Genomic DNA, 144,179 nt, shown 5'->3' with positions numbered 1-144,179 from the left:
TATGTCTCCTTCAGGTTTGTCTGTTTTTTGTGCTTGTGTGGGTTTTGTTAATTGGTTTTAAATTGCAAACTCTAAATCATCCACCATGGTGAGTGTGTATGTAAGTGGTTGTTTGTCGGTGTGGGGCCTAAAACTGACTTTTGACTGAGTTGTCTCCTGTCTTTCACCTTTTGTAGCTGGGCCAAGCCTCCAGTGACCCTGTCATGGATCATAGATGCCAAAAAACGGAGAAAGGTTTTCAAGGGACGAGGCTTTTTAGCCCTAAATAAAATGAAAGCTATTCTGTGTAAACTAGAAAGCACTGCTAAAACACACACCACCACTGGGGTCAAGAGCCTATTTGGTTTCCCACAGACTGATGTGAAGCAGAAGCACCTGGCACCATTCAACCTGCCAAAATAATAATAATAATCATGATAATAATTTTTATATTTTTGGTTCACTTTGTTGTTGACTTTGATAACGACAGTGCTGGGAACTGACTATTGATACTGTCAAGAATTTAGTTGTTAGTGTTACATGCATACACAAAAAAAGTCTCAAAAAGTGTCAAATTTGAGCCATTGTCTGCAACAGAACGAGAAAAATAGCACCTTTAGCTTCAAGGTTATTGACACAACACATCCAATGCAGATGCAGAAGTGAGCATAAGTGTGGAGTCTGGCGAAATAAATCAAGGAGGGAAAAAAAGGGTCTCATGTGGCTGCTACATCAGAGCACATGTTCAAGAAAAGCCATGTGACAAGAAGTTCAGTTTGTGTTTGACCAGAAGACCCTACCAGTATGGCACTTAAAGTCATTAGTATTCATTGCGCTCGACTTGAACTGTGACGTGGAACTGAACGTAGCCAAGAGGGGACCCAACTGTGCAACAAGGGAGCCAACAGGGGATTTATTCCACTGTCACCTTCACCTTCTTCTGCCGCTTATCCGGAGTCAGGTCGCAGAGGCAGCATTCGAAGCAAGGAAGTTCCGAATGCTGGGGATCCCGAGGCGTTCCCAGGCCAGACCGGAGACATAATCTCTCCAGCGAGTCCTGGGTCTTCCCCGGGGTCTCCTCCCGGTAGGACATGCCCGGAACACCTCCCCACGGAGGCGTCCAGGGGGCATCTGGATCAGCTGGTTCCTCTGGATGTGGAGGAGCAGCGGCTCCACCCCGAGCTTCCCCCGGATGGCCGAACTCCTCACCCTATCTCTAAGGGTGCGCCCAGCCACCCTGCGGAGGAAACTCATCTCACCCGCTTGTATCCGCGATCTCATCCTTTCGGTCACTACCCAAAGCTCGTGACCATAGGTGAGGGTGGGAACGTAGATCGATCGGGAAATCCAGAGCTTCGTCTTGTGACTCAGCTCATCACTGCTGCCGCTACACCATCACGTCTATCAATCTCACCCTTCCCTTTTCCCTCACTCGAGAACAAGACCCCGAGATACTTAAACTCCACCACTTGGGGCAAGAAGTGTCCACCGATCTGGAGAGAGCAAACCACCTTATTCCGGTCAAGAACCATAGCCTCAGACTTGGAGGTGCCGATCAAAACCTCATCCTGGTTTATTCCACCGTTTCCAGTAAAAATTCTAGCTTTTATCATGAGATGCAAATAAATATCACTCATCCGTAGCCGCTCTCACGCCGTCCGTCCCTTCACGTATCCAGTGGCACATGTAAACCTTTGTTCCGTGAGCGGCGTTGGTGTTCCTGTCACTTTGTTATTATGTTTATCACTAGATTTTCCAACTTTAAAAACCACGACTATTTTGTCCATTTCCATAAGTGTTGTGATTTCCTGTCGGTGTGATGTTTATGAGATTTTTATTCTCTGCATCGTCCATCTGTCCCTTGACGTAAATTTCCTGAAAATGTTCAGAGGTTAGTCAAACAGAGACACAGACGTCCACGAGTTGGTCAGGTGCAGGACCTGGATATATGTCAGTGCAAACAAGACACAAGACCAGAAAGACACCAATGTGACGTAACATTTCAGAACCTGATGTAACTGTGATTTTTAAGCTTCTAACTGGGTTGGTTTTATGGATAGCTCTCATGCCTTTAGAATGATCTGCAGAAAGGTGATACTAAGGGAATCCTGGACTGCAAGTCTGCAGAGGAATCCACTCAATAAGCAATTTAAAAATGGAAGCCAGAGGTTTGACTAAGCAATAAATGTGCTGGGCTGCAACAAGAGCAGGAACAAACAAGGTGGCGTTCAATTACCTTATTTATGAATCGCTGCTGCAAGTGCATCCATGACTTGATCTTACATTTGATCAAGCAGCAGGTTTCGAGGTCCTCGTGCTGAAAACAAATAAATAAAATTGTTCATAAAATCCTTTTATTGGTCATAATCATGAGTCTGTCTTTGGCCCGTGCTAATCAGTATGTCATCGATTTGTGTTGGACTGAATGGAAGGAGGCAAAGCCAAACCGGCTGCAGCACAGACTGAAGTCTGAAAGCTCTTTCCAAAAAGGAAATCAGAGACACACTCGAAGCATTCAGTTTGAACGAAAGACTATTAAAGCTTCTGGATTTGACAAGGAAAATGAAAAACAATCAGCCTCTACCTGATGTGTGGACGATGTTTGTGCTGTTGGTTGTTTGTTCTTTTTAGAGGATGATGCTGGTGTGAAAAAAGATCCCGGCAAACCAGCACGTAACAAAGATGAAGCATGGGCAACAGATGTGCAAAAAGTGTTTCTGGTCCATCAGGAAGTGACCTTTCCATCGAGTGAGGAAAGGTGGGGGAGCAGGCCCTGCTACTGTACGTAATACATTACATTGTAATATAGTACTTGACACTGAAATATCAAAACAAATCACAGGATGAAACTTTTTATGACAGAAAAACAGGGAAAGGAAATGACAGCGGAGGAAGCTATTGCTGTAGGAGTGAATGAGGAACGACAAAAATACACAAGAAAAACACAACATTTTGAGTGAACTTGAGAGAACTTGAGAGAACTTTTTTGAGTGTAACTTATTTGTTTATGTATTGTGATCATGTGTGACTATCTGTCCGTCATGGTGGCAGTTACTTTGCATTTGATCCTGATCATCTCTAAAGGCGCAACTCGACCCATCTGATGAATTAGGTTAGCAGGTTAGAGAGTGACTCATTATTTGCCATTGTGTCACTGTGGCACATCGTCAGCATCATCAACACACTCATTAACATGCTCGTCCTGCAGGTGACGTCTCTGGGAGGAAACAGGAGCGCTGCTCGCCCAGGATGAGGAGCCAAACAAGAGATCATTAGTGCACATTAAAATCCACATTACAGTTCTTACTGCCTGCGCTGGACTTCAGCAAAGTGGGCGAGTCAGCGACAAGAGCTCAACGGCCCAATGGAGCTTCACATGCGCTGGTGTGTTACCGATGTTAAATATACGCCGTAATATCGTATACGCCGCAATTACAACGTGATACAATGAATGATATACACGTATATCATTTGAAATGCAGAGGATTTTTTCTTTTTTAAAGTGTTATCTCACCGATAATTGTCATGCCAGCTCCACATTTTATACCAACTAAATATACTTGTGTTGACGAAACACTGTTGGTTTATGTGTGGAGTTAAATAACCTAATAAAATATGCTCAATAGACATGAGTAACATTGGCAACACTTTAGATTGGGGCACACATATTGACCATAAGTACAATTCTTATTTATGTTTACAAATGAATAATGGTCTTGGTGAGTGTTCCAGGGTAAAACATGGTCAGGCTACATTTATATGGAGCTGGAATTTCTCCGTCAGTGTCTGGTTACCTCTGTCCCTGGGACACTTGAACCATGTGACAATTTGAATGACAATTCAAAGAATCTAGGCTCTGACAGAAGTGAGGACGACAAATGATGGACACGGTTTTGAAGGCGGTGTCAAAAGAATGATTTGAAACAATGATTCTTTTTTATTTAGAAACACTTAAATATATTATATATATTTATTAGGGGTATAGGAATATTTGCCTCAAGAAGCCACATTTTTCAATTTGAATGAATTTGGTATATCAGTGAAACTAATGATTGACCCATACATACATTAAAACAGAACAAATATTAAACAAAATATTGTTTATTTTGCATCAGCTTGATAACGGCACAATAAATCACGATGGTGGCTATATTCAAGTTTTTATATCACCTGATTTAAACTAATGCTCTTTTCATGTTTTGAAAATATTTGTATGAGAATTTCAATTTTCTAAGAATCTCAAGTCCATTCAGAGTAGTGGAAACCCTGGACATTGTGTAGTGAAAAACCTCCCTGAACCAAAGCAAACAGAAGCTTTTGTTTGCTTTTGTTCAGGGATGATTCCTCCATGTTTGTTGTTGTTGTTCTCATCCTCACTGCCACGTGTCTTGTGCATCAGTGTGTGATCAGTGGAACAGGAACTCCTGCACTTACAGAGGTTCCCTGTTGTCTGGAGAGCAAACTGTTAAATTAAATTATATTAAAATAAAACTATTAAATGTTATTAAAATATTATAATATAATATTAATTACATTAATGAATGAATCGCAATTAACTTGTTAAAGTCCCACCACTAATATTTCTAGATTAATATTTAAAATGTTACATTTTATACAATATATCTTGTCATGATTGTGCGATTGAATTAATTTCATTTTTAATATCAATACAATAAAATCGGCTCAAAGTAAATTCACACAAACGTTACATGAATCACCTACTGTTTAGGAACACTGGCGCTTCTCAATTATTTTCTTCAGGAAGAAGCAAACGTATTGCACCCCCTAACTCTCCGCCGCCTATAAAAATAGTATCATTTGTCCCACAATATTGTTATAACATAAAATTGCATCCTTGTTAACATTAAAGTAAAGAAAAAAGAAGGTAATGCACATTGTTAACGTTGTTTTTGTCTGTAACAAAAAATAATTAAAGATAAAGAAAAAATAAAATCATGAGTGGATGTGGATTTACACTTCATTCTAGTTTGGCAAAAAAGTATGTTCCGAGGTCACATGCGACTCCCTGGCAACACTCTACAACCCCCTCAACGGTATGTTTAGTTATTGTGCCTTGCACAGCCATAGTGATGTATAAAAGGTTGATTTTATTTATTTTTTGCTAAATTACAAGCTCTGCTATGTATTTTATGTAGACTGATGAATAATCATATTGTATTTGACAAAACCAGAAATACAAAACTTAAAATTTTCTCATGAAATACAGAAGAACAGTCACACTGACGTGGAATAAAGACACATCAATGCAGAAACTGAATCCTGGCTGGATATACAATTACTTAACTATTACATTTTTTATTGCGTTATTTTATTTCTAAATTACGAATATTATTATATTACTTTTTGTGTGTGTGTGTGTACCGATGCATCTGAAATCAGCATATAATGTTTATATTTTTCCACTTCATCCGAGGGTCATCTGGTTGTTAGGAGGGGATTAGAGCGTGGAAATTCAGTATACATAGTATTTAGACTTGAACTGTGGAAAAACAGATTTCTCCTGCTTCAGAACCTGCTCTAAGACAAATTTAAGGTGAAAATCAGGGTTAAACTTCTAATCGTAAACACTGCAGAGACTCCTTGGGGCCCTTCTCGCAGCACCAACACACCCTGCTGTACTTTAATGTATTATCTCTGCGCCGGGCTTCACGTGCGCTCTCCCCCGCACAGTCTCACCGACGGTGACTCCTGCAGCGACAATCGAAGGATCAGAGGGAGCGAGAGGATCCGCAGCTCCCCCGTGATAAATGAGTTTGTATTGTCTGTCAGCCGGGCTTCCTGCCAGCCCAGGTCACTGCTTATTAAATTACCACTTGTCAATGTCCTAAATACTGATTGATGGATGAGCATGGCAAATGAAGGACTCCTCTGACTTTTGTCCAGCAGCGCTCCCACTTTTCTCAGAGCGAGGGCAAACCCAGACCAGATTGTTATTGACATGCATTGAATCCTGACTGGTGGCCGCCTTTTTGAGTTATTGCCGACGCTTTTGTTTGAATGTGTTCTGTGGTTTGAACCACAAGGTTCAGGAGAGTTTGGCGCCGTAGATCACGACGTTGATGATGAAAGTGCTGCTGAAGAAATTTAATAGATAGAAGCTGCCTAAATGTATTGATTTAATATGTGGTTTCAGAAGTTAGACCTTTTTTTGACGTCATTAAAATGCACACTGGGCCAAAAAACATGACCCATTTCCTCCTCTTGGTGCCTTGGACAGTATTTTGTCAAGCGCACTACTCACTGTTGATAATAATGTACATGTATCCAGCAACTTCACAAGGTCTTTCAGTTGCATTCACATGCACAATGAGCACAAAACCATCTCTTATACACGGAACCCGTCTCCTTCCTGAATGGTTTGATGTTGGACATTACTATGGCGGCCACACTGGCATGAACCAGACCACAGTCTTCCTCATATCTTGGCTGACATACTTTGACGGTCTCATCATGATCTCACTGAAAGTGTATTTGAATGTGACAGAAAATGATGGATATAAAAAATAGAAACATTTAACTGAGGAGAGAACATTCTGATAATCCAAATGACTAGAAAAAAGAAGTTTAATCTGATTTAATGGCATGCAATGCCTTCCATTTTTCTCAATACTTTGATATAAAAATTACATAAAAAAAAATAAAAAATAAAAAATCATGCTTTTATATGAGAGACCAGAGCGGTAAAGTTAAACCCGTACACATGAACTTCAACATCAGGATGGATGGTCCTCCAGTGATGAGTGAACATTTTATGTTTCTATCCTGAAGTTTTTAAAAATAAAATGTTCTGTCCAACGTAACAAGGATCATTCAGTCTCTAACATCATGGATGCTTCAGTGATGACATCACATTGTGCGATGTACTGAAATGTGCCCCATGTTTATACCTGAAAATATTGTTACTATTATTATTATTTAAAAATGTGTATCATATTTTTCAATCTCACAGTGTCGCAGTGTGTCTGGGAACGGAATATATTTATTCATCATTATAATAACTGACTTGTTGGGTTCTAACTTGTAGTAAAACCATGTAGCTGTGTTTCCAACGGTCTCATTATAAGAGCTTGCATGTCTCTGAGAAAGGTACATTGATTCGTCTGTGGCTGACATTTGAGTGTATTTGGAAGCTGGTGGTAAGAAAAAGAAAAGAAAAATAAAGGTTGAATTGTTTGGTTTCACATCTGGCAAGTTCGGTGAAAAACAAAGAAGCCAACAGTAGAATTGAAAGTAAAAAGTAAATTCTCATTTTTCTTCTTTTTCAATGGTGTATTCTTGAATGGTCAATGGTTTGGGCTTTCTTTCAAAGAAATCCCTTCATTTTTTTTTTCCATTTATTGTCAGCTACATTTGGCACATTTGTGTCTAATGATAAGGTAAATTAAAGGCTATTTCAAAGAGAACCGGCCTCCCTGAACATTTTTTTTCCTCAAAGACTGGACAAACTAGAGCAGTTTGGAAAAAGACCGCAGGCATGCCGAATGATTGTCAGCCATGCAAATAATCACTTACTTACACTCAGTGAGTTTGCTCTGGATAAGGCAAATTACCATTTGAAAATGAGCTCGAAAACACTCTGGGCGAAAACCTTGCATCATGATTCCCAGTCATTTTATCGCAGATACATAGCCACTTGCACATACGCATGAATACTGACAAACGTGCGCACAAACTCTGAACTGGCTGCGGGATATCATATGAATATGCTCTGATCAGTTGGAAGAGTTGGAGACTAAAGAGATGGAGACTGAAATCCGCCAGTCAGACGGTGCAGGGGCTTCATTCGACAAACAGATTCCAGGACATGCAAGCAAGAATGGTGCTGCTTGACTGGTGAAACCGGAGAGAGAGAAGTGGAAGAGAGGTCAGCTACCATGAACCCGGGGTCATCGATGAATCAAAATAAGACTGACGAAATGTAAAAGACCTGTTTGTCCACAGACTGTCCTCAACATTTATAAGGACCAGGTGGTTTGACAAGGTTTGTGCAGGGGTGGGCAAACCGTTGCTCAGTGGGCCGGGTTGGTGCAGGTTCATGGTCCAAAGACGCAACACCTGACTTACAACCAACTGCTTACAGTGTTCAGACAAGTGAACGGTGAAGTGTAATATTTGTGCAGAAACAAAGGAGACTCTTTGAGTCTCCTTAAACACGAGAAAGACTCTCTGGATGAAATGAAACATGGGGGCTATAGGAGGGCAGGTGCTAAATGCCCATCCAGGTTTAAAAAAAAAAAGCAGCGGACAAGAAAGGAAAGGGCCTCTTTAAGTCCATCTTATCCATTTAGTTGCTGAGTCTTTGGTTGGATTCAGAGCCTCTGTCAACAGTATGATGTTCCTGGCTTGAATTGGGAGGTAAGCAAACTTTAAGCTACAGTGTCCAACTAATGCCAGTTTGATTAAATGCTCTGGACACTAGCAGCAGGGGTGTTTGATCCCTTCACTACTACGCTTCTTTTGCCCACAGAGCTTTTTTTATTCTGCTGTTTTGTCTGTGACTGACACAGAATCGGTTCTACGTTGATCAGTCATTGCCATTTGCCCTATTGAGGGCATTTTCCCATTATTGTTATGATTTTTATTGTTTTTATTTAGATTTATTTCGGTGTCGAACGGTTGCCTCCTTGTATACATTGACTTGAACATGAATGCAAATCTGCAGCGACTGAACAAGCAGAAAAGTTCTTCTATTGAACAGGGTTTCTCACGCAAACAAAGATGGAGTCAGTGTTTAGTTTGAGGCATTCAAACTTGTGAGTTTTCTCGGGAAGCGGGCTGCATATTAATTTTTATCATTGTAATGAATAATCATGTTTATGAGGAGGAGTCGGTAGAATACAGACGCACTTTGAGTTTCCATAATTAACAGTCGCTCAACAATGGGCATGTTCTCAAAGAGACTTCTTTTTAGCGCAGACACAATGGCGAAGTGCGTATAAAAATGGGTATTTAGCACGGAAAGGATCAAAAGTGGCAATGAAAACCAAGTTTTTATGGTTGACGCGTTTCATTGTTTCACAGTCAGATGAACGCCAGCCAACAGGCGCAGTGGGGCCGGACTGTATGGATGCCCCGAGGTGTCAAAAACCTTTGGCATGACACTGCCTTCGCCCATGAGGCTCGTGCACACCTCATTAGCAACAGAGTATCCTTTGGCCACCCATGGGCATGAATCAGTCTCTTGGTGGCTTAACAAGACATTTAAATCTTTGGATAGATGGAGACGCTTTCTGATTCATCAGTGGTGCACAATTAATTCCCCGCTGCATGAATTAACTCAACGGATAAATTGGCGTATTTCAGTGACCACGGCCGGTATGTCAAGGTAATGAATCTATACTCAAATGACAATGAGTCTTTTTTTTGTTTATGAGCATATGTGACATTTCTTTCAGGGTCTAACAGGCCTAACCTCAGTGTCCTGCTGAAAAAAAAGGTGTTTCTGTTCAGGTAAAATGGAGAGATTCTTCAGGCAAAGTTCACTCTCAGAACGTTTTCATACCGACAACTTGAACACTCGGGCTGACGGCCGCCTGCCTCAAGAGCTATGCCAATGCCAAAAGTACGTTTCTGTCAATAATAATAAAAACACCGCTTCTAGTTTTTGTATAAAACAAAAAATAAGTTACATTGAGTTTCAGTGCTTAAACACTGCCAAAATCAGGTATGGTTTTCACATGGCCAGGAAAATAAAAGGTCATCTTACTTGCTTTATATCGTGATGGTTTTAGTAAGCCGAGAGTTCTGGCAGAAAACCCGGCTCCACAGCGTTTCTGTCAAGGGTGATTACAAGCTTAGCAAGAAAAATGAGATACTGCTTGACCTATTTCTGAACACTTTGTTTCAAACCCCTCAATCTCCCCTTCCTCCATCCTTTCCTTCAACCTACTCCTTCCTTCTTTTCTCTCACTCTCTCCCTTTTTTTTTTTTTTTTTTTTTAGCCTTTTTGCCCACCAGTGTCTCAAGAGAAGAGGTCGGGTCAGAGGCCACCTGGCTCATCCACAAGTGTGAGCAACCTGGCAACAAAAGCCTCCACTGTTGGAAATCCGTCGCACAGTGCCAAACTTTCACCTTCACTCCCTCCCCCCGGAGCCTCTGTGTGAAGCAAACCCCTGCAGGGATGCTTCAATGGGGGGCTACTAAGTGCTTGGGTGATGTTTGGATCCTGTCATGAGGAGAGTCACACTGGGAACTCATCACAAGGCGAAAGGTGGGAACGAAAGGAGGTGACGCACCTCTGCTTTGGAATTCCGACAGAGATGAGTTTTTCTTTTATCCGCTGAAGGCCACGCCTCAGCTTTTATGTCTCATCAATACATTTGGGAACGGAATGGAACAATGCCCAATGAAATCAGATGAAAGGATTTTTGGTGCCTCTGAAGGTTAGTGATAGGTTTGGACTTCAGATTCAATTTTGGACTTTGGAAGGAAACCATTGTAAACCCACAGCCCAAGCTTGAAGCAAACCTTCTACTTTCATCCTGTGAGGTGGCAGCGGTGACCACTACCCACTGTGCACCAAGTTACTAGAGCTTTTTTTACCCAAATCTATCATGCGTAATTGGAGAATGATTTTTCAGTCCATTTAAAACGAGGAACTAAAGCAACTTGGGACGGTGAATAGGTAAAAACGCCATTCCGTTTCACTGAAAACGGGGCTCCACAGACTAGTTTTCGCCTTTCTCCAGCTCAGGTTTCATGTGGGATTTGCAGACTCTAAAAATACTTTTTGGTCTTTTGTGGGAAAACCATTTAAATCATCCCGAACTGTTTAAGAGCCTTAGAATGGGGCTGTTTCAATTATGCCAGCAGATGAGTTTTTTTTCCCCAAGTTTATGGTCAACATGGGCAGAGAATTATTATCAATTTCAGGTGATAATAAACACAAACACTTAGAGGGGTGGGACATTTAATTGCAAGCACATTTGTTAACAAGCTTGTCTCGGCGCTGTGCACCACACTCTCCGCATTCCAATGGATCCTAATTATTTCTCGTCGAAGGTCTTAAGATTGTCAACTCTTGTGTTGGCTGATGATAAAACATGGCTCTTTCAAAACTTAATCATTACAAGTACGTTCAACAAGCATAAACGGCTCAGAGGTTAGAAATGCATTAAGCTTCGAGTCCATTTCTGGCTTCAGCAAAAGCAGATTACATCCTCAAATCAAATGCTAACTGATGATCGCGCTCCTAAACAGTCAATTATGGGATGTTTGTTTCTCCTCACTTGATAACATGCTAGACTGACTTTAGATTGACAAGGATTTATGGGGAATGAAATGAACAGAGTCAAAGCCAATCATGTAAACACAAATTACAAGTCCACTGAGGAGAATTAAAGCTACTGAATTGAGTTTTTTTTTTTTTTTTCTCATTCTGAAAATGGACCAAAAGAAGATACCGGGTGTTTAATGAGGGGACGGCATGATGGGCAGTGCTCACATCACAATATGCAAATCATCTATCTCGGAACTCTGTGCAGCAGCAGGCCTGGACGTCCAGTTTCCACGTGTTTTTCGGACTCAGAGCTTAAGTCTCACCAATGGAAAAACGCATCAGGAAGAAGAGAAAAACATTTATTCACCACACCAGACTGAAAGTGGGACAATTTTTGGCTAGATGACTGACCTTTGAGATTTGTGGAAGGACAGAATCTGGATTATCGGGGCTCATCACATACACAATGTAATGTTTACCCCCTGGTCAATGTGAACGTTACGTTATACACACAAGCCACACCACAAGATAAGTTGCAGGACCAGTTAAAAAAAGTCTCATTATCTGGAAAATACAGAGACAGTATTATTCCAGACAAAGAGTTGCCTGTAAGAAGTTTGCTGATTCAAAATGATCAAATTCTGAGAGCAGCAAAAATCAGGAAGGATGGTATTCTAGTCATTTACAGAGAGATGAACAGAGTCATTATATTATGTTGATAATTATTATTTTAAAAAAAACAGAAGAAAAGAAATGCATGCTTCAAGTTCAATATGTAAAAGTCCCACTCTAAAAGAGCACTGATACCACTGAAAATGACGCCTTATAACTTGAAATATGAACTCACTGCACTTCTTTTTTTGTTTTACTTTTTTTTTTCATGTACAACAATTATTAAGTAGCAGCAAAGTCTTTTACTGAATGAGTAGAAAGAATAACTCAGAAAGATGCTACTTGCAGTCGCACGAAGAGGTTCCTGTTTCTGGGAAAAGATATCATCAATTGTCGTCATGCTTGTCACTGAGTATTTGGGTTGTTCAGAAAGGAGCATCCAGAGAAAGTCACGAGTGTCCTGAGGGATATTTGTTCAACTGCTCTAAAGCATTGATGAACAAGCTCATTGTACACACCGTGTGGTGCGAGTGACAAATATCATGAGGCAAGTGAAGACAAGAAAATGGCTCTAGCTTGTTTGTGTCTAATCCAGGTGTTTTTTTTTATGTATTATTACTATTACTGAGCAATGTGACATTTCAACAATATCTTTACCACGGACCAGAACAAAAATTAAACGGAATGTTGTTAATAAAAGGCAGATCTTGTCGCTCTTAAAATGTCAGATCAACCTAGGAGCCTTTCAAGTTCTCGCCGCTCCCTTAACTTAAGCCAGTCTCCACTCAGCCCTCCGTCAAACCACTTTAATGTGGCGGGTGGAGGACGGATCCTCGTAACGTCCCGACCATCACGTCACTAGAGCGCTTCAAAACCGGGATTATTTGCATTTCCTGGTACGGTTGAGCTTCAATCGCACAAAAGCGCTCAGGATCACTGAACAAAAAAAAAACGGGAGAGAGGGAAAAAAAAGTATTGTGGTGCAACAGAACTCAAACCAGATGAATCTTCTCTATTTTTACCTTTTCCTTTGCCAAGGAAACATCAGGCACATCCTGTATGCTTGAATGAAGATGGGCTGGCGAAGGAGCAGAGGGAACAAAGATGTTTCACCCCTTTAACACATCTCTACTTCCAGTGTTTGTCTGATTTTGAAGTGTGTGATCTTAAAAAATACGGATATTGAAGATGATAGGACACACACACTTGTATCGAACATGTCTGAAGATGATTCATGAGGAATAAGAGGGCAAGTTGAAAACCTAACTGTGAAGACTGAAAACACAAATTTAAGTAAAAATACTGTGATGCGACGAATTGCACATTTATTGATACATCATTCATAAAGAGTTTATGTCAGCAGTGTGTGTTTGAAAACGGCGGCATGCTTCTTCAGGTTAAAACAGACCAATCATGTCACACTCTCTCATGTATCGCCACTTTCTTTACACACACCCATTTGAGGCACTTTCAGAAAGCAAGGAGCATTGACTCTTTCACATGAAGTTTTGACACAGACCAATGAGAAATCTAAATTTGCTTTTAAGTTGGCTGGCCAATCACCTCACCGAAAAAAAAAGTTACATGTTTTTGCGCCTGAAGAGATGGACCAGGTGAGAGCGAACAAGTGATATTTATTAACTTCTCATGGTTAAAAAGTAGTATTTTTTGTGTCGTCAATGCAATGCTTCCTTGTTTCTCAGTTGATCTCTTCGCAGCTACCTTCTGTTCCACGGCACATTGGGAGCGATAACTAGAAATGCCTCTCAAGTTCCATTGTGATGATCGCTTCTTCTGGCAACATTCGGTTCCGTGTCACATTTCAGGTCGGGAGTGATCAGCTCTCTGCACGTAACGTCATCAATATTGAACAAGTTTAACATTTACAACGGCCGTTTTCAGAGTCGAATACAGGCCTGTTTCCGTTACGATCATCGGGTATACGGACCGAGGGCAGGAGAAATAACTGATAATTGTTATGTCTTGCCCCCTTCAGTCTGGCAAAGCTCACACACGCTTGTTCACAGCTCGGTCCAGAACAGAATACAGAATCAGAAGTAAATACAGACAGAATTGTTGACTCCTCTGGAAGGAGCGAAAACAATCTGCTAAAATAATATGGAATAGAGAAGTTGTGTGTGTACCAGATGCTGCATTGGTGCACACATCTCACCCACCTTCACTACAGTTCCAACTCACAAGCAGATGATAGGTGATGCGATTTGTTAGTCAAAAGAAGCGGCATCAATTGGACTGGTCGCGACATTTCTCATCAAATCCAGGCTCACAGCATACCAGTCGAGAGCGCAGCTCTGTAGTGTGAATATGATTTTACCTTATTTATTGTTTTCCTGTCGGGGTTGACGGGAGGTTTCGCCTATTTTCATCATCCTGTGTGGTGACACCTATCCCCATAATGTCCTGCGCCAACAAGTCCACAAACATCGAGGGTTGTCTTCCTCTTCATCTTTTACCTGGTACTTCAAATACTTCGTCCAACACATAACTAATTCTGGCCAGAGTCCGGTCTCTCACCTCGACAACACATTGTATATGTTCAACCAACAACTCCCACTTGCATCGAAACATTGATTTGAAATGATTTCCTATCCAACGCATTAGTCAGAATCATTAGTCAGAACTTGAAGGGACACCTCCCCGTGCAACCCACCCTGTGCACCACCTCTTTTCTGTAATTGCTTTTTCATACTTTTCAGCGGCAGTGGGAGGCTCAGTTCACAAAACGTCACGCAGCAAAACACACCGACTCGTTCTCAGATCTATAAATGTGCAAATGAGAAACAGAGTTAGGTTCAAATTTAACCTTTCTTCAGACGTTCTACCGTGTAATTCCTAATTTGAAAGTGGAACTTCAGCGGACCTCAGTCGGCCCTTCAAACCTTCATTCATATTTCAGGGTAAACTGCAGCCGGGAAGCACAGTTCATCAGTATATGCATCAGTTTAATACGAACATAAAGAAAAGAGTTCTAAGGATCACAGTTTTTACATTGGAGATGGATTTCATTTTTCAGTGGGATGGCCAAGGTGAGTCCATTTTGCACGTGACATTGAAGTTGTCATAGTCACCACCGCCGCGCATGTCCCTAACCCTCCTCCTCCTTTTGGAGCGTCACACCAGAAGGGAAATATTTGACTACTGAAACACCTATGTGTCAGCTTGGAACGCAGAACACTGACTTTGGTCTCCAAAGTGCGCTTGAAAACAGCTCCTAATGTGAATTGGACAGCTTGCTGCGCCTGGTGGACAAGTTGCCTGGAAGAAATCGGTGGTGCCACGGCTCTTTACTGCACCTTCTGAGGGTAAGACAGTAAAGGAAGAAGAGGTGGACAACCATTGAGGTTGAAGAAGATGGGAGAGGCAAGGGAAGACATGCAGATGGGGGGGTGTCTTGCTGATGCAACACCTGATACAAAACGTTCAAGAAAGGGGACAGAAAAGTTGTAGAGTGGAGTAAGCGTAGGGTGAAATTGTGATAGAAACATGAAATTGTGAGTGACTAAATAAGAAGCCTATAAAACGTCCATAAACGTGTTCAGAATATTCCTAAACAAGCACTTTAAAATCTAGTACGTGGTTTGCAGCTTCTATTTGTCCTGGATGGTACATTTCTGTGCATTTACTTAAAGAGAAGGGTGTGGCAGGAACCTGGTAATGAAACGCAGCAGCGGCCCTGTGGAGCTATTGCAAGGCTTCACTCGCAAGCAGAGGAAGATTCTGCTCCAAGCGTCGCACAACAAGAAAATCGAAAAGCGATAAACAAAGCAAGTTATTTGCACACAAAAGAAACGTGCAGCGAGCCTGGCCCATCCAGCGCGGAGAGGTTCCTATAAACAAGTGGCCGTGCTAAAACAATACAGCTGGATTTCTTTTCAGTTGGCGACGATAATCATCACTCACTGTTTACTAAAATGGAGAGGAGTTCCAACTCCCAACAGCCCCAGGTTCTTCAATAACAAAAACCAAGCTGTATACACTAACTATCATGGTGATGATACGTTTCTGCAAGAACATTTGGCACTGTGGGCCAGGCTACTGTCTAAATAGATCATGGAGGAAATAACAAATTCCATCCACTTCTTTGCAAAACTTAAAAAAAAAAAGTGTTTTCTCATAAACTTAGCTTTCAAACATCATTTGAGAACAGGCTACGAAAAATTATATATGTAAGTATGTAATGATATGTAGGTCCTTCTTTTTGACGATACGATCATGTACTACATGTTTTGCAATGGGCCCCCTCAGTGGTTTGGTTATGTCACCATGGTTATCTCAGACCTGCTATCACGGACATTGACCACCTCAGTGGGGTCATTGGATGTTGCTGAAAGTTGGTGATGGGTCATGAAAGAGCATCCTCATTTTAAGAGGCCACTAGATGGCACTGTCTGCTGTAGAGTCATTGACTTTGATGAACTACTCCGATTTTAGCCCACATGTGCTAGCTTTGAAACCGAGCGCCGCACCTTCTGTCCAAATGAAGCCTTTGTTTCATGAAGGCCAGCGATGGGAAGACGAGGCTTCATGAAACGGCGTCCACATTTTTAGAGCGCAGTCTGTATCGCTCTTGGTTTAAAATCTAGTCGGCACTGAATTGAACATTGTAAGACGGGTTTAATAGGTTTCTTCGTTGTTGTACAAGAAAAAAAAACCAGATGATTCTTAAGTGGTGACCTGCACTTTGTGACTTTTGCTTTCGACCTCTAGATTTAACATCTGAGAGTCAAGCATCTGAGATTCAGGCAATCTTTTGGAGTGCGGCAGTCAACAGACTCCTCCTTAACTTGGGACTCATTTATGGTGTCGGTCTGTACCATCTTGTGTATTTAAACAAAGCAGCAGAACAACAAGGCCGCTGAAGACCACTACTTTTTGTTCCAGCACTGCTCTTGGAGAAAAGTTGCTACTCACTGAAACACTGACATTGAATGGCTGTTCACTTTAATATACTTATGTATTTTTCCCCATCTTTCTGTAAATACATGTATGACTTTCACTATTATTTGACTGTTTATTGATTTATTTCTCTTCAGTTTCTGGTGGAAGAACATTGTAAGAATGGTTTAATAGGTTTCTTTGTTGTTTCACAAGAAAACAAAACAGATTTTTAAGTAGTGACCTGCACTTTGTGACTTTTGCTTCCTCTTTCTGAAAGTCAGTGATGGGTTGGTGAGGTTTCATGAAAGAGCATCCTCATTTTAAGAGGCCACTAGATGGCACTGTCTGCTGTAGAATCATTGACTTTGACTATTCCGATTTTAGCCCACATGTGCCAGCTATGAAACCGAGCGCCGCACCTTCTGTCCAAATGAAGCCTTTCTTTCATGAAGGGAAGGGAAGATGAGGCTTCATGAAACGGCGTCCACATTTTTCGAGCGCAGTCTGTAGCGCTCTTGGTTTAAAATCTAGTCGGCACTGAAAATGTTTCATGAAGCCTCATGAACCCATCACAACCTCATCAACTCACCTCAACTTGCACAGTACTATCAGTAACTTCAGTATTTTTGCCTGCAGAAGAAAAAATATTTTGACTCCCCTTGGAAAACATGAGTCTCATCATTGGTAGAACACTATGCATATATTTCATGCCCGTGAAACACTCAATATTGCCTCAGACACATGGAATAATAGAATTTTCGGATGACCAATAAATTATTTCAACATGTAAAAATCACTTATATTTAAATGCCTGTAATGTGCGAGAGCATCTAACACTTTTTACGTTCATCAACATTTCCTCAATATTTCAAAACTAATCATCCCACTTTATAGAAAAAAAAAGAGCTTATCGCATGCAAAGTGCCTCACATCAACGTCTTCATATTCTCGTTTGTGAAATTCATTGCATGCTAAATTCCCTCGGGAACGTGGTCGCCAAGTTTCTGCCTTGAAAAAGTTTTTTCTTCTTTTTTTTTTTCTTTCTCTCTCACTTTAATTTAACTTGGCACGTTATTTTTCAGAACTACGGTCTGGGGGGCTCGGGGGAGAGATGGAGTCTCACTTGTTAGTGCGGGTTTTAGTGCTGAATAAGGATCAGACAATGGCGGAGGGGAGAGGGGCTGCCGTCTAGTGAGGTATTGACACAGGAGATATCGCCTGAACAAAGTGGATCCGTGAGAAAAAGGAGCGAGTGAGCGTGAAGGAAGAAAAAAAAAAAGCGAAAGATTATCTTAATTATCATTCAGGAGCTGCTTAGTGCAGCACCTGTGCATGAATAATGTCATTTATAGGCACATTGAGATGTGCATAATTCCCCCTTAAATCATACACATTAGCGGCATAACAAGAGACGAACAAGTCGCTCTCTCACAGGCTCAACTCCAAGCGAGGGGCTTTTCCTCCCCAATCAGAATGTACTCCTTTATTCAAAGACTCGACAATTGTCTCATTTAACACTCACTATTTGGTGCAGGGGAGCTGTGAGGTTACATATCCTGCTTCATATTATCAGGCGGGATTTCATTTGTGGACCATGTGACTTGAAATAGATTTCCCAGCTCGCAGTGAGGTAAAAGTGCAATGCCTGAAAGTGACTGCATTTATGTCTTCATGAAAAGAGCCTAAAGCTTTGGTGAATATTGAGTGATACCAACTACGGAATTATACATGTATTTACTGAAGCATGGGGGAAAAAAAACTATATACAGCCATTCAATGTCAGTGTTTCAGTGAGTGGCAACTTTTCTCCAAGAGCAGTGCTGGAACAAAAAGTAGTGGTCTTCAGCGGCCTTGTTGTTCCGCTGCTTTGTTTAAATACACAAGATGGTACAGACCGACACCATAAATGAGTCCCAAGTTAAGGAGGAGTCTGTTGACTGTCGCATACCAAAAGATTACCTAAATCTCAGATGTTAAATCTGGGAGTCGAAAGCATAAGTCACAAAGTGCAGGTCACTACTTAAAAATCTGTTTTTTTTTCTTGTGAAACAACAAAGAAACCTATTATACCATCTCACAATGTTCTTCCACCAGAAATTAAAGAAAAATAAATTAAAAAACAGTCAACTAATATTGAAAGTCATATATACATATATGTATTTACAGAAACATGGGGAAAATATACATAAGTATATTAAAGTGAATAGCCATTCAATGTCAGTGTTTCAGTGAGTAGCAACTTTTCTCCAAGAGCAGCGCTGGAATTAAATTGTTGAACAAAAAGTAGTGGTCTTCAGCAGCCTTGTTGTTCTGCTGCTTTGTTTAAATCCACAAGATGGTACAGACCGACACATAAATGAGTCCCAAGTTAAGGAGGAGTCTGTTGACTGTCGCACACCAGAATCAGAATCAGAATCGGGTCAGTGGGGAGCCCACTAACTAGGAAAGTGTTTTGGAATAAAGTGCTGACAAAAAATCAAAAATCAAAAATCAAAAATCAAATAACAACAAGGGCTGCTCATGAATTCAACAGTCTGACGGCTGAGGGGAAGAAGCTGTTCCTGTGACGGGAGGTTCTGGTCTGGATGGACCGTAGCCTCCTGCCAGAGGGAAGAGGAACAAACAGTCCATGACCAGGGTGAGAAGGGTCGGCTCTGATCCCACCTGCACGTCTCTGGGTCCTGGAGACATACTGATAAGTAACATACTTGCCCCAACTGCACTTTCATCTGTATTACCCAGACATATACAATGCATACATAAATACATTGCACTTCGCGACAACAGAAATTATTCCTCACACTATTCCAAGGTTTGTCTTCACTGACAAAACAAAAACAATATAACAAATAAATATCCAATCATTAAAGTTGCGCAAAAAGGTAGATAAGGTGACACCTAAGAAAGATGCCTGTTGTTGCGGGTCAAATTAAACTGATTTAAAAATGGTAAGAGTAACATAAGACTCCCAAAACACAGCAGGTGTTTGGCGAGAAGGTGCTGAGGAACAAATGTTGGATCATCGGCCCTGACCATTTTCTATGCTGTTTTCACTCCCCAGACATCAGGATTCTCACCTTGGATCATCATATCACAGGTTTACAGAAACAGCCCAAGCATTGTTATTGGTGTGAAGAATACTGTGCTAACATGGCTGAGCTGTAACTCAAGATATTTCAACTGCACTTGTATTGTTTAATTTCAGGTTATTTATTTATGACAGTCAGTGTTCCATCCAAGTTTATTTTGCTAAGATTGATTTAAGGGAATCAAGAGTATACTTCATCTCTAACAAAAAAAAAAAAAAGAAAAAAAAAGTTCAGCACTTTTAGCAGACACAAGGAGGAGTTCACGGAAACATTCTACACTCCAAAGCCAGAGACTGTGTCATCCAAATTTGATTTGTTATGTGATGTGTTACCACAGAAGCAGAGACAAAGGCGATGCATGGAGTGCATAGAGAAGACTGGTAACAGAGTTGTCATCACACAGAAATGTCAAATATTCCTCCTCGGTTCAGCCCACTGCTGTCGAGGCCCAACCCACGCAGTTAAAAGTTCACAACAACAACAGAGGGCATTGTGGGTGCCTCCAAACAGAAGGGCTTTCCCATTAGAGGCAATCACTTCTGAATTCTAACTATGCCAACAGAGATATGGAGTAGGATTCATCTCTGAGTCGGAGGTCACTCTCAAATGCTCACTTTCAGTTTTGGTGGAGATGCCGGTGAACAGGCTTCTTCATTTTAGGAAGATGTCAGAAGGTTTCAGAAATAAATTGATTGCCTAAATCTCAGATGCTTGACTCTCAGATGTTAAATCTGGAGGTCGAAGGTCAAGAAAGTGCAGGTCACCGCTTAAAAATCACCCGCTTTTTTTTCTTCTGAAACAACGAAGAAACCTATTAAACCGTTCTTACAATGTTCTTCCACCAGAAATTATAGAAAAATAATTGAATGACAATCACCTAATAGTGAAACTCATAGCACAAAACATTGATAATTTCAATATCCAAAATCCAAAACTAATACGTATTTCAATTTACACCGTAATTTTCAATTCAAGAGGAAACCTTGCAGGCACAGAAAAATAGCATAGGTTTCGTTTAGGGGCCGGTCTCTTCTTCCTAAACACACGAAGGGAACCCAAGTTGGTAGCCCAAATGCAGCACATACATCATCAGTTAACCAGCGCCAAGTCCTGTTCAGGGTTGTGGAGAATGGTGGCTATTAGGCGAGAGGCAGAAAATACACCCTTGAGTCCATCACAGGGCACACACACACACACACACACACACACACACCTACGGGCAATTGTGTCCAAAGAAACCAGGGAGCATGTCTTTGGACAGTGGGAGGAAACAGGAGTACCCAGAGAAGATCCACGTGCACACAGGGAGAACATGCAAGCTCCACCAAGGTCCAGAGCTGGATTAGAACCTGGAACCTTCTTGCTGAGAGGCAGCAGTGCTAACCATCGGACCTCCATTTTTTTTAAACTATTGCATCAACAATGCAACCAGAACTTCATGACAACCCAAATTTCCGGATTAAATGCCGTTACATTTTTCACAGGCTCAGAACCCTGCGACTAGGACAGCGATACGGCTAAAATATGGATTTTTATAGGTCAACCATCTTCATGGCTACAAGATACTTACTCCGTATGACAAGATACTTACGCCGTACTATTGGGCAGTACTTACGCCGTGCTGCCCAACAGGAATTACGGTAGTCTACCTCAGGATCCTGAAATGCTAACCCCACCTTCAGCCACTGGGAACGCTCTGAATTAAGGAATCAGTTGCCGACTTCAACCAACTCCGTTATATACTGAACAAAAGCTGCTGTTTCCAGGAGTTTCTGAAAAAAAGATGATACATCTTTACAAAAGTCATCGTGCCCTCATTGTCTAAAAACATTCAACAACCTGTGACACTATATGTTCACTGTAAAAACCCACCTACTGAACTAGAAGTCGAACTTGAACTAGCATCCAAACCCACTGGCCGGTGCCGCACATCATTTATCAAATAGTCCGCAATGCTTCATGAAGATTCCATGAGTGCACCCACTTTCAACTTTGAAGTATTTCAACTTAAAGAGGAAAGAAAACTGTTTTCCTCATTGACATGGTGCGTTCAAAGTGATCTTCCTCTGTCCACCCGCCGAGTGCCTCATTCATATTCCGATCATATGTTTGAATACCTCGGAGCATTCTGATATTATTCGATAATTGCAGTGGCGTGACCTTAGGACAACCGCCATTACCAGTTCAAAAGATGACAGCCAATCTGAAAGACGTAATTCCCTCAGAATATTCGGAAGCTCACCATTATGTTTGAACTCAAGTTTTATTTATACACAGCTATTTGATATCTTCAAGATACTGAAATACAAATAAATTATTCATTTCAATTAGCTTTTCATCTTTCGAGATACGAACTTGTGTGATCCCTTTAACAAGTATTTATTTCATGCTGAAACAGAGCTCTCTCTGCTCTCGCCCGAGGACATGTCTTTTAAATAAAAGCATCAGAGCTTTGCATACCTTCTATTTGCATATTAAAGACACCAGAAGACACACGAGAAAAGATTTCGGTTGAAGTAATCTAATCATTGCTCAACTTTGTCTGGAATCCCAAACTCTCTTTTATGTTTGACGTGAGCAAATTAACTCGGGGGGAAAAAAATGTGTTGAAGTTTGTGGGCTGTTGCTCTGAAGGTGTTGTGTTCTCCTAGTGGCTTCTGTGACGCCATCATTTCAAAAGCAACAGGAAGAGGACATTTGGAGCAGGGGCTGTGTTGTTGGTTATTTGTTGACCATTGAACCACTTTTCTTTCTTTCTTTTTTTTTTTAAGATGTTCTCTTTTCCGGGGTGTGACAACCTAGATATCTCTAAGAAGCATGACTTGAAAAGTTTAAGTCAAGAGTCAGATCCTGTTAGCATTCTACTAACCGAGATGGAGCTGCTCAGTGTCACTCCTCTGAGGTTGTAGATGTTGGATTATCATCACCACTGTGATCGAGGGTGGTCTTGGGGTGTGAGGGTTGTTTGTTTAATTGAAGACACTGAGGACACAAGAGCAATAGCTCAAATGTAAAGCTCTGTCACGGCTATCTATGGGATCAGACCCAGTTGCTGAATTGTTGAGGACTGACAGAAGGCTCGGAAGAGCGAGAGTAGTTTCGACAAGGGCGCCAATACCAGAACACGGCTCCGGAAATACACTCAAGGGCAGGGGAAATACCTGAAACAGAAAAGAGGCGAATTATAATCAAGCCTAACTAACAGGGACAGGGCAAGCGCACTTGGAAATTACGAGGACCAAATAACAGAAAGAGGAAATAACTATGACGAGAGGAAAAAAAAAGGTGAGTTGTACAAAAACGCCAGCTGCGCTGCTGTGAAGCTGAAGAGAGAGGAGGAAACGGAAGCAATGAAGAAACACGGGAAATAACAAAATAAAAGCACAACAGAAAGGAAACATGACAAGCTCAGTGGAAGCCTGTACACGGCCACTATTACCATAAATACTGAATACATGAACAAATACAAGAAATGCTTATTTTGCAATGTCTCCATCTATCAGCCCATTCACTCATTTAACATGATCAATAAAGATTAATTGATGTCACTCTTTTTTAATAGAGTTCCATCCCCTAAAAATTATGCTATTTATTTCAGTGTATACAAAAAGCTACTTTAGAAGTGTAAGTTGCTGACAGTTGAGTCACTAACAGGTCACCACCCGTCCTTGTACACTGCACTATGGAGATTTCATAGCGTACATTACAATATACAAGGTATAAAGTGAATCTGAGAAGCTGCAGTAGATGTACTATAGCACCAGTTTCGTCCCACACCTCTCACTTTCTGGAGGAATTTGAGAAACAAATACAAAGTGAAGCTAACCAAGAGTGTGTGTGTGTGTGTGTTTGTGTGTGTCCTCTCAGTCTCCATCGTGCTGATCACCTCTGATATGCTGCTGCCCTGTGGCTACACATGCCCCGTTTAGGAAAAGACAAGACGAGACCAGCTCATATCATGGTCCAAGACTTCCAGCTCTGCAGTGAAGCCCGAGAAAAATTGGCCCCGTTTAGAGTAAACTGACCTGGAATGATTACAGACGGATGTTGTGTTATTATCTCTGCAGTAAGTTTTGTGGTTTTTTGGGGTGGCACCAAAGGGTGAAATGCAACGCCAATGACAAAATGTCCATTAATATGATATTCCTGAGTGGTCATTTTCCTTGGTGATTATTATTGTTGCTGCTGGTTATTTCATATTTTGGAGGAGAAGGTGAGCATGATCCTTTGGTAGCGGCTGGGAACCGACGCATGGTTGCAACAGGTAGCAAGTAAAGGAGTCGTAGCGCTGACAAGAGAAAAAGACGCAGTTGATAAAAGAAGACACCAGTTCAATCGCCTCGACAAAGTGCTGCGGCAGTTTTCTAAACGCAGCAAACTTCTCAACCACAGTCACTCTGACTTCCCCGGATTTGTTTGCCCCGTGGCTACTGGTGTCCCGTATCGGCCGAGGCAGGGAGGACGAGAGCCGCCCCAAGTCCGGCCACTCTGCCGCTAATGGGTCACGTCACTCGCCGGTGTCACATGCATGTCGGCTCACTCTGGACCTGACCCAATTCGCCTGCTTCACCCGACCAACAACCTCCACTACCTTCATCGTCATCCTCCCTGGCTCCGGCCAACAGACTCTGACATGGCGCGAGCGGAGCTAATTAAAGCCTTCATGCAGGAACCCTTGGTAGTGGCGACATCAGCAGCAGATTGATGCTTGGTGAGATCACGCAAATGAGGGCGACAGGCTGTTTGTGAGAGACTCGTCATGGGACTGCAGGAAAGTTTCCGGGACAGTTGCTGACAAACTTCTTGCCACACAGCCTCGCTTCGTTTCCAGAGGGAAACAAACAGAGCAGAACAAACATCACTCGAAGAAGTGACACACCTCCATTCGGAAATGTAGCCGCCATATCATACTTGCTCTGCTCTTTATACCAGATGCCATGGCTCCGTTGCGTCCTCCTTCCTGTGCACACATGGTGCTGCCTCACTGGTACGGCCGCCAGCATTAGCGACCGCGGATCCATCCAAAGAAGTTGGTCTTCGTTTGCCCAAACCAGACAAACATGAAGCATCACCCGCCTTTGTTACAAACACTACGGTCTCGCTGCTAGCACACCGGCTGCGGCCTGCTGCTAGCTAGTACCCCTGCCAAGGTGGGTACTAACACACACACACGCGCACACAGAACAACGTGAACTCCTCCAGGCTGTGTGAGAACGCACATGGATGCCAAGAACACGTAGAGCTCAGTATGAACAATTAACAATTTGAAAGTAAAATATTTTTTCATATTAAATTCCTTGACTAGACCGAAGCCATATTTAAGGACATACACAAATTGGTAAAAATAAACATGTTTAGAATGTACCAAAAAAAATTCAAAAAAGACGACAAGCCTGCCTCACAGATATATATTTATTTTAAGTCTGATAACTACCCATTTCCATGGTTTTCGTTTAAAGCATCAAACACGTCTATTAATCGTGTCATTCCCTTACATTCATTATTCAAATTACTGCGCAAAATTGTGTAGCGATAAATATCATAGCACTCATTAAACAGTGATTTTGGACTTGTCTGCCCAACCACCAAAGGTGGGATTTGTTAAAAAAAAACAGCAACTCAAGTTGACATGGCTCCTCCCTCACCCCCAGCCATCCTGTGCAAAAATTGGGCATGATTATAAGTGAGAAAATCCGAGGGGGGTCTGGCTTCACGAGAGAGATGAAATATATTGCGGGTGTGTTTTTGCATACTTTTGCGTGTGTGCGACTTCGATACGAGAAATGTAGCGCTCCTGCGACAACATGGCATTGACTGGTAGATTTAATGTGCAGGGTTGCACAAATGGCATAACTCAGAAAGCCTCCAAACCTGAGGTGAAATCCTTCGGTGAGTACATTCACAATAGCATTCTGCGGGTTTAACATACCAGTTATGATTGAATAATTCTGTCTGGTAAGACTTTGATCTCAAAAAAGCCTAGGCCAACCTAAATTTTGTAAGATTAATGGTTGCTCAAAGCCGCAGAATGACGGTAGTTTCCTTTTTTCCTCCCTCCGTCTTTTTAAGTCGCACGAGTGGAGAATCATTACACTTCAAAAGTACTGGCCCTCGCTGTAAAAAGCCAATCATTAAATAAAAACTCAGGGAAGAAATACACCTAATTACCAGCAGACAAATGCACATAATTCTCCCCTTTTCCGCCCCTCCTGCAGCGCTCGGAAATGCTTCAAAAATGCAACCGTTTGGGGGATTAAAGCAGCTCAAGCACTTTTCACTTTGTGTGTCAAGGTTTCACCGTCTTGAAGAGGACAGGGAAAAAAAGACAAACTAATTCCTCGGAGGACAAGAGTTATGGTGGTGAGGGCGTTCATGAAAGTGGCACAATTTGAGCGGTAGCAGCACAGAAAGTGACACTCCACTGACTCATCTCTTGGTGAATTTACTCAGAGCAGAATGGTGTAACATATATTTATATCATGAGGCCTCCAGTCTCGGTGTCACATGATGTGCTGCTGAAACTAAGCAGACAGACTGTACACTGTGTCTTAGCTTTTTGCTTTGACCAGATCACATATTGATGCGATACTTGTGTTTTTAACAAATACACTATATTGTGGACATTGCCTCATTTTTGATGTTACAAATAAACAAAATGCAATTTATGAATAAAAAATAAATATTCATATTTAGCTATTTAGATAATGAATTATTTACATATATATGCAAAAATGTCATTATTTAAATAGCTAAATATGAATATATATATATATATATATATATATATATATATATATATATATATATATATATATATATATATATATATATATATATATATATATATTACCTATTAAAAATATATTACCGATTAAAACCCACCTGCATTGGTGGTCTACCAATGCCAACCAAACCAAACTGTGAATTCCTTCCAGAATGATTCCACATTTTATATATATATATATGTATGTATGCATACATATATATATATGTATGTATCCGTGCAAGAGTTAAAACACTTAATACAATAAGTATGTGTATGAAAACTTATAACTCTCTCTATATATATATATATATATATATATATATATATACAGACTGTATGTATATATATATTTTTTTATTATTTTTTTACTGTCACATACTATAATGCTGTGTATTATCATGAATCTGGAGGTGCAAGACACATCCCAATTTATGAGTGGCTATACAGAAAATCTATATTGTGACACTGTAAGTACAGCTACATATTAGTCATATTTGACACGACAGCCATTGTTAATACAAGAAAAAAAAATCGAAGAGTTTTCTCAGTAGCATCCATGGATTCCATGCCACAGTGTAGCAGCCCTGTGATCGTAGGTCTATTGTATTAAGTGTTTCAACTCTTGCACGAGTATATATATATATATATATATATATGCGTCAGATTTCCACGGATCATGAACCAGTGAACTCCTGAAAGTTCTCCCGCGCCATTATTCCTGTCCCACGTGTTCATTTTCTTTAGATATTAGCCAATCTAATTACAGTTAAGAGCATTAAGGAGCAATTTTAAGTATAATTTGCAGTTCATGAACTGTTTTTGAAAATTACTCTTAATATAATTAACTTCTGTCATGAAGCCTAATCCCTGCAGGCTACAGGCGAAACACTTCCTTTCACAAAGGACACGCACGTGAGAGTGAAACAGCTTTAGTTTCAGTGCAACAAATACCCAGGTTCCGTGCGATAAATACAGTCGGACGACGGGGATGCACTTTGTTTTTTCTCTGGCGACTCAGTGCGATGAACTGAAGGGCAAAGGGCGAAAAGTCCTGGGTTTTTTATGACGGCATTAACCCAGATCATTGTCTGCCGGAGAAGCCTGCCTCATTAGCGCAGATATTTCCTTGTCAAAAACAGTGGGGCCGTGGTCTCATTGAATCAAGAGGACAGTTGCGTATTACTGATGGGAACGCCCCGGCGCCCATCCACCGTTGGCCAGCGCCGCTTTATAAAAAATGCATGCCGCACCATGAGCAGAAATCTCTCATTGACGGGAAAGCGGGGAGAGCTGGTGGAGGGATGAGGGTCTCAGCGGGGTGAAGCCCGCACCTTGACGGCTAAGTGATGGTTCGCTCGACGTCTCCTCTGATGAGGTTAAGGACGTGTCACTTTGTCTTGGGCCGGGCTTTAATCAGGCTCCAGCCGGCCCTCTGGCACCAGCGCCGACGCCGGCCCGCCGATCTGACCGCTGATTCAGAATGATACGATTACACCTACACCGGCATGCTGCGCTGCCGTGTGAATTAGCCTCCCCTCTTCTTGAAAATCCGTAATGAGCGATGTTCCTAGCGTCCAGCTGGGGCCCCGCGGACTGGGCCATGAGCCGGCATCCTAATCAGCCGTCAGCCACCAAAGCTGCCGCCTCAGAATCTGTGTTTGTGCATATCAAAAGATTTCCACGTTGGCAAAACACATAATCACTTACCCCCTTAAAGGGAGGAAGGCGGCGGCGGAGGAGGAGGGGCGCGCCGACGCCCCAGAGACTGACAGAGATCATTTCCTTTCATTTCCAAGGAAATCAAATGTCATCGTCACATGACTGGCCCCAACGCTTAATGTGCTTTCAATGAACGCTTCGTCCTTCAGCATGAAAGGACGCGAAAATGACGTGCAAGAATAGAGATTGATAGTGAACTCTCTGCTCACGATGGATCGCTACAAACATCCGAGCGTAATTACCAAGTTAAAGCCAAAGAATTTACTGTTTACCATACACCTGACGCGAGTCGACTGCAGGACTTCCTACCTGTGTTTCTCAACACAGAGGACTTGGGCTCAACAAATACATCGAAAATAAACTATTATTTAATAATAAATTATTATTATTATTATTAATATTATTATTATTATTATTATTAGTAGTAGTAGTAGTAGTAGTAGTAGTAGTAGTAGTAGTAGTTGTTGTAGTAGTGTTTTTGACAGTTACATCAATGAAGTATGGTATAAGATAGGAATATCTGTGGACCTATCGGACTTCTGGCTTTATTATCTGTGTGAGCAAATCGGAGCTTGAAGTCACTCAAGGAGGTTGTTATGGGACAATTGCCTTTACAATTATTTTGCGTTTCGTGGTTGTTTTTGGTAGAAAACACAAGGGAATGTGAAAAGTACACTTATATAAGAACTTATACTATATATATATATATATATATATATATATATATATATATATATATATATATATATATATATATATATATATTTTTTTTTTTATAATTTCTTTTTTATTTATTTTTTTATTTATTTTTTACTGTCACATACTATAATGCTGTGTATTATCAGGCATCTGGAGGTGCAAGACACATCCCAATTTATGAGTGGCTATACAGGAAATCTATATTGTGACACTGTAAGTACAGCTACATATTAGTCATATTTGACACGACAGCCATTGTTAATACAAGAAAAAAAATCGAAGAGTTTTCTCAGTAGCATCCATGGATTCCATGCCACAGTGTAGCAGCCCTGTGATCGTAGGTCTATTGTATTAAGTGTTTTAACTCTTGCACGGATCAGCTTACGATCAGCACAGTTCTTGCCTTTGCTACTCTGTGAATGCTGTGGATGACTGATCTTGTCTCTTTGGATTCAACCATTGTAGCGGTTAGCTGGCACTAATGTTCCAAATCAGGCCTGAACTCTTGCCAGGTCTAGTTGTCTTATTACAAGAGCTGAAGAGGGAAGAGTTACAACTCTAAAACATATCCAGGTATTCGTGGATTAAGTATCAACATGGGAGTCCTAAAATATTAATATATATAGTACATGAATATCAAGAAATTTCTGTATCAGTTAACCATGCCCAGTGGTCGTAATATATATATATATATATATATGATCATGAAGTAGTTTTCCAATTTGCGATCTCATTTTGCAGCAAGGTACAGGGTAGCTCAAGGGATTTTACTGACCGTTCCTTTATCTGTTGGTAAGGCACAATAGTGCCAATGTAAATGGTACAAACCAATTGGATTGGCATCTTGAACACGTACTGTAGGTTTCCTCTTGTATTTCAGTTCACTCATCACCTCAGACAAAGGGGCTTTGCCCCTCTACGCCAATCCCAACAGAATCCTGCCATGCTGTACCATGACTCCGCGGCGCCACACGAAGGCATAAATGCAAATTAATAAAATTCCACGCAGGGGTCTTTGCAGAGCCGTCCAACATCACCACGGTGCTCAAAACCCCCACCGACGTTGAGTGCATTGTTGTGTCTTTGTGTCGCTTTGCAGCTGCTCTTCTCATTTGAAACAGACTTCAAGAGTGTCACCCTAACTTTATACTAACACTGGATAACTATCTTGAATGTGACGACATACAGCTCTGATTCATTCATTGACTGCTGTTTCACGACAAGTACCAGCTGTAAAATTTGATATACTCTATTTAGAAATGGAGGAAATCGCTCCATAACAGCCAAGAACCATATGTTTTCAGAGTTGATGCTTTAATGCCTTTATATGGACAGAAAAGCAAATGGCATGTTATAATAATTTTCATGCATTTTCCAAATTTTCAAAATGCACTCTTTTCTATAGATAATTTTGAAAGCAGTCACTAGTCAAAACTGCCACTGGTAACTGCGAGGGTTTATGTTGCATGTGTCCACTAAAGGTGGTTGAGTCATTTATAAATAAAAGAACAAAAAAATAATGCCAATCTGCTTTTTAAAAGTTTGATATTGAATATTACTGTTTTACCCTTTATGACAGTGTCATCAAACTCAGCAACAAATGAATGATTTTCTTTCCACCAACTATTTCAGATAAGTCATCAATTTAAAAGACATATTCAGGATCCGCATGCTTTCAAACAAGATGAAGGTCCAGTCGACGCAGCAACGTCTTGACTTCAGCTGAGTTTTCTTTTATCTGCCTTCTCCCCTCCTCTGTTGCACCGCTGGCACCAGGCTGCACCACCTGCTCAGGCGCCCTCTTCGCTCCGGCCAGAAAGAACAGCTGGCTGCTCTTCTGACGCTCTGATTGGTTAATCCCTGCTGGTCACTTTCCCCTCCTGCATGTCATTGAACTTTCTCTCGCCAAGTGCCAGGTCAGGCAACTGCTCTTCCTCCTCCTGGTCTGCCCTTCACGCGCCCTGTGGAAGGCCCCGGTGGCATATGGGAATATGTAAATGATTTAATGAGGTCAAAAGTCTGACAGTCTCCTTTGCTTTTGCTTTTCTCCAAATCATCCTCTGGATGATAAGAACATTATTTTCATGAGCAATTTTCTTTCTTTGGCCCTTTCAAAGGGACTTCCGAGAGGCTTAACTTTGAATTTATCGCCGTCCATCACGATTCCCCTCTACATTAGCAGCTCCCGTCCCCTCAACAGTTTGGCCAGCCTCATAAAATGATGTGAATTTGTGCACTAACTCTCTGACTCACCGCTTCAGTCGAAAGGTTTGTCCCAACTTCACCAGATGACCCAGGTAGGAGGGCTCGCCCATCATTGGTTCCACTGGTCAGACGCTTTACATTACCGACTGTCGACATATTCCCACCAATGTATCTGCATTCAAACCACAAAGAGTTCCCAAAGAGAGCTTTGTGGTGGGCGATGTGAGCAGAGGTTCACGCCTCAATAGAATACACTAGTTAGCGTAATAATAACATCAGGAGTGAAGGGGTTAACCCCAATAATGACTTTTAACTTCCTTATGCAATAACAAGAGACTGGACTGACTCAAATGTCCACACTGTCCCAATACATTCGCCATTTCCTGCTTCCATCAAACAATGGCTAGCATCGTCTTTTCGCTGACACAGCATTCCATTACAGCATTTGTAATGGACATTTGGGCTCATGTCGCTTGTGAAGTGCACCAAAAGAGCAGACTGTTTGTGGAATTTTCAATTCAAGCAGATCTTCTACAGTGAAACTCCGATGGATCCTCCCCATAAATTGACCAGCAAACTGAGATCATGCCACGATGCAATTGAAGCGAGGAGAACTGTGCTACGATCACCGTCACTGGCGGCGAAGAGTGCCGTGCATTTCATTCCCCAACTGTCGACATGCAAAGCCACAGTCCAGCTACTCCCCGGAGGTATCTCGGTCCAATAACAAATTCTAGTTTCCCTCCCACTGTTAGTCGGACAAAATAAATCTTTGAGTTTTGATGACCACCACGTCATGAAATATATGTAAGCATTAATATAAATATTATTGGATCATAACAATGAACACAAGGGGCCGGCTGCAATATTCAAGTACAACTGTTTGTTAAAATGAAAGAAATTCCTACATCTGACCACCTTTGCAACCAGAATTTCAATGAGTCAAAACAGAGATTGGCCCAAAATATATTTCACATGAATAGGCTGAGTTTCCTTTCCTGGATATAACTACTGTGCAGATTGTTCCTGGATACTCGACATCCCAACTTTATACTTTTCTCCTGTGGTATTTATAAGCATGAAAATGCTGTAGCGTTAATGCACATAAAACCTTTCTTGCTGTCTTTTGTGGATAGCGCTAGCTACATTGCTAAAGTGATGTAGAAATATCTCTAACAGCATCAATAGAATCAGTGGAGGAACATGAACATCCAGCTAAAAGTACAAGGCAGCACTCTATGTTGCATGAAGGCAGTAGGACTAGAGGATTATCTAGACGTCCCTTTGGTAACATAATATCTAGTGCGTTGTATTTCGACTAGGGATGGAGCGCATTACCTTTTCTTATTTATTATTTGGTCACCTCCATCATGGAAGTTGTGACTTGTATGACATCGCATTGTCTCATGCGAAGGACCTGGAATTGGTGGTTGAAAAAATGAAGCAGAGTATACATGTGATTATTCTGTGTGAATTTTCTTTTTTTCTGAAATGAATTGATCCAAAATAATTTCTCAACATTGGCGCCATAATTATGACCTTTGTTGTGTGTGTAAACATAAGAGAAAGACTTCAGTTCGGCTGTATCGAGTCTTCCCTGGGATTAGTCGGCGATGAAAAAAAGCATTTCTTTCCAAACCTCTCTAAATAATATGTTTCACTGATGTGAGTGCAAGCACTGATCTCTTCACCAGCTCTACTTAAACTGACTTTAACATGGAAAAATATGCTTCAAATCCTTAATTGTGACCAAACCTCAGACCTATTTTAACTCTCTGGCCTCCTCTGTCTGTTCTGTCATGCTCTATCGCTCTTATTTTGTGCATTAAAGCCTCTTTTTTTTTTCCCCTTACGTCTTCATTCTACCACTGATGTTGCACGCTCCACTTCTTTCTTTCCATACGCCGCTCCTCCTGCCATTTAAAGTACATTTACATGCTGGTTCTGTGTTTACAGAGTGCAAATATGGTTGACAATTGAGAGCATTTCATGTTGGGCCCGCAACAGTTTAGCTCTCTTTTTTTCATGGCTGCAGATGGATCTGAACCCCAGGTAAAGATTAAAGATGACTGAAACAAGACGGAGGAGGTTACTTTACTACTCAGGGTGTCTGTGGAGGCAGCAGAGGAGCCTGAGGCTAAATGTACACTTAGCTTTGGCCCAGCAGTGAATCATATGAGCTCAGCTGTCCAAAACACAGCTCCAATCTGGCCAGGGCATATGGTTGCATGACACTCATCCGAATGACTACTGCACACACATTGTTATTGTTTTTGTTTCCACCTTAAAATGTCTTGCCAAAACTCATTGTGAATCATTTCTAGTCTTCGAATACGGACATTAAGGTTTCGTGTTCAATGCAATTCATTGGAAGATGAAAATAAATAAATAAATAAATGTCTGAGGCTCCATCTCTTTAAACTATGAAGAACGTCAATAGGCCAGTCAAAACATATTCATGATAAAGTACACGAGAAAATCAATGTGATGCATGATCACGGAGCGTAATTGCAATTAAAAAGCTTCACGTGTTTGAGTTCAACCTAACAACGTCGGACAGTATTGATCAGTGAATGCGTAACTAGACTTGATCAGCCGATTTAAAAAAGTGAAAGATTGAACAGGAGAGTCAGCAAGAGGAGTGGAAAACACAAAAACGTATTCCTGAAGCCGCTGCCTTGAAGACCTGGTCCACCCGTCCCGTCTTGTGCAGTGAGAAAAGTGGATGAATACATGCTTCTGAACGCCGGCTCATTCTCCAGCAGATCATTCGCTCAACGAAACATCCATCGATTAGAGAAAAATAAAAATCTGAATATGTAAAGGGAGCCCCGGTGTTTATCTTCGCCCCTGTTTGATCAGGTTTTTGATGTTTCTCCATGCGGCAATGTGCATTGAGCTTCAGGTGTTTGGCCCTTATCCTTTGTTTTTAAAGCCATCACCACGTCTCCCGTTGGTCAGGTTAAGGTTCAGCAACATTGTGAGGTCGAGACCACTCCAGCGGTGGGTTATTTTCTCCCATTGAAGATTAGAATGCCAGGTTGAAAGAGTGGAACATTTGGTGTCACTTCCGCTTATGGAGGGTCACCACAAAGTCCAGACCTTAACCCCATTGAGGAATATTTGGGATGAGATTTTGCACAGTTGTCTGTATTGATAAACAGACTTGAACTGGGTGACAAACAGTGACAAACTGTTCTATCATTAACTGAAACACAACAACAGCTATTTTCTGTATTTTTTAAACTGTTTTTCACTCATGAATTTGACTGCTCTGAAAAGGGAAATGAGTTGTTTCATAGCAGGAGTATATCCTGTTCATGCTCCTGCACACATTTGCTGTTGTGTAGTGGAACGTCAATCTAAGATGAACTGACTCATATCCAAGTTGTTCATACTTCATGGACTTTCATCCGGTTTATACCTCAGATATTTAGGATGACCAGCGTGTGCTGCGTGCCTTGTGAATTATTCATACAAAATATTGATCAAATCGACAGAGAATCAGTGTGGCACAAGACTTGCGTGATGAACCAATAACCTGGTGCAAAACCATGTGGGGAAAAAACACAAGACGATGGAGTTGACACTTTTGTAATTTGGCTACTTTTATTCGAGCAGGGTCATTTTCAAGAGAAATTACAAATTAAGAATTCAATAATACTTTTACAAAGACATTTCAGGAAAGATTCTTCTTCAGTCATGATATCATACATAGTATTTAACAGTCCCTCTTCGTTTTTTTTTTTTTTAGCTTAAAAAAAGAAACAAACATGAAGAAAGTGGATTTTTTTTTCTTTTTCTCAGTTGAAAATACAGTGTTTTCACAATTGTATAAAACTTCCCAAATTTAGAATTTTCCAGCCCCTGGAAAATAGAGGAAAGAAAATCAAAATAAAATAAGATTAAACTTTCACAATGTTTCAAAACACAATAAATGCTCTCATTAGATTTGCCCCTATGATCGACACCATGTTCCTTTTTACTAAAATATATCTATATATTGAAGAACTATAGTACTGTACACAACAGTATGAAATAAATAAAATTAGGAAATATAAAATGGGCCACATAAATAACCTTGTTTTATTTTTCATTAACCTACAAATAAAATGAATGCAATTTTGTTGTTTAAAAATGGTTTGGTGTAATACTGACAAAGAAATTGCACAACAAAATGTAAACTAAGGATCTGCTGCCTAGAATACTGACACGGGTGCTTCAAAGAACCAACATTTCTTAATACTGAAGCTGGTGAAACAAAAAAAGTAACCTTCCTTTTACACAATACGAGGGTGGCACTTGCAGAAAAAACACACAGGTTAAAAGGTTTGCATATAAGGCTTATTTTCTTTTATCAAAAAACACCTTACAAAGGCTTCATCCTTCATTTTTTACCCCCAAATACCGTCCACATGTCCATAGACTGTATTTCCCTTAAAATGGAGGTCTCTTTAAATTTTAAAGTCTTTAGTTTAGATTCCTTCATTTGATTAAAGAGGCCTAAAACAGTGTGGCGAGAAATGTGGGACAAACTAAAACGGGGGAAGTAACAAATATGGAAGGGACCGCAGTGCCGACACTACTGCTCTTTTTCCAACACTGTATAAATATATACATAGGCAATACTTTTTTATTATTTTTCTTCATGATTATAGAAGCGGAGTGCAATTTGTACAAGTCACTATTTGTGCTATAAATACTATGGAACACTGGGGGGTTTTATTCGAGGAGGTTAGCACCACACATATTTTTAGGCCTTAGTACTGTACATTTTTTTGAAATGTATTTATCTATGAAAGTTCGGTTTGCATAACACAGCTTATTTCACAAACCCCCGAAACCTCCACCAGATTGATTCGTAAATGGGGCAGAATGTCTTCCTCCCTCTCCCGAGGAACCGTCCCGGAAGCTTCAGGCACGTGCAGCTTAAAACCTGGCGTTTTAAACCGGTAAGAATACTGAACCGAAACATCTTAAAAGTTGGGAAGCCTTTGCCCGATTTTACATGCCGTCCTCCATCGTGTCCTCGTGTTCCGATTTGGTTTCCATTTTGCCGTCCAGCGAGCTCTCGTCCATTGAGTGTTCTCCGTTCTCTTCCTCATCCCTCAACGTGTCCGGGTCCGTGTCCATGCTCTTGCTTTCTTCCTCCTCCTCCTCAAACTCCTCTTCCCTCCGTTCGATCTTTGCGTACGTACTGTCCACTTCCTTCCGACCCTCTATGATCCCTCCGTTTATGTTGTCGTGCCTCATTATGGCCTCGTGCTCCGTGATTTCCGGGTAACCCTGAGGAGTCATGCCCTGCAAGAAAGCCCGGCTCATCAGCAGCTCTGTGGGCTCCAGGTGGCCTTTCTCCCGGGCCTCCCTCTCTGCTGCCTCTCGCTCCTCTGCCTCCCTCTTGCAGTAAGAGTAGCGATGGTTCATGTGCTGCGAGTACGAGCCCGAGTGCGAGAACCTCTTCCCACACTTGTCGCACTGGTACGGCTTCTCGCCCGAGTGCAGCCGGGAATGCTCGATAAGATGGTGTTTGTGTTTGAAGGCCTTCTTGCAGATCTGACACTGGTGCGGCCTTTTGCCTGCGGAGACACAAAAACAAAACGCAGACATGAGTCGCCCGCTCTCAAACGTCCTGCTGTTACAACAAATCACACAAGTCAAGACTGCAACAAAGGAAAATGGGTCGGATGATATGGAGCAAAAGCAAATCCAACTTTGGGTCCATTTGTTTACTCGACACAACGCGCAAGTGCGCTCGCATTCATTGGCCTACATTACGGAAACACTCCTGTGGTTGACGCATGAGAACATGCCACCACCACTTCTTATTTTGGGCAACACTAATGAATGCAACATAAATAAACTCCGGCAAGGCAAACAGTAAAGACAAAGAAGTAAACAAACACCACTGCTGGGGTGTTGGTGGCTCTCCTTATCTCCGCACACAATTCACGTTCATGCCATCACATTTCTAGATTCTACACTGATGGAAGGGTAATAAAGATTATTCACTGCTTTGGCTGCTAAACTCTTGACATACACCACTGCACGGTCAGAGACACACTTGCACGCACACATGCAAATTCAATTCCATCAATAACTTAACATTTGGAGCGAGTTAGAGTACAACAACTCATTCTCAAACTAGTTGCTTATTTAAACTTCAATTTAGTTTATGCAATTTTATTATTATTTTTTTTTATCCTGCTGATCTCCATTTCCCATACATTTAATTGGGTGGACCTCTTGGTTGTTCCGAGCCCAAAGCAATAACAAAAGCCAAAGACAAACAGACAAGCATGAATGCTAGTCAATAAGCGGCGTTCAAGAGTTTAGGGAGATTTTTATTTAAGGAACTGAGCGGGCCGCTCCGAAGCTGCACCCTCCCTTTCTTTTATGTCCGAGCTGATAACATGAAGGCTGAATAAAGCGCTCGGCTCCCGATAGTGGGTAAAATAACTGATGCAACCTTGTGAAAGAGGATCTTTGTATAATAACTTTAATGAAAGACTTGTTATCGGCACTCGGAAGCCATGCGCCGCTGATGTGATCTATGAACTATAATGGTGCGGATAAAAGCATTAAAATGTCTTTTCACTGCTTTACGTATATCTAGGTGAATTGATGTGCGTCTCTATCGATAAAATATCTACTGCGCCGGATATGAACCAGGAAAAACAAAAGTGAAAGTTACTTCAAAGGAACCAAAGCGTTACTTTACACATAATTTACACAAACATCACCTGTCAATGAAAAAGCAAGTTAGGTGTTGTTTACATTTTAAACAAATTAAAACAGAAAGGGAAAGAAGAAGAAAGGGAGGAGGGGAAGGGTAACAAAATATGTCAAATATTCATACTGAGAGGATTTGGCAACACAAACATTTAGAACATAAAAAAGCATGGGGTTTAAAATAAGGGTCTAGAACAGTATATACCTGTGTGTTCATATTTGTGTCTTAGAAGGGAACTGCTCTTCTGGAATGTTTTGTCGCACAAGTCACACGCGTACATACCACTTTCAGTCTTCTTAATCTTCTTCCGCGACAGACAGGAGTCGGGGTCTGTCATGTCGTCCAGCCCTGACAAGTAATCTGGTGTACCGTCGAGCAGGTCCCCCTTTACAATACAATAGAGGGTAGAAAAAAAAGGGGGGGGAAAAGGAGAAATGAGACCAAGTTCAACTCACGCTGAATTGGGTTTTACTTATTGTACGTTGGCACACTTGTCTAGCCTGAAGCCACCTCTTCTAATTGTTCATTCTGTTTTGGTCTTCTCTCGATTTTTTCTTTTTTTTTTCTTAAAGAAGAATTTATTTTCGGTATTTCTTACTTTTTTTAATGTGAAACTGTGACAGGTACATTTATTTTATTTTATTTATTTATTTCACTGATGCCAAAAAAAAACAAAAAAAAAGTCTAAGTACACACACGTACACACATAGACACAAAAATATACCTCACTTGGAGAAAGGATAGTCATACATGCATGTAATTTCATAATATACTTTTAACACACTATATAACAAAAATTGATTCCAAAATAGTTGCTTCAAGATCAAAGCAGAGCTGTTGCAGTATTAAATCTTTCATTAAGAGGGGAATCATGTTTCAAAGTTATTGTCCTGTTGAAGAGTGTTTTATTGTTAGCATTGTTTCCGTTTAAAAAAAAAAAATCTTTCTATGCCAATTCAGAAATTCATTAAAAGATAAAGTTGCTTTGTATTATCTGCCTGTGATAAAAATGAAACAATATTCCAATAAAGCAGGATCCTCTTTGAGTCGTGAAACTAATAGAATCACAGCGATTACGATCAGAAGGTGATTCTTAATAGTGACTTTCTCATTACTGATAATATGACACTGTGTTTTAAGAAAGGACCACTATCACTTCACTATCAACTTGAACCAAGCGCCTGCAGCTGTATTTTTTAAATCTAATTTAATAACTTAGAATAGGAAACATTATTAACACTTTTTTTTTTCCTTCTTGAAAATGGTTCCCTCTTTGTTAAACAGCCTTCAGCATTCCGTCCTAATGAACACGGAGAGCGTGCATTATTAATCCACGTGCAGGAGCTCATTTTGGATCTCGCAGCCTTTGAAAGTGCCGCTGAGATGTAGTGGGAATTTTCGACACCGCACCGCTCCGGGGCTTACCTTTGTCATTTTGATTTCAAAAGCCATTTTCGCGTTTTAAAGCAAAAGTTTGATCTTCTGGTGAATATATCAGTGGGAAGGTGGGGAAATAAAACGTTCATTAAAGTCACGACAGCTAATGGATTTTAACAATTCGAATTTGTCCCTAAATTCTGCCATCGAGGCCTCGCTGTTGATCGCCAATCTATCTCAGGTGAGTTTCCTCTCTGCTGACTCGCTTTAATTAGAGTGGAAATGAGTTCAGATCATTTTAGAGACTGAGCCTGGGGCTTTCACTAGGTGGCTTATTTACCTGGAAACCTGGTTTCCGCTGGTATTTTCTCCGCTGCTGCATCTCGGCAAAGGTGGCTGCCCCAGCTGCATAAGTGTAGGCCATGTGCGGGAGGAAGCCCATTTGATCCATGCCCGGGTAGTGCCTCAGACCCGGAATGCTGGCCTGCATCGGCGGCATGAATGTGGCGGGCGGGAAAGCGCTCTGAGGTGGAAGTGACGTATAAAGTGGTTTGGCAGCGAAAGGGTTAATGCCAAAGATGGGGCTAGTGCTTTTTTCAAGGTTTCCGTTGTTGGTGGAGCCTGAGAATTCCTTCTTGAGATAGGCCAAGTTCAAAGGCTCTTCGAAGTGCTCACGAGGTGAGGGGACGTTGTTGTGGTCAATCGTAATGTTGTTGACTTTGGGTCTGCTTTTGACAGTCAGTGCATGCTTGGGTTCCTTCATGAGTCTGGGCAGAGACAGGTCCAGAGGCTCGGCCTGCAGGTCTTCGGACGCTAAGCTGTTTGGAGTGTAAGAGCTGCTATGCGAGTGTTTGGAAGATGTGGAGGATAGGTTCAACGGGGAAGGGGTGTTGCTGCGGGAGTGGTCCAATTTCTCCCCCGTTGGTTTGGTGCTACCACTGAAGTGGTGGTTTTTCAAAAGTCTATCACAGTTGTTGTTATGAAGCTCAGCAATGTTGGGAGAGGTGATGCGGTCGGTAGGCTTGGGTAATGACACAGGTGATCTAGCTGCCATAGTGTCTTTTGGTGGCGTGTGGTGGTTATTTGTTCCAGCAACCATCTCATTGTTGTTCCTGTGCTCCAACGGTGGGGTCCTGGCGCTGCCGTATTGGTACATCTTCCGCTGATCGAACCACTCCTTCACAAATTCCTGAGGAAGTCCAACGGCGATGGAAATCTTGAGCAGTTCCTCCGAGTTGGGCTCCATGTTCATGGCAAAATATGCCTTCAGCACAGACATATGGTCCCTGTAGGGGTTGAGCGGCGCAGTGAGTCCCTTCTCAGCCAACATGGAGGAGGATAAATGGGTGTTCTTGTCTAGGTACATCCCGGGTTTGCTAGGCATCAAGTTCTCACTGGGCTGCAGCACAGCTTTGATCTCCTCGTTCATTTTACACAGGTAGCGTTCATGCTGATGTAAAGGTATGGGCCCCGGGAAGGTTTCCTTGCAATATTGGCAAGCATACGGTGTAAACATGTTGTTTTCCTGCGCCTTCTCATCCACACCTCCTTCGAGCATGTGGTTGGGCTTCTCTCGTTTAATATTGCTAATCTGCCTCTTGGAGTCTGTCGTCAGGCTCTGCAGGCAGGCTTTGGCTTCGTTTACCTTCTCTAGTGTGTAATCGATGATGCTTTTGGTGGCGCCGTTGTGGTTGACAAGCGGGAGACTGATGGGGGTTCCCCCTGGGGATGTCAGGCCCTGTTTCTGCTCTTCAACCTGAGAGCCCAACTCCTTCATGTAGGCCTTAAGCTTGGAGAGCTCCTCTGGTTTGCAGTCCATTTTCTGCCTGCACACCGTGTTGTCCACAATCTGCAGGACCTTCTGCACCTCACTCAGGTTGTTCACCAGCGGTCCCGGGTAACCCAGGAGTTGCGACTCAAGGCTGGCCATGCCTAGGTGCTGCAAAGGGCTTTGGTTTGTGGAGTTGTGGTGAATCCCCAGTGGACTGTTTCCTCCTATACCTCCGTTCATAAATGGCCCTGGCGCACCAAAGCCATGAGACGCCATCATTAGCTTGTAGTCGTTGAAGTCCAGCGGCTCCGTCTTGATGTTCAGGTGGTTGTTGTGATCGGCCAGGCCCAGAGGCTTTCCGTTCTCCAGCTTTTGCCTCAGCTGGTTGATGGCAGTGTTGGTGGGTGAGGAGGAGGCAGAGGTTGGGGAGGAACCAGTTTTCATATTGTTGCGCATCCGACCATTGACCGCGATCAGGCCAATGCATTTTTTGCTGCTTATGTGGGAGCTGTAAGAGCCAGAGTGCGAGAAGCGCTTCTTGCAGTTTGGGCATTCGTACGGTTTTTCACCTGAAATAAAGCAAATCCAATCCCATAAGATCCAATGAACACAACTTAAATGACTACACACGATAACAGCACATTTCAGCACTTAAATGTTGAATATTGACCTGAACTGTAACATAAAATATCAATGTAAGAATTATTTTTTTTGTGCAGGCCTGAAAATCTAAACAAAAAGACACTCTTTTAAAAGTCATTTACTATGCCAGTTCCAATCCCCATGCAGAATATTCCCACCGCACCGCTCCATTTTTCGTGACTCACCGCTATGGATCCGGAGGTGTTCCTTCAGATGGTGCTTGTATTTGAAGGCCTTGCCACACTCGGTGCATTTGAACTTGCGGTTACCGGCCGCTTGGTTGAGCAGTTGGTGCTGTGCGCGAGAGAAAAATGAGACATTGCGGGGATGAGAGTGCGGTAAATAATCACAATTGGTCGGCATGACAACAAGCAACAAGCCAAACGGATCCCGGCGCCAGCGGAGCATCTTTGCTTTCTACTCCCACCTCTGTGAGCGACTACAAGCGGCGGCAGTGATAACAGAGAGAATCACGTACCTTTTAATTTCCTGGCTCCTCAGCCAAACGAGGCATGCCTTTAGAATTTGGCAGCCCAGAAAATAGAATAAAAGAATCTTTTTAGAGCATTTCCCCTTCATTAGAGCAGCTGATCGGATCTGCTTTTCATTCATTTGAGCTTCATCAGTCTAAAAGGTATTCACGCTTGCTGTCGCACCCTGCATACCTGCACTTTTTTTTTTTTTTTTTTTTCTCCCACGTCTTCAGCACCATTTCACAGCTTTGAATGCCAAAAACAGGAATAAGCCGAAGAAGATATTTTGGAATACTAATGAAATAATATTTAAATGAGCGAAAAGTGATATTTTAATGGGTCAGTTTATATATTTATGTGTCAAAGTGACCATTTAATTCAGTGTTTATTGTTTGTCTCGGCCTCTGGGCCTGCTGAGAGGAAACACTGGTCCTTCCCAGTTCAGCCTTGACAAATGTGGGGTGTGTGTGACGACCACCCTCGCATTCCTGGGGAGACAGATGGTGGCGCACAGGACACTGGGAGAACTGGGAGGAATTGTTCAAACAGCCCCAACCTTCAAACATCAAGAAGGGGAGAGTCAGGGGGCCCCGGCACAGCGCTGGTGTGGGACCCCACCGCTCGTATGTTGCTGAGTTGCATAAACAAACAGCAACAGCTGCTTGGGAGCCTCCACAAGCACCACCCCCCCGAGGACCCCTGCCCAGCGAAGTTTAGTCCCACCACCACCGCTAATAAGACACAATCGCCCTATGCGCTTAATTGTGAATGGCAATGACAAAACGCTCCCGCGAAGCTCGGTGCGAACATCAATGCCGACTGTGGGCGGGGACTGACTCCATGTTTGCATATGTATAACCTCTAATGAGTCATATTTCAGCTAATTGCTTAAGAGGGGGAGGAGAATTAAGACTTGTAAACATCCAAGATCGCACGTGAACCTATCAGGAGCCGTTCTTCCTCAACGTTTTTTTACACCCTTCTTTTGGGTGGAAGTAAACCTTGATCACCTTTTAAACAAGCCAGACCAGCGACAAATCCAGACAACTGGCTCAGCAAAAGGTGCTTGAATCTGAGCTCAGGAGGGCCACTAGCAGCAGCAGCAGCAGCAGCAGCAGCAGCATTGTAATATGAGGATTGGGACAGCAGCTCTCTCAGCCGACCCATCTGCTCACGTTTACACCCAGCTGGTAGATCAGGTGAAAGTGCTGGCTGCTGACATCTGATCAAATCAGCCACAGTCTGAGCCTGTCATCCTCGCTTCAGAGAGCACAACACAACACCCACGACCTGGGGCCGAGTGCACTCCGTGGACGTAACAAGTGAGTGTTAATATGGATTGTTAACACTTGCATTGCTGGTCCATTTTTTTATTATAGGTTCATAAATGAGTCATTTTCTCCGCGAACACACACAGTACGGACGGAATTCACACTGAGGACAGATGAAGATTCAGATTTAGAGTTTACTTTTTTCTTTGGTGCCATTATGAATAGACACATAACTAATATTATTATTCAGTTAATGTAGTAATGGTGAGTCATTTTTTTCAAGGAAAGGTAAGACTTCTTATACAAATACATGAGCTACATGAACTCACATTGAACTACAAAAATATATGCAAAAAATAAATAATAGGTTTGATTTTGCGCACTGCCAAAGAGGGTGAAAACTTTTTTTTTCATATTTTTTTCATCATTGCTGGCTGCCCACGATCCATCTCTCTGCACACACCACTCAACTAAAAGTTGACAGGCGAGTTAAACACCCGTGACTGCTGAAGTGTTTTCACCTCACAGGACTTTAAGGTGATTCATGCTAACTGCCAGCGCGTCCACATTATATTTCAGACACACAGGATGTAAATCGCTGGAGAAGATCCGAGTGTACACAGATGTTTATGCAGCGCATGAAATTAGAAGCGCTGGATGGAGGAGGGTGAGGTGGCTGGGGTTTGATGGAGCACCGTGCCTGAAGGCTGCACCCGAAGAACATTAAAGGCCAGAAGTGAAGTGAAGTTAAGGAGCTGATAAAAATTTCCAAATTGGAAATTAACACAATCATTCGATCGTGAACACGAGACTGGAAAATCATATCAAGGAGGGCCATCAAAAAACCATTTAGGGCCTCAATTAAAGTTATTACCATTAAAGGATCTGCATCTTCAAAATGCCATGAAAAATTAATAATGATTGCCAATCAGAAAAAAAAAAAAAAAAAAAAAAAGATCTCTCTTCTGTGCGGATCAGAGCGCATTAGAACCGGGACACGGGAAGCAGAAAAAAAAAAAGGAGGATGAAGGAGAGAAATCACCTGATCTCTTGCAGGCTTGTGTGTGGCCATATGCCGCTCCAGCTGAGTACGGTAAGCAAACGTGTAGTTGCACAGAGGGCAGGCAAAGTTCTCCTCGTTCTTCTCATGGCGGTACTTGATGTGCTCCTTCAGCGATGTCAAGCGCTTGTAGCCCCGGTCACAGTAGGGGCAGGTCAACAGTTGGGCGAAGGCATCTGGCGTTCCAGGTGGCAGGTCTGCATCGTAGACAGTGGAAGAAGGAAGGGGGTCGGGGAGGGGAGGGGAAGAGAAAGCAGGCCAAAAGGTCAGCGAATCAATGGCAGCTCACGGGCAGACTGCCCAGAGTGGTATGGAAGTCATCTATGCAAGCTGCTCCTTGCCCACAGTATGGCCTGGCATCGCCCCATCCCCCCACATCCGAAGGAAACCTCGCACAAATGGTACAGCATAATAATAATTGCTCCAACTTTATACTGTTGTTCCCACTGACACGCAGCAGGAATTATGTACCGTTCCCAGCTCTTCGCCTCTTGGGAGCTCTGCAGATCTGATTTCAAGCTCCTGCCCAGCTGTTGCTTAAGACTGTAGGTAAACACCAAGGCATCCGGCGAATCTGTGGGACCAACAGCTGTCTGGTCATGTCACAAGGAGCCTCCACTTTTTACAAAGGTCAGCTCAGTAAGCAGGATCGGGACGTCGCTGAGCACTTTCTACAAAGTCTGTCTCGTTCAAGTTCAAACCGACCAGTAATACTCTGTCAATTTCAGCAAGGTTTGAACGACTTTTCTTTCTCTACTGAATGTGGTTCTTACCATTCTCCTCTGGGCCTGTTGCCTCCGGTGTGCCCAAACGGGACAGCTCCTCTGGGGCCTCAGGGTAGATGATGGCAGTGTCGCCCCGCTGAAGATACTCTGCAATGCTAACCACATGACTGTCGCTGTCGTCCAGCTTCCTCTTGGTGAAGTAATCCTCAAACCCTGATGTGCAGTCGACGCTCTTCACTGAAAAAAGGGAGAGACGGATGTTAGCGGGGAACACAGACGCCAACACAACAACGGAGTTGATGTAATGAGGGACAGCTTCAAAGAGAATGCATCTATATCATGGACCTTTTCTTGACGCCGAGATTCAAATTGAACTTGTCTTAAAATCCAGGGAGTAGGCCAGGACAAACTTTGGCTGCCGAACATGCGAGAGCAGTCCAATGACCTAATTCAGCATTGGATTATTAGGTGAGAATTTTCCAAATAATTGTGGACTCCACGCATATCTCGACAACTGGGATTCTGTATCCACTTTCACATATAAGGTCAATCAAGAGACTGGGGCTTTTGTTGATTCTGCAATGAACAGATTACCGACGCCAAACCACAATCCAGAGCAAGAGAGAGAGAGAGAGCAAGAGAGAGAGAGAAAAGCGAGACACATGCTTTGCTATAGAATGTATCTTTAGCCAGCCAAAGTGCTGAGGCCACACAATGTGTTTTCTCAAATTATTTCCTTGTCCCTTTTCTTCAGGGAAACTCTTAAGCTGCAGTGTGGAGATAGCTGCCTCGGAAAACAAACTGAAGCTTGGAGAAAATCAGCAGCCTTCATTAGTCAAGGGGATGGCTGACTTTCAAAAAACACACATCCATACACACAAAGAGTTGCTCCAGCCAAAAAAAAAATGGAGGGAAAAAAAACGTGACGTCTCATCAGACTTCATCCTTGTTAATAAGGCTTTTAGACTGTGAGCCAAGGTGAGGTTTAAAGAGCGATTTGTTAGGCCGTGATGACTTTACGGCCCAATTTGCGAAAGGTCAAGGTAGGAGATGTTTGGATGTCAAAAATGGCAGTGAAATGTCATCGCTGCCAATGGATCTCCTTTGATAACTCTGATAGCATAATTTGCTGCATTCTCATTAGGCTCCTGACAAGAATTAAACGGCAGACTTTTACGGGGCCAATAGTCGCGACTATTATCCAGAGTCACCACAGAGCTAAAAGATTTAAGCATCTATTCAACTGCCCTCCATTCTTTAATCTGAAATCGCAACGTCAGTTTTAATTCTCACTGGTTTCCAAATAAGTGTACGCTGAGGAAAAAAAAAAGGAAAAAAAAAACATCATCTTGAGGTGAGCCTCGGACTTGAAAAGGGCAAGGAAGGAAATTACCTGGATCAACAGGCTCTTCGGCACCCGGACGTGATCAAAATGTCACTAAACAAAATCACATGTGATCGAGTGGCAGGGAGCTTCCAGAGCAGCGCCACATTATTGTTTCCAAAAACCCCTTTGAGCAATCCAAATGGAAAACATTTGCTGACTTTTCTAAAGAAGGAAAAATGTGAAGAGGACCGCGATGAGGAGTCGAACATAATGAAATGTGAAGGAATGGCGTCGATGCAGCGCTGCCTGACGTTGTGTGGGGTGTGTTTGGTACAACCATAACAGTGTCTGGGGCCAATAGTCGTGGTGGTCAGGATGATATCATGAAAGGGAGGGTGCATGGTTCTCAGTCTGCTTTGGCACTCTAATAGAGTGTGGCAGGTAGGGCTCGGATCCACCAGGACCAGTAAGATTTGACTCATGCATGCATAAGGTTCATCGAATGAAACAGGATTTTTGTCGGGTTGCTCAACCCCGTATTGTGCATGAGATTCCGGTTCAGAACTTCATACCTTTTCCTTTAAAAAGACAGTTGCACAGACCATTTGGATTGGCTCCTCTAGCGCAGGGGTGGGCAAAATGTTGTGCAAAGGTGGTGCAGGTTTTTGTTCAAACCACAGTGTCAACTGAAGTAGCACCAAACTGCTTACAGTCTTTAGACAGCTGACTGTTTCAACTCAAGTGGTCTTGAATGAGTGGGACAAAACCTGCAGCCAATTCTTTGAGGACTATGTTGAAGACCCCTTGCATACAGTTAACAGTCTCAAACTTGATACATAAAGAGGACTTAAAAGGCTATTGGATTATATTATTAAATATGCCACACTACAATTTGCAGTCTTGAAATATGAATGTGTAGTTACTATGAAATGACCAATTCCAAATGATCAGTTTCGTTGAGCGAACTCACCTGTACCGTTTCTGACTGACTGCAAAGAAGCATCAGGCCCAAGGGTGTCAAAATCATCCTTCATTTCATCTGCACAGAGACAGAGGGGGGGAGAAGGGGAGGAGGACGGGGGAACAGAGGGTGGTGAGTACATCTATGCACCATGCAAACCAACACATGCAGACAATGAGGCCTTTAAGAAGAAGGTATGGAGAAAGCAATGAAGGCACTGCTGTGCTTCACAGCCACCCCAGCTTTGTTCGGCACGCTTAATGAATCCTATCATTCCAGACAGGCAGTGACTTATTTACCTTTAACATGACAACGAGGGGTAAAGAAGGCTTCATTTGCCAAACACTGCGATTAAATAGAACATCCACCTGAGCAATCACAGAGCTCCAGTCGACACGCAGCCAGAGCTTATTACTCGCAGGCTGTGACGCCGCCGCAATCCCCTGCATGCAGGATCACTCTTGTTTTATCGTATGGCATTTTGGTGGATGCTTTCATCCCGCACCGCTCCGAGAACTTGCTTCCCCACAAAACCCTGGCAGGGGAAGCAAGCGCCTTGCTAAAAAGAATACAGCCCTCGCCACAAATTAAGAGTCTTAGTTGCACAAATGTTTCTCAGCCGCTCTTGAGGCAGAAATAACCTCATTGGCCGAGGTAAACCTCATGTGGGTGGAGCAAGACTGGTTCTTGTGAAGAAAACTGAAGATCTGGATTGTTATTATTTTAAGCAAAAGCGCTGCAGACATACATAGGAAAGAGTGATGTTCGTGGAAACCCCTTCGGCTCCCCGGGGGCCTATTCTTCGACTATATATACCAAAAAGTCAAATCTATATCTTCAAAACAGATTTTCCGATGTTATAATGTGGCACATCATCGGCCGATACGCCAGTATGCAGCCACGTTTTATAAGTTTAAACACAGAATTGCCTCAGACAACAGCCTTCACTATGTGTGAAGTGCCACTGAACCGGACTCAGAGTTCAAACTGAGCTGAGTCTCACTGCCAATCAGCGTAATGGCAACAGAGACGGACTGATATCGCGCTGGCACAGGTGAGTACGCTGTAAATAAACAGCAGATTGACAGGATCATAAACAAACCCTTCACTGAGTCATCCCACCAAGGTCAAAAGGAGGACGCGCACCAGTCCCCACTTCTTCTCGTAAAATGAAATCAAGGTGATTCTAAGAACATGGAGTCTTTATTTCTTGTTTTTTTAAGAAGAAGAGAAAACATGCATTGTGTGCTTCTCTTGCATCTGGTCTCGCTCTGCTTCTCTTCACAAGTGCTGCATTGTGGCGATTTTTGTACTTCGCAGCGGGGTCGGATATATGCGACTGTCCTTCGGCTATTACACCAGGATGCATCTTGTTGAGATGTTACAGGAAAGGTGGTGGGTGTACAGTGGATAATACTGTTTTCCTGCTTACATTACTGCATACAAAAGCCAGAAGCAACGAGAATTTCTTATTTTTACTTGAGAACAATGGGCTAAATCATTGTAGAGGCTAGCAGATTTAGGTTTGAAGATCTAGTATTTGTGGTGCCAGAGGATACTGACTCAGTTATACTTTCCCTTCCACACTTTTTTTTTTTTTTTTTACTGCCAAACATCATCAAATACCACAGAGGAGAGCATGAGAAAATAAATGGGGTTTAAATGACATAAATTAATCTTTGAAAAAAACATAAGCAATTTAAAAAATCCCCACAAGTATCAGATTACTGTGTGTATGAGTGCTGTCGGAACTCGTGTGTGTGTGTGTGTGTCCTCGCAGGCACAGTGTTTGCTTTGTGTAATCAAATTTAGCTGCATACTCTGGGTCTGACGCAAGGGGATGACCAGTGGGATTTACTAGCCCTCGACTCTTTGCTATTTACCTTGGACAACTTTTGTTATCTGCGTTCTAAAGGGAGGGTGGGCTTCTTCCAGTAGGCGGTCGACTAATACTACATGCAACTATCTCTGGTGGCCTCTGTCTCACACAAGACGAAATTCCAACATGCCAGTTCTGAGCTGCAGTAAACTGGGACAAATTGGCACTCGATGCCGCTTCCTCTTTCACAGACTCTGAACATGTTCTGCTCAAAATTCTGCCAATATACTAAAGCATTTAAGAAAGTGACAACAACGTTTTTGAATTTATCACCAAAGTTTGTAACTATTGCACCGTTTCTGAACATCTGAACAGCATCTAACAAATAAAAATGAACATCATACCTATGCATTCGATAAATAGCCACAAGGAATCAGAAAACAGCAGTGACAAATTCAAGCTGAAATTACACATATACGTATGATTTAGTGGGTGCTTAAACGTGCGTGTGGTTAAAGCATTTTGCATGGTCGTCCACTAAATGCTGGTGAAGACTGTTATGTAAGCAGTAAATCAGGAGACCTGGGGCGGTTAGGTACACACCTCAGAGAAGACTGATGTTGAGGTTTCACAGTCTGGACCCAGGAGGAGTCCCGAATACCTTGGCCTGGCCATATTCCACCTATTTTCATAGTGTCGCTGAGGCTGTTTGTTTTGAAAACATTCCTATTTTTATGGTGGGTCACCACGGCCGCAGTTACTTTTAAGTTCTCCTTTCTGCCTCATTTCTCCGTGAGCTAATGTTTCTAAGCAACACACAACGCGGAATCTGGTATTTTTAGCTGAGATTTGTGTTCCATCATTTCAAATTGAGCATTTTACAGCCAAGAAATGGAGTGTCTTTAAGGTTTTTTGGCAGCGCTGACATGCTTTTGAAACACTGTAATTATTTCGAAAAAAAAAAAAAAAAAAAATTGGAACTACTGGAAGCAGTACGTGTTTAATGGCACAAAAACTGCAGCAAAAACACAAACCTCTGTTTTATTAAAGACAGAAGGCAACGATTTTGAAATGAAAACAAGATTTAAAGTGTGAATCCCTCTGACGCCCCGGAGGAGACTTGAAAAGAAAGGCAGACAAGAGCAGGTGATTTATTTGAAAATGTCTGTCAGTGATAATGATGTCACGCATCTCAGCACATCTTGTCCAGCCTGCTTGTGGGATGAAGGAATGTCAAGGACAGCGGCAGACACAAGACTCCGATTGTGCCCCGGCTCCATGATAAACCTTCTTCGCTTCTTTTCTGACAAGCTGACATTTTTTTAAACTGCACTGATTTGACTCCTTGGTTTCATATTTCCGCACTCGTGCCGTTTTTCAGCATTCACTCCTAAAATCTGCGCATTAGATGGGAAGACGCGGATCAGTTGGAATCGTAAGGAGGAGGGGTTGCTAACTTATCTCAGGGCTAAGTTATGTGCTGAGGTATCACTGTAGACACTTAGGCACCGCCAATGCAAAAAAAAACAGGCTGGGAAGAAAGCACCCACAAGATTGGGAAAGAGACTCCCGAAAGCTTTAATGAACTTGACTTGCTCTCCGAAATATGTCAGACACTTTATCACAGCAGAAGCATATTATCTGGGAATTGCAACATAGTTAAATTACAGACATTATGGCACCGCGGGTCTTTATCAAATAAACAATTACCGTATGCAAGACGGCTTGTTTATCCTTTATCTTGATTTATTTACCCAACTGTCTGTCTTTTCCAGCCGCTTAAGGAGCCAATATCAAGGGTTATTTAGGAGATATGTTGATATCCTTTTTTAAAATAAATGTGCCGTTTCTCCACCCCTCCCCATCATATTAAAATTTAAGACGGCGGAATGTTCCGCGCTTTAGTTCATTAGCAGAAATGAATAGCGCGGCTCATTTAAATGGCTCTGTCTTACATGACTTCTCGCCACACTCTGTTCCTGTCACATGCCTGCAAGAACCATTGACTCTTATTATACATGTAAATGGCTATCATAAAAATAAAAATTTCATTTAAGATTGTTAATGACTCTTTGCAGCAGCAGTCTGGCTTTCTTTAATGATTATGCCCTGCCCCCTAATTAAAAGTATTTATCTTTCAAGCATCCGTGACCGGGGCCCCTGCGACCAGAGTTGCCCCGCAAAAGACGATAACTTTCGGAAGGTATCACCTGCCTGGGGCTAACCGGCTTGTGAGGGTGGAGCAAAGGCACCAGGAAGACGTGGCTGCAGTGCCAGAGTGCCGGTGCAGTTTGTTTAGAAACAAAAGTTTCATCCATTTATTTATTTTTCACAGGACGATGAGTTTCAGATAGTCTTTGTTTGTCTCGGGGTAAGACTCAATCAAAGTTGAAGCTAAACAATTTTAAAGTGAAACAGTTTTTCGTGTCCGTATCCCCAGCTCTCTGCCGTCAGACCTGGCTCAAGCAGTGTTTGCCGATCTCCACTTGGGGTTTGTTTGAATCGACTTTGGCACCAGATGGGTGCATAAGATGAAACCACAGTTGGCAGGATGTGCACACACTTGCGATAAAGTATCGGAAAGTCGCAGAGTTTTGATTGACAGCACACGCAAAACTCCTCACATCTGCACCCAATTTGACGGTGAGAACCCGTATCCAAGTGAACTCACCAGTACCATCCACCGAGGCACTCAGCATGTCGTTGTCCGGCCAGATGTGCTCAACGCCACTATCCCTCATCTCGTCGTCCTCCTCATCCTTGGTCAGCAAACCGTGGCTTTCATTTCGCGGGGAGGCCTCCGGGTTTGTGAGGCTAGCCGGGCTGCCGGTGCCGTTGATCAGGGGGTCCTCCTCGGACACTTGCAGCTTATCTTCCTCCTCTGTTTCCGAGCCGGTCTCCACAACGTTCTCATAGTTCAGAGCTGTGAGACACAAAAAAGAAATGTCATGAGTACATTTTATATTTAGTTTGTGACTGCGGGGATTAAAATCCCCTTCATTACACATTACTTGTGTTCGTGTGCGTGTGCATCGTAGCGATTAAACTCTCAATGACATTATATTCCAAAGAGATTTCGACTTGTTTAGAAAATTAAAGTAGATTCGCAGATTAAAAGGTCATGCCACATCACTGCTCAGCCCAGGGCGTGGATACATTTTCGTTTTCTGTGCGTTACACCCCAATTACAGCATCCACGACTGGAATTTGTGACTGAACCACAGCGGTGGGCAGACAGCTGTCGAGGAGATGCGTTCCAAAATAGCCACTAATTTTCGGTCCCGCTTACATGCCACGGATACCAACGAGCTGCACCTTTCAAGACGGCTCTGCGCCGGAGCATTGCTGTCACGTTTGAGATGTTCTGCATCGCATGTGCGATTTAACAAATGTCACTGCCGCAAACAGGGGAAAGAAAAAAAGGTTGAGCATGTTGCAATTTGGAGCGTTCCACGCATGAAGCGCTGAGAAGTCGAGGCGTTTTCACGTACAATTCCGAACACATGAAGTCGATGACACAACGCGGCCCGGAGGTGCGAGCCTAATTCTCTAAATATAGCTGGCTCGTAAATAAGGGCGGTGAACTCAATCAAAGGTGGCTCTCCTGCAAATCAGTCACAGCTTTCGACAGATTCTCTGCGCGTATCCAGCTCACATCATGGCCAAACAGAGCGAAGACTTTGAGAGGGAAGTGCAAGCGCAACGCCCGATGGCCAAAAGCATGACACACCTTGTTGGCAGCCTGTTCCTGGTTTTCAATCCAGAGAGGAGAAGGTGGAGTCAAATGAACTATTTGGTGTCTAATGGAAGGCACAGCTGGAGAACCACCAATCTGATTATGGTAATCTTAGACCCAAGTGTGTCGCTGCCTCTTGAACTCTCCCAGAAAGAACAAGACAAAGTTCAGGCTGGGCATTTTTGAAGACGCTCTACATATCAAAAGATAAATCTCCCCACATCCCCTCCTAACACGTCTCTGTATGATTGACCGGTCTGCACTTGCCCATAGTGAACAACTGCACAACAGGTGCAAATTAAAATGAAAACAGGGCTTTCAGACGTGGGAGGGGAGGTAGGGGGGGAGGCAGTTGGGTGGGTGGGGAGGGTGGCAGTGTGCTGACCTGCTTCGAATACCAATCGGCGGAGGAAACAAAACCTTTTCAAGAGGTGTGATCACAAGGGTTTAGGCAAGTTCAGACTCAGTAATGCTCCACGGAGATGACAAAAAGGCAACAGAGGCTGGGGACCTGCAAGCGGAGGGACGTCAGGAATTTCTGGGTGGTCCACATCTACCTTGGTTCAATTGATATTAGGCTTTGAAATGTTCCAAAGAAAGAGAAAGGTCATTGTCCTCTCGTGCATTTATCCACTCGTCGTTTTCGCTCTAGCGTTAGAAATCTGTCAACAATGGTTTCTTCATCAACAATGCCCAACAAGATATCTGTCGCCAAACTTACAGGGGGAAAAGCAGGCCTAAAAAGACGGCGGCAACAAAAGAGCAGGAGGCTTGGGAAGATATCAACGCGTCGCTATGAACCTGATCTCTGCGTGCCGACTCAATGACGGTGGAGCAGAGGGCAGCTGAATGAAATTATCTCAGGCTGGACAGGTTCTAAAGGGGCTATTCTACCTCAATAAAAGAGGCGAGGGCGCTTCTTTTTGTTTCCCTCTCAAGGCGGCAACACACACCGTCCTGACTTCCCACATATGCAATGAGTTCCAGCACAGGGATGAAAGTGTAAAATCTCCCATGAAGGTCTGTCATTGTGACAGTTTTCTGTCCCTTGCTGCTTCATTCTAATCTCCTGACATCTTCCCAGAAGTTTCTGCGCACATTTAAGAAAGTGGGCGTTCAACTGTCGAGAAATTACAGTAGACGCAATCTTCTCCGAACATCAGCTGTCTTCTTGCGCATTCAACATATACCTCCAAAAAGCGAAATTGACATCGGGGCGCTTGTCAAGTCAAACGCGCTAGCGAGAAAGCCGCTATTGTTTAGGTGCCACCGCTGACAAGAGCCTCTCCCTCGCTGAGCACCAAGCAGCTATTGGTATTGTGTCACGTAACAAAGTAATTCTAACCTCGGAATATTTCACAGGCAGTTATTTCGTCCCCCTCAAACCTCTCTCTTAATCAGCCTTTTGTGAGGAAGAGAAAGAAAAGATAATGTTTATTTCTTCGAAAGCCACTTGTCTACTTGTCGCACCTTAAGTGTCACCCTTGACAAAAGCAATTACGGCTTTTTTTTTTTTTACCTGTTTGATATTTCTCTTCCTTTCAAGCGGTGTCCTAGGTAAATAAAGCGTTTGCAGATAATTAAAACGACACATGGAGGCAAGACTTGATTAATATCAGGTTCTGACTTTTTGACATAACCCTTTCACAAAGCCACATTATTCTGTCACTCACGGAAAGTACAGAGGAATATTCTGTATCGATTAGGACGGTGAGAAGGATCAGCAGTGACAGCCCGAGAGAGTGTCTTATTAAAAGCTCATCATTTCTGTGATGAAGATAAATAAAGATGAAAACTCAACAACATCGGCACGGCCATATTTCAACGCTGTGGAATTAATTTAGCGCTGGGAATCCGAAATTATTGTGTTTACGACGCATCTGGTCTGACAGTAAATGAATGGCTGCCATGATCAAAAATGTCGCTGCCATAATTGACTCCTGCATAAAATCCACACATAACCCACTTGGTGTGCACTATTGACGACAGTTGTCGGACCACATGCTGCACTCAAAGAGCAAACTTTAAGGAACACACAGCTCTGGAGTTGTCGCTTTGATGTCAAGCCATGCATCTGTGCGGGACTTTTTTTTTGAATGACCTTACTGAGCAAACGTGTTGTTCATAAGAATTACATTGTCTCTGCCTGGTAACATGAAAATCCACTCCGAGTCAGATCACATTATATGAGTAATAGATATGGTTAGGTTACTTTTTAACAAAGCGAAGAGGAAATCATACTGTGCATCGCTACAGAGAACAATTCAGAACCCACACAGGTAGAGCGATTTAACGTGTGTGCCCAGGAGGGTCCGCTAAACGCCCATCATGACCAAGTTTCCGTACGAGCTCTCTCTCGCTGTGCAGCCGGCTGACGGTAGAGGTGAGCGCTGCAGGGGAAATGACTAACACCCACGTCGATGCTCTCGCGCTAACCTCGACTGACTTTTTAGCCAAGTGTCGGGGCTTAGCTCCAGGTGACACGCTCGGCCTCCTACGCCGATAATGAGCCAGGACACACTCCCTATTGGACGATAACTGCTCACGCTCGCTCCCTGTCTCATGAATGTGTGCTAAACGGATCACCTGGATGGCTGTGAGCGCTGTGCGAGTGTGTGTGTGAGGAGGGAGCATTAAGGTGGAAGCGAGGTCGCTGCCTTGTGGCTACAGGCTGCAGTAGTGGATTCTCATCATGACCTTTTGTCTGCCATTGTTCCTGTCTGCAACAGTTTAAGCACTTCCTCGGGTGAGTCTTACTCTTGTCTGAAGGAGCTACTGGGCAGTTCTCCAATATCGTTAACTTTCCAAAAATATTAAGCACTAAAGAAGGTGAATATATATATATATATATATATATATATATATATATATATATATATACACACTCAGAAGAATGTCAGGATTGCAGTAGACAAAACAAAGACAGCCATGTTTGGATAGTTTGTGCCGTCTTGTCTCTGTATAATAGTGTGATCCAGCACAAGGGCCGAATCAGGGCCAAGTCGGTAAAAGGACGATGGCAGAGGGCAAACAAAAGCTCTGAAAGAGAAAAGGAGAGCGAGGGGTGAGGACCAGCTGAGGAGGAGGAGGAGCGGGAGGGGGTCGGTGAATGGTGAAAACTCAGCGATGTGTAAACGCAACCTGGGAGAGTGTGCATGTCTGTCTGTGTTGTTAAAGACAAGTGAAAGTTAGATGCAATCCAAACCTTATCCGGAGTTTCTGGACAAACAAATCAGTCGTGTTATAAAATGTGTTTAAAGGTCTTGTTGGCTGGCACATTCAGGCAGCTTATTCCGCACAATGGCTTTTAAATGTTCCCAATGTATGAGATTTTCACGGAGAAACAATAGAGATAGCGTTTTGGTGCAGATGTGAGTTTGCGGTTATCATATTGAGGTGTCTTCATGCCAGGCTGTTCAGTGTCACATCATCTCCAAATGAAAGGTTAGGATGTGTGAGCAGGGCTGGGTGATTCGATGGACCAGTCAAGTCGCTGCTGGGTTTCGTTGGCGGGCGGCAGCACTGACTCTAATTCAATTAAAGTCCCATTTATTTGCAGAGGAGGCCCGAGCAACAGGCTGCGGAGAGAAAGGAAGGTAGGGAGAGCAAAGAGGTTTGCTCAACAGCTCAGAGGTCCCACCTTTGCCGGTCCTGCATGGACTCACCATCTGTGCCCCCCTCCGCCTCCTCCCCCGGTTCACACATGTTCCTGCCTCCAACAAATGTTCGGCATAAACCCCTCTCCCCCTTCTCGTCACACAAGGAGAAGAATAAAAAAAGAGGCACAAAAGCTTCCCCTGGCTGCCCTCAGGACTCCCAGGCCAGAAGAGTAGGAGGGAGAAAAGAGAAGGGGAAGGTTAGGCAGAGGGGGGGAGGTGAGCAAAAAGACAGAGCTGATGTTTAGGCTTCTCATCCTGGCTCAGGTGAGCGTCTCATCGCCTCCCCATGTTTCCCTGACACCCGTCGAGCAGCGGCAAAAAGGCGGAAAAAAACGGTTAAAATTAGAAAATTTAATTTATTTGATAATTTCCCAGAATAATTAGAGTTAATATGGGTTAATTAATATGCAAATCTCTCAGCAGATGTTCGGCAGTGAGGCTGCTGAGGAAAAACAGCCCCCTTCTACTTTCTCCTGCCTGGTTTTTGCTGTCAGTTATTGGCCTGTAATTACTTTAACTAACCAAATACACACAGAGAGGAAAAGAGAAAGTGTTTGCTAGGTGAAGCGATTCCAGTTTTGCGACCATTGAAGCAAAAGCGCTGGACCTCAAACACTAAAGCGTGACATTTGCAAGTCTCCCCTGCAGCTCAAATCCAGTTCTACACTTTATGCTTCATTTCAATGGGTTGTCATGCTTCTATATTCTAAATGAATGTGATCATTTAGGTCCACTTCCTCACTTAGTTTGTCTGTATTATCATGAGAATAGCTGACACATCTCAACAACTTTTGGCAGTCTTCTAATAGACGTCGATCCAAGAAGATACAGATACGAAAACGATCATTGAATTTTCAAGATCAAGGGAGTGGAAGCTCCAACACTCCTAAAAACAGATGGTGTTACTGTAAGCGCCAATATCAAGATGTTGTCTTTTTCACCCAGTCCATCCTCAATGTAATTGCTGCGCTGAAAAACCATTTCAACTCTTACGTCGGGGTTTCGGGTTCATGTTACCTTTAAGAGGATCATTTAATTCAGGAGCACGTCCCAGGGGAGGGAAGAGGAAAATATCCCATCGCAAGGTGCTCGCCAGGGTTCTCCAGTGGTCAGCTCTCCAATAATAATGTGTTTCTGATAGTGATAAGTGTGTGTGTGTGTGCGTCTGTCTGTCTGTGTGCCAAAAGCAGAGACGGTTATCTTAATCGTTTCTCTTTCTCTTCCACCTCTCCTCTTGCTTTCCACTCCTCCTCATGCCTGGTCTCAAAGGGACACTGTGGCCTGGTGTCCACACCCTGGCCTACACAAAAACACCTACATGTCAGGCAGTGACATGCAGCGATAAAAATAAATACACACACATGTTGAAATTGCGTTTTTATAAATAGAGTGTGGTGGAAACATGCGCGTGGAGTCACTGAGGGAGAGAGCGGGGGAATTTGCCTCTATTAATTGAATACACCATCAAGATTATATTCAGTTTTTTTTGACAACTGAAGAGATTTCTGATACATTCTGATACAAAAAACATGTAGAGAAGCACAGGGGATTTGCTGTAGCCGTGCAGTACTTAGGGCCACCATGATAACACATCTGCTTTGGGTTCATCTGTTTATGAATCACTCTTATCTGCCCTGAAAGTGCTGGGTGAGTGTCAATGTGTAGGAGTCTACATCTGCGATCCTTGGTGTGTTTGTGTGTGCATCTCAGTGGGGTTTGTGTCATTGTGAGTATTTACAACCGAGGCAAACAGACAGGACAAAAGGGAAAGCTTCCACTTTGATCAGGGCTGAAGATGGAAACAAATCGCAGCACACATGAATTCATTTAAAGCTACTTTTCTTTTACCCCTCCATAGAATTCGACTCCATATGAGGTAAATCCTTTTGATGTTGCTTAAAACAGACAATGGGCCTTGAACTTCCTGGTTACAATGCTGATTTAAAACAACGCTATTTTCTCAGGCGAAGGAGCTACTCAATCTATTCATTTGTAAAAACACGTACTTGTTTTTTTGCATTCATGTCGTGAAAATGAAGTCCCCACATTACTCTCAACTGCAAAGAAATGCTCTTCTCTGGACCACAGACCGAAATACCTGCTATTCTTCATCCCTGACAGCAGCCACGTGCCTCCTTTTAATAATAAAAAGAATCTATAAAAATAAATTACTCACACTAAGTATATGCAAATTCAAATGTAAGCAATCATTGCAAAATTAATTTTGCCAGAACTGATTAAAAGCTTTAATAAATCTATATACGGTATTGGACCAATCTGATATTGTAAATTTATTACGCTTGACTGCGGGAATAATTAGAAAGCTCTGTAACATATTGCGAGCCAGATTACTGTACTTAGAACCTGAGCTGTAATTATCAAGGAGCAGGAGCTTTTTTTTTTTTTTTTTTTTTTTTTTTAAGTCCACAATGTACGAAGGTTTCATTCTGGACCATTCACGATATTTATTCACAGATCACTTCCACTCCCGTTCAGTGCGGGACAGGAAATGTTTATTCAGTTCTCTTCAAGTCTCGTTCCCTTCTGACCCCAAAACTGATGACCGGAGTTGCCTTTGCCAGTGAAAACAGGCAGTTTGATTTAAACCAAGGTTATTTTGCATTCTTCAGCAAGGACAGGGTCACAGTTTATCTCATCAAAACAGCACCTGAGAGCTAAAAGTGCTTTAATGATGGGCTCAGTTACACGTTCCGCACAGACTGATGATGAAAAACAAAAAAGAGAGAGGCAACCGCTCGCTGTCATAAACCTCTGCCAGTCACAGCTGTTTAAAGGTCGATCAATGGGGGCGCGCGCGTGTGTGTGGGGACCTCAGATGGACCTGAGAGATCAAACAGGATGAGCAAGGGGGGACCAGGGTCCAGGTGAGGGGCCACAGGAGGACGAGAAGACACAGGGTGCAGTTTCCCCCCCCCCTCTATTTCTTTTTGGTCGAAGTCATAGTGGTGGCCTGGGGCCTCATTCACGTTTTAATGAGTTTAAAAATCACATCTGCTGCTTCCCCCCCACACACACACATAGCAGACCTTTGTCACCTGGACAGCATCCACACCAGGTATCAAACAGGCACCAGGAAACAGTGCTGCGAGCCATTCATCCCAGCAGGTGACAGGCTTGAGTGAATGCATGGAATTGTTGGCGATTCTCAGACAGGACAGGCCAAACCTCGCCGCCGGAATATGCCAACCTATGTACTGAATGGTGCATGGGCACAGCGCGTAATATTGAGCTCAATATCTGAAGGCCGTATTTGCACTCACCAACTCCAAGGCAGTTTTGAATTCACTGAACTGTCCTAAAAAGTAATAACATGATATTAAAAAATATATCGTAAACATGTATTATTTTTTTATGAAGGAACACTGAAGCGTTTCTTTTCATTTACGTGAGGTTTTAGACAGACACAGGAGCCAAATTCACGGATGAACTTGAATCGATTTTCCTTATTCATGAGTTTTCTGATGAATAACTGATGTTTTGAACACCTCTCTCCGTGTGCATGTGTAAGAGCTAGCGGCAAGGTACGCCAGGTGTAAGACAGCAGTGAGAGATGACACAACTTAACCTTCTGTGCAATCGTGGTAAACGGCACAAACAGGCAGCCGAGGCCCCAGAGCCCATGACGTGGGTGGGAGCAAACAGGAGCAGACTGAGGCATTCTGTTGCTTTTATTTCCGACTTGCCATTTTAATTTTTTCATGTTCTACCTGTCTTTCTTATCTTGCCGTAGGTGGGCCAAAACTGCACTTTTAATTACATGGTGTGTAGAGGATGGAAGTGGGAGGGGTGGGTTAGTGGGGGATGAGCGCACCTAGGGCTCTTTCTTCTCAGGAAGACATCTCCAGTGCGGGGTTTAAATGGCAGCCACGACCATATGAAAAGCCGTGACCCCACACTCAGGTTTGGAATGTAACAATCATTAAACCGTACCTAGTCGCACACACAAAAAAAGGGGGGGGCAATATCTGACATTTTATCAGCCGATGACTTAAAGGACGTTTCCCCACCACCGGCGATGAGCGTCACCTTGCGTGGATGTGTTCAGAAATATGCAAATACGCAGCTTACATAATTGAGCGCTGAATGGCTGCATGCACAATCGCTAGTCTCCGTATACAGTAAGTCAAAAGGAAATTTAGATCTGAGGCTTTCTTTCCCCTTTCCTACCCTTGGGTTCTGCCTCCTGTGTTTCTGTCAATCCTCGGCTTTTTTTTTGATCAGTGGCTTGAAAGAGTCAAGCATGTGCCAGCGCTCAGGTACCCGGGGTATGCTGAGGTGCTAATTAGCTCAGCAGGATAATTGATGTGTAGATTACACCGTTGAACAAATGCTCCGACTTGTTTGTTCTTCTCACTTCTCGGAGAGCAGGAAAAAAAAAAATCTCTCCTACCCCCCTTCTTACCTCGGCGCTAATGAACAATTTACCTGGCTTGTAAAGGAGGCGGTTAAGGCTGCCAAGGCGGGGGGAAAACAAAGAGAGGGTTGCGGCGGAGTTCATTTCCCACAGGTGGAACTACTGTCTCCTGCGCTTCAAGACCTGCCTCTATTCCCTGGTGTTTGCAAGCCTGGCTGTGGAAGAAGTGCCTGTGTATACACACTTTGCCAAACCCTGAAGGAGAGGATGGCAAGCATACATAATTCCAAAAGGGAAACAATTTTAAAAAATGAAAGAGCATGGCATTAAGGGCGCTGGTAGGCTCCCATTGTTACAACCCCCCCACCCACCCACCCCTTCCTATAATGCCATTTCCTCCATCTTTTGTCTTTCGGGTGCTATTATTAGCCGCACACGAATACCCCTCCTTCCCCACAAGCGTCCATTCAATAGGGTTTGAATTTGCTCATTAACGGCTAAGAATCCGCAAACACGTTCGCATGAGCTTTTTTTTGCGACTGCTAATAAACTAATCATGCCCTCTCGTCTAATTGGGAAATAGAATGAGTGTTAGGAATGGGAGCTTTGCCCGAGGATTTTAGGTTGGTGTCGCCAGGGCGGAAAAGTGGAGCCCATTAGCGGGACAGATGTAGAGGCAAAAGGTGAATGCCTGAGATGCCGGCTTCTTGGCACACTGCTGGGCCGCCCGTAATCTGTCATCCATGCTGGTTTACAAGTTAAACACATTATTGTGCTTACCAAGACTCATTTCCAGGATCCATCGCCCCGCACGTTTTCTTTCCTCTCCCTAGCCAGGGCACTGTCGCTGCATGGAGACTATTACTGTTTTTCTTAGCGCCACTGATTCATCAGGCGGAGAGCAAGCGAGGCGAAAGGAGAGATAGAGAAGCTCAGCCAAGGTATACATTATTATTATTTCCTGTTACTTTCTTCACTCCCCACAGAGACCTCATCTTTTTGACTTTTGGAATTGTTTCACAAGTCGTCGATTTTTCACAGGAGTCGTCTTGATGTTGCTTTTCTCTGTACAGGGGCCACAGTTTTGTTGAGATGAAATGAAAGGGAATGTGAGGCAGTCAATGCTGTGCGTGCCAAAGTTCACCAAACACATGACCCCAACTTTTATAGAGCCATGAACGTTTATTGGTACTTTGCGTGTCTTCTTCGACTAGGTCATCCTATTCTCTTCTCACCGTCTCTGTGGCTTTTGGCACCTATGAATGGCCATGTGTGACTGATAAGTTCGAAGAGGAATGCGATAGTCACTGTACTGCCTGACACAGTCGAGCATGTCATCAGAAACCTGGGGCCACATGTTTGGACTATACTGGATTGCAAATCCTGCTGACTAACTGGCAGTTTCCGTGGCAAACCTGATAACTCCTCTCCTTTGCCCCAGTGCTGCAGTCAGTCTGGCACTTTTTTGTTTTCCCTCCCTGCCTTTTTCCTGTCGCCATCTCGGTATTTAATCTAACACTGGCAGGCGGCAAGAAGGGTTTACTTTCCCCCCTCAAAGACAGCTACGTGAGTCAGATGGCAAAAGGAGGAGGAAGAGAGCTGAGCATTCAGGCAGGGAAGGACAGGGGAGTCGAGGCAAGGCACAGGAAACCTGGGCTGAGCGTCACTTTTAACAAAAGCCTTTCATCTTCCTCTCCTCTTCCCCCTAAGACAGAGTGCTTCCAGCAGTGGGATCCTTTTAAGTACATACCTGATAAGGAAACTTTTTTCTTCCCTTTCGAGAGCTCATGAAGGGAAAGTATCCCCCTCCCACACACATACACACACACATCCCAGCGTGGTTAGAATCCTCTCATCGCTTTGAACAGCAGATACTGTCCCTTTTATCCACGGTAAACTGCTTTCTTATGGTTATTAACTCATTCAAAACAGGTAATTACAGCTGGCAAACTGAGACGCTACGGATCAGCGGTGTGAGCTGCTCACTCCACCTTTTCAATCAAACCAGCCTGAGGTGAGCAGGACAGAGGTAGTCAAGGATCCATTTGTGGATAACTGCACCTAATCCATTTTAGTCAGAAGTCACTGCGTTTGCACCAGAGCAGGACTCGTGGGATGTTTCTGATGGAGAGGTCATAAATCACAGGGAATAAGTTGGGCGCCCACAGACGGCGCATGGGGGCAGTGAAATCCCTCAGGAACAGCGCAACTATGGCAATCATCACCTCAGCAATAATATATTGTAAGCAACCGAGGTCAGCAAGGCCGGACCACCAAACATTGCCCCTGTGGTTGAAGAAGAGACAGATACATGTAGAACCCGAGGTGGGTGGTTGTTATTGTTGGACAATTCCCTCAAGTGTAGTTAACATTGCAGGAGCCAGTTGGCGCGCATTTTATCCATAGTGCCTTTGCAACATACATTTTTAGCTAGGGTGATCCCAGTAGATCAAGCCATGTACGCAGTTTACTCCTGCAGAATTCAACACCTAATGCCAAAAAAGGGTGGCATTTCCAGTGGTCAACGGAGAGTCAAAACAAACGTGACGTCAACATCGAAAAAAGAAAGCACATACCTCACCTATCACATGATTTACACAGGAAGTTGAAGAGCCCCACGGGAGAGCTTTTCTTCCTTAGGTTTATTTCAAAGCTATTTGTTGTTTCAAGTAAAGAAAGCAGTGTCCGACAGAGACGTTTTCATGTTGTTTTCATGACCTCACAGACATGCCACGGCCTTTCACATTGCTTGTTCAAGACTCCAAAGTTTGACATGATCCCAAAACATTCTCACCCTTGACTCTCCACTTGAACTCGGATTTCAGAGCAAGCTGCTCCACCAGGAGGTCGGTATCACATTTGATCCAAATTGATCCCACTGGACTCGCAGACATGGGGAGTACCTATTTACTCACATCATAGCGGGTTGTGACGACTCAAACAACGGATATCTGCACTCCAATCTTTTCAAGAAACCAAGGAGCAGTGGCGTCGACACTTTTAAGACGTGCCCAAGGGTTCATGGCACCACTGAGAGCCACCAATCATGCTTTAACACCTTCCGCCTTTGTGTGCCAGTGGTGAGCAGCGTCGTCTGACTCAATGTCTTTACTACAAATTGGCTTCCAACAGGAATCCGAGGTGCCAAAGAGCCATTAGACAGACAAAGCCTTCAAGTCTACCTTTGGGATTAGTGTGTCAAACTCTTCGGCCTACATGATCCACACATGCCAACCTTTTTCAGCGCTGCTTTCTCAGAAGCAACACTTCACATTTGCGTCCTAGCTCACTCTGTTCTATTTTCCAGTGGGTTTATTTTTTTGTGACTCCACCATGATGAATAACACCACAACACCTGAGCCACTGGGCGACCCAATTGTCAGCGAAGCCCATCTCCAATTAAAAAAAAAAGGCGTAATCTTCCCCTGACAGAGCGGCTTATGTTTTGTCCTGGCAGAAGAGAATGAAGGAGAACAGAAAGGGAGGGGAGCGTCCTATGGCCGAGGACTTTATATCTTGTGAATACACCTCCGTTGAGTTACCTGACTCAGCGCACAGAGGCCGACTGACTGGACGGACGGCTGCTCGTGAGAATCAAATCCTGTCTGAGATAACAGCTCATCATTTGTCACTCCGAGAAGCAATTCCCCCCAATCACCCAGAAAGAGAGTGCCACTTTATACGTGCTAGCTGTCAGGAAGGCAAGAAATTACATTCAGCAATGCTTTGACTTGTCACCCCCCTCCACAAATGATGCTTGAGCTCCAAACAACAGCTGGCAACACTGAATGACCTCCTTTCTAACCCCAGACAGAGACTTTACACAACCAAACCAGCATATTTCCACACCTGCGAGACGTCCAATTCACAAGTTCCAGATGCCTCAAAAATACAGAGAAAGTGTACTTTGTCACACCTCAAATAGAGATGACTCTTTTTGTGGAAATGATAGAAGTGAATCTGTATATTTTTGTTGGATCATTCCATAAGAAACCACCCTGATGCTGGTATGCTGCCACTTGAACCTTGTGGTCCAGAAATACAAGAACACATAATCACACAGGAGAATAGGGAAACACATGTTTAAGCAAACAAACTGCTGGCCTGTCTATGTAGCCGTTTTGCAAGTTGCTTCATCAATCTCAGACAGATCAAGTATTTTGGAGTCCTACGTCCATCTTTCTTCAAAAGACCTAACATTTCTGAACACAGCACGGACCCTGAAGTAAAATGCTTATTAAAAACTCAGCGTGTACCAAGTTGAAAGTATGAAAAAAGAGAGGCCCGAGTCTCTGGAAAACACAAAGTTTCTGCCTGTGAACTCTGATGGTATTTGGGGAAAAGTAAAGGAAACAAGCTGCAAGTGACAGCTCACCAGGTGCAGCAACACTTATGCTGGTGGTAAAGTGACTGTCTCTTGGGCGGGTGATCTTACGGCATTAGACATACTTAATGGCATTATACATGGCAGGGCTATAGCTGGAGCATCCGGAACTGAAAATAAAAAAGAGTGAGGAACAATTTTGCCGGCGTAAAAAGGACCTCTGACACTGTATTAATTTTGTGACTTCACGTAAAAAGCAGCATCTCATTCGATTAGCAATGCTAAATTAGCAACAATTTAGCAAGAGGGGAGGAAGTCCGACCTCAGAAGAGATCAGTGGGAGCCTCAATGATGCCACAATGCTAAGTCTGCATGTTGATGATAAGAATGCCGTACAGTAGGCCCTAGGCCTGTTTCTGCGTGTGTGGGGGAGGATGTGCATGAGAGCTTGGATACTTTATACTGTACGACTGGGTGCTGCTTCTGAGACAAAGGTGTGAAACCCTGTGACTGAATCCTCTGAATGTGAGCAATGCAACTATTGATGCAATTAGATTACAACTGTTTGAACCTGAGAGCATCATGAAGGGCTTCACTATGTGAGACTGAGATTAGCTGGCATTCACTTCTCCTCATCTTATATGTCCTCTCTATCTGAACATCCAGGTTCAGTCCCTTCAGTGGCTCCATGCAAGTCACTCCGGATCAAAGCATCAGCTAAATGGCTAAAATGTAAATGCAAAACGACAGGCCCTGGAGATCTCCATATCCTGGATGTGTGTGTGTGTGTGTGTTTTCATTTGAGTTCAGGTCTGGCCATACAACACAAAGAGCAAAAGATAAAAAATATGTGTGTCACAAAAATGAATAGAGGGATTTGGCATCACCAAAGTGTATCTGACACGTCGAAGGCCTGGAACTGTGAGCAGACACCTTGGTGGGTTTTATGAAGTGCAGGCTCCTAAAAATAAAACGGTGCCCACAAAGGAATCAAATACTAATAAACTGAACTTTAGACCTGTAAATACACATTAGATGTCTTTTGTGTGACTTGAAGCTCAAGGTCCTCTATGAAAAGTAGTTATTACTTGAGTTTGTTCAGGTGATGTATTTCTCTAGATTCCAACTAAACCCAGTGGGATTCCAAAGACCCTGCTTAAAGAAGGGCCTTGCTATTTTTCCGCATAAGCACAATGTGGAAAACACAGGTACTGCTCTCTGTGGAACACCCAAATTACCCCAAATCAATGCAGTAAAATACAACAGAATGCATAATAATATACTAACTCCCCTGTGGCATGAGAGAAAACTAAGAGAGGAGACTGAAGAGGCAAAGGTGTAAGAGGCCAGGAATCGCTGTTGGTTTCGTCTTTCCCTCTCAAATCCAGAGCACCCCACGCTGCTCGTTCCTCTCGCTGCCCTTGGTGGCCAAACAAAGAGGAGGATGTTTGTCAGAGAAGTAACCGAAATCAATAAAAGCAAGACCCCACCACCAACCACCTGGCCGAAGGCTTACAGTGTTCATGCATGCGGTTACGAGCGCTGCTGGGTTTTCCCTTCCTACGCTAGCCGGAGCAGAAAGGAGCGGGGAGGAGGAGGCCCATGGAGCATCTGCGCTCCCACCACAGTGATGCCCGTAGGCTTGATGTGCTGCTCCAGTGTCAGGGCAGGAGGGCAAGCAGTTGGACATTACCACCACTTCTGCTACCTACAGAGAAATTTTAGCATAACTAAAGTGCAAGTGCTGTCTTTCTTTTTCTTTTTTTTTTTTTACCTTGTTTCCATTCTAGGTGAAAAATGCTCAGTGTTTAGTGTTGTCAGCAGTGATCACTTGGCATCTACAGAAATAGTGTGGGTGGTGCTGAGTGAACTCTGCAGAAAAGTGAAAGGTGGTTGAAGTGAAGTATAGTTAAGGCTGGATTTGAATACTGCTTGAAATAATGTGGTATTTGATCAGGAAATTGCGATAGAAAACCATGCAGACGATTACCTGAAGTATTTCTTCTTCAGCGCTTCTTATTGTGATCAATAAAGCTTGGATTTTCTTTCTAACCTTTTGTGAGTTTTTCCTCACTGTCGTCCTGGCCATGCCAAGAACACGTTTCATTTTCACCATGTTCTTCTCTGACATCATTTATGAGCTTCCTACAAAACATCAGCTCAACCGCCAAAATGAAAATGTGACTCAACTACACTCCCTTCTTCCCTCATTCTCACTGACACACCGTTTGGCAACGCACGGCAAAACAACATCAAAACAGTAATGCGCTCCAACTGTGACTCTCCCTTAAACATGACTGCACCCTGCAATGCGAGAACTGGCTCCCTCCCACTCAACACCGAGGTGACTTCATCTCAATTACACCCAGAGGTGAACACCACCGAGGCGCAGCACCTGAGCGGTCGGCCAGTTAAGAGAACATCTATTCAACACTCTTTTCAGCAACTGTGGCCTCATTTTTGAGATTTCTGCAGATAGGGCAATTCTTCTTTCTAGTTTCTAGCATGAAAAAAATATGACCCTTCCACACGGAAAATTCATCACAGGTCAAGGGTCAAGACATAGCAATGAACTGGCAATGTTAAGAATCTGCAAGTGCTATTTTTGTGACCTCTACTTGACACTTTGCTTGCCTGTTTATTATTTTCAAGAGCAGGATTAAGCAGTTGTTTTTCTTCCTTTCCTTCTTCAGGTTGTCATACCTGCCTCTGCATCAATACACAAAGAGAGGTAGCAGGGTTTAGCTCTTTTTTTAAGGACAAGGTCAAGTGTTTTTTTTTTGTATGTTGAACAAACAACATGCTTGTGGCTCTAAAGCAAGGTAGAAAAGAACTGGGTAAAAAGCGAAGGGCTCTCCATGACAGCGATAACTCCACTTCTCGTCTTTTGTTGGGGCCGAAGTGCCATTCACCCCCACTTAAACACCTCCCACAGCACTTTATATGAACTGACAGAAAAAGCACCCATCAAATCTGTACGGAATTGAAAAAAAAAAAAAAAAAAATCAATGCTCCACGTCGCCATCCAATAACCTTTGCGAGACTGGCACACGCAACAGGTGCGGCGGCACAAACAAAATGAACTGTTTAAGTTCAGATTTACCTCCTTTTTTAAAATGAAAACTTCTTTGCAGGTTATTATGAGCTGAAGATTCAATATGGGGGTTTCTGCATTTGTGATCAGAGGACAAAGGGGTAGATTTGGAAGGGCTTTTGACAGAGATCATAAATATAGTCAACCTTATAAATATTTGAGCTTGGCTACTCCTCTTGGTTAATGTACTGTACAGGCCTTAATTAAGCCAGTGTGTGATAGATGCCACTGCGTAATGATGTGCTGGCGTCTGAGGGGTGGGGTTAAGTGTTGGGGGGAGTGGTGGTGGGGATGGAAGTATCATCCAAACCATGTGCTTTATAATCATGATAGCAGTGTTAATGATGCCAGCGCTACTTCAATTAAAAGTACCGCAGCTAACGTGGATCCAGTGACCCCGACATCCATGAGGACAAGAGAGAAACGTATCGCCTGCACCTCATGTCATCCCCATGTGAATGCTGTTTCTGTGCAGTTCACCACATGTCAGGTATTTTCTTTACCACAGTGATCAATGGTGTAAACCACTAAAAAGGTGTGTGAAACACTGGATAGGGGACAGAATGAATTTAACCTTAATAGATGCATGATCTGTTTTCCATTTCTGCCACACACAAACACACTGACACACAAAGTCCTGTCTGATGAGCCAGAGCAGGCATTCATTTATATGTGTCAGTTTCACTACCTCTTCAGCCTCCTTTTACTGGACTACCTTCCCCACGCCTTATTGTACTGCACCTATTGGTAAATTTCCTGTTAAATGTTGCAAGAGTGAATCCACTTTTTCTGCTGATGAGGACTGTTAGCCACGCTGGACTTGCTTTGCCAAGCACTATTTGAGCTGTGATTCACTCAGTCAGTTACATCCAGGTTTCAATTCGAGCGCCAGAGAGAGGAAGTTTCTGCCTCGCATACTGCGGCAGTAAATGTCATATAAGAGCGTTAGAAGGTTTTGGGACAATATAAGTTACCATTTTTAAACCCAGATCTCTTGCTTTCTTCATTGGTGACGACAGCTCTGAACAATTAAAATAAAGAGAGGAAACCTGGCCCAGTTTTGGGACATTAAAATAAATATCGAATCAGAAAATCTTTATGGGACTCCTGGGAGTCTCGCAGTCTAATTCTTCTCCGCTTTCTTGATTTTAGGTGTCGACTTGTTCAGACCCTCGACTGACTTCTCGCCTCGGGTTCACAAAGTTAAGGCATTGTCCAGTGAACTTGCGGCCACATTTGACCGACGAGAGCCCGCCGAGGAGGTTGGGACTCTGAAACTTTGTGACTCAATTATGCCACGATTTGATTCATGTGCTAACCAGATGATCAATGTAGATTAATTATGTAATAGTCATTTTGGCGGTTGGCCACACGGAGTGAAGGATGGGACTATTGGCTTGAGCCTGAGCTGCAGAGGGGCTGCAGACCTCCTCAGGTACGCAGGACTTATTCAATTACTGTGCCACAAAGCTTCACTGAGGACATCATTTCTGGGTTTTAGTCGACTCCAGTCATACACACACACACACTCCCTCACTCCAGTGACCTGGTCTGCCTCAGACAGGCTCTTATTACTGAGCAAACATGCCTGCCAAGTAGCCGTGAAGCAAAGCCTAATGAGCACATTATTGTATTTACCTTAGATAAGGTAAGCTGCACAAGGTGATAAGAGGGAGATAAGTCAGTGTTGTTACGCTGGATACACACACAGAGGGCCTCTTGCTTTTTTCCCCGTTTGTATCATTGCATATAGGCTTGGTAAACAAACCATTAAAATGGGCAGGATTCAACTATCAGCAGTTCAAAACTTGTGGTTTGTTATGAGGGAGCTGAAATGCTATGAGCTATGCAGATGTTGCACAAAAGAGCTTCTAATCACTGGGCATTGTCCACATAATGCTGGTGAATATTAATGATTCAGTTTTAGCATCCGATCACATATTTCAAACTGGATATACAGTGTACGATTGTTGTCCTTTCTTTGGGAGTGTATGGTGCGGAAAAAATACTCGGAATAAACACAATTTGAGAAAGCACTACAATGCCTTGTCTTCCTTAAAAAAAAAAAAAAAAAATAGAGTTCCAGTAAGGAGTGGATTGGGGGCAGGGTGGTGACTGGCCAATTTGGCAGGAAGTGACCTGATGGGGTAAAAGGTCATCAATGAGCCCCTTTGACTTCAGCTACATGCTTCCCTGGAGAGCTCACATTTAAGGCGGCACTGTATTGCTACTGGGCCTCTCAGATTTATCACCTATTGACCACGGGCGGGTCATAAATCTGTGCCCTCTACAGATGGCCACCTCAAAGCCCTGTTAGCTCGATAATGTGAACAGGATATGGAGCGCAGACGAAGAACAAAGCCTCGGACTCAGTCTAGTGTGAAAGGTATCCGCCACTGTCAATTCTGTCTGTTCCCCGCTTCCTGACGCATTTTGTCCCCGGGTGGCACCTATATCATGCCAGATGTGCAATTCCTGCTTCCACCTCCATCCTCCTGACCTGAGACGAGCCCAGGGGCAGATCTCTGGCAAACTTCTCGCTCACATCGTACACCGTCGGTGCCGGCATATTTTGAGGGGAGGGAAAGTGACAGCGCAGACTCTCCAGGGCAAAGCTTCCCAGTCGAGTGGATCAGTCTGCTGAAAATCACTTATGAATAGTCATTAGGCCTTCATTACAAAGCCCCCGAATTCCCATATCTTCCCGTGCCTCTCGTCGTTCTCGCAAGGTGTATCGTTTAATTGCCAATTGATTCGCTTGCACTTGACAACATGTAAAAGTGGCATTGGCCAGCCCAAGGCAGCCAGATTTTTGGCATCCGGAACCACTTCAAACTACTCTCTAAATAGAGGGACAGTACGCATCAACCCAAAACAGCTCAGGCACGTCGCGCAGTAATTAAAAACCACATGCGACGGCAGAAAGACGAAAACAGTGTGCGCGGAAATGTGATTTTCAGAATAAAGAGCGACTGGGCTCACGTTGTCGAGCCATTCACCTTTTTAGGTCTCAGATACTTTCAATGGCACAGCCACTCAAATCTCCTGAAGACTTCAGAAGGAATGTTTCTTCTCATGTTCGACGTCTATAGCGCCCCTAGTTCTTTGAGGCAAAACTACACCCAAGTCAGCAGGGTCATCTGTCAGGTGGCTTTGAACCCCAGCAAGAGGCATGCATTGTGTCAGCAGGGGCGAGAGACGCGAGAGACGCGAGAGACGTTGTCTGTATTTAGAGAGCAATTTCATCCTGCCTTACATGGCGTGAAGGATTGAGCTCAGAGCCTTGTCAAGCCTTCAAATGTGGCAAATCAGTACAGTCGGCCCTTTGACACAAAATGCGGCACGATTATCGAGTTGGTGCAGCCTTAATAAGCTGAATAATGAGGGAATTTCAGAAATGCCCAAGCGCCATTATACCCCAACAATAAGCGCTAGGAGTGAGTAAACCAGTGCGGGGCAGAAGGTAGGCGGCGGAGATATAATGAGGCTACTGTGTAAGTAATGTAGTCTCTATTGTATACCCATGTAAATGCCCATTTCTTCACATGCACAGCAATAAGCCAGTCAGAGATTCTAGAAGAATGGCACACACAGTGGCGCTCCTTTCTCTACTTCACCCCGCCGCCGCCGCCGCCGCCGCTCCTTTCTCTAGTCTCGGTGACAGCCAGTGACAGTGGCTGGCAGCTGCCCGACTTCTTGAGGGCAAACATCACATCCAAGGATGAGCTGCAGGTGTGCCAGACGTGTAAACATGGACTAATTACGCTTCTTTTTTTTTTCACTGGATGACAATGGGGTCATAGAAATGATATTCCACATTATCATATGAGCAATTCGGATGAGGCATTGAGTCCTCAGATAAAGCTGAAAGATGGCTGGCAAATTTCTGTCCGGACAGGAAAGCACCTGTTGGGCGAAGAAATCCTATTTCACGAGAGTCAGAACGCAAGTGGATCCATGAGGTGGTGACAAACTCGACAACGGTTTTAAAGCAAATGCCGTGCATTGGGTGAATATCAAACGACATACTTTCAACAGCGTGACAGCTTTTACATCAGTAAAAATGCATGAATGAGGAAAGAGGGCAAACAATTTCCGCATGATCATGATACCATTAATTATATTGGCGGTTTATTCAATACCGTTTGTCCTGGTGATTTGAAATATGACTTGCCTGGACTGTAAATTATGTCAGGTACCCAGCAAATCATGCCTCGGGCCAGCAGAGTTCAGCTCGAAGATGGGGGAGGTCTGTTTCAGGAAAACAATCTCTCTCCCACATTGTCAGACATGGAAGGGGAGCTTTACGCACTGAATAGGAACATACATCAAAAGAACTGCCAAACAATTGTCTGTTTTTTTATTAATAAGCTCCAAATACTGCTGCTGGACAAGGCCAGTAGAAGTGCCGAGCGTGCAATTTTTTTTTTTTTCCTTCCAACACAATACAGGTGCACAATTTAGCAGCCCTGGACTTGGTGGGGTGTGTTTTTCTGGAGAATAAAGAGGCTTGTAAAATGTCCTAATCTGTCAGGCTGCACCGAGGCTACAATCTATTGAGACGTGAGATAGGACTCTGCCAGGGCGCCTGCTCCTTTTCAATCCGAGGTCACGAAAATCCAGGTGGATTGTGTTCATGAGCCAAGTCCCCACTTTTATTCCTCCGGCGCAGTTAAGGCGGTGAATACAGATCTCTCTTGGCTCGGCAGGCGTCCATTGAGAAGCTCATTTCAAGCGCTGAATTAAGGGGAAAAATGTTTGCCTTATAGACAAAAACATTTGAAGGTATGGGGAAAAAAGTCAAGTATTAAATATTGAATTTATCGACAATTTGAACTCAATTTATCAAACTTACACCACAAACAGCGCTCTCAAATTCTATCTGCCGCACTTTGAGTATCTCCTTCCATTTGTCGCGGAGGCCCATTCTCCACCATACTTTTTTTTTTTTTTTTTTTTACAAGCTGTTAATATTGATTACCGCCGCCGATGAGAAAGAGCGAGGCTCAATCTCAATAACAGCATTCCATTATATGGCAGACGACAGCCGTGCAGAGTGTGCATCTTCCATGCAGCATTTAGGGGATTATCAAATTGATAGTGACTCAAATTGATTTGGATAATGAAGGTTGCTGCACCTTGAAATATAATGGCCACTTATTGTAATTACCATCACAATTATCAAGGTCACCGTATCAAAACACAAAGGGCGAACATTGCGACCACCAAAGATGAGCTTTCATTCTTTCGACAGACCCGAGTCACGATGCTGAATGTAATGAGTCCGATAAACAGAGTCGAGAAGAGGTGTCATTGTTAAAGGAGTGTTACACTATAAAAGCTGTGTTTAAATTCCCTGTCGGTGACGTGTAAAATACTGTCACAAGACCGGAGACTAGGTTTTGTTTGTAATCCCCCCCGGACACCTGTCAACATGTCAAGTAAAGATCGGACTGACATCCCGAATCAGACAGACTGACACCTTTGCTCTGCTTCTTGCGGGCACAGATCCCCCCCCCCACCCAAAAAAAACAGCATGTATTATAGAAGGACCATGCATTTTGGCGATACCTCCCGAGGAAGGCCTGCTTCGACTATCTCGCAGTATCAAACAATATTGGAGTGTGCTTCCTTTCACACAGTTGAGCCTGCAATAAACCCTTGGCCTTTGTTTTGCCTGCACTGCAGAAGGATGACCTCAGCTCTGAAACAATAAAGGGCCTGTAATGGCCTCTCCAGGGGCCTGCTGCCTCAACTTTGTTTCTCCTCAACGTGTGAGAAGAAAGGGAAGACAGCCAAAAAAAAGAGGAGTTATAAACTTTTTCCTGATGCTATAAAGCGCCTAGTCAAAGAAAAGTAGGGATTAGCTCGTTGAGGAAGTTGGTGAAATCTGTTTGCCTTGGAGTATAAAACCCGTGCCTATGGGGTGAGCGCCACCCATCTGGCTGCACTGAGATTTTAAATCATTTGCCAACAGATAACAGGTGACAAGAAAAGGAGAAAGTGAAAGAATACTTAACAAAGGGGCTTATGATGGAGCAGTAGGGGTGGACAAATAACAAATGAAAGCCGCGCAGATCTGTGTATGTGTGTGTTAATAGTAGTAATAGTGGTGGCGGAGGGTACTAAGGGGGCGGAGGCATAGCAAACTGCTAAGAGGATCAAATATCGAAGCACAACAAAAGCTGTGTCACAGGGGCGTTTGAGTCACAAGTCTCCCTTCGCCAAACCCCTCCTCCATCTCTACCACCCACCTCTTCCCCCGCCACTCCGTACCTCTAACCTCCTGTTACCACGACAGCGCTCTGCCACAAAGACAGCCCCTAATATGACAAAGAACAAAACGGCAGACAGATGTAGGTATTGTCATGCAGAGCATTCCCTCCCTCCCTCCTCCTCCTCCTTTCACAAGGGAAAACAACAACCTGCCCCTCTGAAAAAGAGCAACCAAGTCACCGCCGAGTTGCTGCCACTGAAACTCTGAGGCGGGCGTGACGGTCAGTGAGCAGGTCGCCTCTCTGACTGGGTGATTGAGAGACGCAGAGGTACGGCTAGTTTCAAAAACAGCAATTTCTCAAAGCTCTGTTTGCCAAGGTAGCGGTTTGATATTTTTCATATATATATAATTTCCCCGGCCAGTGGAATTCAGGAGTTATTTTGTTCTTTCTTGACTGGAAAAATCCTCAGAACCAGTACTTATTGTATCAAGTCCATCATGTGAAAGCCATAGGAAAGCAGCTCTTCTGAAGGCTGAAGCAGTTTCATCATCAAACACATTTTAGTTCCAGCTTTTTGGTGAAGGAGAGACGAGCTCAAATCATTTAAATCATGGTTTTGGATTCGGAAGTCATGAGCACATCATCCACAAAAGGCGTAAAAGTGGATTATCTTGATCCTCTCGGGACAACCGAAGAGCACAAATTTGACCTCTCTGCCATTGTCTCCTGGGCCTCAGGTTACCTGCGTGTGCCTGACCCACGTCTGAGGTGGGCGCTTCATGAAAACAGGCCTTTATTTTAACAGCTGTGGGACCCGGTGAGCCCGAGTCTGATAGATTCAGACCAGATGGGCGTTCGAACATGTTGCAGCGCTGCGACTGAAATAGCTCCACGCTGTCTTGCTGCATTCCCCAGGAAGGCATTGTGTGCACCACGGTACAAGGGACTGCACAGAATTGATATTTCAGAAAGGGAATGCATTCCAACGTGTCTAGTGGGTTCCATTTGACTAATTGTCAGTGTCCCTTGTTTGCACAAGCGAGGGCCGCCGAAACAAAGCAGCAGCCACGTGATGAGATGATGGTCAAGATCACGTCACTGCGGCAGCCGTGCACGTAAGCTAACTACATCGAGCTAACATCCAGCAGCATGACGAATAATCTGATGGAGTCCCTTGATGGGCAGTTATCTCCCGATATGTCCTCCGCTTTGATGTAGCGTGTGCACTGAAATAGCAGATTACTTAACACGGGGAGTCGAGGCAGCCACGGAGGTACCTTAAATTAGCCGGGGATTTAAACTAATTCGTGAAAGTCATCTGCTCCAACATTCACCGTGCTAAATTCCTGCTCTCTAGTCTAGACTGAATTCTTGACAGTCCTGCGCTAATGTCCACGACCCGGCGGCAGCTCCGGGACAAATGCGTAGCGGCAGGCCAATCTGACATGAGGCCCATCTCGACGGCTTTAATGCGGGGTGGCAGCGCAGGCCTCTTTTTAAAGGAATCAATTAAGGTTTAAAAAGGTGATTCCTGGACGCAGTGTCTGGCTTTATTCCTGGGAGGGACGAGCGGGAGAAGCAAAGGCGGGAGGGAGAGGCGGGCTCATGGGGGTTAAATAGAAACCACATACATAATCACACACCTCAATGGCACTATTGTCGTAAGCAAACCACAAAACGTTGACTTTAGCGGTGCCCGACTTGGCAGTTTAGTGCGGATTCTGTCCTAGGACCTATTGGACCCGTGTCACTTCCTCTATCTGCATTCTAATTTCAGCCTCCTCTCCAGAGAGTTTTTATTATCTTTTAATGAATATCAACTGCCAAACCTTTCAAGTAAAACATGCTGACTAAGACTTTCCTGCACCACTCGGAACTTCTGGCACGACTTGCGTCGAGGCAAAGTGGCTCTTGAAGATGTTACGCATCTGTTTTCCAAGGCGTCCAAATGTGAAATTCACAACAGCTGACTTGATGTGGCTTCTTGTGGTGCTAAAATGTTCAGTTTTCGGCTCAGTTCTACCACTCCTGAACTCAAGTTAACCCCTGTCACCCTCAATTTGAAAGCCACTGCACACTTTCCAAATCGCCCCTTGCTCATTTATGACCGCCTTCATTAAAGCTTGCATTACATCCAGCATTCACCGCAGAAACTCCCAAAACTGTGGGAAAGGGTGGGGATGGGATATCAGCCGCGTTTTGCACCGGGAAGCGTCGTAGCTTGTGGATTTCACTCGGTTACAACATGTATCAAAGGGAGAGAGTCTTTACCCACACAAAGGTGCCTGTACACCTTAGCATCGACTTTAATCTGTGCCCTGAGGCGCCACTCGAACTATTCTTTCCTGCGCGAGGCACCTTGCCTAAGATGTTGAAATCAGCTTACCGCATGATCTTTTAAGAACGCTCACTCTTGAATGCCGACCGCAGGAAAAAAAAAATAAAAGGTGATGCGAAGAAATAGAATAAATGCCATTGTGATCTATGAAACATCCTGTACCAAGCCTTCAGCGCCAAGATAAACAAATCCACAGAGTTTATGCATAACTTTTATTTATGTCATTCAATTTGGCCCGGGCTTCTTGGCAATTCATTTTCATGATCAATTACTACACCTTGAGGCGCTTTTAGTGTATTCGGCTCGGCAGCGCACAGCTCGCACACACTCACAAACAAAACGTATGATTCAACTCGAGCACCTTCGAGAATACTTCAAATCGGCTAATTTACCTGCTTTTCACCGTGCTTTTGTTTGTGCCCCTTGGGAGGAAACGCTTACCTACATCTTTGATGCCAATAGGAGCTTTCGAGTTGTGCGATCTTGTGTCTATCTATTTATCTGTCTGTCTGTCTGTCCCAATCTATCTATCTATCTATCTATCTATCTATCTATCTATCTATCTATCTATCTATCTATCTATCTGTCTGTCTGTCTGTCTGTCTGTCTGTCTGTCTGTCTGTTTGTCTGTCTATCTATCTATCTATCTATCTATCTATCTATCTATCTATCTATCTATCTGTCTGTCTGTCTGTCTGTCTGTCTGTCTGTCTGTCTGTCTGTCTGTCTGTCTGTCTATCTATCTGTCTGTCTGTCTGTCTGTCTGTCCCTATCTATCTATCTATCTATCTATCTATCTATCTATCTATCTATCTATCTATCTATCTATCTATCTATCTATCTATCTGTCTGTCTGTCTGTCTGTCTGTCTGTCTGTCTGTCTGTCTGTCTGTCTGTATATCTATCTATCTGTCTGTCTGTCTGTCTGCCTGTATATCTATCTATCTATCTATCTATCTATCTATCTATCTATCTATCTATCTATATATATATCTGTCTATCTATCTATCTATCTGTCTGTCTATCTATCTATCTATCTATCTATCTATCTATCTATCTATCTGTCTATCTATCTATCTATCTGTCTATCTATCTATCTATCTATCTATCTATCTGTCTGTCTATCTATCTATCTATCTATCTATCTATCTATGAAAATGAAGGATAAATAGCTGCGACAGTGTTTTTCTCCATAAACGAAATCACAAAGACAAAGGTCAGGGAAGTTTCGGAGAACAGAAAAGTTATGTTGATTCACTGCAAGTTATAAAGGGCAAAAAGCCACGGAACTCGACAATATTGAAGACAAAAACAAAGAAAACATTCAATCGCCACATTTGTACTTGTTCTGCATTTTCTCTTTTCTCCCCTCACATCAAGTTCCCTCATCCAAAAAAAAAAAAAAGTTTGATTTTATGAATCACCTCTCCTCAAGGGAACACATTGTGCATTCCGTGGTTTCAACCGTCTGCGCTCATATACAGGGAAATTCATTTCAATATTTATCTCCATGAATATGATTTCATGTGAGGGGTGAAAAATAAGGTGGAAACCACAGAGCGGGTTTGGGGGATGCGCGCAGGGCTGCAATGTGGAAGGTGGGAAGCTCAGAGGAGATCATCAGAAAGGGAAATTGTGCACAGCGGGAAGAAAAATCATTGTGTTACCCCAGGTGAAAAATATTGTTGCTTTGCTTAAAAGTGCATGCAAGGCGAGCTACATTATTAGAATGTTTAAATATTAATTCTTCTGCTGGGTAGTAAAGATGATGGAGTCGCAGAGTCAACTACTTTGTTTTTCCCCCGCTCTGCTTGTAGGCCACAGCTGCATTATTTCTCCATCTAATTTCTCTTTGTTCACTATTCATGGAGGGGAAAATATAGTTTTCTGTGTCCCTCATTAGGCTGTTTCATATCTGAATGGAAGCATGTGATGTTACAGGAAGAGCCCGCGTGTCATTTGACTAGCGTTGATCAATACTGCGAGGTCAGATTTCAAGTGCTTCCAGCAGCGGAGAGTTGAAGGTGTAACAACAAGCACTTGATGTGAAGGCGTCCTTTTGAGATGAAGTCAAAACAGCAGCTTAAGGTGGCTTTGTTTTCAAGGTGACAGTCATTACAGAGCGTCACATGTGAGGCTACTTTATATCACTTGAGTGGAGAGGAGGTTTGTTTACTGAGTAAGGTGTGATTTCAAAGGTTTAGACAAATCCTCGCTCGCACTCAGGTGAAGAGGAAAAGCTCAGTTTCCCTGTCATGTCTATGAGTCAACACTTTGTACGTGCAACACTTTGGGATATTTTAGAGTGCAAAAAAGAAGGTAGGAGAGAGAGGGGAAATCCAAACTGCAATTCACTTGTGGACACTTTTTAACCATGCATGCAAACATTTTTGCGATCAGGACTCAGTTGTACTCAGTTCAAGAGTTGAAAATAATAACTTTTATGTTTGAATTTTGGTTCGGCTTGTCCAAAGCCAATGTGTGTGGCAGCGACAATGGGTTAAACTGAGCAAGGGCTCATTCACAAAGACGTGGATAGAGACTTGGAGGTGCATGAAAGTAAGAGTGCTGTCACTCTCGGCTGCTCCTCCACCCCCAAGCCCCCGACCCCACCTGAGAGAGATTGCGATGCATGTTCAAGTCACTCATGCAGGAGAAGCAATACACAAGTTGGGTGTAGAGCCACTTTAAAAGCTCATCAGACGCATACTCGGCTTGTAGGAAATACCTTATTCATGACAGAGCAGTCCGAGGACTAGGTAATTACTTGAATCAAGGTGGCCTCGGAAATGTTTAAATCTACAAGGACTAGAAGGATGCATGAATAATTCAAAATAATTTGCATCTAAATTTTTTAAGTATGCTTTATTCGAGAAAAAAAAAAACAAAACGTGGGCTCAGATTAAAGTTTGATGAGTGAAAGCTGAGCGCCGGGTGCATGCGTGTCTTCAAACACAAGGCGTGCTGGCTGCACAGAAAACCTCCTCATTTAGAGAAATTATTTAGAAACAGAGGTGGAGAAGAGGCGAAGAGGCCAGAGGTGCTGCCAAATAAATAATAATTAAAGTGAGGAATCGCGGCGGCGTCTAACAGGTTGCAACTGTGTGCTCAGACCGCCGCCAAACAACTTGTTTGGAGAGGATTCTTCTCCTACACACGTTTTTACAGCTCCACTCATATGCAACCCTTTGAATATTTATGAGGATGTGTTGTTCACAAAGCAACAGTCTTGGTTATTGCTCCGAAATTCACCAGGGCTTTGCCTGGATGGCAAGGTATGATAGTGTACTCGGCGTTATGCGAAGATGACATTCGTTTTCTTACTCGTCTGCAGCTATTTGTTTGTACACAGGTGCTGTTTGCATACATACTGGTGCGTGCACAGTATTTGAAACGCTTACCTGCTTTGAAGTGCAGAGCGGCAGAGGATGAACACCGGAAAGAAAAAGAAAAGACAGACCATTAGTCGACTGTGTAGGAACTTCTCGCACAGAATTTCAGGTGTTGCTAGTCAAGCAAGCCTCAACTGTCTGGTGAAATTCCTCCAACAAACAATATAGTGAATCGTGTAAACTCTTGTTTGGACAGCAGAAACCTTGAGTAGAACCATACGCAATTGAGCTCCATCTGACGGATCCAAGATGTTTTGTTTTTTAATCATTGGCAATACAATTTATACTTCAGAGTAATTTTACCGCTGACAAAAGTATTTTGACACACACACACACACGCATATACACACACCTCTCTCTTTGTTAAACAAGCCATATATCACGGCTTTTCTCTTGGCTTGGCCTGGAGAGGGAGGGCCGGAGAGGTGATAGAGGAGTGGGGGATGAAGAGAAGGAGAAGGAGGAGGTGCACACTGGGTATTTTTAAACGGAGGCTGGAAACAAAGGCCCCTCCTGAGGCCGGCCCCCTGCCCAGAGGATCACCTAGTCCCAGGCTACGCTGCTCCACTTTTCCCACGCTAACCTCCGGCCTCATTTGCATCCGCTGCTGCCCCTCGTTGCAATTATTTTCAGGTGAGCTGCTCTGTATAGAAGCCCAAGCTTAAGTATGTGTGTGAACATCCCTGTGTATGTCTACGCCAGTGCGTGTGGAGGTGATTTTTATGTCCCTAGGACGATCAGTGTGCATGCGTCCACCCCCTGATCCTGCTCTTAATTACGACTGACTGGCACCAGACACAATCGGCCCCTTGATTCAGTCAGTTTGCCCCCCTAGCAGCCCGCGGTGACCCGCATCATCTCCCAGCAGCTGGAGGAGGACAACATCGTCTGCACATGACGGCGGCCACAGAAAGAGATAGTTAAGACACAGTTGTGCTGTTTTTGCCCTCCAATAACACTGCTATTATACATCCTTTCTATAGGTACAATCACACACTGTGTGCAACTTTATGCCAACTTCACTGAGATGAAGGCGAAGAAGCGCAGCACTGTTCGACCGCGAACACAGCCGGATTCATACTGACATTCTAACAAAGCAGATGCCACATAAGCTCACTGACATGATGCGCCCACAATGAGCAGAACCTCACGGTCATATCCATCTTTTAGTACGTCCAGTGTTTGTGCACTTCTGTCACATGTTAATCTGACACGAGGCTGATAAAAATGATCATTGGGACTAAATAACTGGAAATAGTGGGCTTGTAACATTTCTGTCGGGAAAATGCCAGAGGTTTGGTTACTTTACGATGAATGCGTTGCAGAATAAAATCAAAATTTGAAGTCGTTTTCCTGATTTAAATTACGAATGAGGAGATGAGGCACACTTTTATGGACTTTCTTAACAAAACTGTATAGGCGACAAACTGAAATAGTCTTTGCTTGAAGAAACCAAGACAGTTATCCGGGGGGAAAAAAAATGCATGTTAAGTACATTTTCAGTCCCCAAATCCCCCGATCCAAGGCAATTTCAACACATTACACATAAATAAAAAAAAAATGAGCATCTGTGTGAACTGTGCACATTGCTCTGTAACAGATATGGACTCAGTCACCCTGTCTGTGTTGGAGCCTTGTTCTTCCCACTAAGCAACACATACAACCAGCCCACTGATCTCTGCCACAGCAGTTCTTTAGAGGGAGCGCAAACAGACAAAAACAATGTTTGCCCTGCTACAGCCGGGAGCAGCGCACATAACTGCACCTTATTATTTCCTATCATGAGCTCTGGACTCACTCTTTCAGCTGTGGCAAGGAGAAAGGTAGCTACAAGGCAGCGTACAGGGATTTACACACACGCAGAAACAAACATCCCTAATGTAATTGTCAGTGTCTGTCCCTCCTCGTCTCAGAGTGAAGCCCCAGCCTTCACAGAGAAGGGTAATTATCCTGTATCCGAAAGGGAGGATGCAACCATCGCTGGCTCTGATTAGAGGGGACAGGAGAAGAGTGTTGCCTCTTTTTTCCAACTTTACAGGGAGGCAAACCTTTCACTGCCCAAACAATGTCTGTCAGCTGCTATCAATAGCTGCTGTGGGAGGAAACTGCAGCCAAGGTGCCTGGGCTGACATAGTCCTGGAGAAATGGATATAAATGGGCTGAATAGTGTATTACAAGGCCGATGTAATTCTCAACATCGCACGCGAGTCGTGTCCGAATGAGGCCTTGCAGTCACGTAGTTTCACTTCATTCTCGCAGACGCAGAGTACAAATTTATGAAGGTGAACTTGTAATGTTGAGCTATGACGACTAGTATATAATAGTAATACTTGTTGCTTCATCGTAGACTCTACCTAAGACCGAAGATGCCAGGCGACTTTTTCCTCGAGAAGCCTCTTGAATCAAACAATATTATTAACCTACAGGTGTTATTAAACTTAGACTTAGACTAGACTTTATTGATCCCTTGGGGATGACTCCCTCCAGGAAAGTTACGTTTCCAGCAGCAATAGAGGCAAGAAAGGGTCAGGAAGAGCATCACACAGAGAATAAAAAAAAATAAAAAGTAAAATAATAATACTAATAACTTAAAAATAAAAAGTTAAAATTAAACTAGATTAAAATAGGTGAAAATATTAAGAATGAATTCAAGATCTTATCATCTTCAGTGAAACTGTAAATCTGAAATCATTTCCACACGTCTTCCTTCCCTTACTCATTCACAAGTCCTACTGGAACCTTTCCACTTATGGCTCGTGCCCAATGGGGAGGAGTGTTCCGTCAGCTTCCTGTCCTTCAATTTACAGACTCTGATCACTCCTCCAGTGAGCACTAATTTTACCCCCAAAAAACAGCGATGAAATCAAGTTCAAAGAGAAGCAAACCCAAGAAATACTGGGTATATTTTGTATTCATTCCATGAACAACAACACAATTGTTTTGAATAAATGATGGACATTGTCGTTGTGAACCTGCTTTTGGCGCCTCCATGTCAGTAATTCCCATTTCTGCGTCTGAACACCTCAACAAGAAAAAAAAAAAAAAGAACCTTCTCAAACAGCTGAAATATACAAGAAAGTGCAAACTTAATGTGCCGGCTGCCTTTGAAGTTCAAGGGAAGGAAGTTAGCTGCCACTTGAGATGTCGCAGCTAATTGTCCGTTGCAAAAGCAAAGTATGATCATAGAGCAAAGTGAAAGCGGATAATGACAAAACAGGGAACGAGAGAGGGAACATATGCAGAGGCCTCATTTAGTAAATAAATGAGGTAAAAAGTGAGGAAGGGGAAAAAAAAAACCAGGATAAAGTGGTGCCATCACAAAGAGAAGATGATCGCCTCAACTCCATTTCTGAAACCTCCATTACTGCGACGACCTCCCCCCGCCCCCCAAAGACACCGCGAAAAAGAAAAAAAAAGCAACTTATCAGCTGTTACTCCTCCTTCATTTTATTTCATTTATGAATTACAAGGAAAGATGCCATTATATATTATTAATTCGCTGCTGTTGCTTCGGCTCTGGCTGCTGCGGCGGGTGAGCTGCGGATGTCAGCGGCGGTGTAATTACGTTCTAGCCGGGCAGCCATCCGTTTCCTTTCAAAAATTTACAGGATTCTTAATCACGTTGCTCATTTGGGCGCAGGGTGGCGGGGACGGCGAAACACAAACAGGGGCACGTCTGTTTGCACGGGAACACCTGCTTAGCATTGATAGCAGATGTCAGTCAGTGAACTGAACAAGGAAAAAGTGCGGCAAAAGGGAGGGGGTGGAATTAAAAATGCAAGCATCACCAACTTCTTATTATTTACTTACTCCAAAAATGAACTGCTGGAATGGTAGAGGGAAAAGCCTGGCAAACGCAGGGTTGTGCTCCCTCCCTGGCTTGCCTCGCTGTCTTTTCTCCTTGTCCATCTTATTTACTTCTTTAAAAAAAACACACCCTTTTTAACCCTTTGTTTCCCTCATTTCCTCCCTCCTATATTTCTATCCGTTTGCATCAGTCGCGGCTGCATTATTCATTTGCATTATAGCTCTGGATGGTAATTAAATCTTGCCTCGGATGCCGTTGTATTTAAATGAATATTTTAGCGAGGGAAATGCAGAATGCTTAATCTCCACACCCACCCACCTTCTCCTCTCTGACTGTCTTTAAAAGCTCTATAGGCTGAGCTTTGAAACACTTTGTGTTCTTTCCAAACGGCTTCTTTTAAAGAACAATAGTGTTGAGTCAACAGCTACGTTGACAAACTTTAGCTGGACGGCGATATTCAAGTGACCACACGTCGCCATTTAACCAGATCTTTAGAGTCACAATGAGGTGTGTATTTAAACTCCCTCAAACTTCGCTATTGAAGCTTGAAGTCGTTCACTGACATTTCATTTTTCAGAATTTGATGACAAAATGCGGAGAAAAATAAAGGCAATTTTAAAATAAAGCTAGAGAAGAAGTATATACAACCACGATTGTCATCTGTAAGAGGTGAAAAATGACTTTAAGTGTGTACACGTCACTGTCAGTAAGGAGGACAGGCGAGGAATTAAGGAGGAAGAGACAGGGAGATAGCAGGAGCATGAGGAGGCGGGAGACCTTTGTCATGCACAGATACATACGTGGAGTTATCGGAAAAGTAAGAGTGAGAAAGTGGGAATAGAAATCAAAAAGACTTGCTGAATACATGCATTTTAATTTGGCCTCAGGTCCAGACAAAGCTTGCGCTCAGATTTCGTTCTTTAGTAAAACTATCTATATAGACAATGGATCTGAATATGCTGAAAAGACAAGATAAAAGACTTTTTTTTTTTTTCTTATCGGTGTAGGAGTGAACTGGATAGCATTTAGCAGCCGCCTGCTTTTCTAAAAAGCAATTTTTTTTTTTTTTTTGCCCACTGACAACGTGGCTCCGAAATTATGAGGATGTGCATTGTTTTTGTACAATGTTTTCAAAACGGTCAGGTTGGTTTGTCTCACACGGAGACAGAGAGAATCCAGAGACAGGAGGAGGACAGGCAGGGCAAATATTTGCAGACACCGTGCGAAAAAAAAAAAAAAAAAAAGGGAACAATAGTGAGATGCAGAGGGAGAGAAGACAGTGATAGAGAGACCCGAGACGCCCCAGCACAGAGCGAGCGAGGTTGAAAAGGAGAGGGATGAGCTGTGCCTTTAATGCCCATCTGGCCCGGAGATGTAATAAAATTGACATATTGATTCCTTTGAATTTACGAATGCCTGTTTCATAAACTCCATTTCCAAAGCCGAGGCCTCTTTAGAGCCCTGTCATTTTTCCCCCAAATGGATCAATTATGTGCCCACGTAATCCTGTTACCTGAGAAACCCACGCATACTTCTCCCATTTGTGGCGCTTCACCGGGCACACACTCACATTATGAGCACATAAACATACTCACAGTTCGGTGTGTGTCAGCGTGAGTGTGTGTGTGTGTGTGTGTTCTACCTCTCCACCCCTCCTCTCTTGCTAATATTAGCGATTGTTTTCTCCCCCTTGGTGTCGTTGCCCTCCCTGAGGGTTTTCCTCAGCTTCTGTCTCTGAAGTTGTAGCAATCCCCCTCACCTCCATCAGGCACAATTCTACGAGCGCTAGATCAACACAAACATCACATCACATCCCTGTTTAAAGCCCAATAAATTCCACCTCCCACAGAAAAAAAGGGGACAGTATCCTTTTTTAAATCACAGGCAGAGACAGTTACAAGCGGTGGTGTGATTTTCTCTGATAAATACACCCTCATCTCCCAACTGTGACTGCAGTAATAAACAATGTAGAGTTTGCAGAAACACACACGAGAGGTTTCCTCCATCTGCCACAAGATAAATACGCTGCTGAGCGCTGGTTAACTTATTAAGGAAAGGCAAGGACGACGCTCACTCTACTGGTGGTTAGCAACAGAAAGTATGCACCCGTCACGCGACTCCTTTGGGGGGAAGTATCTGAAACGCATTACGTGGCATATGCGTGGTCAATTCCCATGTGAAAAAATGGAACGGGGCCAATATATTGAGTAACAAATAACATTGATCTTATTACAAAGAAATAAATAGGTGGACCAACTGTAACTATGATTTACTTTTTTTTTTTTTTTTTAATCAAAATAAAGTATTACTACCATTTGTTTTCATATTGTAAAGTAATGGGAATAAAAGAAGTTAACGGTAATATTGATTATATAGTCTTTACAAGAGGAAGTATGTAATACCTCATTCATAAACATACATATTGTATATATGAGTGAAAGAGAGTAAAAGTAAGTAAAGGCTATATCCTTTAAAAATACATGTATTCACATTTTAAACTGAAAATAAAATAGATATCATTGTCAAAGTGCAATTCGTAGTAGTATTTATTTTACTTCTATTTTATTTTTTTGGTGTGCAGGTTCAATCTTTAAACTGTCAGACATGTCAAGATATAAGCGGGAGCAGAGAAGGACTTCACTGATGCAGAAACCTGATGACAACTTAGAGAGTTCCTGACCCGTGCTGCCTGTACAAGGATGGCTCACATTCACAACCTGGCTGAACACAGAGGAGTCACTCTGGCTGAGTCTGGCCGGTAATAGCATAATAGGCGGCTACAAGTGGTCATGGGTCAAACTGGTGAGAGTGTAAATGTTGGAGCAATACAGTGGGCTGTCAGGTGGAACGGAAATGTATGAAGAGCGACAGCGACGGGAGCTCTGTGGAGCTCCAGATGAGATATCTATTTTACTATCTCACATTGTTGTAAAACCAGTAGAGAGACAAAGAGGGAGGGGGCGAGAGAGAGAGAGAGAGAGAGAAAAAAAATCAGTCCCCGATCTTATTTTCCACACTCTGGCGAGCTACAAGCGGCTCAGTTACACTACACTTGCACTGAACAATCAAGTCTGGCAAAGGTTCACAAAACGACGGAATACCTTGTCACTTACTGCCTGACCTGTTCAACAGAGTGACTCAGAGGGGAGAACGCCGAGCCAGAGAACATTTGCACATGAGAAAGGAGCTACACCGTGCACTCCTGCTTTATTCATGCACTCCATAATTAGCTTGAAATGTAGGTTTGAGCCATAAAACACCCAGCCCGTCCGTTCAGTGGGACGACTATGTGAAATGTAAGACATGAAAAACGGGGAAGCTGACACTAAAAAGAGACAATATTTATTAACTTTGGCATCATCTCACTCCAAATGAGGCTTCCCAATTTTGGGACGGCTGTTAAAAGTGGAGAGCGGGTACAAGGGCTGACAGAAGGTCTGTTTCTACTCGCTGGACTTAAAAAAGATGAAACTGTGATGAAGACCTGGCAGCGTGTGTCTCAGTAAATTGGCTTTCACTTTTTAACTTCCCACTAAAGGCGAGGCCTAGTGGCGATGGCTCTGATGGTTTGTAACCTTCTGTCCTGTCCTACCTGTCGGACACTGTCCAGAGTGGCACCACGCAAGAGAAGTCAGGGAAAATAGGTCTTGTGATTCCCTGTCTGGTGCTCGACACATGAGCCAGAAACTTCAACGGAAAGTCATCGGAATATAACATTAGATCAAGCATGCAATCCCAATGAATTCATGGGGCCATTAATAAGCATTTCAATGATCATTTAATAGATATGAATTAATATGGTCTGGCCTGAGAACGCCTCGGGATCCCCCGGGAAAAGCTGGAGGAGGTTTGTGCGGACCCAAGTTTGGGCTTCCTTGCTCCAAATGCTGCCTCCGCGACCCGACCCCGGATAAGCAGCAGAAGAAGGTGAGGGTGAAAGGAATTAATGTGACCAATACTTTAAATGTTTTGGTTGATATAAATGGGTTCATCACACCTGAGCACTTGCAGTTGCTGTGCCACTTGTGAAATGGGCAGATTCAGTAAGTTATGAGGATCATTTAGAGTTTTGGGGTCAACAGTAATGATAGACAGGTAGGAAAACTATTTGTATTTCACACTCCTACATGGCAGCTCGCCCCCCAGTAAGCAGTCGAGTCTGTCCCCCAAAAAAGAATTTCCTTTTTGAGTTATGAAATAAATGAACATTGAAACTGCCTGAACACAGTCTGTCACCACGTGCTTCTGGTTTGTGCTTCCACAAATCTTGAGAATCTACACTTAACACGGACCAAACACTCGACTGTTTCAATGTTTTGCAAACAGCTTCACCTGCACGCTGCGAAGTGAACGCCTGTGTGCAGGGGGTGTGGTGGTGGTGGTGGGGGGGGGAGTCTGTGTTGCAATCTCTCATGTTGCACACACTCCTCTGCGCTCCCGCTTTATAAATTACCTCATCAGTGACTGAAATTAACACAGATTCTTGCAGGCAATTTCTCAATTTCCAATGCTAATTAGCTTTTTCTCTTTACTTTTAAATTCTGTAGCACCTGTTTGGGGGGCGGTGGGTGGGGTGGGGGGGAGACATCTTAGGCAGTGCAGGCGCATTTAATCACAATTTTAATTAACCATCCCCGTAGATGTGAAAGAGAAGCAATTATAATGCAGATGAATGATGATTTTCCCACATTAAATTGTTTTGTTTCTTCGTTATGTTGATTGCATAAATACTGCCGCTGTTCTGTTTTTATCTACTGTAATTTTGTAATTGTTTGGCCCAAAAAAAAAAAGGGAGAAGGGAAGTTTGTCTGCAGTCTTTCATTGCCTTAACCCCTTAACCACCAGAGGAGGAGCGACTGGCTTTATTTCCCCCCAAATAGCATCTGCCGGCTCCTCCGCCTGTCAGTCATCTGGAGGTGGAGATTACAGGCCCCTTATCTCTTTTGACCTTAACAAACTATTTACCGAAATGAATGTCATCCTCTCGTCTCCTCTCACTTGCAGCGACACTGAGTGAATGAACGCACAGATGCGTGCTACTGGGATGGACTCATAATCTTTATGTGCTCGTGAAAATATCATTGGGCGGCACCTACGACAGACTTTTATTGCCTCTTCTTCTGTGAACCTTTGCTTTTATCTCAATGTTAGTGCGACCGGGGCTGTAAAGCGGAAACACCGGCACGTTCCCTGTAAACGCTGCCTCATCTTCCAAGTTTTCATTCCGTTTTTTTTTTTCTTTCTTCCTTTTACCATTCAATATGAAACAAATAAATGACAGCAATGTGTTTGTTTCCCGGGCTTTTGTTCCATTATGGCTTGCTACAACTCAAAAATGTTTCACTTCTCGGTCCAAGATCAGAAGGGGGGGGGTGTAATATCGCCAAAATGAAAACAGTCTACTATTCAGAGTCATTTACAGTGAACTTGTCCCACTGAGAAATCACTGTCAATAGTCTGTTATAGGGCAGGAAAAACTCCCAGAATCCTCCTGTGTTGTGTCTTCCGCCCCCCAACAACACTCATTCTCTAATCCCACTGAGCGCTGCTTTCAGTTTGCCCAAAGACCATGCAGGGAAACAGACCAGACATACACACTCTCCCTCTCTTTGTGTCACACACACACTTACACAATTCATATCTTTCTTCCGGGTCACACTGAGCAGCGCTGTGGTCTTAAACTTGTCCAAAACATAAACGCATGAAATCAATGTCCAAAGGCCTGCCGGAGACAAGTCATACTTATGTCAAAGTTACAAACACAAATAATAAGGGGCTTTGTATCCCCACGAACGCTGCTCGCATGTGAAATGATCAGCAGCTCTCGCCGATTATTGGCTCCTCTTGGCAAAGTTTTTCATAACCTTTAAGGGAGTTCACAGCGCTCACACGCCACAGCGGTTTAACGGAGCGATCTGAAATCATCCTGAGGTACGTCTTAAAGGAAGAAGCTCCGCTTTGAATATTAGTGGCGATTGGCTGGAGGTAAACAGAGCATTAAATCCTGCCAAACTGTGGCCAATATGGAAGCGGGACAATGGCTTGGCCTGGCATCTCCGCGCCTTTGTTCTCGGCTTAACAAAACTCTGCCGTCACACCGTTTTACCTCAATGCTGCCCTGTCGAAACGGCCATCAGCCCATCAGTGCACATGCAAAGCTGAGGACAGGGGAGGAGGCTGACGGGAGAGGGGGGGGGGTGCTTCGGGTGGGGGGAATGGGAAGAAAGATTAAGACAGAAGGAAGTTGAAAGAAAGACGTGGGAGAAAAGAAGGAAGTGAAAGCTCCTACAAGGCCTTTAAAGGTGCAAATACTGTCAAAATGTTCGTACGGAAAGAGATCTTAATGAAAAGATAATGACACTCACCTCTTCCACGCAACCTTAATAAGGATATATAGCATGGCGGGTGAGGGGGATGTTTGAGGCCTGTGATGTGACAGCGACAGAACTGGAGCAGCCAGATTCACTAAAAGTTTCATCACAAAGTCCTTATCTGCTTCTCTCTAAGGGACTTGGTGAGGTTCAGGAAAAGAGGAAGTAAGAAATAAAAAAAAAAATTTAAAAAACGGAAAAACAGCAACCACACGTCTGCACTGACCTGAGCTGGGGCACCACAGTGCCACTGAGTCTGTAGCGCCGGGCAAACACTGGGGAACTTCACTTCATGACAAAACAACAAACAAAGCACGACTGCAAATGAACCTGTCAGTGTTGCACGACATGCACTGTCGAACAGTAACAAGTCTACAACCACTGTAGGAGCAGAAGCAGCCCTGAAAACCTATACAACTGTACACAATTGTTTTCCTCTGACACCAGCTTGTGCTGGAGCTGGTTTTCAGTGAAAACACTTCAGTTGGTCACAGGCACACTTGCGCTACTATTTTCTTCAAACACGACTCTGGAAACTGCTCATGTCAGCCTTGTTGTAATTATAATGATGAGTATGGAAGAACGGGGAACATTTTAGTCAGGACTCAAGCAGTCCGCAGATGTTGGCAGTCGCAGGGAAAGCAAAAAATACCGACATAAAAACGTGAATGTTTGATTTATGAGGCGAGAGGTTCCAGTTTTGGTTCCATTTCAATTGATTTTAAACGGACTTACGAGCACTTAACCCCAAATCTTGACCCGACTATCACCATCCGGGATGGCGTTGAAGCCTCCAGTTTGCTGGCGCCCCCCCCCCCACCCCGTCTTTCTGTTCTCCTCTGTCAGGTTCTGGGCTGCCAATTTCTACTTGAAGCTTGACTGGGCCTGATTTGATGCAAACTACCTCGGGGGGCGAGATGGGGAGTCATAGAAGAAAGGGAGGGGGTGCGGAGGGCTGAAACTGATGAACAGTTATGTCAAGTTGATTTTGCGTCGTTGGGAAAAGGTAACCTCTCCGTCGGGGAGGAGAGGCGAGCAGACTGGGAGGTGGGGGGGGGGGGTAAAGGTAACACTTTCTGTGTGGGATAAGGGGGCGAAAAAGGTGGAGCATCCTGGGGGGAAGAAAGTGGGGTGTGCGAGCGATCACACCGGGGTGCAAGGCTGCTTCACCGCTTCACCTCCCTCTGCTCACCACCCCATGCAAACACGCTCACTGTCACTGTACGTACTAATTGCAGAGCCTGCCATCATAATAACATCAGAAGCGGGGCGGACATTAAGCATGGCGGGCTCATTTGTGCCACTGCTGAAAAGGTAGCAGAAATGAATATTTCATTACCTTAATTACTAAGGAATACTCCTTTCCGCCAGTTGTGGAATGAGTGTTGCTGTAACTAATTATGAAAAGTAATAACATTAGGGATTACGGTGATTGCCGGTTTATAAGGGGCGACTCCACGCGGCTGAGGTATGTTGGGAAACAGTGAGGCGTTGGGAAGGAAGGAAGTGAACTGGCAGGGATGAATGGAACACTGATTATTTCTCCGTGACGCTCGGAGAAGTTTTAAACGCGCATTAAAGGGTAATAACAGTGCGTACGTTTGTGCTGCGTGAAGATATCCGTGGCGTAAAGAGCAATAAACTCCGTCACTTTTCCACCGAAGTACCTGCACACGCCACGAGCTGCACATTTGCATGGCCACCTCTTTCATGTCAGACACCACATACCTTTGTGCACCTCCTCAGCCCGCGGTCCCGTCCCGCCGCCAGACCGTAATGTATGAGCGGTGATAAGGTGGTCAGGGCGGGTAGGTGAGAAAAAAGGCAGAGTACAAGCTCCGCTTTGATGCCAATGCTAATTCCAATAGCCCTAAGTAGTAAGAATAACAAAGTGGTGGTGAATTTATCTCAGGAATGTTGGAGCAAGACGGCCGAGCGATAAGGAAGCAGCTTCCCTTGGGTGGGGGAGAAGTAATTAGCTGACTGGCTCGATGACTGAATGGATGGATGTGTCTTTGGATTCTGACTTTAACCCACATTTAAAGGCAGACGCTTGACCAAAATAGAATAATAGAATCGCCCCGATGCATTCATATGATTGACACATCACTCTCAGTGTTAGCCTCCTTGTGAATTCATCCTATATATTTATTTATCTATTATATTTTATTTTTTTGAGGGGGGTAGCTAAAAGTTTAATGAGCAAGAAAAGCAATGAAAAGGCACCTTCACTCATGTCAAAACAACCCCAGGCTCTGACGTCATAAAGCCTTGACCTTAGTAACGACTGCTGCTTCTGAGTCTGAGTCACAAGGCTCAAGTCTCATATCTAACCCAATCGCAGTCCTCCAAAGTTTCTGGGTCAGGAAATACCCATGGAGTCATCCGCAGCATTCAGAAGTACAGCTATGATCGGCCTGACAGACAACAGCGACCACAAAACCTGACTTTATCGCGACTGTAAACGGAAGGAATCACGTTGCTTTGAATGCCTAAAATCCGCCTTCAGTGATTCTGCAACCACAAACAGTATGCACCGCAGAGATCGACACCAAGCCCTCGCAGTATTCAATTGACTCCTAGGTAGGACTCACACGTCCATTCATCATGACCCAAACCAAAAGCGCTCTCCGTCCTGTGCTGCCTGTCAGAAAGGCTGAGGACAGGCCTGTCGGTGTGATTATCCCCCCGCTACCTGAGGAGGTGTTTGTTTGACATCCGTGTTTGACAGCAGCGAGACATGAGGTGTTCAGGGGAGGGGGCTCCCACTCCAGTCAGAATCCATTAACACGTGAGTTCTCAACACGCTCGACTTTGCCACACATGTCCACCGACTGCACTGCTGATGACATTTAAAGAGGATGATGTGTGCCCCCTCCCTCGCCGAGGTTTTATCTCATTGACTCACTCTTGCCAAAGGTTAAACGTATGTTTGACTAACAAGGTCGCCGCGTCTCATTTCTGACCATTTCCTTTTCTCCCAGTTAAGAATGTGCTTGATCAACAGCGAGATGAAAGTCGCCGACATTCGTGCGAAAAAAAAAAATGACCTAATTTTGTTAATCTCACTCTCTGCAATTAGATCTGAATTTACTTGGCGAGTACAAATGAAAGCAGACAAGCCCTCGTTATAGGGGGGGAAAAAAAAAGGTAGCGGTAGGTGGCGTGGAAGCAGGACACCTTCTGAATAATGAAGTCGTGTGAGACGGCCATCCTGGTTCAAATAGCATGTTCTATTATGTCGCGCTAAAGGTACGGGAAGTGGTACGTGGGAAAAGGCCTAGATTTCCAGATGTCACCCCGGCTTTATCTGCTGATCTGATATTGATCGTCCCACGTGGCCGTGACCTTGCCATAGGAGCCCTTCCACCCGCCAGCCTTCCATACATCAAAGAGCCAGCGTGGATCTCCCTAAAATGTGCCGCGCTTCTTTCAACCCCAGTTTGCACAAAGGTATCTCTGTGAAAAGACAACAGCTTATAAAATCATTTTAATGGGCGGTTGAGGTGACGGCAGCTCCTCCTTTCATCTGAGCTTCACAAACACCAAAACAAGCCCCGCTGATTTAATCTGTTTTCATTGTTTGTCTATTAGGAGAGACTCTTGTTTGTTAAAAAGCGCTTTATAAATAGATGCAACTTGTCAGGTTTCTCCCTGTTGTGATCAATATGACTTCATGTTGCAGACTCCAGAGAACGGGACAAACAATTTGCATTAAAAAGGGGCGCTACATTATACAAATTCTTTCAGATCTGCAACGATGGCGTGGAAAAAAAAAGACATCCCAGGGGAGAAACTCTGCCTGCCGCTGGAGGAAAGGTATTTCATTCCACTCTTTCATGGAGATCATTGTTTGGGAAATATATATATATATATATATAAGTTGTTGTGCCCCCCTGCCGTTTAATTATGAGATCCAAATGTTAGTTTACACCTGCTCAGCAACCTGTCGTCTGTGGCTCGTGGACTCAGACGCGTGGAAAATGTCCAAAATCAAGTGCAAACAGCAGGACGAGACGGAACGGATGGGCCAAATAAAGACTTTGCATTCTCACTCGAGAAGGACTCAAATGAGGCATGATATGATTTCAAAGTGCGTTCGGTCCTTCTATGCATAAAATCACGCCGTGAAACTGTGTACACGCGTAAAAGGGAAAAGTCCAAATGCATGCAATTATTTGCCGGACCAGTGAAGTTTCAATTTCACTGTTTGTGTTTTGTCAAAATCACAGAGAATGACAGGAGAAAACAAGGGAACGAGGGAGGAAAACAAAACAGGCAAGAAGGCATGAAATAAAGTCAGGGAAGCAGGAGAAAGACATGTGTTGCTGCAAAGCGACGCGACGTGTCAGAAATACAGGATAGAAGGAGAGGAGGGAGAGCTGACACGGCAGCTGGAGACACCTCCAAGTCTGTCACCTTTGCTCGCTCACTCTTCATCCATCCTGCCTTCGCAGTGTCCCTAGTTATTTAAGAGTGTTGCCTGGGACAACACCTACACTGCTCACCTCTCTGCGTACCACCACATCACATCAGCTGACTTTTGGTCGTTTCGCACCTCAACCACACACTCAGGTTTTTCTGGTCATAATACGTCACAGAGAGACGACTCACGATCTGGAGGAAGGCAACAAATCACCCAACAAGGACATGACAGTAACACTCGAACCAGACAACTCAAACACCGTCTTTAAGAAAAGTAGAGGTGGCACTATACACCGGAGGCAAAGGTTCATCCGAAGTTCATCACAGTGTAACTCCGCTACAATGAAATAGTAAATAATAGTGGAAATGCTGGAATGCTTTCCATCCAGATTATTTCATTGGCATTTCAACGCGAAGGGATGTCATGTTGGCTTGTGTTGGCTGATTCATGTCACCGTGTTAGTCAGGCGCCATTCTTGGCAGCAACTCTGCGCAGGCCCGCGTGTTTTTTTGTGTAAGTTTATGCATCATTCACGAATGCACTAATAACCATTAAACATACCGCTAATTAAATGAGTCATTTAAAGCCTGTATGACAAATTCGATACCCTATTTTCCATATTGTGGCTTGTTGGGGGGACTTTTCAGGCAACAGTTAGCCCCTCCCACACGCCCACCAAACTCCAAAAGCACGGGTTAATATCATGGCTGCCTAGTAAGGCATTATCCAGAACCTCTCGGAACAAAAGGCTCCTTTTGCAAACAGACTTCTTCCCCCCCCCCCGCCAGTGTCCAAAGGTGTTTGCTGAAGTAAATCTGTCTAAATCCTGCACGGCCCAGCCAGGAGAGGGAGGGAGGGAAGGTGCGTTGATAATCCTTAAAAGAAAAAAAGTTCTGGTTGAGGAACAGAAAGAGAATCCATATCACATGACGCCATCATTGAAAGGCGCCCCCTATTCTCATCACCTCGTCTCTGCATAGCATTTGCATAGATCCTGCCGGGGAAGCAGACGGTGATGGTCACGATGGAGACACAGACGACGGGGATGAAGGGGCGACAGAAATTGACCCTCCGAAAATGAAATGCTGAAGAACCAGAAAAGTTCTTACAAACGTGCGTCAAAAAACTTTTCGCAGACTTAAAGCAGTCACTTTCACTCGAAGGTGAATTTGCACGTGATTCCGAAATTCCTGCTCCGCCACCTTGTGTTGCGGAGACACCTGCCCCAGACCTCTGGAAGCACAATCCACTCGGTCGCAGACAGGATTTCTCTTCTTCGTCTTCGGTGCGAGTGGCCACGAATAGTGTGGGCATGCCATCTCGTAACACTATCTGTCTGTCAGGAGGGGCCCGGGTCCCTGCAAGTGTAGGGAGGCTATAAAAGGCTTGTAACCAGGGGACGACCAACAAACAACCACAAACACCCTAGTTATTTCTTTCTAACACCCACCCACCTCTTTCTGCCTAGCGCTCTCCCCATTTTCTCTTTTCCTCTTTTTTTTTCTTCCTCTCTTCTCTTGCTCTCCTCTTTTTTTCTGCCCCCCTTTTCATCTCAGGCCCTTTTCTGATGCTGAATGCAAATGTGTAGCCCTGCTGCTGGCGGCAAAAGGGGCTGAATTGTGATTAAGAGGGAGAAGGAGAAGAAGAAGAAGAAGAAGAGGAGCTCCTTTCTTTGTTCTCCCCCCGGGGGATGTTTACCAGGAGAGACACGGCGGATCAGATATGAAAGGCATTCAGGTCAGCATTGATGTGAGCGAAAGTGAAATCGTACCTAAGGCATTCCAAAGACCCGCAGTGTCAGGGGTCCGGGCTCGCGGTGCCTCTGCAAGTGTGTGTTCTCTGGCCGCCAGGCGCAGAAAAACAAAAACTCTTCGCACAAGCTGGGCGGTCCAGAAAGTACGATTTTTTTTTTTTTAATAAAAAGTGTTTTTTTTATTTTATTTTATACTTTTTTTTTTAAATAAAGTGCTCTGTCCAGTGTCCAGGAGTTCATCATTGTAATTTTTCTCTGTGCGTGTGCGGTTGAGAGATGGTTGAGGGGGGGGGGGGGGACACACACAGGGGTGTAGAGCCACAAGCCATGCTATTTGCTTTTATCTGTGTTATCAAAGCGTGAAAAAAATGTTGCTGCTGTTGTGTACGGGTAGATGTGTGTGTGTGTGTGTGTTTGTGTTAATGCTGCTGCTGAACTACATTCCTGCTTTAATTCCTTGTGGAAAGCGCACATTAGAGGATTTGTTGAATAACATCTCGGAAGACATCAAGCGGCATCTGTGTGACGCACAATAAAATAAAATCAATAATAAGCAAGCAAATGCGATGGCACAAAATTGACACCATCACTTGACATCACGCTGTCTGAGGGAATTTTTTTTTTTTAAGCGGTCGGTTTTATACACTCAGAGCAGATGGGTATATTTAGCTCGTGACGACTGCAGCTTAGAGAGAGGAGGGATATGAAAAAAGAAAAAAAAAAAACTGATGCAAAAGTCTGGAAAATAATCCGGCCTTGTGTATCCAGTCGTAGCAGGGCAAATATGCTTTTTTATGTTTCAAATTGTCTTGGGATCGTCGACGCAGGACTGAATATCTAAGAACAATCATTTCACTCGCTTAGACCAAGTAATCCCTGATTTGCAGTGGAAGAAAAGCAGGTGTCTGCTTTGGTTGCCCCACACAACTCGTGTGGGAATGGCAGCAGTGAATGGCACAGTGGACAACCCCCCGCCACTATAAACATGTAAATGAAACACATTACCACTGACAATCAATTGTCCACCAGCACTGCTGACGATGGCTCCAAAAAAAAAAAAAAAAAAAAGATATCGTGAGGAGGGAGGTGAGCGGAGGAAGAAAGGGAGCACTTCTTTTTTTTCTCTGCAGCAGGAGCAGCAAACACAACTTTGAAAAGGGGAATAATAGAGATGGACGGATTGTTTAGACGGGCTGAAATGTGGCATTGTCTGAGGCTGAGAGCACGACAACCCTCCTCCCCCAACTTCCCCAAAAGTTTCCTCATTTTCCTTGATAGCCTCAGTTGGATAAAAATGTACTAAAATTCTCCTATCGAACTTGGGCGGCTGGAGGGCGGGATGTTGGACTTTCGGCAGCTCCAGATTATGTAATCGTGTATTTGCAAGGTGACCGAAACTCAAATGTCAACGTGGTGCAGAGGAAACATGATTCAGAATAAGAACGTAAATCAAATGCAGCGTTTACACACACACACATACACACACACACGCGCATGCACACACAAACACGAGCGAAGGCATTCACAAAATGGTTTCAGCGATGCAAAGAAAAAAACAAAAAACATTATGGACAGGTGGGGCAGCGCTGTCCTGACAGCTGGAAGTTACAAGCAAACTCTGCCAAGATCAAGTTTCACACGAGCAGGACCAGGAGACGGGGGGGAAAACCAGGTCAATTCTCAGGTTTTAAAACATCACTGGCATCTACGAAGGACGTCCAGTGTGTGACGGAGGGTCTGGATAAGCCATGATGTGTGGTTAAATACCACATGACATACTGGGCAGCCACGAAGCAGAGCAGCTATAGACGCTCCAACCCCGAAGGCCAACAGTCATCTGGAGGAGAATGTCATCAGTTCGACAACTTAGTGAGCAAACACCTCATTAATACTAATTGGCACAAACGCCCCTTACATTTTAGGGAGGGAGGGGGTCAATAAAGCAAATAAATGAGTCTGGAAATTTCCAGATACGCGTACGTTGAAATGACAACTGAATGTGAGTAAAAACAAGGTGCTATGTTTCTGAGCGTAGAAGCATAATTCCTCTCTGAAATGCAGAGCTGTCGCTCCTCATTTCCAGACATTTTTGGTTTCACTGTTTAAGCATTATTGAGCGATTGTGAGTGGCCGGCTCGCCCTGCCCTGCCCCGCCGCTCCTCCGCAGCCGGGCAGGAAGAGGACAGGAGGGGAGACAGAGCAGGGGGAGAGTGGCCAAGCCTCAATAAGCCCCTGCATTCCCAGGGGGGAGTATAGGGGGTGAGGAGGAGGAGAAGTAGGGAGGGTCGATCATCAGACAGAACTCGTCGTCATCCAACAGAAATATGGCGATATAACTTTTGCACGTTAAAAATAATTTCAATGTTGACGGCGGATAAAATTATCCCACATGACTGGCTGCCAGAAATATCACCTACACTTTGTGTGAAAATGATATTGGCTTTGCTCATATATATTTGATCAAACTGTTGCCAAATCTCTTTTTCTAAACAGGTGTGCAACGCAAAACACTCATGCCTCCAGTTCTTCTTCACATTTTTTATTATTAGTAGTAGTATTATCCTCCTTTAAAAATTGTAAACGCTGCTGCTGTGTAGCTCATGAAACTCTGCAGCTCCACTGTTGTGCTATTTAGTGCGGAACAAAATGCTTGTCTGCTATTGATTGAATGCAATCAATAAATGGAATCTGATCTAGATAAATAACCTTTTGGGGGGCAAAAGAAAAATCCTCTAAGAGAAAAATAATAGTCGAAATAAAGGGCTGATGTTCTTAATCCCCCTCCGCTTATTTTACTGCGTTTGTTTGGGATCATTCGGAATCACAGGGCCAGGGAATGTCACTGTAAATTTCTCTCTTGTGGGTTAAGGGTGCAGTCAAATGGAGACAGAAAACCAACAAACGTGCACCTCCAGCGCTCCAGTCGGCTCCCAATTAGAGTCTAACATTTATCGGACACGTTCAGTTGCCAATCACACGCTGCTATAAAACCAGAAAGAAACTGGAAATGACTCACTATTAAAAGTTAAAACCAGTGGAATTTTGTTCTGTGGGGGGGGAAAGACTAACAGGCCTCGCTGGGGATCGAAATGAAAGACGCGAGAGCTGCGTGACCGGAGAGAAAAGAAACGAGATGGGACTTTGACACCGAGCAGTCTGCGCACCAGTGTCCGCGACACGGCCCCCCCAGGTCGGGCTCCGTCCCGGCGACACGCCGTTGCAACTTTCAAACACCCACAAGTTTGTGGCGAACACTCCTCGCCACTTGTCGAGCAGCCGTCCGCGGCAAAGTGCCACCAAACAACAACTCAAGCGGAGTTGGTCTCCGAAGAGGCGCACTTTGTGCCGGATAACGGTCCTCTCAGCGGAGCAAGGGGAGGCAGCAGCAGCCGCAGCCGCGTCACCCTCGCACACCCACGGAGCCCACATCCAGACCTCCATCCACAGATCTCACGTGCTCGCCCGTGCGCCTTCTCTTACCGTTTTTCCGTCTCGGGTTGGCTTGTTTTCGCCTCTTACACCTGGGGCCATCCGCCATGATCTCTTGCTTCATTGATAAGAGCGTGCGGGGATCAGATGGCAGCTCGCATGGACTCCGATTTCTTGTGATTTTTTCTTGTCAGCCTGACGGGAAACAAACACAGAGGGCGGCGGCACAATGTCAATATTCCATCTAAAGTTGCTGGCGGAATATTTTTTTTGGAGCGAAAGCCTCCACAAGAGTTGAAAGTAACGGAGGAGGAGACGAGGGATCCGCGTCCATCTAATTTAGGGCTTCAACTGATCGCCTCCCAGCCCAGTGGCTCCACTCAGAACCACTGTTTCATTATTACACCGCAACGATCGCTGTATTCTCACCCTACTTTGAAAAGTTACACGGCTTTTCTTTTCAATACATTATTAAACACTGTTTTATGAAAGGCGATCGCAGCGTTTCACGCGCAATTACGCGTCACTTAGACGCGAATAAAATAATGAATCGACACGATTCTTCTTTTAATATGTTGAATAAACATCACTGCAAGTGACGAATGGAGTTGTCTTTATTCTAAAACGCCAAGGGGCTGTGTCTACATTAAAAGTTTAGCAGTTACTTTAGAATCAAAACATAAATAAAGCAACGCGGTGTGGTTGTGAAAATGTCAAAAAAAAGTGGCCGAATTCCATTTAAAAAAATCTCATGTCATCTTGTCACACGCGCAAAGAAGAGCAAGGAAGTTATTTAGGGGGATTTCTGGATGTTTTTCCGAAAGCAGGATTGCAGTTCTTATCCAGGGGGATTGTGTCGCCTACCAGCCCGCAAACAGCGCTCGGTCCTCGGCTGCGGTCACCACGCGACTCACCGGGGCATCACAGAGGTTGAAAAAGGGGGAAAAGTGGACGGTAAAAAATAAACACACGCACTTTCTTCCACCTGAGCAGGTGCGGAAAAGTTGCGCTCCAACTTCGTGCCGGTAAAGTTTAAAATCCAGTTTCGCTTCAGAGGACAAAAAAGTGCATTAAATGTTTATTTTTTTTCCCCCAAATGTGGGCACACGTACCTGATTTTAAGCGGCGAGAGGCGGCGTAGAGGAGGGATGATACCGGAGCGCGTCTGTCGGTGAGCGGATCCGTTTCCACCGGTGATAATAAAGCCTTAGAAATAGTTGGGAGGAGGGAGGGACCGCTATTCCTGCTAGGGCAGGTTTACAACTGATGTCTTACACCCACTCCAGGAAACAAACCTGGGTAGGGACTGACGTGTTACGCCTCTTCTAATGACATTTTTTTTTCTTTCCACCTCCTTTTCTTTGCCGTGGAACACAGAGGAGAAGCCCCCTGAAACGCACGCCACCTATCTTCACGGGAGGGGATAATTGAGGAGAGGCAAACGTGAGCATCTTCTTGGTTGAAGTTTTCGCCTCTCTCTCTTCATCTCTCTTTTCTTTTGCCCCCCTGCGCTCTGGTCCGCATCTCAGCTGCGTTTTTTGAGGCAAACCAGCGAAGTCGGGGAGCGAGATTTCAGGACGGGGAACTTGGAGCGTGTCCACGCCGCCCGCATCATGTAAGAATACGTTCATTTTCCTATTCGACTTACACAGGACTTTCTGCTGGAGCGCTCGGTGAAACTGTCTATTGATGGAGAGCTCGAGAATCGTTCAAAAAAACTGGAATGTTTATTGCATGAATATTTGCACTTTTGATTTAAAGCAGAATTCAGACTGTCACAACTCTTGAGTGAATTATTCTGTTTTGGATTTCGATTAAATTATTTGAATTAAATTATACAATTAAAGAAATGTGATCATGTTTTGAATTGTCTCTCAATGCAGATTTTTGCTGACTGTGGAGCTGCATTTAAGCTGTATTAATTTGGCGACTGGTGTGACAGACTGCGATGCATTTAACAGTACAATAGATGCGGGATAAAGTCACAACAGGGTCACTGAATGCCTGCAGGAATGTTACAGGAATATCATGGACTTTCTTTCAGGATTATTTCACGTGCTGGAGGCCACTAAAGAAGATGAATCCCACATTTATTACAGAAGGAGCCATCTCTCCCGTGCGCCACTGTGAATGTGTGTGAAAGAGAGATAGTGTGTGTGTGAGGGAGAGAGAGAGAGAGGAGTGTGTGTGAGAGAGAGAGGAAGCTCCACCTTTGCAGCTCACTGATTGGTTATGTAAATAAAGTGTTATTTTGTGTACCATCCTCTTGCAGTTTGCCACTGTATGGCTAATTAAATCATCAATCAAGGGCAGAACTGGTTAAAGCTCCGCCCTTTAATACCCCCCACGTCCCCCGTCCTCACGTCCCCCGTCCTCGCCACCAAAATAATAACACAAATAAAACGGCTCGAGTTTCTACGTGTCGTACTTGTGCAGTTCAGTTCTTTAAAATGTGGATTATGAGGCTAAAAAAGTAAAGTTTTGCCTCTACTTTTTTTTTTTTTTCTGCATGGGATCCAGTCGTGAGTGAATTATTGTCATGCGTAATTTACTGCTCACATGTAAACCAAGTAGCCCAGCAGTGTCTCGCGCACACACACTCACGCCCACTCTCATCGTGCAACTCGCCCTCACACACACACGCACACTTGAAACTGCAGCTCCCATTCATCCACGGAAGCCTGGAGTGGCACCTCCGCGCGCCGGCTCTTGGACGTGGGGCCACATATTCAGCGTGAAAAGGGATTACAGTCGGTGTGTGACCTATAGGGGGACCTTGCGCTTAATGAATATATTGATTTAATTGAGGGCACGCAGCCCCCGAAACAATGTTTGTCCCAGATTCATATTTCACAGCTTGTGCGAATCGGAACAGAGACATGTGTGCGGCGCTGCCATTGATCACTCACAAACACTGAAATGCTGCAGCCGTTGTATATTGTTGTATATAAGGTGCATCTTTTGGAGCATGTGATTCACTGCGGCTTATTTTCCAAAGTTCAAATGTTGCCCCGCAAAATCCACACTGGGTCACTTGTTTGGGTTTTTTTCAAACCGCCGACACATGAATCGTGTTGTCTAACCCCAGGCCAAATTAAAATCCAAATTTCTCTGACAAACAACTCCCTTTCTTTCCATTCCACTTCATCTTCCCGCATGCGTGGTGAACAAAGTGTGTCATTTCTGTCTGGTGAGCGGAGCGGTTGTTTCATGACGTCCATGCTCGAGTCTTCAAAGCCTCAATTAGGATCACAAGCAAGGAGGGGGTCAGAGGTCACGTGAGCAGTGTCAGGGTTGCAGGAGGACTTGACTGGAAAGACTCGACAAGTAATCGTCGCATCAATATCTTTAAACCTTGGGAACTAACTATCTGCCCGGTGATCAGGTGCCAAACAAGAGACGGCGCCTGAGGAATGCATATCCATGTCGTGCAGTCAACAACTCCGCCGGCAGGCGTCCCTGGTTATTGGCCTTATTTAGAGTCACATGACGCAGCAGTGGATGTACTGAGGAGTCCATGCGCAGCTCGCTCTGATGAGATACGAAGACCCACAAGCACAGTCGGATCAGCCATGCATTTGCGCAGAGGAAGAGGAATTTTGCCTGAAGTTTGGTGACGAATACTGATGTTGTCATTATTAGACTGAAACAAGAAATATTTTTCTTTTCTTTAGTACGTGTCAAAATGAAAGACCTTCATGACAGACCTCATGACATGAGTGGAGACAAATTATTATATGAATTATTGAATTATTATAATGTATGTATTCATTTTTCTCATCCATTCACGTGGATTTATGACATATATTTGCCCAAAATATCAATCTACATGTATTAATGAAATAATATAAATAGGGAAAAAAAGGTTTTAGGAGTATGTGATTTGACTTTTCCATACACTCTTGCTTCAGACAGTGAGTGGCATGTCTCTGCATATAAAAAAAAAAAGTAGGGCACTGTCAAGAAAGCTGTCAAGCAAGCTGATCTGTGTCCTGAGAGCAGCGTTGTTTCTTCTCTTAATTAAAACAACAGTTGCTGCAAATGCACGGCCTGAGACGACGCAGAATCCCAGATCGCATCTCCACTACGTGCTCATTTGTGTCTGCAGCAGCTCTGCGAACATCAAACTGTGCATCTCTCGATGGGGCTGCGCTCTGTGATGGCCACTGCTCAGTGAAACAGCACAACTCCAGAGATTGACGGACAATTAAAGAGCGTGGAGCGAAGGGTCGCGCGTGTGATCCACGAGAACTCTTCAAACATGCAAAATGAGTTGAGCAGAAGAAGAGAAAACTGATCTCTCTCAGTTAGACGCTCGCTTGAGAGCCGCAGAAACAAACATTCACACTTTAAAAAGTATTGATTTTTTTCTTGTTCTTGTTTGGAGAAACTGGGCAGAAGCTTCTGCAAATGACCAGTTTTTAAATGACACACACAGAAGAGACATAAACAGCTGGTGGTGCCACAATAATCGGAGGCGACAGACATTATTCTGAAACTCACACAGGTATGGAAATGAGCAGAGCCTCGGTTACTGTCAGTAAACTTACCTACAAAAAGATCAGTTTAATGTTATACCTGAAACAACAATAAATAAATACAATTAGCATGTGGTGAGAAATATGTGTCCTCAGAGATCAAGCGTCAACTTTGTTTAAGCAACTACGACGCCGATGTTTGTCCTAAACTGACCGTGATATTATTATTTTGGCACGTCAGATATCAGCTGTATGACGCGAGGGAGAAGCAATAATGGCTGTCTGCCTGAAGAAAAGTGGCTCCAGAAATCACCATTCATTTTGCGCTCATAAGTTGAAATGCTTTTAACTCTTGAACAGCCAGCGCAAGCACCTTTTTGAGCCAATAGATCCTGTCTGGACAGAAAGATCAAGTTCGGAGAATGATGTAGGACAGTGCATTACTGATTTAAATTGGAACACTTCACTCTGTCACTCCATTAACAGAGATGAAGTCATTTGTTAGAAATGACACGCTGCTTCGTTTTATGGCCACGTTATTTGTCCATATCTAAAACACCTGCACAAAATACCTGCCACTGAAATCGGTCAGTTGCAGGTATTTTGAAGGATTAGAAATGTATTTTGGGTCATTCAAAAGTTAAATACTGAGGAAAATATGAGACTGTTATTGTGTACACTCAGATGCTGCTTTTATCTGATGATACATGATACTTCTATAGCTCAGAGTACCTAAGTGAAGAGGCCAAAAGACATTTCTTCTCTCTCTCTGTCTCTCTGCCAAGCAACAAGGGCGTGTTATTCTCAGTCAAGGAACCATATTTGCTGTAGGTGAGTATTGTATAAAGACCACATCTTTGGACTGCAGGAGTGACGTGTTTACTGTTACAAAGCGTAGAAGAAAATCTGCTCCGTGTAAGGGTTTGACAAGTTTGAAGAATCTGAAGGTGGAGTGGAACAAACCGGATCAAACATGAACATTCAAGAGAAGTGACTCAGAAATCGTGCACGACGATAGATGGCAATTCTTCCTCCTGACGCAGCTGAAGTAGCGCCACCAAAACAAACCCTCCACATTTACTGTACTTGACAAAATAAAAAGGTTTTGATTGCGATTCTGATTGATCCCACAAGAAAACTTTGCTGGGAGGAAAAGAAAAAAAAAAAAAGATTGCTCACTGAAATGAATAATTGACAGTGCCTCAAATGAATATTTAATCAAACACTTGAATAATTGTTGTAGCTCTAATCTCTACAGTCATTTGCATATTTGCGTGTTCTTAACATTTGCCTCTGTATGTGGACTTCGATCCTCGTAGGACACTGAAGTAGGATTTAAAAGATTTCGTACGTTTGAAGGAGCCTTTTGGAGAGCTGCCCACAGGAGCCGGTCAGTCAGCTGATGGTGACATCACTTTCTCCGGAAGCTTCAAACACCTCTCAGGCCTCGCTAGCAACTGAAGTGCGCTCAAATCACAAGTTCTTACCTGCATCCTCTCCTTGCCCCGTCGTGAACCTGCATTTATTTATGTATTTTTTGTTCAACAGTTCCTGCTGTTAAATGGTGTTTTGAGGAAGATTCAAGATGAAGTACTGCAATCACATGTAGTATTTCACAACCATCTGTGTATTCAGGAAACGAAAAAGTGTCAGGGTCATGTGGTCAAGCAGGATGTGGACATTTCGCTGAGTCAGATTGAATAAAGCAGATTCTTGGAAGGGAACCTACATCTATTTCAACTCACTTTTACGGCTGGATTACTAACACCTTCATGTCACTCATGTAACACGCAGCAGTTACGAAAACATACATGGAAACAAAAGACAGACTTGAATTCAAATGCACACACTCAAAAGTGGAAGTGGAGAAATGGATGAGCAAATCAAAGGACTATATACGTTTGAACAGCAGGAGTTTAGGTGCTCTCAACCAAGCTGTGTGGTTGAGAGCAGCGGTGTGAATGGGCTGTAAAGAATTTCTTACACGAGAAAATGGTCTTTCATTCAGGTTGGTCAGGTGACTTTTTTGTGTTGTAAAGCTGAAAACAACAATGAAAACAGGCATTAGGAATCTTCATCAAAGCTCCTTGCTTTGTAAGCATATCGGTGTTTGTGTGCTGGTTGAGGGGAGAATAAACACTTTTTTTTTTTTAATGGTCAAATTTTCAACAAAATCTCTTCATAAGAGCTTTTCTGGCTACACGCACATTTTCACATTCAATCATTTTGCAACAATGAGCTGAACAGTCGTTGCCGAATGAGCGCTATTTACAGTAGTCTGGTGGTATTGCTGTGCAACCATCCTCACTCCCATGGCGTCATATATTGACATTGGCAGAGTTGCCTCTTGTGTCCTATACTGACGAAAAAGGCAGCCTTCGGCATAAAATTTTCAGGAGTGACATTGACATTTTCATCGAGATGTTGGCATGTAGACACAGATCCGTTTTCAAATTTGCCTGTGTGGACGAAAAGCTTGTCCAACAGAACTTGTGTGGATGTGACCATCTTTGTGAGGGCGCGATCTTGCTTCGGTGGCCTTGAATTAGGGCTGTTCCGGGCCAACAATTTTCGTCACCGATTGGTTGATCCACCGCACCTGACTTCCACCCAACTCAAACAATGTGCTTATACGTGGTTAGAGACAGCTGCCTGGCTCTGAAGTCCATCAACAACTTTGTAAGTGCAAGTCAAGTCCCGACTTTTGAGAGAAAAATTCTCAACTTAAGTGTGGTTGTGCTAATTTAGTCGTGTTCATCAGCCACTCCAACACTGTTCATAAAGCATGTACCACACACACCAGACCTGTCGTGGCACCAGACATGATGGACAACCAGGTTTCTTCAAGCCATAAAGTCTCATGTTGGATTGCACATGCAAAATCACATTTAACAAGGACAGTACATCACATAACAATATCTCTGCAACATACACGTCTCAACTGTAAACTGATATATGGACTTTTTAACAGCTTTATCGGCCTTTGTCATTCTGATTTAAATGACTGATCTGCACAAAGAATTAAAAGAGAGGCATTACTGCAACCCATTTTGTCGTAATTGACAGTTGAAGCGGTCGAAGTGTACTTTCATTTTCAGCTTTAAAATCTTCAACTCCTCCTCCGATTTATTTGCACTGAATCGCAGCGAAAGATTTGAAAACTACAGGTCGCCAAGAGATGACAGTGGAAGTCAGTCTGCATGTAAATGAAGCGTCATTTCCCCCTGAGATGCAGCGCACGAGAACCTCCCGAGTGTCCGCCTTCATCATCCCCACCCCAGCAGAGGTCAGCAGGTCTGGAGCCCAGGGCCCCGGGACTTTACTTTCACATGGTTTGTATTTTCTACATAGTGCCCCTTATAATGTATGGGACACTTCAACCTAGATGTTTACGCTCATGTGTACAGATTCCACTTTATTCAACTGAACTCAGTCATTAATTCGATAAATTTCCATGTGGAGTAAATCAATAAAAATAATAATATCGATGATAAAACATCTTGTGTTTTTGTCAATAAAGATTGTATGCCACATTGAAAGATGTAGGTAACTTTTTACTTACCACCCTGTGGAAGTCAATTCGGATGTCGTGCCGCAAACAAAACAACATCTAAAAGACACATTTCCTTTAACATGTTTACATTTATTTAGACAATATATATATATATATATATATATATTTTAACTTCATCTATCTTTATTTTGTGTTTCTCAGGTCGCTGAAGGTAATTTCATTATCGTGTAACTTGAAAGTAGCCATACGGTCAGAAACTAGTTCCAATAATGTCTTGTATCTACAGCCTCACAGAAGCCATTCTGTCGGACGAATCTTGGGATGAAGCCTGCCGTGTCCAATTATGTAAGACACACAGTTGGTATAAAAGTTCCAAGACTCCGTCTGCAACTGCCTCGACCCTGGCTCGGTCATTTGGCTCCAAACATGGCTAAACCAAGTGTGGGAGTGATTGTTGTGCATGTGACCCCGTGATTAGTAACTCTGAACAAGGCAGCATCAGACGGACGGTCGGAAGTTTGTCGGAAAAGTTCAGCTTTGAACCGTTCTGATAAGTTATCAGACTGTTTCAAATGCTCACGTTATTTTTCATCTGTCCGGAAATGAATTGCTAGATAGAGGCGGCGGATCCGTGGTCCGCTGCTGAACCGTCATCTGTGGACTTCATTAGCTCCATGCTCCCAGGATTTTGGCAAATGTCGGTTGTCGAAGGCATTTTGTTACTGGGCGCTCCATTTCCTGTCATCCCACTTGTCTTTCTGCAAGCGCTCACTTCTGGGCTTTTTTTTGTGTGGCTAGCATAAAATGGCACGGGGAGTGTACGCGGGTCGGGGGCGAGTCAATGATTCGTCTTTTGATCCTGGCGTGCTTGTTGTCAAAAGCTGCCCAGATCGAGGAGACTGTTGTCCACAATTGACTCTGACAATTAGGGCACGATCAGCGTCCCTGGGTAGAGCACTTAAAGGCTCATTTACATGTCACTTTGCCGAATTAAAAAAAGAGGAAAAATGGTGTAGGAAAAAGGGACGTGTTGTGTTTGCTCACCCACCCTCCCACCTTCTCTTTTACTGTCTATCTCCTCTTTTTTATTTCTCCATGCCTTGTAAACTGTAATTTGTACACTGCTTAGGGGAACCTGGCAGAAGAGAGGCGACCGACATTTCCATTTGAAAAGAGGCAATCACCAGGCTGCTGCTGAGCCTATTGTCCAGTTGTGCCGGTGGGGGGCAGCAATTTATGGGTAGAGAAGTTAACCTTTTTTTTTTTTTTTTGCGAGGTGTATTACGTTTGTGACACAAGTTCATCTTCTCCTGTTTGCTGATATCACGCCCTGGTATCAAACCTGGCCGTGACAGTGATGGTTCGGGATCATCAAGGAGCTCGGCGGACGCTGTACGCTTGTGAGGTGATGCAATTCGATACTACAGAGGACAGACCAAAGCCTTCAACTGATCATCCTACTTCTTGTCAGGATACAAAAAGCACCACTCTAATGGGCCTAAATCTTTGGTGAGATTGAATCACTTAACAGCAGCTTAACTCAAGTGTTGCTACTATGGATGACTTTCACTTCATTGAACTTTTATCCCAACATATTCTCAATGCTGGACACTGGAATAGGCTTTATTAAAAGTGGACTTTTGCATTGTAGGGTGGCGCTGAAGTCACGATCTACCTCTGAGAGTGAATGCAAATTAGGAAGCATATTGAGAAGCTTTGTAAATATTCATATTAGTGCAATCCATTTCATTGGTAATGTTGATCAAACCATGCATTAGTTTATATTATACACAATGTATACAGCAGACTTGCAGATGTGTGCACCAAGCAGCACCAGCAAAAGATGAAAATGGTCCAACTGAGTTGATGAATCAAACCTTTCTTCCGCTTCATAAGAGCTTTTCTGGCTACACGCACATTCAATCATTTTGCAACAATGAGCTGAACAGTCGTTGCCGAATGAGCGCGACTATTTACAGTAGTCTGGTGGTATTGCTGTGCAACCATCCTCACTCCCATGGCGTCATATATTGACATTGGGAAAGTTGCCTTTTGTCTCCTATACCGACGAGAAAGGCAGCCTTCGGCGTAAAATGCATTGTGAAGTGAAGAGTTTCAGGAGTGACGTTGACGTTTAGTTTATATTATGCATTAGACCTACACAATGTATACAGCAGACTTGCAGATGTGTGCACCAACAAACCTCTCTGGTCTGCAGCTGCGCTGTGATACAGGCTACATGGGTGAATAGTCAGGTTCGTGCTATGGTGGGCAAACTCCTCCACGAAGGGCCGCTGAGGTTTGAACATAGAACCAGCCCTTAGAGGACCGGTTTGCCCCCCCGGGTTAGCGCAATATCAAGGTAAACATGTTGGAGGCTGGGCAAATTTGTTCTCCATCGTGTGGAAAATCTTAAGTTTGGCAAAACTACACACTAACAGTGTAGTATAACTAAACAGATAACTCACGTAATGTTGAAACGTACTTGGTCAAAACCTAAAACACAATCTAGGTTAGATGGTATTTATTGTTATTGTGCAGCAGCATCTTGTAAATTGGAATGTTTTGCCTTGAAACATGTATGTAATAACAATATCTAATTTTTGGACATTTAGAAAATGACTTCTTAAAAACAGATGTCAACACTTGTAATCCCATTTGAACGCAGTCTTTGGGTGCAGGTTGTCACATTGCGAGTACCAAAAAAAACACACAGTGTTGAAAAACTTTTTGGAACATTTAAATGAGAAAAAAATCTATCCAAGTCTTCAAAAAATTTTCTCTGGGTTCCCAGCACCCAGTCTCATCCAACAACCTAGAGATGGTTAACCAACTTCAATGTCAATTGTTATTTGAGTAAGTAAAAAAAATAATGTAACATTTGATGTTTCATCATTGAAGAGAATTGAAGTATCAATATATGGTTGCAATAACTGACACCTCCATGACTACAGAGGCTTGTATCAGCTCAGACATCCTTCAAGTTTCTTTTCTCTTGCTCTGACAGGCTGTTTGTGACAGGTGCAGAGTGTGTACGTGTGCATGAAAGTGTGTGTTGTGGTGTGTGAAAGTAGTCCCCCCTCCACCTCCCACAAATCTCTTCCCCTCACACACACACACACACAGACACACACACACACAAACAAGCTCAAAGTCCGGCTGTCCTTTCAAAGGGAACACAGTGGGGACAGGGAGCGGACAGAAACAGCAGGTTGATGGGATAATGCCCATCATCTGTTGCACCGAGTCATTTCTCCCCTAACCTGCTTTTGTAACGGTCATGTATGTGGGCAAAGACACAAACTGGATTGATGCAGGCAGTATGGCACTGTTATGCTTTGGGGTGTGTGAAGTTTTTAGATGTCGGGCTGAGAAAGTTGCGAAAGAAATGTGCATTAAAATAAAGTGTAATATAATAAAACGGTTACCATTTGACAGTTTATCATAAGAGTTTACGGTTTTTCTTTTTTGTTTTGTTTTACATATATATATATATATATATATATATATATATATGTGTGTGTGTGTGTGTGTGTGTGACCCCTGCTGTTGTCTTCATTCTCCTTAATCTTAATCTTGTTTCTAACAAACAATTTCAACAGAAGATTCAGTGGGAGACAGAGAGAGACACGGGAAGACCAAGGATAAAACAACATATTTGGCCGTATCGTGTCTTTATCGATACGAAACAAACAATATTTGTACCAACTTAAACCTACACTAAAAGCACAGAGAGAACAGTTAGATATTTATTCATTTCTTCTCAATAATGTAACTGTTGAAGGAGCCAAACATCCATGTAAAAACTTCTTTCGAGTTTCTTAACCAGCGTAACTGACTGTAACATAGCAATACTTACATGTGAGTATGTCTCCGTCTGTCTCCACTCTGTGTGTGTTGGTGTTATGTTTGTGTTCAGTAGGTGTGTTTTGCTTGTACACAAGGATTACGTCGAGCGGGACTGGGATTGTTCTTAAACTCAGCCCGCTCACAATAATCATTTGACTAAATTCCCCCTCTTCGGCTGTGAATGACCTAATCCAGATTTGCTGGTCATTATATCAGGCCTGTTCATTATGCTGTAAACATACAGTTATAATCTTAATCCCACGTAATGCTACTGTCAGTGAGGACAACACTGCTGCTGCCTGACACAACCTCAACCATTCTGTGGTCAGAATTGATGGCGAGGTTTTGTTGGGGACAGGTATTCACAGCCCCTTCTTGTTCCAGGAAGGCATGTTTTTTGGGGGGTGAGGGGGATCCTTTTAGTCACCGATATGAGTATCACTTTGAATTTGGACTACTAATCCAAGCAATTGAGCTTTTAATTAATTGCAGGGTTTTGTAGTGAGGCATGGTGGATTAGCGTGTGGACAGGTGGGCAGATTTAAACCTCACTGGGCTGGACACATGTTGAGACCGAACCAAAGCCATCACCCTGAACAAAGAGGGCTTTTTAAACATTCTGTGGACGTCCTCCAAATGTGTTTGTAGCCACCAAAACAGCTCAATGGAGGGCTTGTGTTTCAGGACAATATCAATCCTGCGGACGTTGGGAGGTTTAAATAATCTATACCGGATCTTCTCTCAGGGACAATGTCCGGATAATTGTTTTATAATGCCATTATAAGGCGATAATGAACACTCCTTTTAGTTAAAGCCGTCCTTGTCAATGTAATGGCTCCCGGTGAGCATAGGAAGTCATTTATCTGCATCTGCTGTTGCACGAGCACAAAGAGAAGACGATATTGTATGTCTCGGTGTCACTCACTTTATTTACAGCATGGACCTCAGGCAGCTGAAAGTATATTCCCGTATCACATTTATGATGAGTTTGGATTTGGATTATTGTGCAGGGCGTCCCAAGTTGTTGGGACAGATTTCTGTGAACCATTAGCCAGAATGTGAACATGCAACGAGAAATTGGGGAATTGTTTTGGAAGTGTTGTTCAAGTACTGGATGAAAAAAAACTAAGATGACTCTCACATGTATAAGGCAACTTTGGTGAAGTTTAGTAGAGGATTACTGATTTTAGGGCTTCTTCCAGTGTGAAGAGATCTGAGAGAGAAGGGACTTTGTGGTGAGGACATCATGTCAAATCGATGGCATGGCCACCTGAGTTGATATGAAAAATGAAATGCTCTTTTCAAAGGTCAAAAGACTTGGGTCTCCACAAAGCTGATGAAACATACCTCAGGATCAGAGTCCAACTGATGACACTTTGCACTAAAATATGTGGTTTTGATCACTGACCAGGTTCAACATTCACTCACAAGCTACTCCGATCTGAGCAAATAAAAGACTGGTCACCTCGCTATGCCTCACACTTTTGATGGAACGGTAAGTTGATCTGGGCTCTCATGCATCTGTACTATTGAGAAATTAAATGGCACCCAGTAGCTCCAGTTCTATGGGCACCTTTTCCTCAATTTGACTGGAGGTGAAATATTCCTTGTTTCTGAGATGCGAAACAATAGTGTCCGATTCAGGAGTGTGCACAGCGAGCTTTCTCTGAACTGAACTACTCGGTAAAGCCAAGCGTAAATAGCCGGAAGTGTAGAAGAACTCTTCCACCAGAGCACTTCCTCAATCTATTTGCAAACAAACCACCATCCGGCACCTAGCAACACCTCCCAGCAAAGAGTGCTTATATCATCCCACGTGTTCCCAACTGATGCTTTTGTTTCACATTAGTTTGAAGTTAACACTCACCTGCTGCGGCAAGCAGCACATTTCAATCGGATAGACGTGTATTTGTGAAGCATTTTTACTCAGACCAGGAAATTCCCATTAGAGTGGTCCAGGTAGACAAAGCAAAGCAAAGCAATTCAACCATAACCACAAATTTACTTTGCTATACATATTAAAACAGTTTCATAGTGTTGGAGACGGATCAATTGAAATTGAAATTTTACCCACGTGAAAGACATAAACTGTGCAAACAATGTGACAATGTGTATTGTAACTTCAATAAGACCTTCCTTTTCTTTGAATGGTTCATTTCCATCCCAGTGTACTGTAGGTGACGTTTACAAAGCTACCCATCAAATGATGTTTGCTCATATCCACCTACACATACGGCTGCAAGGCAAGCGTAATGACCTCTTTCCTGCGCATTTACCTGTGTTTTGTTTCACTTCCCAGACGACAGCAGTCATGATTTAAAGCCCCCTGCTGGGCCGCTCCACAGGAGGAACTAAAGCAAATACACGGGGTGGAGACTGACATATTTCCTCTACAAATGCTGCACAGTTTAGCTGGGGAGTGTGTGCTATAAAGACGACTATGAGATATGAAGACCATATGTCACATGTAGAAATCTATTCCAAAATAATTTCATTGCATCGCTACACAAGGCACAAATTAATGGAAAAAAATTGAAAATAATTTTACTTTACCACCCAATTATTATTATTATTATTATATTATTATTATTATTATTATTATTATTATTATTATTATTATTATTATTATTATTATTATTATTATTATTATTATTATTATTATTATTATTATTACTACTACTAATAATAATAATATGTAGTTGGATGAGGTTTTAGGAATCACTCTTTGCAACTTCATTGAATCCTTTTGCTTGTCATCACTTTTAAAGAGACGTGTTAATTTGTTTCATAAATGCTTCATTTCAAATTGTCAATCTCCTATTGCTAATTAATTCCTTTCAATTTATCTCAATGAATAAAAGATTGTGGGTCGCACGTAAGCGTTCAGTGTTAGCTGTGTGGTGTGTGTCTCTCCTTCGCCGCCCATACATTAAAGTACACCCCGTGTCGGACACTGGCGGCTCCAAACGGTTTCACACTACATTTCAGGTTTAATCTCCTGCGAGTCATATGTTCGACACGACGCTCACACAGAGCGCATAGGTTGGTTATAGAGAAAGTCACTTTTTAAACCACGAGAAATGTGCTGTGGGCTGGCGTCAGGATGTTCAAGAACTGTCTCGATCAAATGGAACAGAAGTGGCTTTTACATCAAAAGGATGACTCAGGTGAGAAGGATCAATTTTCCACCCCTCATAAACTGAGCAGACTTTGTCTCCTTCACTTGTTTTTTCTTATATATCTGTTTTCTGAGGACAAGGTGTCATGATTCTGTACAAACAGCGCATGAGACCGTGGCATCATGTTGCCATGATTTTCACCGTCGAGTGTCAAAGGCGTGACATCTTAAAACAGCAGTGTCATTTTCAAGAGACGTTTTCTCTTGTTCTACCCTGCTGACTCATAGACAATGTGGCGCCTTCGCTGTCACGCTGTCCGGCCTCTGAGTTTACATGGAAAAAAAGGAAGATGTGGCAGTCTTGCATTGAATAGTTTATGAAAACTCAGTCAAACATAAACTTGTGAAACATAAATTAACCTGGTGTGGTACTCGTGTCCGTTAGAGATGGGCTTCACGGATCCTTGACGGAGCCGGTTCTTGAGGAGTCAGTACTTTTAAAAGAGTCATTCAAGAAGAAAACAACAACAACAACAAATAAAGACTGAACAGCGTTTTGTTCCACTGCATCTTTTGACAAAATGTTCACCGACTGCAGCAACACAGTGTCATGTGGCTCTCTGTTATCTTGTTTTTTTAATCCATGGATGGGACACAATATGCATCTACATTCACAAATGATGTCTGTATGTCCTTTATATTGCACAAGATTCATATGAAATTTCATGACTAAACTCTGTGTGGACTCGGATATATTTTTATATATATATAAAAAAAAAAAAAATCGGGTTCGGATCAAAATTTGGTCACACGTCAACCACTCACTAATACTCCCTGATGATACAAATGTTATTTACACAGACTTTTCATGATCTTATCTCTCTATTGTGTAAGTCTCAGGTCGCATTCCCTATGAAAGAAGGCAGGTGATCTGTAAGGTTTTGTGGGTTTCTTCGCGAATATCTCCCCCTCTTCGATGCAGTGGTGACTGTGCAACCATTCAACGCTCCAGATCACCAAATTTATTGCTCACATTCAGCTGTGATCATGTCAGTGAGAGAGAATGAACAGAGCATTCCAGTACATGTATCCTTCTCAACGGACGAAGCCTTTATCAGGTACTGGTTCATCGTGACTTGGGATTGTCCGCTGATGTTTCAATGGTTTCTTCCAGTTTGCCATTGCTGTTTTTAATGGGGTTTATGGCTGGTGCTTGACATACACGGGATGGTTACATCAAGGCTATGCTTTCCTGCATGGAGGCAGCTTTTTGTACATGAGAAGAGCTTGCTAGTAAAGAAAAAGATTAAACATAAAAAAACACTTTTGGCAATGTCCAAATAGAATGAAAGAATGATATCCTGTCAAATTCAAATCAAACATGCAACACAAACATTGTTTTATCATCATCGTCACATCGCCAGGTCTCACACATCAACCTTCACCTTCCTTCACCTTCTTCTGCCGCTTATCCGGGGTCGGGTCGCGGAGGCAGCATTCGGAGAAAGGAAGCCCAAACTTCCCAATCCGCACAAACCTCCTCCAGCTCCTCCCGGGGGATCCCGAGGCGTTCCCAGGACAGACTGGAGACATAATCTCTCCAGCGAGTCCTGGGTCTTCCCTGGGGTCTCCTCCCGGTAGGACTTGCCCGGAACACCTCGCCAGGGAGGCGTCCAGGGGGCATCTGGATCCCATGCCCGAGCCACCTCAGCTGGTTCCTCTGGATGTGGAGGAGCAGAGGCTCCACCCCGAGCTCCTCCCAGATGACCCAACTCCTCACCCTATCTCTAAGGGTGCGCCCAGCCACCCTGCAGAGGAAACTCATCTCAGCCGCTTGTATCCGCGATCTCATCCTTTCGGTCATGACCCAAAGCTCGTCACCATAGTTGAGGGTGGGAACGTAGATCGATCGGTAAATCCAGAGCTTCTTCTTGTGACTCAGCTCCCTCTTCACCACGACGGTCCGATACAGCGACCGCATCACTGCTGCCGTTACACCAACCCGTCTATCACACATCAACCTGCCGAATTAACATGATCCCCTGACCAGATTTGCGTATTTTGGAGCTACAGACAGAACTAAAAATTAATCAGCACCATCTGGAATATTTGGTGCATTAAAAGTAAAGCGGCTCTCACGACATGCACATTTCACATAAACCTCTTAAGTCATAACTGAGCCTTTTACAGTTCATGTTTGTGATCTGCGTCGTCCTGTCATGATATCCATTGTGTAGAGTGATTCCAACCTACTGAACCAAAACCCTCTGGCTGACAGACTCTCAGTGTAATTGTCTATTTTTGTTGATAGTCTTGTATTATTTTCAGACAATTATTATCAAGTCATAATGGCAAAGCATAGGTTTCTGTCCTCCCTGTCAGGATACACAAGGTTTGTAGGTGCCAAACCAAAAGCACAAAGCATCCTGCAGCACACACAGCATGGTTCCAGACCTGTCCTCCAATCATGTTTTGTTGCCTGCTTTTGGGGGCGCAAAGGATGGCAAAAGCAGGAGGAGCATTTGGGGCTTGGTGGGGTTGTTGGGCTCCGTCTTTAGAGAATCGTCTATCAATAGGTGCAGCCAGTGTCAGTTGTCCTTCTCATCAAACCAGAGCCTGACAAAGAGGCGGTGGCGCATGGGAAAGGGGCAGCAAGGTGAAACTAATGCCATGGATGTTTGATTCATCAGGGCCTCATTGTTGGCGGCCACGGCTGATTGTGAAGGTTCAGTCAAGCAAAAGGGGTGCGGAGTAATCAGTCGGATTTATGGTGCCGAGGGCCTCGGCGAGAGGCAAAAAAAAAAGCGCTAGATAGAAGCTGTTTGCTGTCCAGCCAGACCTGGTCGGATAAACACATACCTCATATTCATTTATAACTGTCTGACACCTTGCTCTGCGCATGGTCCTGAGGAAGAAAGCACATGATGTGGAGGGACCCTGTCTGCTAAAAATGTAGCTCTACATACTGGCCATGCAAAGCAGGTCAGGGATGCACAAGGAACAATGGCAAACAAAGCAAATACATGTCAACTGCTGGAGTCTGTCCGGTGGCTCTTCCTCTCATTAGAGATAAAGCAATTTTGGTAAAGACTCACCAATGCATTCCTGATCTACTGTCTGTGTCCTGTGGTAGGGGGGGAGCAGAAAACCTCTTTTTCAATTTTTACATGTAGGTAGGAAAAGTGTCCTTTTGACTGGTCCCCATTCTAAGTAGTGGAGCTGACACAGGATGTGATTTGTTCTATCTTCGGATTTCTGTCTCCACCCAGCTAAATGAATTGTCAGGTAAAACCAGAACCAGAGAAGGAGGAGTTTGGGAGCCTGTATGTGTCGATGCTGCACAGGAGTGCGCATGGCAACACAGAGATTTTACGCAGCTGTTAGTCAAGGCAGTGTGCCGAGCTCATACATTGTCTTGTGTTTTGTGGTTGATCTTGACTTCGGATATAGAGGTGTCAGTTTCACTCGCAAACAGTGTGTCTTTTAAATTTAAAGTTCACTCCTTTCTGAAGTTTGAGATCATTTCTGTCGAACAATGAAGGAAGACTGTGTAATAAAGTGCATCTACAAATTATACATAAAATTATACATCACTCTTTTGTTCTCACATACCTTCTCAAACCAGTGTGTGTTTTTTTTTCAGGCATGACAATAATAAAATGTGCCATTATCATAACATATTGTGACCAGTTTTCACCTCTGCACTGTAAGCAGTCACTGCTCAATGTATAATTTCAAAGTATGAAACGATTTCATAACTTTTTTCATGAGATATATCTGGATAACAATCTTTAAAATTGCATTCTTTTCGACATTGTTCTACTTTTTATTTAAAATGTTAAACAGGTCCACTGTTCAACAAGAGTGTATTCAGCTTTTTTTTCATCAACTGGAAACATATTTGTTTGTGTTGGAAGATTTACTTTTGGAAATTGTTTTCCTTGTCCTCTAATTGTCTTGAGTAACATTTCAAATTCAGCAGAATAAATAAAGAAGGAAGCACTTTAGACAACTGAGTGTCATGTGTAATCAAGCTAAGGGTTCCAACGCAGTGAGAACCGAGAAACCTATGGCTTTTAAGTTTAAGTTTGTTCTGTCACTTCAAAACACTGTAAATGCTCGCTTTTACTACCACTCTACTGTAACATGTAAAAGGCCCAATTGTTATTTACGCCAGTGTTTTTGCAACACTTTGACAGATGATTTCACTTGCGTACTTGCCACTTATGAGACAGATGCTTTTAAGCAGAACCACATTTTGGGTTAAAGACATTGATTGAAATACTTGGGCAAAGTACAGTGTGGTTTGGATAATTGCTTCCACCAGGAAGGTCAAGGTTTGTCTGGCGTTTTGTCTGTTGACTTTAAGAAGTTACCGAAGACAAGGCGATTTTCAAGGACACACTCTGTAAAGGGGCAATGAAAATAGTCATTTTGGACAAAACACTGTAAGGTGTAGTGGGAAATGTGCACAACCAATATCAGTTGTCTGGATTCCAGATGTAATCCCCAAAGTCCAGCTGAGACTTCCTCCCTTGCACTCGACCTGATCCTGTGATTCTATCTGCTTCCCCCCCATGATGTACAGTATTTTCCCCTCTTGAGCCACCTTCTTCTCTTTTGCTCCATCATCCCTCAATCCACTCCTCTGGTTGGTTGTTGCAGGGAGCAGACAGATGTAGGGCGAACAGCAGCTAAGCCGTTGTACTCTTAAGCCTAATGTGGAAGTTTTATATGCAAAGAGGTGACACTGGGAGGGAGGAGGATGGAGTTTGAACTGATTATGATAATTCCGGCTTTTAATACAGCTGTCCCTCCAGCTTAAGGTAAACCAAATGTTGCCATCAGAGATTAGTGTACCTTGCCTGGTTATTAGCAAACCCCTCCTCCATCATGCTCGCACGCACGCACACACACAGGCATCAGAAATGTCTGTAAAGCCGCTCTTGCTGGCTTTAATTTGAAGACTGTGGTTGTCGTCGCGGTTGCCGGGGAGGTAGGGAAAAGCAGATTGGGATGAGATCATTTTGAGGGTGAAGTGTTGTCGAAAGTCCACACCAGGTAACCTGGATTATCTCATCTTCATCCTCCCGTTTCAAAGGAGGACAAGAGCCACAGTAGTAGAAGAATGGATGAGCCATTCAACTGTGTGTGTGTGTGTGTGTGTGTGTACCTGCACATCTGTTCTCAGCTATCAGTCGACAAGCTCTCATACAATCCTGCCAGTTGCTTTAATACCTTTACGCCCTGAGGAGAACAAAACACATGCGGTGATACACGAGTTTCACACACTTGGCATCCCCTGTCAAATATTATGTCACACACTCTGATCCAGCGCTGTTCATGCCAAATTCGTAGCTAAATACATAAAGCTTCTCGCAGAAGTGTCTTCTAATGTTCCGTTTTTCGCTGAAGCCGACGAGCGGCACGTCACCGCGCAGATTTTATCAGTTCAAGAGGAAGGTTTTTCCCAGATACGGAAGATCCTTGTTGAACTTGGGACAGCAGGACATGGGATTTGGTGGAAGCAAAGGGTTGATTCAGCCATTACGACCAGGGCATTTTCATGAGAAATCCTTGACCTAGCCAAACTCAGATAGGACATATTTCATTTCAACTAACACCATACTGTCTGCTTGAAGGCAACACATTCCTCAGCATTTGGAACACTCCAACAATCGTGACATATCATTAGTTGATGGAAATGTGTAGACTTGGTAGATGTGCCGCATGCGAGCAGAACGACTGGCATAATTCAGCTATTGAAACACGGGTAAATCGCTGCTCAGTCTCCACTCAAAGATAAGATCCTGGGATTGCAACAGTGCAGGTTAATTCAGAAGACAAATGGACTGAAGTAAAACTATTGTGCCTAAAGGGAACCTATCCCAGGGATCATGACTCATGGACATTTCAAACGTCGACGTCTTCCTCCCTATGATGGAGCGAGTCAAGTTATTTAATAAAGTTTACCAAGTCTTGAGCGCAGACCCCGCCCACTTCCTAGATAGATCTAAATGTGTCTGCAGTGGATCAGACCAGCGATCTACACATCATTTGAGTCAGTTCAGCGTTTCACATTGTTTAGATCTTATTTAAACGTGCTGTGTGTGAACATGAACAACACACCATAGGTGTCGTGGAGTACAGGGGTGCCATTCCCACCGCACACAAATCCAGTAAGCCGTCATGACCCTGGTTATTTTCAGTGGTGTAGAAAATTCCGACACACCTGAACGCTCCATCTGCATGCATCTAAAGTTTACAGCAGAGTGCGAAAAACCTGAAGAAAAGTGACAAAATCATATCGGCGCTATGATGTCCAAACTCCCACAGATTGCCACTTGTAAGAGAAGCATCCTGACGAGTCACAGCAGCATGGGCGTGGCTGGAAGGCTGACATTTCAGCTCCTGCGGAAGAAGGTGGGCCTTACATGTGCATTTTGTGAGGTAAATATTTCAAAGTATTAAGAGTTTTGTACAAAAGCAATCATACTGCTATGTTCAAAATGGCTATGATAGGATTAAAAAAAGACAAATCTATTGAGACAGTCTTCTTTAATGTCTCTAGGTGCCTGAGCTGGGTGGCCATCGATACCCAAAGCATACTAGAGATAAAGCAAGCTCAACATCTGTACTGAATGAGACACTGGAACTTCCACATGATCAAATATATGCAATAAAGAAATTATAAATATCCATCCATAGTGAGTGGACAAGGTTATGCATGGTAAACAACATGCTTTAAAGTGTTTAAGATGTCAAACAATGTCCATGTTTGACTGTGTAACAATGACTAAATTATGTCTATATTCACGCTGTACCAACTAGCTGTTGCACCACTGCGAAAAAAAAAAAAAAAAATCCATCTTTAACTTTCCATTGGAATCTCGACTGTCCATATTATGTTTGGATCAGCTTAAGCCCGGGAATATTTCAAGTACAGTTAAAAGCCTTGCCTGAACACACTAGGTGGGCACAATCAAGCCCTTTAAGCACTGGTGAGTCTGTATTTTAAATACTATCTGACCCAGTTCTCACATGTGCTGTCACAGAATCAAGCCTCAGTTTTGAAGCAAGCTACTTTTGACAAACAGGGAGGAGAAATCCTTTGCCTGAAGCATTTGAAGTGAACATGTGAAGGTTTCCTCCCAAATGAGATATCAACTGACAACTGCAGCTACATCAAAAAGGACTCAATTAAAACAAATGCTGGCTCTGTTCCACGGACAGTAGGTGCTTCCGTCTGTGCCAGAGACGTCTTCTAGTTTGATTTTACCTGCTGGTTGTCTGATTAGAGGCAATTAAAAGTCCCAGTTTGCTCCTGAAGCTTTGAAGTACAGTTTTGTCGCCAATTTATGAGGTGTCGCACAAGTCATGGCTGAACCTGTAGAATTGTGCGTTGTGAAGTTGTCTTTATTACTCAATCTGGCTCGATGACATTTAAAGAGAAATGAAGTTTAACAATGTACGAAGGGGTTTGTTGATCACCTTGTAAATACTGCACCGGTCCGGAGTAGTGTTGGTCTGATGAGGCTTCCTGAAACAGTGTCGTCATTTTCAGAGCCCACTAGATGGCACTGTCTGCTCTAAAATCTCTGAAAACCATTTCAATGAAATCACACATCCTTTTTTAACCACGAGCGCCACCTACTGAGGTGTAAAAATGTGGACAAAATGCCTCCTCCGACCACCACCAGGGCAGTAACTTGGCTGTCGCTCCCAGTTGAAGTTGAACTCAAAATACAGGACACAACTTTTCTTCAGTTCGGATCACCAGCAAAGACTGAGGTCCATCACTGATTTGATCAGTTTGACAATGTATCTTAAAACGTCTTCTGCAGAGACAAAACAAACTTGTTGCCCACAAACACTTGCTTGTCTCCAAGTTTAACGCTATGATACTGAACCCAAGTCTCCCATATAGTTTCCTCATTGCTTTGCTTTGGTGTCCGCATTCTGGGTGAAAACGTTTTGCGAGACACATTTGCTTGATCAAACTTGCATCTGATCCAGACCAGATCTCCAAAGCTGAAACATTTCGGGGACCCTTAAGTTTTCATCTCTTCTCTCGCTGGAGAGATATGATGCCAATGACTGTTTAAAATAAAAAAAACCCCACTGAAAACAGTGAACATTTTAAACAATGGATGAGCTCCTTTATTAGCAGGGAGAAGGCCATGTTTTTCAGACACTACAAATGGAAAAAATGGAGAACAAAAGAAAGCAGATCTTATTAAAACGTGGCACTGATCTCAGCGTCTTGGTGGAGAACCTGGTTACAGGCATGTTTTAATAGGACTGGCGGCAGCGCGTTTGAGGAGCCCTGAAAGAGCAGTTCTGTCACATTCAGAAAGACTTCCCTGGATAAATGAAGGTAAATAGAGACAAGGAGGAGAAGTGAGCGAAACATGAACACACAGCAACGCTTCAGTGACTTCATCACTACCAAGTGAACATGCAGAGGTGATAACGCCACTCGTTTCCGCCTCCGTGACATGTGAGACGATGGTTCATTGGCTAATGCTCAACAGAGATTTAACAAAACCACACACACATATACATGAAGGTCAGGGGGCAGAAGAGGAGGGAAATCATTACAGACGGTGACCCACACTAACGGATGATTACCGTCTCCACGGTGGATCGATGCGGAACAATTCGCTCCATTATCAGGGTTGGATAGGTAAAAAGCATCTCAGTGTAAGGTACGTAGAGCTGCCACGGTGGTGAGCGGATCATATTTTAGCGGCACTCTGCAACAATGTTGTATGTGCAACTGATCATGCAGCACTTATCTGGGTTTGTAAAGCATTGTTCTCACTCCTCTGAGTCACCACGTCCTTGTTTACGTCCTAATAAGTAAATCCGACTTGACTCGCTCACATTTCCAGTTGAGTCGAGAGGGAGTGGAGGCGCGATGGCTACAGGCGGGTCAGCGGGTTAATCACACTCGACTCGCAGCTCGTTGTGATTGTCCAAACCGTTTTAGGTGGCGAACACAGACCTAGGAAGAAGAATCCATGGTATATGAGGTTAGCGATATTACAGTGTGCACTACACCGATGTGCAATCGCAACTGCCATCACCTTTCAAGTCATCCTCTCTTTTGTTGAACAATGCAGGTCTCTGAGTTCAGACGTCTAAAGCTCAACAGTTGCACCATTGCTCATTGCATTAAGGGTACACAGTCGAAGGTACGCAAGGAAGACCTCATGCGTCTTACCACACTTGGATAATTCCATTCTTTAGCACTGACATCTGAACATGCGTAAATAGGTAGTCACCCTACTTGTGTAAAGAAGCTTTGTGCCTTCTATCGGATGCATGTGAACACAGAAACTTTGGTTTGGCTCAGTACGTTTTGCAAGAAACATGGATGCATCTTTTTATTTCTTTGTTTGATTGTTTATTTTTTACTTTGGACATTTACACATTTATTTACATTATATACACACAGCAACAACATTTCTTTTAAAATAATATTCTGCATTTGAAGAACGAAAAACGTAAACAAACCCACAGATTTTAAGCCTTCAACCCAGGCATTTTATTCAACAAAAGAAATTAACAGAAAATTATTCTTCAATAATTTTGTAAAGAGATACCAGTAATGCAAGAACATAAGCACTGTTGCCTCCTCACTCACTTTTATAAATGTCTTGTGTGTCTCAGTGCTCCTGTTTTGCAGCTGTGGCGTCACACTCTGTTGGGTGGATGCTTAGAAATTCACTAGAAACATTGGACCTCCACTGTGCTATGTATGTATATGTAAGTTTACTATGCAATCCATTTCACAGGTCACATGGTACGACCAGTCGCGAGGCTTTCAATGTCAACGTCTTGGGAGTACAGGCCTCTCTCACAGAGGACACGTCATGAGGAGTCTTCCTGCTCCATGTTTAGATTTGTTGTGGCTGTTATTCACTTTCACTTTGTGGACTACGAGGTAACTCATTTAAAGCTACCCATGAACCACCGCAACAAACCTGAATTTGGTCAACTCGAGATTGTACAATTTTTACACCGAATATTTGCAGTAGAATCTTTCCAAAACGTGTCCACACCTGACAAGACACAAACATGTCAACAATGACATTGCTTGTGACTTTCTTCATAATCAGACTGTGCAAGTCAGGACCCGGCTGATGTGCTTGTGTGTCTCTGACAGCCTCGACAGTTGCGATGGGCGACTGCCAAGTTGCTGCTAAATATACTCAGGGGTCAGTCTCTGGCAGTTCCTCGGCTTTGTCAGTGCTGCACTTCAGGTTCTGCGATAAAAGAGCTTTCTGCTTGCTGAAGTCAAATGACAGTTGTGACAGGGGAGAGGTCATGAGCAGGAGACCTCTGGATATGCATGTGCGAGGACCTGACCTGTCGGAGGTTGATAGGCACGATGCAGTGGTGATGGAGGGGAAAAGGGGATTGAGGTTGTCACAAAGGTCCCTTGATATTAAGGCGAAAGAGAAGTCTGCGCCTCTTTTCCTTCCTGCCTTCCATTGTGGATGTGCCATAGTGTTCAGTTCACACTGCAAAAAGAACTGCATTTCAGAAATATCTTGACACCAAGCAGAGACACGTCAAAATGACGCACATAAAGGCACATGCAGAGCGGAGTGGAAATCCCATTAAGTTTTTCATTTTGTTATTTTGCAAAGGTTTTCTGTAAGCCAATTGTCTCTCCTCAATAGTAAGTTACGTAAAAATAATCAGGAAGATAAATCCTAAGCTTTGTGAAGATGTTGGGATTAAGATTTATAGTTTTTTTTTTACCGTCATGTGATGGGATTTAAGTACAGGCTGTTTGCCTTTTCACAGTCAACAATTGTCTTGTGTTTGTGTGATGACATGGCCGTGCCATTTTTTTTTTTTTTTTCCCTTTCGTGTATTTTAATTTGGACTTTTAATCGGTGAACATCAGAGCTCTCACTAGAGAACTTGATGTGTAAAGGGAGTCATTTTTTGCAGTGTGCCTCTGTGTGTCAGCGAAGCATTGATGAACTCAGCACAATGTTGAATGGGAATGTTTTGGCAGCTGAGACAGCGGGGCCGAACCTGCGGGTCAGAGATAAACGCCCCTTGCAGCTCTGAGCCGGTGAGAGGACGTCCCATCAGAGACGGGGAGAAAGCACAGGAAAACAGCTCACTGTGGGGGCAGCAGTCGCGTACGAGGGGTGAGACCTGAGGGCCTGTGAGCAGAGAAGTTGCCAGTCCACATTTCTGTGTCCTTTTCTAATTTTCCCTGCACTTGTTCCTGGTCGCGTTGACAAATCTAAATGAGTGACTTGTAACAAGTCCAAGTTTGTGCACCACGAAAGGTGATGGTCAAGGAGAGTCATGATTTGGATGTCAGCGAGCAAGTGCCCGGCTGGAAGTTTCACTCGCACTGAAAGGTTTCGGATGGAAAGGCTTTCATATTTAAAACATCCCAGATGCTTTGTGTTCTTTAGGAAGGAAACAGGAGTCAATAATCAGCAGTTGTTGGCCCGACTTCAAGCCGATTTTTGGCAACAATGACGGTGTTTCACTGTGTAGGGAGATGCATGTTTTATTTACAGAAAGGTGTGGATTTCTATCAAATGTTTTTTTTTTTACATTGTAAGGAAGACATGGTGCTGTTGAACATGTTTGCTACAAGACCGTCCAGTGAACATAAATAAACCTGGGATGCAGTTACCAGGAAGCGGCCTAATCACAGCACGGAAACGATAAGGTCGGCGCTTGATGTTTACAGCAGGAAGCCGGGTGGAGGTGACCACTCCGTTTAAACATGTGAACCTGCCAAGATTCAATCTTGATCCTGTGTTTTTCTCGGGATCAGAAGAAAAGGGCCTTGGAGACACAAGCTGGAAGCTCTGAGCTACATTTAGGAAGGAAGTGAGCTCGGTATGATGGGCAGACAAAGGCAATTACTGAGATCACGGAAGGCTCAGCTGAAAACAGTGGAGCTCAGCCGACCTTCACAGGGCAAGTGGAGCTCCAGAGAAGCCTGGTGGCTCGCTTGCATTTCTTTATTTAATGTTTGACAACCTTGCTCAGATCATATTTCCATGCGGTTGCACCAGACCTGGACTTTGTTTTAAGGGCTGATGGTTTTAATTCTGCTGTGAAAAAGACAGTCCAGTGTTTCTAGAAGTTCCGCACAGTCATGGAGGTAGTTTAAGTTTTAATTCACATACTGATGATTGAAAGCTGACTACAAATACCCATTTCATTTTTTTTTTTAGAAATGCCAAAAGCATAAAGCAACGTTCCAGGCCCGTCTTTTACAACTTCAATTACGCAAATTTGAAAAGGTGACAAGGCGAAAAATTCCAAAGCCTGCCAGTTCCTGAATAGACTGACTGCTGGATGTTATTGTTCGCAGAGCAAACACAAATTGAAACACTGCAGTGCACCTTCTGACAGGTCGCAGATAGTGAATGTGGGAGAGAGTAAGCGCTGTCAAAACAACTAAGGTAAAAAAAGAAAAAAAAATGTAACTCAAAATGAGTTCATGAGAGAGAACTTCATCAGCCTGTCATATTCTTTAATAGATGACACAAGAATACACTTTTTAGACAGCGCACAAACGGTAAGTGTAGTGCCTTTCAAATGGCTGGGTGGAATTTTGCACTTATTTTACTTAGAAAAAAAGAAAAGAAACAAAAAAAAAACACCATCAAAAAAGATCCAAAACAGATTGGGACAAATCTTCTGAGTAAATAGCTAAAATATGTTTCTGTATTATATTAAAATGAAAAATAAAAAATAAAAAAAAACAACATATATATATATATATATATATATATATATATATATATATTTTTTTTTTTTTTTTTTTTTTTCAAACATGTCTGCCCCTTTGGACTGCTGCATGATTGGAATAAATTGTGTGCGGCAGGTGCTGAGGCGAAGTGCATACCTGCGCAGCAAATCTCTCCTGTGTAAATAAGCGTTTGATAGTGAATGTGGGAGAGAGTAAGCACTGTCAAAACAACTGAGGTAAAAAAAGAAAAAAATGTAACTCAAAATGAGTTCATGAGAGAGAACTTCATCAGCCTGTCATATTCTTTAATAGATGACACAAGAATACACTATTTAAACAGCACACAAAAGGTATTAAGTGTAGTGCCTTTCAAATGGCTGGGTGGAATTTTGCTCTTATTCTACTAAAAAAAAAAAAAAAAAAAAAAAGAAAGCAAAAAAGCACCATCAAAAATATTCTTGTTAAATAGCTAAAATACGTTCCAGTATTATATTAAAATGACAACAAAAAGACAAAAAAAATCTATGTATATAGATATATATTGTTTTCCAAACATGTCTGCCCCTTTAGACTGCTGTGTGATTGGAATAAATTGTGTGCGGCAGGTGCTGAGGCGAAGTGCATACCTGCGCAGCAAACCTCTCCTGTGTAAATAAGCGTTTGTAAAGCCGAACCTGGTGCAGCGCCAATAAAAGAGCACAAACATGTTTGCAGGAATAATCTGGCTGCCTCGGAGGCTGCATTACACCTTTCATCTCGATGTTGGGGAGAGTGGATTTGCCTTTCCATCACGAGGACAACACAAACTAACAGTGTGAGAACGGAGCGACGGTTTGATCTTCCCCGCAGAGAAAGGCCGCATCCAAGCAGTTAGCAAAATGAATTGAATCAGCGGGATTAACGGCACCTGTAAAGAGCTGTCAGGTAGATTTACAGGCCCTGCTGATAAAGTGCCAGCCAGGGATAAATACGCTTGGTGTCCCGTTGGCTGCCAGACAGTCAAAGGAAACCATTTACCCCTCCCATCTCCTGGCCTCTCTTCCCTTTCCCCCCGAAGCGGCAGACACCTTCACCTTTGATAAGGTAATACCATCAGTCTTTGCTTGGCTGGTGGAGGTGAAAGCCGACTGTTGGATGGTGCAGACACATGTTCAGGGCGATGAATGCGTTCCCAAACAAACAGACACATGGTTTTGATAATCGTTTTGATATCAACGGACAAACAGAGACTCGCTGACAGACAGAAGGCCTGTGTGGTACCAGGGTGTAAAACATGGAGCACATATCTGCATATTTGTGCAGATATCTGGAAAGGTGTTTGTTCCCTGGCTGGTTGAGCGGTATGAAACATATTCATCCCAGAAGTCATCATTGAAACATGAAATATTTTGAGAACACTAGCAGCTGAGTTCATGTGACAATCGACACTGACTTGTGAAACGACACTTGTTAATCTTCGAACGAACGGTTGAGACTCTCCCAAGCCTTTCGGACGTTTAATTTAAGTTGCAGAAGTGCATCCTCCCCAAGTCCACATAAAACATTCAGCTCCTTCACAGCTGGACCTGTTCTTGTGTGGCCAACACTTCCTCATGCTTATTCCTTCCCAGCAGCGCAGGAGATACGACTCGATGAAAACTTATTGAGGTCAGGTTATGCATCAAGGGTAGACGCTCACCTCCGAGTTAATTAAAAACATCAGCCCAGCGCATTTACAAGGAGACCGTAAAACGCTCACTTGGCTGTGACACAACGGAGCACAGGAGGATTCTGTATCCTGCTTGTTTGTTTAAGTACGTACAAGTGCTTTATGATGGTCACTTATTGACTCCACTTGCTCCGTCTGATTTATGTCTGCTGCGCACAGGAGGCTCCAGCAAGAAACCGTCGAGGTGAGACAAGCTGCTTCCATCTCAGACGACCCAGAGTCCGGTGTCGGCATTTAGGCCACGTCCCCGGTGAACATGCTCTCATGCTGAGGTAATAGATGATGTCACGGCTGCAAGCTGCAGGTGGACAATGGACAGGCAACAACAGATCATGAGGTTTTTTTTGTTTTGTTTTCTCCCTCCTTGAGCAAACCCAAGAGGTTCCTTGTTTGGATTATATAAACCGAGGAACATCAACCGTTAAATACATAGGAATGATCCAGACTAACTACGCTTGAAACAATGCTACTGAAAAAACTATCTCTGATGATGAAAATATTGTTATAAAGCAGATGACCAAACCCACACTGACACATTGATATTAAGAACTGAGAGTAGTGTTTGAATTTTTGGAAGACAGATCACCTTTCTGTGCAGGGTCCCGCCGTGAAACCTACGTCCATCTGTCTTGCTTCATTGTATCTGTATTTAACATAACATTAACATGCAACTAGGGAAGCACTCAGAGAGCGCAGACCTGGCAACAAATGCCACTTGACCATGAATGTGTTTGGTGGAGTCCCATCACAATGAAGACCTGGGTCCAGAGCAGAGCAAATTCCGTGGAAATCTTACCATCTGTTCCATTTCGGAGCAAAATTTCCGGAAATTTTCATTGGAATACATTTAAATCTTTTTGACACATTTTTTTTGACAGGTAGATCAAACGCATACCTTCATGGCAGAGGTTAAGGTTCATGTTTGCTTTCCTTTCTACCAAAGCCAGATCACGGTGAAACAAATGAAGTGAAAATACACAGCCAGGTACTACAGAAATTATTTGAAAACGACTTTGGTTTATATAGGTGGAGACTAAATTGGAACAAATTCAACATTGAACAAAACTGTTTGAAAATGGAGGCAGTTTACGTGAAATGTCTGGTGAGTTTCTTGCTCAAAAAAATAGGATGAATTACATTGCTCCTAAAACACCTGATATTACTTGCTCAACCCTCATTTATATTTGTTTATAAATGTACAGTTTATTTAATTTAACTTTTGTACCTTTTTTTGGACAAATGTATGTAAATGAATGTGCACAGAAACGTCAGAAAAAAAGAATGGCAGCTTGGAAATCCTCCCGAGATCAGGAAGACCTAAAAATTGATGGCGGCGCGCTGGACATCCAGTGCCACATCCACAGGCCACTGATTTAGATTTAGCTAAAAGCCTCATGCCACGTAGGTGTGTGTTTGAAAGTCTAACATCCTGAAGCTACCGTGTGATTTCACGGGCAATTCCAGCAGAACATCGCTGGCAGAGTCTTGTTCTTCTCAGCGCTATATGGTTGAATGTTTTCCCATATTCCCTGCTGGGCTGGAAGATTATATATCGGAGTGTGGTCATGCTTTTAAAGCGATGACCAAATGTGTTTGGATTGGCCAGAGAAAGCTCATTCAGATCTTAGCCAGGCTGCGGTGTCTGATAGCTTGTCCAAGAAATTATTCCATGAGCAAAATGGTTTCCAATAAAGGCTCCCATTTAATGAATGTTTACCTAAAGCTTTCAAAGTTTAAAAGAACATGTTGTGTTGGGACGCTAATCATACAAAACCACCAATTAATAAACTAGCAGCGTCGAATTATAGTCAATGCAAAGTGTATATTTAAATGTTTTCTCAAAGCAAAACGGTTTCTAATGAAGAGGGCTGAACTGTGCTTCACAACGATTAGGTTTCTGGTTCAAATCCCAGTGAAGGAGACTCTGGGTTTGGTGTGAACCGCTGTAGTTTCTGCTAGTGATGGTCTGAAGAGGCTTCATGAAACAGTGTTACCATTTGCAGAGCTACTAGATGGCGCTGTCTCCACTAAAACCTCTGGATTTGAGCAACTACTTCAATGAAACCTCAAAGTTTCTTTTAAACCAAGAGCGCCACCTACGGTGCTCTAAAAAATGTGGACACTGGTTCATGAAGCCTCATCAGCCCATCGACAGTTTCTACAGTATGAGAACTTGAATGAGCTCCTCATGCTTTAGTCCTTGTGGGGTCACTGGTGACTCTGTTGTACCTGTCTCTGCTATATAGTTTGGGGACACTTCAGCCCCTCCAAGTCCGTAGATTGTGTAACAAAAAGGTCACTATTTTTGTGACCAGTCATAAGGTAATGGACGGCGTCTTGGCTGGTGCTGATGCTAGGGATCCATGGAACTTTTCCCACGATCTGGACAAATATATTCTGTTCAGTTCAAATCCTCCCCTTGTGATGGGTTGACTAGGCTTCGTGAAGCAGTGTCAACATGTTTAGACCACAGTAAATGGCAGTCTTGGCTTTAAAATGATGCATGTGTAACAGTTGTCATATAATTACACAAAATACGTTTATTTGTCTGTATTTTTATTGTTTAATTCTGCCTGGTTTCGTCGTTGCGTATTGCGTGTTTTTCCTCCTGTTTATTTCTTCTTCATGTGTTTTGGCTCTAAATCGTGGCTGTCCCCTCCCTCTTTCCTTTTTTGTTAACTTTATTGAAGAGTGTGGAAAGTGAGCAACTGCAACATTGATTTTGTTTTGTTTCTCTTGGAATAAGCGATTAAAGTGTCCTGCTGCGAACGTGGTCTGCTTCCTCTTGATGCGCACCGGTCACACATGGTTCCATTGAAATGTCAAGTTGAAATCCAAATAGTTCAGAGCAGACAGTGCCATCCAGATGGCTCTGAAAAGGACAGCACTGTTTCATGAAGCCTCATCAGCCCATCATTACCTTCCCTTTTCACAGGAAATGATCCTATCAGGTTCAGAGTTTCATATTCTTTAATCTGAACATAACTAGTCTGATGAGGGCAGTACCATAAAATCCGAGCGTAAATAGCCAGAAGCGTAGAAGAGTTTTTTCCACCACAGTACTGTCCAGAAAAAAAGAGTCCTAGCAATGATTCAAATAAGTTAACACGAGTTACAAGTTAATGTATTTCATTGGCATTATATTGATACAAAGTTTAACCCGCTGCTTTGAGTGGTAGTGATTGTGCCCTAAGAAACGCGGTGACAACCTGTTCGGGGTGTATGTCGGCAACAATCGGCATAAACCATCACAGTCCTGGCGGCTTTAGAGTAACCAAAAACACCCTGACTTCAAGTATACAGTACTTCGCTGTGGACGAATGCGGCATCATTCGCCGAAACAATTATGAGATGCAATACTTTCAGTGTATCTTGGCTTGGTCCCAGACCTCCTCCAACTCAGGCAAGTCATCCTGATTCTTCACTTCACTCGCTTCACGCTATCACTGGAGGAGGCTGCATTCACCTGTTGAGAGTCTTCTGGGCTTCCAGTCACGTCAAAAACCAACGTGATTAAAGAAAGGCACGGCAAAAGAATAAAACACCAGGGGATTCTTGGCGAATCCAGAGCCAACGGATGGAGTTCATTTTCAAATTCTCTACGTATGGATTTCAAGGCTTTAAATTTGATTGGATTTCAAGCTTGCTTGACACATAAATATCATGAGGTGTGCGCGTTTAAGAACATTAATTTTTGAAACAACCTGCACTAATCCTCGCGCAAGGTGCCGGAGCGCACACTTCATTCGCGCCAATGCTTTGGAATGTGATCTATTTAGATTCACAAAAGCTCAAGTACACTGGATTGTTTGCTTGTGCATAAATCCAGCAAATGAAAATAAATCAGTATTTTTGGCCTCGGTGAAGATGGCAGTTGCCAACACCGCTTCGTCAGACGCTAAGAAGCTAAACGGTGGCGCTCATGAGACGGGGAAGCATTGAAAAAGCAGATGGCGCCTGTCGACTGTCACCTGTGTGAAGCACTTTAAGCGGTGTCGCTGAAATGAGCCTTTTCAAGGGCCACATTGTGATGTGTATCGGCCGACAAGGCAGATTGGTGATGATTGCTCTATTGTGGCTGTCAGCGAGGGTGAACAAGGTATTCATCCTTTGTCAGTGCAACGTCTGCTCTGTCGTCTCCCCACTTCAGCCCTCATCCTGCCACTCTCTTAACCTCTCAGCGTGATTTTGAGTTTCTTTCAAAGGTTTCCATTGCCCGCAATAAGAGCCTTGTTGTATTTATGTAGATACTACAAGCCATTTTGAGGGGGCAAGTCTTTCTTGACAAGTGAATAGTGTGTCGCTTGTCAGAAATATCTCATGACTTTGACATGTGCGTGATCTACGGTCCACTGAGATGAGATAATTCCAAAACCTCCAAAAGCACAGCCAGCTTAGTTAGATAGCCGTGTGCGGTTTGGTGGTGTTTGATAGGAAGTATTTCACGGGATTGACTTGTAAAAAGGGGTGAAACACAACAACCTTAGCACTGGACTGTCCTAAATAAATGTGCACACTCCGAGTCCCCGTAGTACCTCATTTATTTCCTGACACTAATGCGGCATACTGTGTCCATGTTGTGCTTTATTCCCCCCCTTTCCACCCATAATTCAACGTGAAATACTTCCAGCCATTTGACACAATTAGACGCGCACTTCCCACCGCATCGCATCCCACTGGATGGCCCTCATTATCACGAGCCCTTGCCTTTTAGATAACTTATAATGAGGCCGAAAATGTTTCACATTTTGCTTTTTCTGCTACACCGTCGCTTCAAAGAGACCCTCTTCAACCTAATTAGGAGTTCCAACTGCTGCATTCAAATGCTTTTCTTTTTTTTTTTTTTTTCTTATGGGGTTAACAGCAGTGAGATATAGATTTCTGGAAGACAGAATCTGAAGCCATTATGTCGAATCTGTCACAGATATCACTGAAGTCCAGGTCTGACGGTTAATGGTCTTGCAGTGTGATGTCAGTTAGATAATGTGGGATATTTCTTTCCCCTTTATCCGTTTACAGCTGCGCATCTGGGAGTCAAATTGAGAATTACAACAGTAAATAAGTCATAAAAGGCTCTTCTACGATTTCAGCGTGATGGTGCGAGGACAGCTGAGTTTCGATTATCCACATAGGACTGCAGATCCTTGTTCATTTCATTGTATCCCCATTTGTATCGTGCACCTGGCCTGAACTGTCGGATGTGCGTTCAATCCCTCTTGGAATCTCTTGGCGGATGAGCAGAAAAGTGTGTGGGAACTTTAGACAGTGTCTGATTATGAGTGTTCCATCCCAGCGTCCGGCTGCTTTCACACTGAATCGCCGGACAAACTTGGTTCCAGTGAGGCTGTGCATAAATGAGTTTGCTATGTATGTTTGCTTGTATCACCAGAAAAGTGATCATGAAGAAAAACAAAAGTTGCTTTTGAAGAAATGTGGGGAAAAGATTTTTTTTTTTGATAAATAATGAAAACAATCTTCTATAATTTTTGCTTCATATAAATACCATTGAGGTGTGGAAACCTTGGCACAGTTATTCAGCGGGTTTGGTCACTTTGGATATATATAAGATAAGCAGAACTTGTCAACCTTTAGAAACTAAAGTTCAAAGCAAAGCATCAAATAAGTTCTATAAAAATGATGAAAAACAAGAGATTGATATGAGACAGAAGCTCTGCTCAAATGTGCAGTGTCAGCAACAGCCTGTGCAGCTAACCACCATCACCCTCAAAAAGTCTGACGTCAAATGGAATGAGAGATTGGGCCATAAACTATGTGTCTTTAACGCAGCTTTCGTATCCCCTGTGGAGCTGTGTCCGTCCACTCAAACAATTACGGTGACAGACTTGACCTTCTGAACTCCCCTAACCCTGGGCCATTCAGCGTTCCACTTGAGTGAGTTGTAGGTGTGTTTACTGGCCGCCAGCTTGTTCCTGTTAATAATACGAGCGCTGAACCTTGGACCTCACCTGACGGTGGGTTCTGGGACAATAGCCAGATTGAGTGTGTGTGTAGGTGTGAGTGTGTTTCCTTTCCCATAATCTTGTTCCCCTCTTTAGCCACGAAGCCTGTAAAGCTGTCAGCGAGCATGTCGGACACATCACCTTTGCCTGGGATTCTCACAAACACGCAAGCCGCTGACACACAAAGACGCGCTGAAGAAAAACAAATGACACGGACAATAGGCACCGTTTTCCACTGCTGAGTCCAAAAACACTGATTCACCAGCATGAGAGGTGAAACACATGGTGAGACAGTTGAATAGTTCAGAGGTGCTCAGTCAGATTGAATTATTGTAGGTGTAAAATGTGTCCATACTTCCAGTTCCCACACCACTCTCCGCTCTAGAAGAAGGAAACCAGGTGAGATTACCATCTAGACTTCATGTCATTTGCAAATATCTGTACCATAACACTCCCCAGCTTCTCTATCAGGGAGAGAACAGGCACTGGCTTAAGGAGACTTGGACCTGTTGTTTGTGACTGCGGACTGTTTTTTTAGTCACCACTCAAATTTATGAGAAAAAAAAAACAAAAAAAAAAGCAAATAGAGCTTTTGACTCACTCTTTATTTAAGCGAGATGGAGCAAACTTATAAAGAATACAGACTACTCATATATTTCTCTTTACATGTTGTTGTGGTTTTTGGAAATATTTGTTCTTTTCAAAATGCAACCTTTATTTCTGTGTTTAAAGACTCCCTGATATGACGTTAATGCATTAATCCAATTGGTTCATGGGGCAGTTAAATGGTAAGAAAACGCAGGAACATGTGTCTATACTTCCATGTAAGAATCCTAGTGCGATGTCGCTGAACGTGTGTGTGTGTTTGAGCACACGTGTGTGTGTGTGTGTATGTGGGGGGCCGGCCTGCTCCTGACATGGAGATTATGGGAAACAGATGACTTACGCCTCTAATTTGCAGCCTGAAATTGCAAACAGAGTTTCAGGAGTCCAGGGGAGTTGTAAAGTGTACTGCAGAGGTAAATGTCGCGTAACTCACAAATGGATGTTTACTACGCGCAACAGGTAAACCAGGGAAATATTATTACATTATTACAAAAGGGAAGAAAAAAATGACTCTAAACTACACTGTTTAACTGGTTGGAAAATCTAGATGAGGAACTGTGTCAGTGGATTTATATATATATAAATCCATATATTATATATACCGATGTATCTATCTATCTTTATATATTATTATTATTATTATTACTGACTTTCATAACAAATTCCTTGTGCTCAATTGAATCTATATGTACTATACACACTTGAAGTAAAACTGACAGTGCATTCCTCAGACATCAGCCAGAGAAAAGAACACAGAGAAACATCATCTCCACCATGGCTCTGTTGCACCAGGAGTCCCAATAGCCGGGCTGATGGAAATATTTAGCTTGGGTAACTTGTGTGAATCCCATGTAAAGCCTAACTCCGAACCTCGAACCAGCAGTGTGACCCAGAGAACGATAAGCTCTTGAAAATAAATGGACATTTTTACCGAGGTTAAGCACACTGAAGGTGAAGAAGACTCAACAGATGGGTGTTATGAATTCACTCTGGGGGAGTTAATAGTTTAAAACTTGTTTATTTCACGAGTCTAACCACATTTGTTTGGGCGGTGGGGATCAAAATTTCAGCCTGACAAATCTTTGTTCCTGCAACACATGTTCAGCGAAGGTAAGCAGCTGAGCCGGCAGCACATAAACCGGCACCTGTTAGTGATTAACCTTTCCCTGCCAAGGTATGGAGCGGAGAGAAATGTAGCGCTGGGACATCGCTGCGCAATCTGAGATTCCTGACCAATGAGTGCACGGGGAGTGGAATTACCCAGCAGACAGCTGGGGAGGTTTCACCTGGCACCTGTTGAGCAAGCGAAGGACGAGCCAGAGCGACGCGCCTGCTGCTGGTTAGAGCTGTCAGCACACTCATCGTGGCTAAGCTGCTGTGAATCACCGTCATATGTGGCTCTGGAGGTTTTAAATATCAAAATATCAGTTACTGCTGCTTTGATACAAGGGAATGAAGCTGAGAACAACACGACACATAAGAATAATAATTTTGTTTGAGGTCATGGCACCACATTTTGAGCCAGTCATTTCATGAATTGCAGTGTTTTTTACTTTTAGATTCAACAGATTTATTGAAGACTTATATAGTTACATGTGAGTTTCACGTTTCCATGAATGGAAAGATATAAGTCTTCCATGCTGACCTTCAATGAGCAATTGTTCTGAGCTTCTAAATACATGACAGGCTCAACTTTATGAACGGTTGACCCCTTTATATTTGTTATTGTAAAAGCCTCTAGTCATATTTTCATGGTGTGGTCTGCGTTCCCATCGATTTCACAAACACACACCTTCTTAATGCACCGAAAACATTTGTCTCATGTTGAGAAAATCGATCCGCTGAAAACTTTGGACTGGAAATAGTGCTTGTGTTATTGGAGGAGGAGAAAAGGGTGTCGGAATTTGGAAAGCATTAAATTCAGTTTTTATGTGCATCAGAAGTGAGCAAAGTGTGGCGTCAACTGTGAAATTAGCATTTTGTATTTTATTCAGATAAATCATTTTCTACATAATTTAGTGTATTTATCGTTGTACTGATTTAATTTATATGCATTGCCCCCCCAGACATTTACTTTTTTTTTTCTAAATATTATTGTAAGAAAAAATTCCTTTACCTTTTCCCTTTTCCTCAGAGATGTTAAACAAAAAAGATGATCTTATTTTGATATATTGATTATTTATTTGCATACATTTTCCCACATATTTATTTTGATTGACCATTTGAACTATATTTAAATGAATCCAAAATAATATAAATGCTTGGGCACCAAGCAGGTGAATTTAATAAAAACATTAAAATGGGCGTGAAATTGCACGTGCGTAAGACTTGGCATGGTGAACCTCGCCCATGAACTTTGAGAAACGTGGTGTAAATCTGCTGAAGGATGGCAACCTTTCCCTGTGTCACTCATGGGTCAAAATTCCTGTCGCCTCATGGAAACCATTGAGAGCATCAGCTGGTCCCTGTCTCTCGCTCCCTCTCCGGTCCTTGGCAGTGAACTGGGTTCATGCCACCACCAACGATTATTTATGATAATTTTTTTGACCAACAAATGATTGTTTTCTTTTATGCGTCGCAGGTGAAAGTGGCAACTCAACCTAACTTGTCCTACAGTGCGGTACCTTGACCTCGACAACCTCCCTAAAGAAGATGCGTCTGCTCCACCTGAGTGTCGCTGCGACAAATTCCTGTACAACAAAAGCCCGAGTGGTCTTCGCTGCGATGGGTGAAGGCTGTGGGGTAGAATTCCAGGGGGCAGTGACTGGTGGATGGCATGGAAGTCCATGAAGCAGCTCATACAAAGTGTTTACACCAAGTCTGACTGTGGCTTCATTGTCCCCAAATGAGGACAGCAAATCACCTGGCGAGAGGGAAAGGTCCCGAAGTGGAAATCCCTTTGTTGGGCGAACCTTTTCCGCCGCCTTTACGGGGAAGGGAGCGTTTTTGTTATTAAACCCACAGTCATTAGTCCGCTACAGAGGGGGGGGCGGGAGTTGAAAAAGAGGGAGGAGGGACCAAAAAAAAAAAAAACGTGAGGCCCTTTACGGGACCTGAACCTTTTCAAATGCGAGCGCGTCTTTTGTTTTTGCAACCCTGTCAAGAACGGTCACCTAATTAGACCTGATATCTCCGGCCAAAGAGAACCGGTTTGTTAATGGCTCTTTACTGAATTTTCTTAATGAGTTTAGATGGCCATTGTGCGGCACGGAGCTCCTCTAAGACAAGAGCATTTTCCAGCACACACACACACAAACACACACAGATAAAAAGGAGTGAAATGAGGGCGAAGATTGAGCAATGGGAGAACAAGCTGACACCACTGTGGGCGAAATAGGCAAGGTGTAGCGAGAGCTGTGAGCGTTATGGATGGAGTCAAGGCAGGGTCATTACGGCAGAACAAAAAAGCCCCTGCACCCAGGGGCCTGGCTCCGATCTGGCTCAGCGTAGCGTCGGACCTTGATGCCGTCGGACATTGTCTGACAGAAGCAGCACCTTGAGTGAATGGAGGCTGCACTTTCCTTAGCAAAGTCCAGCAGCTTCTTTTGGGGGAAGAGCATCTTTTTTGGTACTCCAACCTCATCACCCATCCCATCCCAGCCCTCCTTTTTTATTTTTTTGCCTTTCTTCATGTCTCAAGGCTGCTGTAGCCTCTCTTTTTTGTCAGCTCTACGGAGAGGGAACAAGCTTGTTAGCTGGCATGGATATTTGACTGGAGATATGCTTTGGCCACTTGCCTATGGAAACAGTGTCAAAGCACAACCTGGCTTAATTGTCACATCGACAGTCCTGGGAGAGGTCTTTGGTGAGGTCCAGGCCTAATAAATATCAAAAGCTCCTCTCATCTCACCCTGCTCTCGCTCGACTCCCCCCTTCTCACACACACACACACACGCTTACACAAACCCCCTTTTCTTAACAGAGAGGGAAAACTCGTAAATTAATCTTAGTGTCAAAACAAGACTTTCTCTTCTTGCCTCAGAATCTCTAGTTATTTTTCTGTTTTTGTCCCAGAAGTTTTCATCAAAGAGGAGCGCTGTCTGAGACCTAGCGTGAAGACCATCCGTGCAATTTATAGATTTGATGTTTATAGAGGCTTGCAGTTCCTCAGTTGATTTAATGAGAGTCTAAAGCTTCAACAGCAACAAACAGAGAAAAAAAGTATGTATCAACAACAAACAAGCTTTTCAGGAGTAGAACGTTTACAGCGGTGCACTAAGTGGAATAGTGTTGGGGAATCTCCAAATTCAATGTGACTCACGGTTCTCCAAATCGGGCAAAAATAAAAATGAAAAAATAGATTTTTCATTTGAATATAATTTGTATTCTGCAGCATTTCTGCAGCAACTGAGAAAAAAAAAAGTTGGTCCCATATTGTGATGTGTAGCAGAACCTAAACTTCTGTCTTCCGTGACTTCTGTCAGAAATTTGTTTAAATGGAGAGACATATTGTGTCATTATGAGGTTGGATTATCTTCAAATCAGCCTCCTGAGCTTCTGTAAACATAACTTATATGAAGTGCCATGAGTTATTTCGTTGTATATCTTTAGCAGTATTTTATTCACGTACATTTGCATAAAAACCTTAGAAACAAGTCTAAAAAAAAATATCGTGTCTGACTTATTCTTCTTCTCCATATGGGGTGACCATTGTCACAAAAACAAAAACCTGTTTCGGGGTTTTCGGAATGTGTATTGTTCAGATTTTCAGTTATGGCTGACAGAAGAGTTTCCGCATCTGTGAAGACAAAATTGTTTTATTTATTTATTTCTTCAGGAATTTATTGAAAACGTCTTTGGATCTTTCTGTCGTCGTGTACAGAGAGCTACAAAAGTGTCGACGCTAACCATTGGGTACCATGTTGTCAAGTTACCAATACGATGCAATGTACCGTACATGCTCTTGTCAGAACAGTGAAAATGATCTATGGTCACAAAAGTTCAAAGATGAATCCTAGGTCACTCGAGGACCCGTCCCTTGCAAAGGTATCCACTGGAGATGAAAGCTCACATCATGAGACCATAAAAAAAAAAGCGCCATTCACAAAGAACAGGCTTGCCTCGCTCCGCGTCCAATTCAGGACCTGATTCGGTGTCACACTTTCACTGCGAGTATTGCAAACACGAATCATTTCATTCATTATCAATGGCATTTTTTCATGCTGTGTTCGCCGCTTGATAGCTAAAGGATGTAACTAAATCCCATACCATCACAAGATTTTCTCAACTCATGACTTTTTAGAGGCATGTCAATGTCCGTCATGAAAGAATGTGTTGAACACGTGGATGAAGTAGAGCATTGATATTACCTTGTTTTAAACAGAAGTGCTCTCAATCCGCCATGGTCTTTCAAACTAATCCAGCGTGAATTCAACATTTTACATTTCATTACTCTTGCTTTCCTGTCTGTGCCCTCAAAAGTCACGGATTGTTGTGTTACTTCTCCTATCATGTTTGTTTAAAAGAAAAATTAGGCCAATTTAATGAAGGACATTTATTGCATATATATATATATATATATATATATATATATATATATATATATATATATATATATATATAAACTGCATCTTTGTCTTTGCAAAGGAGGTCTCAAACCCGTCCAAAACAAATTATTTGAAATTCAGCTGACTTGGTAAATAAAATTTTGAACTATCAAACTCATGTGACTCATCTGCCCTACTCCAAGTTCCTCTGCATTTATCGTGCATGAAGTCGTTGTAGGACTGATGTCCATAAAAAAAAAAAAAAAAAGAAAAGAAAAACTCACTTTTTTCATAAACACTGCTTGAGGGTCCAAGTGTCTTGTTCAGCCACGACTGATGCACTCAGACAGTCACTGCCGCCACATAAAAAAAACTGGATATGGGGGGAGGCGGGAGGGTGCGAGTTTAGGCTTTTATCCTTCCCCGTCCATTTTAATAAGCACACTTTGTGACAGCTTAGGTTTCTCCAGCATCTTAGGTGGAACGCAACGGAGGCGGAGACTCCCAATTAAAGAGGGAGGGAGAAATGACGACTGACACTGAGAAAAAAGGTGAACAAGAAAGTCGACATTTACATCTGCATGGCGTGTTTTTTTTTTTTTTTCTTCTTTATAACCCCACTCTTGCCTGTACCCTTGCCTTTGTTAACTGCATTAGAGCTGTTACATTAGATGCTGGGATGCTTTATGGACTTGTACCAATTCAATTATTTGTTTCTGCGACTCAGGAAGCGAGGAGAGATGCACTCACATAAATTCTAGCTGTTAATTTCCAAGTAATGCAGAGGCTGTGATCTTTAAGCCAATTGATACCACTGTCAGGAAAGAACCATCTCGAAGGGATGCTCTCTTCGTGAGGCAGCACAACTGTGACACTCAGTTCAGATCCCGGAAGCCTGTTGATGTATGTAAAGCAATAAAATAAATGGGAAGCTGAAATGCCCCCTCACGTCTTGTCTCTGAATATTGGAGTCAACAAATGACATGGTTTCTGTCCGTCTTCCCACTGTGAGGACCTCTCTATTGCTCGCTTGGTCATCAATCAATAGACGTGACGGTGACAAACACTCACAGCCTCTTTATTGCTTCATGGCGTCTCATTGTCAGTCTCAGCAACGCATGTACGTCCGTGTCATCTTTTGAGGGTGTCAAGAAGATGACAGAGGAAAACGGACGGAAGTGAGGAATAGGTGACAGGGTGAGGCGGCGCCTGTTCATTTGTGAGACTTTCAAATGGATTCTGAGGTTGGAGAATCCACCATGTGATCTGCAGGTCACTTGTCCCCGGTGAATGCATTTCATAACGTAAGGAAGCTAAGCCAATGGCTTGTCAAAGGTGTCACTCTGCAAATGTGGTGTGGAGGTGCTGAGGGCTGCAGCTCTCCCTGACGGAGAATGGGCTACAGCTCATTCTCCGTCAGGGTTCCATCATGTTAGAGTAGCCAGTAAAATACTTGAAAACTCTTGTATTATTATTATTATTATTATTATTATTGGTTGCCACAGCGATTCAGCTTCCTCCACCTTAGCCCATCTTGTGCATCCTCTCTGGTCAGAGGCTCCCCGTCCATTTAAGAATCCACTATTTTTATTGATAACCTTTGGTTCCAGACTACATTGTAGAACTACTGACCCGCTATGAGCCAGGCAGGACCCTCTGCTAGTTGCCCCTAACTCTAAACTTAAACCTAGTGGTGAGCCTTTTCTGTCGGGGATCCTCAACTCTGGAACAGTCTGCCAAAAGAGATCAGAAACGCAACATGTACCATCATTTTTTATACAAATTTTTATCGCCATAAAAGTCATTTAGCTCATATCATCAGAACTTGAATTTCACTGAGACAATAGTCGGCCATTCTCATGTCTACATGCTGCTTTGTGTATGTACGAATGTAGACGCTCCATTCTTGGCCTGCTATTCTCTGAATCCTAGAGGTAGAACGTTCAAATACATTTGTGCAACAAGCTTTCATTGTCCTATACCTGACGCTGGACCATCTGAAGCACAACCTCACTCCAACCTGAGGGCTCAAACACTTATTTCTGGAGTCATTCTTGATGTTCTTACGCTAACATTCAGACTTTCATGAAAACGTATGAGAGCTCATGTCATGCATCTGAACTGAGGCACCATGAATAGAGCTACAGTATGTTTTGTCAGGATTTGGGTTAGGGTTATGTTGTCTGGATGTTTCATTTGGATCTTTGATCGTCACGTTTGCATCCGGAAAAGGCTCATTCTCAATGTGGTACTCCATACGGCTGTAGTTTTATAGTATATATATATATATATATATATATATATATATATATATATATATATATATGAAATAATAACTGGGTAGTTTCAGTCTTTTCTGTCCATATTTTGCGGAAACTCTGCTGTCATCACTTGGATTATGGAGGTTTTGACACCTGACTGCGCTT

At 43.3% G+C, this 144,179-nt stretch overlaps 1 protein-coding gene and 1 long non-coding RNA gene across 7 annotated transcripts; one reads left to right on the top strand and one right to left on the bottom strand.

Annotated features, from left to right (window-relative positions):
• Positions 1-34,780: 34,780 nt before the first annotated feature.
• zeb2b (zinc finger E-box binding homeobox 2b) lies at positions 34,781-101,727 on the bottom strand. Of its 6 annotated transcripts, none has more exons than XM_053887387.1 (10): positions 101,399-101,722; positions 100,338-100,481; positions 52,035-52,289; positions 47,554-47,622; positions 45,305-45,493; positions 44,514-44,728; positions 41,913-42,021; positions 39,655-41,654; positions 38,142-38,322; positions 34,781-36,783 (listed from the first exon to the last, which is right to left on the bottom strand). In XM_053887387.1, the coding sequence occupies exons 2-10, from the start codon at positions 100,408-100,410 to the stop codon at positions 36,212-36,214; spliced, it is 3,663 nt and encodes a 1,220-aa protein (XP_053743362.1). In that variant the 5' UTR covers positions 100,411-100,481; positions 101,399-101,722; the 3' UTR covers positions 34,781-36,211. The 6 variants fall into 6 exon arrangements, with proteins under 6 accessions (XP_053743362.1, XP_053743390.1, XP_053743370.1 ...); XM_053887415.1 differs by having other exon boundaries at positions 38,220-38,322; positions 101,399-101,721; XM_053887395.1 differs by having other exon boundaries at positions 52,035-52,286; positions 101,399-101,721.
• Positions 101,520-107,049, top strand: LOC128771743 (uncharacterized). The gene is made up of 3 exons (XR_008416677.1): positions 101,520-101,729; positions 101,816-101,901; positions 102,331-107,049. It is a non-coding gene; the product is annotated as an uncharacterized LOC128771743 (long non-coding RNA).
• The last annotated feature ends 37,130 nt before the right edge of the window (positions 107,050-144,179 follow it).

The sequence above is a fragment of the Synchiropus splendidus genome, chromosome 1 (genome assembly GCF_027744825.2).
Source record: "Synchiropus splendidus isolate RoL2022-P1 chromosome 1, RoL_Sspl_1.0, whole genome shotgun sequence".
Lineage (NCBI taxonomy): Eukaryota > Metazoa > Chordata > Actinopteri > Syngnathiformes > Callionymidae > Synchiropus > Synchiropus splendidus.
This window is presented reverse-complemented; position numbering and strand designations above follow the sequence as displayed.

Bases quoted from the DNA above. Each gene is read 5' to 3' on its own strand.
- zeb2b (XM_053887387.1), bottom strand. From the start codon at position 100,410: ATGAAGCAAGAGATCATGGCGGATGGCCCCAGGTGTAAGAGGCGAAAA. The intron at 44,729-45,304 runs GTAAGAACCACA...TCTACGATGCAG, and splicing joins AACAGGCCCAGAGGAGAATG to ACCTGCCACCTGGAACGCCA. The intron at 42,022-44,513 runs GTGATTTCTCTC...TCTCGCGCACAG, and splicing joins ACAAGCCTGCAAGAGATCAG to CACCAACTGCTCAACCAAGC.